We start from the raw sequence: 144,179 nt of genomic DNA, 5'->3' as shown, positions 1-144,179 counted from the left end.
GTTTTGTTTGATTTTGTTTTGTGTTTTCACATGTGAGACCAAGTACAACTGAAGCCCAGCAACTGATCAAACATTTAAATCTCTGTCTGGGTCAGCAGTCCTTAAGAGATTTTAAGGAAAATGTAAATGTGAATTATTCCACTCATTAAAAAAAAAAAGACTGCAGTGCTCTGAGAGGATATGCTGAAATGTAGCAAAAAAACCATCCAAAATTACAGCCTAATTCTAATAGTGAAACTGCTGTTTTCATTTCAGACACCGTTAAGGCCCCACTAGTACACACAAGCCCATCAAGCCTGGTCACCTGAGCTCTCTCCATTTATTATCAAAGCACACAGCACATTTGAACCTGAGGGAAATATGATGCCTGACAGCTCCTTTGTTGAGCCAGAAAAAAAACTAGCTGAAGTTTCACAATTACTGGTGACCAGGCAAAAAACTATATAAATAAATAAATAAAACTCTCTCTTAGGTATCAAATCGCAACACTACGCCCACTAGACGCTATTCTGTAAATTGCTCTGTTGTTGCGGTCAACAAGGTAGTTCAAGGTACGGCATGGTCTGACCATCAGAATAAAAATATTCAGCCACTCATAATATTCTGTGAGCGCTGTGTGTTGGTTCATTTCGTCACATCAGTTCATTTAAGCTGTGAGACTCTTGATGCAAGGGGGGATTTTTTTTTCACGTGAACAAAACTAATATTCCACACTGCATATTTGCATTTGCACAAGAAAAATCTTGTTAGTTTGTAATATCTCCAGTACACTTTCAAATGTATTAAGTTATTCTTTTTAATAGTTTGACATCAGATGCCAGCACAGATGTGTGTGATAATCTAAACTGAATGCTTCAAGCGAAATCTCCAATTTTTCAAAGCTTTTTTTTTTCTTCTTTCCTTTAGATGTGACTTAAAAATGCTGCTCTTTAAAAAAAAAAAAAAAAAGGAAACTAATCATGTGACACTACATTTTAATTTTATGCTGTTACAAAACATAGACATGGGATGAAGCTTATTTTTAATACTCCTATGACAGGGCCATGAACACACAAGTTTGTTGTTTCCATTCTCACGCTTTGATCAAACTGCTGTTAGAGAAGATGAAAAGAGTTACAAAGAGCAGCTTCCACATCTGCAGGGAAGTCCCCTTTACCAAGTCTAAAGAAACAGGAAGAAGGAAAAGAAAAGCAGAGGAGGACTCAGACGTAAATGACACAACATTTCAATCAAACTGTCATAAACTTGCAACTTCCTACTAAAAATACTAGGGCAGTAGGACCGATGTAGCCCAAAAAGCTACACTCTTTAGTTTGAGTGACAATAAACAACAAAGTAGCTATATTTGGATATTAGTAGGGTTAATGGGTTAACACTTCACTGAAGCCAAGGGACACCTTCACATTGCTACAATCCAGTAGACTTTTTTTTTTATTATTATTTGATTGCTACCATAAAGGGGAAAATATGGCAATAGTATAATTCGTCTGGTCCTCTTGCCCCCACATACATCAAGGTTTGGTATCTGAAAAAAAGTTAAATAAAATGTGCCCATTGTAAAAAGAAAGATTTAAAATGCTACATCACTAGCAAGCTGACAGATATTAAATGTTCTAAATGGGGGGAAAAAAGAAACTATTGAGTCATCCAATAAAATACATTTCTTACATTTGTGCATAAGAACTTGACGGCAGACTCCTCATGGTGGAGAATATACAGCTAACCCCTGATGTCTTTTATAACCTTTTCATTAAACTAGAAGCACAAGGAAGTGTGCTCACACCCGCATGCACCAAGGCAGACACTCAAGCGGGGCTTCATTATCATAACTAACCCCCTCCTGTGTTAGTTTAGACGGTGAGAGAGGGATCTCTGACACGTCTGACAACTACACTCTGAATTTAACAGATATTAGAGCTGACCTCCGGCTCGTCTTGCTCAATACACAATCCACATTTCCTGATTTTAAAAGGAACACCTTTCTTTTGTTGTTAAGAAGAAAAAAGGAAACATTCTCCACCCTAATATGTGCAGCTCTCCCCTTTGTTCACCTTCTTGTTCACCCACATTTGAATAGCAATTAAATTAATTCTCTTCTTTCCCTTGCTGTGTTTTGTGAGGACTTTTGTGTTACAGGGGATGGGGGAGGAGTGACACATCTAATCTAGCACAGCTTTGTATCTAGTGGAAGACTTATGAAATGAGAGGAAGGGGGATCTTTATCAGTGTGGAATTAGTGCTTCTCTGTGCTCCGTTCAGGAAGTGTATGGCGCAATTCTATTATAGAGAGGGAGCCTTCAAAGCGGCCAGCACAGCCAGAGGACACCTTGGAAGGAAAGAGAGGACCATGTTGAGGAACAGGATAGAACCTTGCTGAACCAGCACTCTGCAGAGAGAGAGATCACAATCAGGCATTTGCAAAGGGCCCGCACAATTACCTCCTAAATAAAGGTCATTTTTACATCACTCCAACACTTATATGGGAGAGAAAATTGTAGTTATTACAAAAGCAAATTGAAAGTGGAATGTATTTTTAGATTTACCTACGAATTTATGAACAGAAACAGCATTGTAGGACATGGAGGGCAGAACATGCATCCAGATAACTGGTGGCAATTATTTAAGGAATATTAGTCAGACTTATATGGCATTTCTCCTAGAGATGATGCTTATCCCTGATGAATATTTACAGGAATATATAATATTTATTTAATACATGCATATTCTTAACCAGATATCATGGGAGTGCTGAAGCTGATCTCAGCTGTCACAGGGCAAGAAGTGACCCTGGACTCATCTGTTTTTGAACCAGCAGTGCATTGTCCTGGACTGGCTTGCCCGTGTAATATGTGTCTTTGTAGAGCTTGCCCATTAAAGCAGTTTTGTCACCACTTTGCTGATCATTGGGTTGTCCAGCACTGAGCCCAGTCTCCCTGCTTATACCTTCTGCCAGTTTCAATTGTTTTAACTCTTCTAGTATAGCCACCTGTACTTTCCATTCCTCTTTTACATAAATGAGTAAAAGGATCCAGGTGACAAGGTTTGTTCAGTAACATAAATGCACCCTTCTCCTTGCTGTAGCACCTTTCCAAATCTGCAACAATATTAGTCTTCACCTCTGTCAGCACAGGTCACTCTAGCATTGATTTGATCAGCTGAAATAACAGAACCTATTTTAAAGGCAGACAGCATTTGGGTATATTTTCAGTCGTCAATGATACCTTTAGTAATTGAATACTTAATATTTGGACATGTTCTAATTTGTCTAGCCTAGTGACATTCAACCAAGTAATTAAATAGTAAGACATTAACTTGAAGCCAGGGCCAAAATTCCATGTATTTTAAAATACTCACAGTGGATCACATGTACTCCTCCGTGAATCGCCACCTTATCGTGGTGGAGGGGTTTGTGTGTCCCAGTGATCCCAGGAGCTATGTTGCCTGGGGGCTTGTCCCCCTGGTAGGGTCTCCCATGGCAAACTGGTCCTGGGTGAGGGTCCAGACAAAGAGCAGTTCAGAAGACCCCTATGTTTGTAACAGCAAGGGAACAGTTTACCCTGCCCGGGATAGGGTTACCGGGGCTCCACCCTGGAGCCAGGCCTGGGGAGGGAGCTCGAGGGAGAGCGTCTGGTGGCCGGGCATTAGCCCATGGTGCTCGGCCGGGCGCAGCCCGAAGAGGTTACATGGGTCCGCCCTTCTGTAGGCCCACCACCCGCAGGAGGCGTCGTAGGGGTTGGGTGCAGTGTGTGTCCGGTGGTGGCCAAGGGCGGAGGCCCTGGCGGACCGATCCCCGGCTATCAAGACTGGCTATTGGGATATGGAATGTCACCTCTCTGGTGGGGAAGGAGCCTGAGCTAGTGCGTGAGGTTGAGAGATACCAGCTAGATATAGTTGGGCTCACCTCAATGCATGGCCTGGGCTCTGGAACCAGTCTCCTGGAGAAGGGCTGGACTCTGTTCCAGTCGGGAGTTGCCCTCGGTGAGAGGTGGGGTGGGTATTCTTGTACCCCCCCCCGGCTTGCTGCCTGTACGTCGGAGTTTTCACCGGTGGACGAGAGGGTAGTTTCCCTGCGCCTTCGGGCTGGGGAACGGGTCCTGACTGTTGTTTGCGCTTATGCGCCGAATGACAGTTCAGAGTACCCACCCTTTTTGGAGTCGTTGGGCAGGGTGCTGGAGAGTGCTCCATCTGGTGACTCCATAGTCTTGCTGGGAGACTTCAACGCTCATGTGGGCAATGACAGCAAGACCTGGAGGGGCGTGATTGGAGGAACAGCCTGCCCGATCTGAACCCGAATGGTGTTTTGTTGTTGGACTTCTGTGCAAACCACAGTTTGTCCATAACAAACACCGTGTTCGAACATAAGGATGTCCATAAGTGCACATGGCACCAGGACAGCCTAGGTCGCAAGTCGATGATCGATTTTGTGATCTTATCATCAGATCTGCAGCCATATGTTCTGGACACTCAGCTGAAGAGAGGAGCTGAGCTGTCAACTGATCACCACCTGGTGGTGAGTTGGATCAGGTGGCAGGGGAAGATGCTGGACAGACCTGGCGCACCTAAATGTGTTGTGAGGGTGTGCTGGGAATGCCTGGCAGAAGCCCCAGTCCGGGAGATCTTCAACTCCCACCTGCGACAGAACTTCGACAGCATTCCGAGGGAAGCTGAGGACATTGAGTCTGAATGGACCATGTTATGCACCTCCATTGTTGAGGCTGCTGCTCAGAGTTGTGGCTGCAAGGTGGTTGGTGCCTGTTGTGGTGGTAACCCCCGAACCAGATGGTGGTCACCGGAGGTGAAGAAAGAGTCCAATCGGGTTGGTTAGCCTGTGGCACTCCGGAGGCAGCTGACAGGTATCGGCAGGCCAAGCGGAATGCAGCTCGGGCAGTGGCCGAAGCAAAAACTCGGGTGTGGGAGGAGTTCGGTGAGGCTATGGAAAAAGACTTTTGGACGGCATCGAAGCAATTCTGGCAAACCGTCAGGCGACTTAGGAGGGGAAAGCAGTGTTCCACTCACACGGTTTATAGTGCGGGTGGGGTGCTTCTGACTTCAACTGAGGCTATAGTCGGACGGTGGAAGGAATACTTTGAGGACCTCCTGAATCCCACTGACACGCCTTCTGTAGTGGAAGCAGAGTCTGGGGACGAGGGAGATGACTTGACCATCACTGGGGGTGAGGTCACTGAGGCAGTTAAACAACTCCTTGGTGGCAGGGCCCCTGGGGTGGACGAGATTCGCCCTGAGTTCCTGAAGGCTCTGGATGTTGTAGGGCTGTCTTGGTTGACACGCCTCTGCAACATCGCGTGGAGATCTGGGGCAGACCCATTGGATTGGCAGACCGAGGTGGTGGTCCCCATCTTTAAGAAGGGAGACCGTAGGGTGTGCTCCAACTTTCAGGGGGATCACACTCCTCAGCCTCCCCAGTAAGGTCTATGCCAAGATGCTGGAAAGGAGGGTCCGTCCATTAGTCGAACCTCAGATTCAGGAGGAACAATGCGGTTTTCGTCCTGGTCGTGGAACGCTGGACCAGCTCTTTATCCTCTCAAGGATATTCGAGTGTGCGTGGGAGTTTGCCCAACCAGTCTACATGTGCTTTGTGGACTTGGAGAAGGCATTCGACCGTGTCCCTCGGGGTATCTTTTGGGAGGTCCTGTGGGAGTATGGGGTGTCTGGCCCGTTGTTGAGGGCCATTCAATCTCTGTACAACCGCAGTGAGAGCTTGGTCCGTATAGCCGGTAATAAGTCGGATTCGTTTCCTGTGGGTGTTGGACTCCGTCAGGGCTGCTCTTTGTCACCGATTCTGTTCATAATTTTTATGGACAGAATTTCTAGGCGTAGCCAGGTGGTGGAAGGCTTCTTCCTTGGTGGCCTCAGAGTCTCATCTCTGCTCTTTGCAGATGATGCGATCCTGTTGGTTTCATCAGGGGGTGGCCTCCAGCTCACAGTGGAACGGTTCGTAGCCGAGTGTGAAGCAGCCAGCATGAATCAAGAAGACTTTATTGTCATATATATGTAAACATATAATGAAAACATATAATGAAATTTGCGTTCCAGAACACCCATCCAAGAAATACAAAAAAACAGAAACAAACAGGGGGGACAGGTGTCCTGAGGTCATGCAGCTGACTCGCAGTGCTACCTTTAGCAGAAGAACAGAAAGAGATACACTGGGATAGGTAGGTTCAAAAAAATAATCTCGTACTGTATTCATTATAATCACCGTACGAGGTTCCACAAAACACCTCAGCAAAAGCATATTTGCACATTTAAAGCCAGGATAGCAATATGGTGGGTAAGGTCAGGTCAGGAGGGGAAGCAGACGGAGACGAGAGGGTGGGGGCATTGTGGAGCCCAGATGCCAACTCCTAGCCACAACAGTTCGCTGATAGTGATGGAAATTCATCAGCGGCCGTGGTACACCAGAACCAGCTTCACAACTCACAGAGAGGGCTGAGGGGTAGAGCGACTGTCACACATAGGCCTGGAGAGATATGATTGCCAGCTCAAGGCCGGCTAGGGAGCCGAATTCCTGATAATGCAGATGTTGTTTTGGAACAGGCTGCTTGTTTTTTCCAACAGCCTTCAGTCTCACTGGGGAACCCATTCAGTAATCCAATATTCCAAATTCATTAGTTACCATCCTCACCGTGCAGAACCGAACCTTATCTCCAGGTTGAACCCCTCTCGCCTGCGAGCACGTTCTCAGCTGGGCTACTCACCAGCTTTACGGCTCAGGTCCACCAGGCTTTGAGTCTGAGTTTGTACGGCCCTGTACAGCCCATCCACCTAGGTCGGCAGCCTCTGCAGATGTCGAACTGCCGCCCAGATTTTCTTGATTTCCCGGTAAATCAGGTATCCTCCGAGCCCACTGTACTGTAGCTTTTCTTTTACTCTAAATCATCTAAAATCAAGTGGGTAATTAATGTGATATAAGATCCAGTTTATAGGTTTTAGTGGCCAGAGCTAAATCTTTATCTTTTAGAAAATCCTTTATTTCTATGATTCAGTTTGTGGTTGTTCCATGGATACGGTACCTCGGTCCTAAAGTCCCATCCACATAGGAAGCAATTCGTTCATTGTGCACCGCATTGTCACCAACGATTAGTCGCTCGTGGACATTCCAGGCTCTGGTTGCCTTTCAGTGTTTGAGATACTGCTCTACTACTTCAGTCTCGTGGTATTCTTATGATATTTCTTCTCATGGTATATTTGTCAGTTTTTATCAGTACCTTTTGTCAGGTACAAGCTCACCACCATCTGGACTGAAATCAATCAATCCCATTTGCGATCTGGTAAGTGGAAATACATATTCTATACACGTCAAAACATTTTATACACTTATCATGGACATGACTATAATGGTCATTTTTAATTGGTTTGTGCCAACAAACCAACTGATTTAACTTTACCAACTCTCCCAAGAAGGGTGGTCAAATATTCAGACAGAATTATACCAGAAGCTTGTTGATGGCTACCAAAAGTATCTGTATTTGGTCATGTACCTGATAAGGTAAATTTAACCAAAAAATAGTGAGAGTGTATGAATACTTTTGACCCTGTGTGAATTACAGAAAATCCAAAATAATTTAAAACTTTTGCACCCAATTTTTTTTCTTAAACTAATTAAAAATCTATGCTGTATAATCCTGACATCCCGGGGAAAAAAAACAAACAAAAAAACAGTTCAAATAAATCATAAAAGCTCAAACTTACCATGGCATTCATGCCCATGATAAGTGTATGCAAAATTTTGGAAAATAAGGACTCTCCTTGCTCTTTTCTTTATTCTTTGTCTTAATTGCCTTCATGATGAAATGGGGAAAAAATAAGCATTAAATCTGAAGGGTCACTGGCATACTACAATGTTTCTAAAGTGCATATGTCTAAGTTAATGTTTGATTTCATGTGCCAGTGCTGTATATTTCACGTGATATATTTCATACTGTATAATGTCATTATAGGCATATATCACATTGTTTTAAGCTCCAGAACATCATCCTTCTAGTTGTGCTTTGATGTTTTCTTCTTTCAAGATAGTTTTTTCAATATAAATAATGTTTCTTTGACAGAGACATCACTGGCCTCACACATCTGCACCATTAGTAGTGCTTTAACCTGACATTTTCACAGCCACCAAACTCTGTATTACTGAACACGTTACCAGGTTCACACCAGGGGCTGAGGGGCAACTGAAGAGGGCCTGTAGGGGCTCTAAAGTTACTGAGGACTCACATTGTGGTTTGAATGATCTGGCCCTACGGAAATGTAGAAATTTACTCATGGCAGTAATTGTACCTCATAGCTGGAATTAGAGCAGATAGAGAAGAAAGCATGAGAGGGAAGGGGTAGGAGCATTTTCTCATTTGTCAGGATTATGCAGAGCAAATGACTAAACTAAGCGATCAACATGTGAGCTGTACATTAAAAATATAAAGTTTATGCACTAAAAGTAGAGATGCTTTTCAAAATAATAGAATGTTGTGCATTTATTGATCACCTTCACATGAAGTGCAGTAAATAAAAATTAAATTATATTAAACTGATATTTGGAGTGACCACTTTTGATTTTAAACAGTTCCCATTGTTGCAGAATTCCTTCATTTTTTTTTTTTGTTCTTTAAACAGAGGAGATTACTTCAAATGAAGCACGACAAAGGAAGTTGTTGGTCCTTGGTGAGAAATTTCCATTCTCAGTTTAAATTTAAACTGTAATGGAATGGGAAAATGCCAGTCTAACTAATCTAAAATGGGGATAGGAGAGCAAAACAAAATCAACAAACAGAAGCAACATGAAGACCACTCACTCATGAGGACCAAGAGAAGACATGGAAAGGGTTTCCAGGTTAAACTTTCTGGATGTCGGCATCATGGGTGCCCTCACATGGACAGCCAACACTACTTCATTCAAGGTGAAGAAGCAAGAACTTTAACCGTTTGAGGTTCAAGTCATCAGAAGTAGTAGTCCTAAACCCACCCTACCCATATATTTTGGAAAAATGAGAAATTAACCTTTTTTTGGAGGGTGGGAGCGGGAATAATTTTTGATGTGTAGCAGTTAGAATGATTATTTTCTTTGTTCCCTGATTGCCAAGGGTAAAGTATATTGAAAGAAATCAACCTGTCCATCCAATTACTTGTGTTATTCTACCACACTTGCAAAGAGAGCATACTAATGTACTATATTAAAGTGCAGTACACTAACTGTTTAGTAACTGAGAAGAAAGTTCTCCAGAGAGGCATAAATACCTCCCAGGACATAACTGACCATTCCTTGCCCTCACTAGATTGCATCTTGAAATCACGCTGCCTCTGCAGAACCAGCAGTATCACAACATATGCCTACCACCATCTCTTCACCCCACTGGCTTCTGAGAGATGCTACAAGGCCATAAAAACCATATCTGAAGACTTAAAGACAGCCTTCAACTCAGGGCTATCAGAAAACCAAGCAAACTGCTAAGTATTGCCCTCTATTATAAAGACATCCCCCACATATCTCTACACCCTAATGTGCATGATCCAAGTCCTCAACAGCAAAGACTATCATCTACAGTAACTGCTGTCAGGTGAAAGATATAGTTTTCACAGGGCTTTGTGCAGCCCTGTAAAAAACTAAGTACACCTTTACTGCCAGGTGGTATTAATCAAATGCACTTGATTAACTCATCATCAGTAGGTGAGTGTGACCACCTCTACAAAAGCAGACGTTTTGGCAGTTTACTGGTCTGGAGCATTCACGTGTTTGTTAACACAATGCCACAGTCTTTCCGGGAGTCAAAATCCCAGGAAATTCACCCCAAGATCAATTCAATTCAATACAATTTTATTTATATAGCGCCAAATCACAACAAACAGTCACCTCAGGGCGGTTTGTATTGCGGGTAAAGACCCTACAATAATACAGAGAAAACCCAGCAGTCAAAACGACCCCCTATGAGCAAGCACTTGGCGACAGTGGGAAGGAAAAACTCCCTTTTACCAGCAGAACCAGGCTCAGGGAGGGGCAGTCATCTGCCGCGACCGGTTGGGCTGAGGGGAGAGAAAAAAAAGACATGCTGTGGAAGAGAGCCAGAGATTAATATCAATTAATGATTAAATGCAGAGTGGAGTATAAACAAAGTAAATAGGGTGAATGAAAAGAAACAGTGCATTATGGGAACCTCCCAGCAGCCTAGGCCTATAGCAGCATAACTAAGGGGTGGTTCAGGGTCACCTGATCCAGCCCTAAGTATAAGCTTGATCAAAAAGGAAAGTTTTAAGCCTAATCTTAAAAATAGAGAGGGTGTCTGTCTCCCGAATCCAAGCTGGGAGCTGGTTCCAAAGAAGAGGGGCCTGAAAGCTGAAGACTCTGCCTCCCATTCTACTCGTAAGTATCCTAGGAACCACAAGTAAGCCAGCAGTCTGAGAGCGAAATGCTCTATTGGGGTGATATTGGACTATAAGGTCTTTGAGATAAGATGGGGCCCGATTATTCAAGACCTTGTATGTGAGGAGAAGGATTTTAAATTCTATTCTAGATTTAACAGGGAGCCAATGAAGAGAAGCCAATATGGGAGAAATATGCTCTCTTTCTAGTCCCTGTCAGTACTCTAGCTGCAGCATTTTGGATCAGCTAAATGCTTTTCAGGGAGCTTTTAGGACAGCCTGATAATAATGAATTACAATAGTCCAGCCTAGAAGTAATAAATGCATGAATTAGCTTTTCAGCATCACTCTGAGAAAGGATGTTTCTAATTTTAGAAATATTGCGCAAATGCAAAAAGGCAGTCCTGCATATTTGTTTAATATGTGCAATGAAGGACATATCCTGGTCAAAATGACTCCAAGATTTCTCACAGTGTTACTGGAAGCCAAAGTAATGCCATCCAGAGTAAGTATTTGGTTTGACACCATGTTTCTAAGATTTGTGGGGCCAAGTACAAGAATTTCAGTTTTATCTGAATTTAGAAGCAGGAAATTAGAGGTCATTCAGGCCTTAAGGTCTTTAAGACATTCCTGCAGTTTAACTAATTGATGTGCATCATCTGGCCTCATTGATAGGTAAAGCTGAGTATCATATGCATAACAATGAAAACTGATGCAATGCTTTCTAAAAATACTGCCTAAGGGAAGCATGCATGATGTAAATAGAATTGGTCCTAGCACAGAACCCTGTGGAACTCCATAATTAACCTTAGTGTCTGAAGAAGATATGATTCAAACCACTGCAGTGCAGTACCTTTAATACCTATGACATGCTCTAATCTCTGTAATAGAATGTTATGGTCAACAGCATCAAAAGCTGCACTGTGGTCCAACAGGACAAGAACAGAGATGAGTCCAGTCTGTGCAATGCTCAGAAAAACTGCAACAACCCAAGAGCTACAAATAGCATGTTAAATGTTAAAGTGCATGACAGCACAATTAGCAAAAGATTGAACAAGTATGGCTTATTTGGAAGATTTGCCAAGACAAAGCCTCTTCTCTCTAAAAAGACTATGGCAGCATTGCTTAGGTTTGTAAAGTTGCATGTGAACAAACCACAAGACTTTTGGAACAATGTCCTTTGGACAGATGAGAACAAAGTAAAAAATGTTTGGTCACAATACACAGTGTCACTTTTGGCAAAAAACAAATACAGCAGATCATATAAATTGTCAACTACGGTGGTGGAGGTGTGATGGTTTGGGTTTGTTTTACAGCTACAGGACTTGGGCATCTTGCAGTTATTGAGTCGATCATGAGCTCCTCTGTACATCAAAGTATTCTAGAGTCAGATTGGTGGGCCATCTGTCAGCTAAAGCTTGGCAGAACAAGACAAGGATTCCAAGTAGACCAGCAAACCCACAACAGAATGGCTGGAAAAAATTTTTTTTTTTAAAAAGAATCAAGGTGTTGCAATAGCCCAGTCAAAGTCTAGACCTCAACCTGACTGAAATGCTGTTATGGCAAGACATTAAAGAAAGCAGTGCATAAACAAATGTCCACAAACCTCAATAAACTGAAACAATATTTTGACAAAGAGTGTAACAAAATTTCTCCACAACAATGTGAGAGACATTGTCATACAGACAACAACTACTTCAGGTTATTACTGCTAAAGGTGGTCCTGCAAGCCTATGAATTATAGGGTGTCCAACGTTTGTAAAAGGACTGCATTGATCCCTGTGAAAACATTTTCCACAAGTGCAATTCTGAATGTTGACAAATTACATGTCAAATATTGCAAATAACATACCCATTTTCGGCCAGTGACAGTGTCTTCACCAGTCACATTTCACCTGTGACACTGTACATAGTTAAAGTCAGTATTCTTTAGCTTCTCTGGAGGTTCTCAATGTCATGGAAGACAAAAATGGTGGGCAAGGCTCACATGTGTGTCTAATAACAGATATGCACTTTATTATAAAATGTAGTTACAGTTTCTGAAAAACGTTTGAAAATTGTTAACACATCTCAGACACACTCAGTTAACTGAACAATATGATACAATACAAGTGACTATAAGTACTCGCAGTTCATTAAAAGATTCACCATTTGAAGGTAGCAGGATACATGTGAAACGTACTGTGTCAAACTCCAAGGCCAAAGTCCATTTTTACTTTTAATAAATCACGTGCAAATGGCTCCAGGTTGCTACAAAATACCATTTATATAACCCAGCATCAATATTTAAGATGACATTTACGGAGGCCACTGGCCTCTATTTTAGTTGTGTCACATCAGTTTTGCACTGGATTGTTATCAAGAACTGAAAGACTTAGATACTTTTTTAAAATAAAGTTTTCCTTATTTCTCTGGAACAAAAATGAGTACAAAAATAAAATACACTGAAACAAAAACACAATGTAGTTAACTCTGGCTACTGGGCAAGTTGTTTTTTAAGACACTTGTATTGGCCAAGAATTTCACAATTTCTGTATCTCTAATAAAATAACCCTATTCGGTACAGCACACATCTGACTTGTCAGTTAAAACTTGTTGCTATGCAGGCAATTCAAACTCCAAAAACTTTGTTATAAATTTCTGAACTGACTGCAACCTGCAGTGGAAAAAATACATAAATAATATACATCTCTGACTCGGCAATCGTCTAAGATAGTGGATCATCTTCAGAAGATCTAAAAACTTAGATATTTGTTTCTATCTATGCCAACTAAAACCCAAGAGTGGTCATAAATATGGGACGTTTATGCATGATGTCGGGAGGACTGCAACCCTCATGCGTAATTCATGTTGGGGCGTCTATAAGAAGCTAACACAGTGACTGGCCGTGTTGAGATTCCCTTTCATATCCTAATCAAGCACCCTGCAAATATGTGTCTGCCTCAAACATGTTCTGTGTTAACAGAGCACAGCGCAAAATAAACAGCGTTAAGACAAACTTGTGTCCATCAGAAAGAAGCTGCTTCAGGAATTCATTAAAAGATATACAACACTGTTTGCAAAGTAAACTGGTATAACATACTGTATTATACCAGTTATGGTGAGTGTATTTCCCTTGTGATTAAAGAGATAGGTAATAAACTCACCAGCCACTTTGTTAGGTACTCATTCAGTGGCAGCATTAAGGTTTTTTTCCATGAGTCCATTTTTTATCTCAGCGGACTCACATGTCCAAATTTTCCAAGGCAAACTGATGCCAAAAACATATCCAGAGGATTGCCATACTCATATGCAAAGCTGTGCTGTGGATATTGGAGATTTTCTGGCTGTGTCCAAGGTAACCTGAAGAAGATGCCTTGAAAACAAAGATGTTTTGAAATAAAGCAATGAAAGAAATACAGGTGTCCATTATTAATGCAATTAACCTTGCCATTAATGCAAATATATCAGCCAATCACATGGCAACAATTCAGTGCATTTAGGCATGTAGAAGAGATGACCTGCAGAAGTCCAAACCACGCATCAGAATGAGGAAGAAAGGTGATTTAAGTGACTCTGAATGTGGCATGGCTGTTGGTGCCAAATGGGTGGTCTGAGTATTTCAGAAAGTGCTGATCTACTGGGATTTTCCCACACAACCATTTCTAGGATTCACTGCGAATGGTTCAAAAGGAGAACATATGGAGTGAGTTGCAGTTCTCTGGGTGAAAATGCCTTGTTAATGCCAGAGGCCAGAGGAGATTGGTCAGACTGTTTTGAGCTGATAAGAACGCGACAGTAACTCAAAAACTACTCGTTACAGTGTACATAGAAGAGCATCTCTAAATACACAACAATCTTGACGCAAATAGGCTACAGCAACACTAGACCACACGGGGTGCCACTCCCATCAGCTAGAATCTGACTCCCAACCAGTTGCAGCAGATGACTGCCCCTCCCTAAGCCTGGTTCTGCTGGAGGTTTCTTCCTGTTAAAACGGAGTTTGTCCTTCCCACTGTCCCCCAACTGCTTGGTCTTAGGGGAACATTTTGATTGTTGAGTTTTCTCTGTAATTATTCTATGGTCTTTATGATATAAAGTGCCTTGAGGCAACTGTTTGTTGTGATTTGGCGCTACATAAATGAAACTGAACTGAACTGAGTCTACAATTCACACTGGGTCACCAAACTTGGACAACAGAAGGTTAGAAAAACATTTCATATGAATCTTGATTTTTATTGTGAAATTTGGACAGTAGGGCCAGAATTTGGTAAAAACAACATGGATCTATTCTGCCTTGTATCAACAACCAGGCTGCTGTTGGTGGTGTAAGGTTACGGAGGATATTTTCTTGGCACATTTTGGACCCCCTAGTATCAACTGAACGTTGTTTAAAAGCCACAGTCTACTGTATTGTTGTATTGTTACTAACCATGTCCTTTATGACCACAATATACACAGTATACCCAGCATTGCTGCTTCCAGTAGGATAATGCTGTATGTCAGCTTAAATCCATTTAAACTGTTTTTTGTTTTGTTTTTTTTGAACAAGACAATGAGTTCACTGTACTCGCATGCCCTCCACAGTTCTCAATCCAATAAAGCACCTTTTGGATGTGGCAGAACGGGAGATCTGCATCATGGATGTGCAGCCGACAAATCTGCTGCAAGTGTGGGATGCTATCATGTTAATCTGGCCTTGCACCTTGCTGTAAACCCTCTGTAATGTATTTATAGGCCACCGGTATGTTTCTGATCTGGTCAGTGCATTCCTTCTTTTTAAGAATGTGTGGGGTTGTTGATTTGGCCACTAAATTATTTGCTCTCTCTAATAGGTTTTTTGGGCTTTTCAGCCTAATGATGGCCTTCGTCACTTGCACTCTTTAGACCTCATTTTCAGTGTTCCTCTGAACAGCTAATAAATGCATGTTGGAATGAACTCCAAATGTTTTATCTGATTAATTTGTCATGGAATGACTAGGGAATAGCCATCAACTGGCCATGAAACTACTTGCAAGACAATTGTCCAATTACCCAAAAATTGGGGACTATTCGTATAAAAATGGCTGGTGTCATTGTTCAAATACCTATGGACCTAACTGTGTAAAACTCACAGATCAGCTTGCACGTATGATTTATCTGGCTGTTTTCTGCACTGGAACCATCTCAGTTTGCATAAGCTTGTGATATCAGAAAATGTACTTACTAAACAAGGATATAGTATCAAAAATGCTCCTTGCAAGCATTTGGATAGTAGCATTTCATCAGGAAATACCAATCCATTAAATCTAGTAAGAGTCATTAAGAAGAAAATGTTAAAAAAAAAAAAAAAAAAAAAAAAAAAAGACATTAGGATAAGAAATTAAACAGTCTGTCAGTTGAAATATATACATTTCCGAGTCTGGGCCAAACAGAGCATTTTAAAAATCAATAATAAAAGATTTCAGTAGAGCACTCGTGTATCATATCCATGATTATTATAGTTTTACTGTAAGAAAGAACTTTGATACTACTTCTGTTTGATTTGTGAAAAATTATTATTATAATTATGGTGTGATAAGATTCCTCAGAATCCATTCAATGGATGAATATATAAGAGAGAAACATCAGATGCTGTTTCACCATTAATATCCATTTAGAGTTGAAATGGAGACATAGAACTGAAGTGATTATGACTACTAGAAAGCAATACTTATAAAAGCAGTACCTCTTTATGTATACTTAAAATAAGTGAGAATTCCCTTCTTCTTAGTGCTTTCTGACTTTTTTTTTTTTTTTTTGACGGGGACGGTGGGGGGGGGGGGGGGGGGGTATTGTGGGAATAACTTAGTGGATGTAGGCTCCCTCCTATTTAAAAGGATAATGGCAACTCATTGTAATAGCGGCAATAAAAGTCTGGCTGTGCCTTTAGAAAGATGAGAGAGAGACACGGAGGGAGAGAACAAGTGTGTGCAGACAGATGATTGACTGTTGATACTGGATGAGGGAGTGTGTTTATTGATGGTGGGATGGAGAAGTTTTCTTTGCAGAAACCACATGACCCTCCTTCACACAATGCATCCACAGAGGAGCACAGCACAAGTTTGCATTCAGTGCAATATAAAAGGAAGACATTAAAAGATCTCTACACAAAGGCACATGTATAGATATGCATGCATACGTATGTGTACACCCAAACTGACAAACACAATTTCCATATTTACTGTTGGGTGAGAAAAGGAAAAGGAGGGGAGGGCAAAAAAACTCATAAATAAATGACAATGCACAGCTTGCCCTGGAAATAGAAGCATAATTTTGTGTTTGTATTATATTCAGGCGGGCAAAATTTAATCTCCCTTTTAATACCCTCTATTGTATAAACAGGAGAGAGGTTGCTGAAATATAAATATTAGGAATGTAACCTTATGAAAATCGATTTGGCATTGAAAAATATTATCTTTTCCTGGTTGTTTATTAATGCAACTCTAGGCATGTAGCCACTATCAATGAGAAAATCCCTGTTTTATTTTTATGTTGTATAGGAGAGAATCTATGAGAAAGGGCTGGAGCTAAATGTTGTAGAAAGTTACTTCACATAAATCCAGTGAAAAGAATTGTACCATTGTTTCTGAATAGATTGTGATCAAAATGTATACAGAACATAAATAAGACCTTATCTCAACTAACAGAAATATGACCAACTTTGCAGAGACAGAAAAAAGTATCCTACATACTGAGAAGGTTTATTAAATGATAGATAAAAAGTATGATTTTACTCATCTTCTTTGTAAGCTAAAGAAATTATGTTACAAACCAAAATTGAAACTATTATTATAATGCTGATGATATTTGACCCAAGGGTTAGAATTTAGATTATCATACAGCACGCCACTAATGTGAACTCAAAGTTGAATAACAGTTAAAGTGGCAGCAGGTTGTTTTTTTTTTTCTCTCTCTCTCTCTTTTTTATTTTTTTTTTGTTGGCTAAATATCAAGAGCTCTGCAGAGGGTTGTTAAAAATTGGATCTGATCTGCTGTTATATCAGACTGTAAATGGTTGAGCCACAGAAACCAAACAGTTCTGCCAGCAGACTAATCACTTGGGCTGGTAAACCAATCCTCCATGGACATGCACCGCAAGTATGAAAGTGTGTCTGCAGCCCCGATTATTTATTCATTTTGTTTGATTCAGGATGATGTTCCTCCCTTGAATTACAGTTTTCCTATCTGGCAGGAGCGCTGGCACTATGCCCTCTGTTTAAGATATCAAAAGATTTGTGGCATCTCGTTGCCTTGTGTTGGCTCGCCAGGGGAGTTTCACTAAACATGAAATGGATAAAGCCACAGTGATGTACTGTAGGGAAAAAAGAGGGAGCAAAAGAGAGAGAGAGAGAGGGAGAGAGAGAGAGAGAAAGACGAGGGGAGGAGGGACTGAAAAATGAAAAGATGTAATGGTGTTCTTCTGTCTCAGGGAGAGAAGAGCTGTAGCTGCCTCCGGAAGCTGCTGCCTTTCCTAGGATGGAAGAGCACGCTGGTCTCAGGAGAGCAAGTCTGAGGGAGCGATGAGTTTAAAATATCACTGGAGAGGATTGGCTGGGCCTGTGTGTTTCTGTACTCTGTGTATATTAGATACTGCAGATTAATTAATTTTCCAGCTTTGGTTTCCTCTATTCATTATGAAGTGCAACACAAACAGAGCAAATAAATTTAAGAAAGTACATGCCATTAATTATGGACGGCCTTTTTGGACTTTATTCTCTACTTAATTTTAGTTCAGCTAGGGAGGTGAAAACACGCAGTATGGATGTTCTAGGAAATAGATACACAGTTTATATGCAGAGATAATTTTTGTGGCAGGCATATTTTCAGATGTGGAATCAATTCAGTAAATCTTGTGAAGTTCCCACGAGTAAGTCAAGAGCAATCATTGCTTAGATGGAACAGCTATATGATGTCTTCAGCCATGTGTAAAGACCCTTTTAATATCGAGATATAAGCAGCTCTTAAAGACATGGAGACGATGTCAACACAAATGCAATTTCCATTGCGTAGACATGAAGCAGCCAGACTGTCTGTCCGACCTGCTTTTAAGACAACTTACTCCAGAAAAAGTGCTCAATATAGGATAGACATCATGCTAAAAGTCAATATATTTTGCATAGGAAAACTATAGCTACAGCTTATAGTTATTTCTTGTTAACAGTTAATCTACAGATTAAACTTTCAATTAATTATTTAGTCTATGAGACAAAAAAAAAATTGAAAAATGTTCATCAGAACTTTACAAATCTGACAATGATTTTTTAAAATGACAATTTTCACTTGACCACGTGAGACCATCCAAAAATTATGAAAAGGTAAAGAAACCTGCCAGGAAGATGATATGCAGACTGTGCAGGCAAACATTTACTATTCATTCAAGTAAACTAGTATTCTAAACGAGTAATGACTAACTGACTAGAGGCAGACCTACTGGAATCAGAGTATGTTTGGCATTATTTGTTTAAAATGAAATAGGGAAATTCTGTTACATATACATATAAATGAACAGTTTATGAGGTGATGCTGCTTACCACAGCACCACTGTGATCCCTCTGATACTTTTTCCCAATCTGATAACTATATTTTTTCTAGAGCTGTACAATTATGGCTAAAATGAGTATCACAATTATTTTGATCAATATTGACATAATTATTTGTCCTGATTATTAATTGATTATAGTGCACCATATTGCACTTTCATGTAAGCATAACCCCACTTTCACATCCATGTTGTGCAACATTCCCACAAATCTAAACAAGATCATTCAGCTAAATTCAGTGCATCAGAAAAATATATATAAATAAAAACATATAATAAAATTTAATTTTCTATTAAGTTTTAATTTTGTTAAAGTCTTTGATACTTCCTGTGTTCCTGTTTACTTCCTGTGTTTATTCGATACATACAAAATCTTTGGCCAAAAGGAATGAAATTGCATTGCTGATTTCAGTGTGTCTTTGTGGACTGGATGGATCTGCAGATATGCTGCACAGGCTCGCTTTTATGGACATCTTATTTGATGTTGGACAATTCACATTAGTGACCATTGCATTATTTTTCTTGCCCTTCATGCATTCATCATATTGCAGTTAGTGCTGTGTTTTCAGGCAGTTGAATAAGTTAGTTGTGTTGCTTTGCAGTGCAGACACAACTCTGCAGCACTCTGCATATGATTTGTTCTTGATTAACAACGTATGGTGATCCGCTTTAAGGGAGAAGCTCTACCAGACATTTGATTTTTGTTTTATATCTGTGTTTTAACATAGTGTTACTCATCCAGACAAGTCCAGGAAACTTCGAGCAGCATGGTGCTTGGCTCTTGCAGGCACATCAGTGAGTTTGAGTTCGCTTGATTTTTTTTTTTGCTTTGTGTTCTATTGGCCCATGCATTTTCAATATCGCTCAGTCATGTTCATTTAATTGTTTGAAGCCAAATTTGTGAAGATTAAAATTTGATTAATTGCCCATTGATTTTTGCTTATATTAGTGAACAAGGCTAAAATTTTGACTAAAATTGATGTTTGACCAATATAGCAGTGAATCATTCATCTATGACAAAATAAATACTTTTTATGGTGATCAGCTCAGGGACTAATCATTACAGCCTTAAACAAAAAAATGTATTCTATTAGACTTCATTTTTAGAAAAATACTTTTTTTTTCTTTTTTTAGTTGGTAGGTTTCTTCAGTCGTTTACTGAAGTTTCTTTTAAATTCTCACTTCTTGGTATAAGCCCATAAGCATCTTGATCAGATAGAGTCTAATTTGCCCTACAGTATCTGAGATGCAATAGGTACATAAATGCTTGAAGATGCAGTTCATCCAGAAACAAAAAGACTGTAAGGAAGGAAAACAGCAAACATATCTCTAGAAATTGATGGGGAAAATACTCATGTAACTGTTTTCAGTTTCACTCACTGGAAATCAAATCACTGACCTGGATTAAGTAACTATTAAGCATTTCATGCTTAATTTTTTTCCTCCACATTTTTTCATTGCATACTGTATGTTGTGATTCGGTGCTGTTATGTGGTGCTTCATCAACATTATTGACCTACAGTAATGCGAATGAAAGTACTGTTTTTTAAGGAATGCACAGATTACAGCAGCAACAAGATGTGTCTCCTCCTAAACTGAAGCAATATATATTCACCTCTGCATAATGGTTTGGGATAATAGGAGGAGACACCAGGGCTAATACCACACTAGGTTTCTGATTTCCTGTCTAAATCAGCATAAAGCATCTTGCCTTCAGATGGATTACCTGTCGGTGCATTAAGTACAACTTAGACCACATCTGAAGCCACAAGAGACGCCAGCTTGCTCTTCCTGAAGCGCTTTAACCATGGCCTCTTCAAAACCACAGAGCTATTACATCTGGCTGTTAAAAGCATTGAGGGAGACGTCCAAAGTCAAAGCTTAGTGAGAGCAGGTACCAAGGTGACTAAACACATCCTTCTCTGTCCAAGTCACAATCACTCCTGATGGAACTAGAGGTACTTCCCTCGTCTTTGTGCCTCAAACACCAACAGCCCCAACAGCTCCTTTTCCATCAGCTTGCTTTACCTAAAGACCACACTACAGAGGGAAAGCAAGCTAACATGAAATCTGGTAGAAGGAAATATAAACTATAAAAGCCAAGCAAAGAGTCAAACATACAGGCGAAGCATTTGATCAGTGACCTCAGTTGAGGGGCGATGGATTTCACAATGTAACCCCTTGGCATCAGCTTGCTAACACCCCACCACCACCACAACTACCACCCCCACCCCTTTCCCGTCGAGAAGTAGTGAACAATTTAGAGAGACGTGTTCCTCTTCATACCCACACGCATACTCAAGTAGACACACATAACACAATAGCCTATCACTCTAAAATCAGAAGGTAAAGAGGGCCAGACAGATGTGGGCCAACAGAAAATCACATTGCTTACATGAACAATGGCTCAATTAGAGAGGTCCGTTCATGTTATGAGATTGCTTTTCGGGGTTTGTGCTCTCCCAGGTTAGCTCACCATTTCATTATGTGGTCACGTGTGAGCAGCAGCACTGTGCAACGAGTGCCTTCGTAAATCATGTTATGTGAAGCGGGATAAAAGTGTCTTGCTGATATGTAAGTGGATTTCGGGGTTCGTTTCTTTATGCTTGTATTGATAAAAGCTCCACTAATAAGTCACAAATCTCTTCCCAGTGAAAATGATACTGGATTGTGATTTCTATGTTTGTGTCAGTGTGAAAAAAAAAAAACAGTTTAAACCAACACAAAATGAACACTAACAAAGGTTTCCTGACAATAAATTACAAATATACTGATTACACTTCAACACAAAAATCTAAATACTAAGCTTATAATAACAAAATGACTGAATCTGTATCATTATAGATAAAAGATTACTATTAATTCAAAAGCTCTGTGTGGATATATACACTCAACAGCCACTTTGTTTGGTTCATCTGTGCAACTGCTCATTAACACAGTTTTTTTTTTTTAATTAGCCAATCACATGGGAACAACTCCATGCATTTAGACATGTAGACATGGTCAAGACAACATGCTGATGTTCAAACTGAGCGTCAGAATGGTGATTTAAGTGATTTTGAATGTGGCATGGTTATGTTATGTAATGTTATGATCCAGGATCATGTACTATGTTGTTTATCTGTTTTGACCCCCCCCTAGTGGAGTGTGTCTTGGTGTGTGCTTTTTTTTTCTCCTCCCGCCAAGGTGTGTGTGTGTGTGTGTGTGTGTGTGTGTGTGTGTGTGTGGTGTGTGTGTGTGTGTGTGTGTGTGTGTGTGCGCTGGCTGAGACAGGTGGAGACTGCTGATTGGCCAGTTTGAATAAGTAAGACTGGATAATTGGATGGACAGCAGCCTCTTATCCTCCAGCTGACAGCCACCTAGCCCCTCTCCTGGTCTCCTCCAAACCCAACAACCATCCAGCCATTTTCTAGTAGTTCTGAGTGTGTGAATCCTGATCTGAAATCCCTGAGTGAATAGTCTGAGCTAAATTGCATTCCTGGTATCGATATGGCAAGCCACAAGTTTCAGTAAATAGCTTTATAAATAGAAAACTGTAAATACCTACCCACTATTTATATTGAGCACTGCAGCAATAGTACAGTAGGAGTGAGCAGCCATATTTGTTGAAACCATTTTTCTTTCTTGTTTATTGGTTAGGAGCTTAGGTTAGACAGTTGCCCTTTGTTTGCCTTTTGTTTTTGGTAAGGGAAGAATAGAGAACATTAGAACCTTGTCTTTGTTGTTTTGGCACTACTCACTGCCAAAACAAATAAACTGATGCTTAGCATCCTCAATTGTTCTGTGTTGCTGACCTTTTCTTGGGAGTGGTTGGAGTGAGGATTCACGCCTCATGTTATGTCTAGGTTACCCCCCTAGGCTGGGGACGTAACATTAATATTCTTTTTTCTTTCTTTTCTTATGACTAGAAAATGGCTGGCTGGTTGTTGGGTTTGGAGGAGACCAGGAGAGGGGCGAGGACGTTAATTCAATTCAATTCAGTTTCATTTATATAGCACCAAATCATAACAAAAAGTTGCGTCAAGGCACTTTGTATTTAGGTAAAGACCCTACAATAATACAGAGAAAACCCAACAGTCAAAAGGACCCCCTATGAGCAAGCATTTGGCGACAGTGGGAAGGAAAAACTGCTGTCCATCCAATCACCCAATCCGACCTTAAGCACTTAATCAAACTGGCCAATAAGCAGTCTCCACCTGTCTCAGCCAACACACATACACACCTTGGAGGGAGTAGAGGGAAAAAGCACACACACACACACACACACACACACACACACACACACACACACACACACACACACACACACACACACACACACACACTCTAGTGGGAGTGGCAAAACAGATACACAGCATGGTCCATGTCCTGGATCATAACAGTGCAAGACTGGTCTGAGTATTTCAAAAACTGCAGATACAGTAGTTGTATGGGATTTTCCCCACATAACCATCTCTAGGGTTTACAGAGAAAAAAGAGAAAATATCCAGTGAATGGCAGTTCTCTGGGTGAAAATGCCTTGTTGATGCCAGAGGTCAGAGAAAAATAGCCAGACTGCTTTGAGCTGATAGGAAGGCAACAATAACTCAAATAACCACTTGTTACAGCCAAGGTATGCAGAAGAGCATTGAATGCACAACATGTCAAACCTTGAAGCAGATTGGCTACAACAGTAAACGACCTCACTGGGTATCAATCCTGTCAGCCAAGAACAGACAAACTGAGGCTACAATTCACACAGGCTCAACAAAATTGGATGACAAGACTGGAAAAGTGTTGCCTGGTCTGAATAGTCTCGATTTCTCAGATGGTAGAGTCAGAATTCGGCTTAAACAACATGACAGCATAGATTCATCCCGCCTTGTATAAACAGTTCAGGCTGCTGGTGGTGGTGTAATGGTGTGGAGGGTATTTTCTTGGCACATTTTGGTACCAACTGAGCATCGTTTAAACACCACAGCCTACCTGGGTATTGTTGTTGACCATGTCCATCCCTTTATGGCCACAGTGTACCCATCTTTTGATGGCTACTGACTCCATTAGAGCACTTTGGGATGTGGTGGAATGGGAGATCAGCATCTCTGATGTGCAACCAACAAATCTGCAGCAACTGCATGAAGCTATCATGTCAATATGGGCTAAAATCTCTGAGGAATCTTTCCAGCTTATTGTTAAATCTATGCCACAGAGAATTATGGCCATCCTGAAGAAAAAATGGGGGTCCAGCCTGGTACTAGCAATGTGTACCTAACAAAGTGGCTGAGTGTATACATGAAATTCTTGAATATCGTTCTACCATCTTACTTTGTCATTTTAACATAATTGTAACAGTTTCCACAAACTTATAACATATTAGGTGTTATATACATTTTGAAGAAATCAAGCATGCTCTATGCAAAAAAACTAACACCTGAGACTCAGATATAACCTATTTAATGTGCTTACTTTGTACAATTGAAAAACAGGTCAGCCGCATGGTTTTAGGGGTTGTCACCCTAATTTTGACGCTTGGGCATTTTCATACTTCAAATATTCTTTTCTTCTGTTGATTCAAACAAGAAATTTTTAATATTTTGCCTACAGCTCAGCTTTCTGACCTTCATGTGGCTGCAAATACAAGCAAACATAATATAGAGAAAGACTTAAAGCATACAGGGACAGACAGGTGCCAGAAACATGCTTCAAAGCCACCAAGAGGATCCATTAGTTCCCTCGGGCTTACCCTTTAGGGACCAACCCAATAGAAAAGGAGTGAGTTTATGTAAAAATCCCTATATTGAGGACTGCACTACAGTTGTGCAACATAAAGCAGTGTTTTGAGATTATGTATCGATAAACAATAATGTTTATTAAAACCAGTAATTTTAGACCCATAAAAATATCTCCTTGTGTTCTTTAGTTAATGTTCCCTTTATTTAATTTGTCTCTTTTGCCTTGCTCACCTGCTCTGTCCTTGCATGTGAAGGGCTGTGCCATATCAATAATACCGTTATAAATTTTTTGGTGACATAACAGTGTCATATCACAATATTAATGATATAGCTACATCATCCGTTTATGTTACCTAGCACATACAAGTCCAAATCTACATGTAGGCCACCCCTAAGTTACCCATATTCTCCATTCACCTATGTATGAATTCTTTTATTTATTAGTGTAGCTTTTCCTTCTCTTCCTCCACGACACCCTTCTCATATCAAAGCCCATCTGTCATTGCTGTAATTAACACACTGGAGTTCTCACCATGGCCAAAATGACCCTCCGTGGACATCGCTTCAGTAGAGTGACTGAGAAAGAGTTGGACATGCCAAATGCTGAATCATCTAATTTAGCAAATATTGTAACACAGGTTGAGGGAAAGAAAAGACAAGAACAAGAAGAATTTATTTCTCAACACAGGAATTGAATAAGGCTGTAGAAGTTATTCCTTCTGCCTGTTTGCTTCTACAAATACCTACTCCAGATCAGTAACAGATTATAAACCAGCTGTAGTTTCACTGCATCAAGCCTCCTGAATTACGTGTAAATTTCCAAGTATTTCGAGCCACCTGCTTGCTCTATGATGGCATGGTGGGATTCTCAGGTCTTTCTTTTGGAAGTATAGGTCATTCCTATCAGAGTGCCCACACTTTGAAAAAGAATGCATAAATACACTCAATGTGCACACAAGCATGAGATTAAGGAAAAACAAATCAAAGGTATTCATACCAGTGAGAGATGCCAGCAATAAAATATTTAGCATTTTTTTTAGTGCAAACCAAATTTCAAATTGACCTTCAAAAATTTCTACAGTATATGATTTTCATTTCATCAAAAATCGAGTAAGTGATTCACATTGAACTTCTAAAGTACACAGTCAAATCTTGGGCATTTATCTAACTCCTACTGCGAGAGAAGGATCCAGACAGAGAACTGAAATATTATTTCTTCTAGGGACAGCCTGAAGCATTCACTGTCTGCATAATGTGTCTCAATTCTGACATGTGGAAAACCGCCTAAAAGATGGCAGTTGTATGAATAATGAAGCAAAATGAAATGGTAATTCAACTGTGAGTGTCAGGAAAACTTATAATTGAGTAAATTGCTTATTTTTCAGAGCACATGACCCAAAGCAAAAAAATGGTGACTGCTTCTTGTTCTGGAGTGTAGACGGAGTTTGAGTAGTCATGTGGCCTGGGTAATATATTATGAACTTCACAACATAGAAAGAATCCAATCCAATTTCCAAAAACATAGCATGAGTTTTTTTTTTAATGTCAATTTGAATTTTTTTGATGCGTTAACACCACTCCACCATACCTTCCTACTATCCTTCACTGTAAATCCTTATCATTTTAGCCTGAGGCTAATGTAATGTCCATACTTGATATTCAGATTGGTCAGTCTGTGTAAATAACATACTGCGATTTAATGCAAAACACACTGACACTGTAAATGACATTTTGTCCAGCATATTTTGAAAAAGTTATATCTGTTGTTGCTAATGCAAAAAGACATTTTAATCATGAAAGTAAAAGTAGTCACAATCAATTTTTCTACATTTTTTTAAGGTCCTTAAAAATTGTTTTCATTTTCCCAATGCATTCCTGCAGTAACTTGCAGCAAAACCTCCCCATTAACTTCTGCAAATGGCCAATGCTGAGAAAGGGATTAACTAAGCGCACATTTAGGGCATTGGAAAAATGGACATGTCCACAGATTTATTGGCATTTATTATGGTTGTTCTTGTTTTAAGTGTAAACCCCCCCCTCTAAAATGCATCACTGAATAGGCTGTTGCTCTGTCTCACACAAACCATTAGTGAGAGAATTTATGCATTTAATACATTAGAATAGAAAATGAGTCCAAAAAGAAACTGCCATGAGGCAACACATTATCTTTCCTGTCGGCAGTTTTCTGGTTCAACATTTGGCAGGCTCGTCAGTAAATGAAAGAATTATTTCAATTATTGTACAGCATTAAATTATAGTTTGTGGAAAAAGTGGTGGCAGGTCTGCAGCAGAGCTATAACATTTCCCCTGCCTCTGGCTTCTCTGTCAGTTTTAATGAAGAAACCTCTCCATACTACACAAACGTGAGAGAGACAGAGAGAAGAGAGGCTTTGTTCACTGATTCTCAAATTTGTTGCAATGATGGAGAATCTCTATTATATTAATAAAAAAAACCCACTACCATTCAAGGTCAACTATAGAACTGCAGGGGCTTCAGCGGTGCCAAAATCTGGAGACTAAAATCAGAAAAACTGAAAATACTCTCCAAACAGCTAAAAATTAATTGAATGGTTTCCTACTGTTGAACTTACTTACAGCATGTCATCCCATTAATAGCCAAAATATCTAACTGTGCAGTGGTTTGCCACAGGGTTTGAAGCTCAAACCTGACTTGTGGTTGCAGATATTCCCTCAACAAACATTAGGGAACGTCATGTTGGGAAATATATTGCTATTATACATGCTAAGAAAAACACCTGAGGCTAGGTGTATCCTCCGTATGCTTACATTAGCTCCCTTCTAGCCGCCCTGTCCTTCTGTGCATAATGCCCTCTATAAATAGAGAATAAAAAAGAAAGCTTTTCTAAGCCATTGGTTCACATCCTCCATTGTAATGCCAACCCATCCATACAGATATCAAATGCATGATCCCTGCAGCATTTAACCAAATTAAATACCACCTTCATTAGCAAGCCAACACCTATTGGAGGCATACAAAATACCCCCCACCCCCCCAGCCCCAAGGACACAGCACTAAATGGCTGGCAGAGCTTAAAATAAGTCCACACACCACAAAGACTTGCCTTCATTTGTATGTTCCTAATGTGCCAGCTTCGCTCACTGTACACGGCCTGCTGCTTCGAACACATGGTGAGTAATTGCCAACACTCGACCTCCATACTGCACTTAATCAACATGGTAACACCACGGGGATAAATTCCTGAGCAATACAGCCAGAATAATTCATATATTGGTCAACAGAGCCAATGTGGAAAGTTGTGTGTAATGTCAAGGTGTTAGATGATTCACTGTCAAGGTTACTGCTTGTTATCTGATAGAAATACAAATGGAGACAAGAAAGAAAGGAAAAATAAGATGCCAAAATCTGTTGCAAATCTTATCTTTTATCCCATATATCTTTCTGTCTTTCCCTATGAATCTAAAATTGTGTATAGAGTACACTACTTGCTCCTTTATTAGGTCTAAAAAGTTTTTAAAACACCATTTTTAATTGATTTAAAGTCCCTAGTTACCATAATCTGTTTAACCTCCAAAATACTTGCCTTATCTATTTGTCTTCTTAAAATCCATTCAGGGTTGTCTCCACCCACAAACAAATGGACTGCTGCTATCCATGAACTGAATATATGTTTCCAGGTTCAGACACCCTGTTCATCATTGTACAGTTGGTCCATTTGTCTCCATTCTCACCTTTGACCTGCAGCCAAATGGTGATAAAAGCACCCTTCATTGCATTCGACAATGAAAGCAATAGGCAGCATTTGAGTCAAGCAGCACAGTAAACAAACATAAATAAAAGAGGGCAGGAATCAATGACAGAGGGAGCATTGTAAACCAGCCTACAGACCTAGAAGCTGATACACTTACACTCAGGTATTAACACCAGTATAACAAAGAAATACACACAACTTTGCAGAAAAATTAGAACTGTGTAATATTTATTTGTAATACTTTGAGACATGCAATATCCCATGCTTGTATCCCATGCTTTTTTTTGTTCTCAGTCTTTCTGTATAAAATCCCTTAATATATGACAATTTTATAATGTTGCAATAGTGATGCAGTGATGCAGGCAGTTTCATGTGTGACAGCTGTTGAAAGCGACACAGAACCTGGGAACTCAGTGTTTGCTAGCAGGTGAACACACACAGTGATGAACCAGCTGGCCCCAAAACATAAAAATTAGTTAGCATCAACATCTCTGATTTCTGCAGTGGTGCATCATTCATGCTTTTGAGACATTTGCTTTGCACTAGATGTCTTTACAACTTTTGACATGGAAAATAAAAACGGCCGAGCTTGGCATTCCTTTTCTATCATCTTCCCTTTCCTTTGCTCCAATCATCCACCCCATAACGGATTAGCTGAGAGGAAGACCCATTTCCTCCCTGAGGCTGCTAAAATATTAATCAAAACACAGAGGAGTGTGCAGCAGCTCCCAAGATGCATGTCTTCTAATGGTAATACATGGGGAAGGCAGAGAGGGAGGAGTGCTGCCTGTAATAGTCTCACAGAAGGGGAGGAGAGGAGGAGGGCCAGAGGTGACAGGGGCTTTCACAAGGGACAAAGAGAATGAGAGGGGGGGGACCGATAGGCAGGAAGAGAAGTGGAGCGAAGGCGTGAGGTGTGTGTGAAGAATCGACAAAGAAAATGCACTGATATGGTCCGTGTCAGAGAGATAGAGACGATCAAAGAAGTATCATTGCCTCTCACTACCCATTTAATGCTCTTACAAGGGTTGGAGATAGCCTTATGTGAAACTTCTGAGTATGAATAATAGATAACAAACTACACAAATAGCCAATTTAGCTTAATATTTTTTCTTGCTTATCGCCAGAGCCAAATATTTGGCTGGGTTTGTGTTTCTGCGATTTTCTAAGTGTGTGTAAGAGGGACAGAAAAGCAGCAACCCTGTGGTTTTAACAAGCACTTTTCCACCTTCTAAAACTTGACTTAACGTGTCATTCCAGGTGGTCTGCATGAGCAGCGAAAGGCGTCGTTCTCAGAGGCCAAATCTAAGCCTGTTTATGGCTCTGAGCCACTGCCAGGGGAGAATAAAAGATTGGACTAACCATGTTGGTGACACAGTAATCATGCAACTAAGCTTTGTTGCTGGTAAGGGGAGACTAAAAGGGTTATATCAGCTCATTTTCCACGCTTGCCAACTAGTCTGTTGGTGATTCAAACACTGACGTGACAGTTGTCATCTTTTAATTTGGGAAACATGCTAGCTTGCTGAAAACAGAATTTAAGGCACACACACAAACACACACACTGCAGCCTCCTGTTGCCACTAAAAAAAACTGCCAGAGGTTTAAAGCTGACGAGTATTTCAAATACCGTGACTGTAAAGAACAACAAGCTGGTTTTATGGGGAATGCAAAACTGTATATCCTCTTGGGTCATCTTCAACTAACCTGCAGACAGCTGTGACTGTGTTTGACTACCTGGTAATTAGGGAGTCGTGGAGCCCCCATGGGGTTACACACTCGCAATGAGCTGCCATACTCCTCCTTCTTCCTCCAACATGCACCCAAGAGAGATGACTGTTTTGTGAAAGGTGACACAACTCAGTGACCGCTGTCTACCTGACCATGTCGATAATGAGATGCAACTGAAGCATCATTGTATTCAAATGAGGTCGAGCGTGACAATACTACTGAAGAGAAACCAGCAGAGACAGACGAATATGAATGCCTTAATAAATGCAAAAGTTTGGCAAGACAAAGCAAAGCAAAATGAGAAAGCGATAATGGACACTGGCTTGCTCACATATGTTCTTTTTGTTTCCTAACGATGCACGGGTAGGAGTTAAAGTGGTCTGTCCCAGTCATGGGCCTTTTGTCTATTGTGTTGCTTTTCTTAATGTAAACCGATAAAGCTGGCTAACCTTGTGGCCTAATCAATGCTTATTTAGAATACCATTGATTAACAGTTCTGATTATTGATTATGTCACCCCATTCAAGATATGCCAATGGCTCTGATAAGAGGTTACCCTGGAGCAAAGAGGCCTGTCCACCAGGCTACTGGACGGACACACACACACACACACAAACAAACAAACTATGGGCTCTTGTCCTGTAAAAGATTCAGGGGTCCAATGTCTCTCTCTCTCAAACATACATGCGCACACTCAGTGTATACTGTATATCCCTATTAACGCCCAAAGACTGAAGACAGTACTGTACTTCTGTCCGTTGACAGGGGATGGCTGCTTATCTAAGCTCTAAACACTGAAATCACCCCATCTGTTCCTTCAGTGCACCATGTGGCCATTTTGAGATTTCATCACTGTGAACATGGAGCATATAGGTACATACAGCGTTTCCTAAACTACATTTGAATGCCGTTTTGTCAGCAAACATATAGCAAAAATGCCACTAACTTTGTTCCCCTATATAAAAAAGATAATCAAATATGTTCAAAATCAGTATTACACATATTGATATTTCCATCCTTTGCTCAGTTCATGGATCAGATAACACTTACCATGAAACTTGGTCTCTGGCCTATCAACAAAATCTGTCCAGACACCCAAACAGACATAAAAACACCAAAGTACACTCAACACTACTTCTGTGGTATAACCAGGACCACATAAACATCCAAAGGAAGAAACAAAAAAATATCACATCTGCTAAAAAGGACTGCTGTACAAAAAAATAAAAATAAAATTAACTGCCACAGCAGGAGGACAAATCACCTCGTTAATTTTGCCTGTGGAAGAAAACTCACTAATTTTGAGGCATTACTGAGAGGAGTTATTCCTGAAGGTGATACACAGGCAGAATCACCACAAAGTATTTCATTTTATTATCTGGTGACAGTTTTGTGGATAGCCTGAGTCACACTGAAAAACACAAAAAAAAATGTAAAACAAACTTTTTTTTTTGAACAAGACAAGATCACTGCAATAGTAGTGGAGATTGGAGCCAGGACCATGAATTATTTGGTAGAGTAAACAGAAGGCAGAGTACAACACACAGTCTACATTCTTTTCCTTAGTCCTAAGCCTTTCCTTACTAAGTTTATTTATACTAATTTCCTCATTAAATTAGCAAATACTATTACTGTGATGATCCTGATCTTAATAAAAGACTGCAGTCTAAAATGATGTTTAAAAGTGCATCATACTTCCTGCATTTGCTGCCTGTTTGGGACTGTTTATTCTCAATGATTCACTTGTACTCAGATCACTATTGTATTAACTCTGTGATGACCAAGTGGAATTTAAGTACACGGGTTAAATACTGCACTAAAGGGATCTCGAACACTCAGCATAATTATTATAATTCAATCCAATAAACCCATTATTGGATTTTGTTTTCATACTTTGGCATACAATTACCTGAAACGCTAATAGGAAAATACCCAGTATAATGGTGATAGTTTTAACAATGGTGGAGAAAGAGATCATCTCACACTGCTGTACACCCTGCAGACAACATGTTGGAAAAGAATGACAATTTACCCAAGAAGTATGTACTATATTGCTAAATTGAATAGTAGGAATAGAAGATGCTGGTAAAAACATTTAAGGATATTTTCTTTTCCAGCAAATGCTTTCAGCACAGTAGTGAGATTAAACAGTGCTTTAAAACCAGATGATAAAAACATTTACAGCAATGTTGTTATTGAAGAGAAAATGGAAAATGACAATACCACAGAATTCATGATTTAAAGTTAACAGTGACATTATTTGTACACTGCAGTATGGAATTAGAGTGTTATAGTTTGCTTGAAAAGATTTAAATAAATAAGTGGGCGTGTCTGGATAAAGTGTGAAGTACTTAGGTCCTCCAGCAGCCAGCTAACTAAACTTAAAGAAAAATTAAAACAATGAGACAAGGGAAGCAAAACCAAAAGCAAAGCACAAGGAACAACAAACTCACAAAAGCAAGTAGTGCAAATTTAAATGGGGAAAACACAGACTAGAGGCCAACAACAAAGGTGTGGGAAACCCTCTTGAGGCCAATGATGATGGCAACTCACTGGAAGCTAGCATTGGCATGAACGGCAGACATCTCTGGTGGCTTAGCTGAAGGCTAACAACGGCGACAGAGAACCTCTGGAGGCCAATGGAAAAGGCGACACTCAGGGTGCTGGTGCCGGTGCCGGTGATAGAACAAGACCCCTCTGGAGCCTGGTGATGAAGGGGACAGTAGGACACCTCAGGTGGTTTGGCTACGGGCCGAAGACAAAGGGAAGCACCCTTCAGTGACTTGGCTCAGGGCTGGCAATGACGGAGACAGAATTCCTTATGAGACTCAACAGGTGACCCACAGCAGAGGTGGAGAATCAGGCACCTTCAGGCTCCTGCACAGGCAGTGAGGGACCCATGGACTCAGGTTCAGGCGGCACAGGAACTGCTGGCTCAGGCTCAAGCTCTGGGTCTGGCAGCATGGGCACCACAGGCTCTGGACTATCAGGTTGAGAGTGCTCGGCTGGACCCACGGGCTCAGGTTCTACCTGTTCAGGAAGCCTCACAGGTTCTGGGAGTGCCATGCTGGAGTCAGAAGACTCAGGATTCTCTGGGATAGCAGGAAACTCAGGATTTTCTGGAGACATAGGGTTCACATTCTCCTCTGATGACTGGGGCTGCTCAGCAGAGCACGCTGGCTTTTCCGAAAAATGGGGTTGCTTGGCAGGGCAGAGTTTCCCCCGAAGGCTAGACACACAGCTGTCTCTGGAGGCAGAGGCCTGATCACTCTAATCCTAGGAACAGGAACGGGTTCAGGGTGCCTCAGTCTCTTGGGAAACCCCCAGTGGGGTAACAGTCTCTGTGAAAACCTGCATAGGTACACCATAAACAGTCTCTAAAGAGTCCAGCGCACGAGTACAGTAACCAGTTTCCAGGAAGCCTAGCTTAGGAACACAACTAGCAGTCTCTGGGGAGGCCCACTCAAAAGCACAGTAAACAGTTTCTAAGAAGGCCAGCTCAGAAGCACAATATACAGTTTCTAACTGAGCTGGCTGAGAGCAACTAAACAGTCTAATCAGTAGGTCTAAGAAACACAAATTCACAGTATGTGTCTGAGCTGACTCAGTAACACAGAACATAGTCTCACAGTCGGACAGCTCAGCAATATAAAACTCATCCTTAGTACTGGAGGGCTTAAAAGCATGAAACACAGACTTTGAGTGAGCTTCATCTGTTGTAGCTGGTAAAGATTCTGTAACTGTTGGCAACACACTCAAAAAAGGTGCCGACCCGAAGCTGAAAAAAACTTCACCCACACTCTTGATATTAGCTGATTCTGTGATAGAATACATATTGTCCTCTTTTTGTACATCAGATCATTTAATATTTGCATTTAATGTTTGCCAACTCAAAAAACTCATTTTTTTATTGCACAACTCAGGAACACAAAATTACATGAAAAAGAAACTCAGATTCAAAACTGGAAGGCTCAGAAGCAGAAAATCCAGATATTAACTTTGCGGACTTAGAAAAACAAAACACAGTTTTATTATACACTGTCTGTGAATGAAAAAAACTCAGTCTTCACATTGGCGGGTTCAATATCCAAAACCACATTCTTTATTTTCTTTGACCCAGGGGCAGAAAATATAGTATTTTGAGACTGCAGCCATAAACACAGGTAGAGCACAAGAGGAAAAGTCATCTTTATGGAGCGTAAAGGGTCTCTTGTACAGCCCGGTGTTGGCAGACATGGACTGGAAATCAGTCACTGGCTGCAGCAAGGAGCAGGAGACCTGCTGGGGTAAAGGAGACTGCATTTTCAGACCAGTTGGGCAGCTTGGCTTCTGACATGCTGAGCAGTGGCATTGAGGCTGGAACAGTGGGCAGTGTTGAGGCAGAGAAGCTGGGTGTCCTTTTACATAAAAGAATTTGGAAATAGGCAGTGAAGATGAGCGGTGATAGAAGCAGTTGGGGTTTTTGAGATAGGATGCCTTAACTAAATACCTTAAAGGAAAGTTTGAGCGTGATGTACAGTGCCAACGTATTGTTACTGGGAATACAAGATATAGCTCCTTTAAAATCAGTGTGGAGTGTGAGAACGTTGCAGAAGTGTATAACCTGGAGCTGTGTTGTGCAGCGTTTCTATGAGCCACGGAGTAGGCCCAAAATGTTCAAAGGGTCTGGAGTGACCGTTTCCAGTGAAGCCACAAGGTCAGATGCAGCGGCTGCAGTGTACCCCTTATAGGTTAATTAATGCGTGTTATATCCTATAACTGTCGGGGACTGCATGTTGGTAATACAGCAGGCGACAGAGCACGACGTCTGATGGTGGATAAGCTGTTGCAAAAATGTGACATTCTTTGCTTACAAGAAACTTTTTTATCAAAGCAAGACTTGGGAAGATTGAACTCTCTTAATGACTGTTTCTGTGGAGCTGGTGAATCTACTGTGGTTCTTACGATGGGTGTAGTGGGAGGACGAATCGCAGGAGGAGTAGCCATTTTATGGCACAAAAAGCTGGATCCATTTCTAAAGGTCATCAGGACTGGTGTTGACTGATGCATTGCTGTACATTTAAGCGTTGAAAATAAAGAAGTTATCATTATTAATGTCTATACACCATATGAGTGCCCTCAGAATGAAGACATTTTTCTGAGTAGACTTGCTTTCCTAAATTCCCTTGTTGATGAGCATTATTCTACCTCAGTGTATGTAGTAGGTGATATGAATGCAGATATATCTGATGGGCATTCTTTGTTTGCCAAACATATGTGTCAGTTTTGTGATGATAATGGTCTCATATTGTCCAGCCAGCTTCTGCTACCTGCAGATAGCTTTACTTATATTAGTGAAGCATGGCACACAACGTCATGGCTTGACCATTGCATTAGCACTGCTGATGCCGATGCTGTTGTAAAATCGATGGAAATTTTGTATGAGTATTCTGTGTCAGATCATGGTCCATTTTTAATGGTGCTGGATATTAAAAGCTTGCCAGAGTTGATATGGGGGGTGAATAGAGACCCCATGGTTAAATTTCAGTAGTCCAAACTCTCAAAAGATGACCTGAAAATATGTTGTATGGAAACTGATCTTCTTCTGAGTAATATAAATCTTCCTTTACAAGCGGTTATGTGCTCAGATGCTAATTGCAGGGATATCTCTCACTGTAAAGATCTTTTTACTTTATATGACTGTATTGTGGGTGCTTTGATTGGGGGCACAAGACCATACCTTACAAGTGTTAAGGTTAAAAGAAAAATCAGGCCAAATTGGAATAAGCATGTGTCAGTCTTTCATGCAGAGGCTAAACAGGCATTTAAGATGTGGGTAACAGCAGGTAGACCCAGAGTTGGGCCCTTTCTGGACTACAAAAAACTCACCAATGCACAGTATAAATATGCCATTAGATACATTTCCAAATGTGAAGAGAAAAAGAGAACAGATTCCATGGCTGAAAATTTTGCTATGTAATAATGTTATTGGCTTTTGGAATGAGATGAGAGTTTTAAACAGGTCTGCTGCTTTACTTCCCAGTATCATAGGGACCAGTACCCAGTTTCTGGGACTCAAAATATAGCAGAGAACCCTATGAAACAGGATGCATTGCTGATACTGTGATAATCACCCCTATTGAAGTCCAGCAAGCTATAGCATATTTGTGTGAGAACAAGGCAGCAGGTTCAGATAGAACCTCAGCGGAGCATCTGAAGTATGCAAGGAAAAAAGTTGCTGTGCTGCTTGCATTGTGTTTCTCTGGGTTTATGACCCATGGACAATTGCCTGACTCCTTATTGTCTGTTACTCTGGTGCCTGTAATTAAGGACAAAACTGGCAAGGTTGGAAGCCTTAATAATTATAGACCGATAGCTTTAGCTAGTGTGATATCTAAAGTCCTTGAAAAAATTTTGCTTGATCGTCTCAATCAGTTTATTTGTACAACAGATAATCAATTTGGTTTTAAAGCCAAGTTGGGGACTGAATATTTGTATTTTTGGCCTGAAAGAGACATTAAAAGCATATATAAGGCAAAATTCATCTGCGTTAGTTGGGTTTATTGATGCCTCTAAGGCATTTGATCGGGTCAGTCACTTCAAACTGTTTAATAAATTAAAACAGAGAGATGTTCCAGACAGTATAATAAGAATTTTAGTTTACTGGTATTCTAACCAGAAAATGCAGATTAAATGGGGCAATACCATCTCTGCCTCCTTTGGTGTGAGTAATGCTGTGCGGCAGGGTGGCCTTCGTTCACCAGTCCTGTTTAATGTGTACATGGATGATTTGTCGAAGCAATTAAATCTCTGTAAAACTGGGTGTATGATCGGTGATACTCTGATTAATCACTTTATGTATGCCGATGATCTGGCTGTTCTCTCACCTAGCAGTGCTGGCTTTCGGCAGTTACTGAATGTCTGCTCTGATTCTGGATTGAGATTTGATGCGCAATACAATGCTAGGAAAACTGTTGTGCTAATATGCAGGACTAAAGCAGATAAAGACCTTTGTTTTCCAGATTTCTGGCTGTCAGGGCAGAAGTTTAAATATCTGCTCAAAAACCAAATATCTGGGTCACTACATCACAGATCAGCTCTGTGATGATGATGATGACATATATCGGCAGTGTCGCCTATTGTATGCTCAGGCAAATATTCTGGTGAGGAAATTTCATATGTGTTCAGACGAGGTAACGATAAGTTTATTCAGAGCTTATTGTACATCTCTGTACACGGCTCCTTTGTGGTGTAAATTCAAAAAAGCTAGCATGCAGAAGCTTAGGGTTGCTTATAATGACTCTTTGAGAATTCTGCTTAAAAAGCCCAGGTTCGGTAGTGCAAGTGAGATGTTTTGTAATGCGCATGTCAGGACATTTCAGGCACTCGTGAGAAATTTGATATATAAGTTTATGTGTCATTTGTGCAGCTCCCAGAATAGTCTTATTGTAATGTTATCGCAGTCTTCTGCTAGTGCATTACACTACTAGTCATCTTTGTGGAAACACTGGTATGCAAGTCTTTTATAAGTTGTTGTTGTTGTTATGTATGGTTTGTCTTTGTTTTTTTAATGTGTGTGTGGACTACGAGTCTGTTAAATAAATATCAATCAATCAATCAAATGCTGAGACAACCACACACCAAACCCTCACCGTGGTGGTTTCAGTCAGTCTCTGTGAGAGGGCTGGAGAAGAGCCTAGAGCACTTCTGCCTTTTTTCCCCCGTGTAGGTTGTGATGTTCGCTGGGTCCATTGTGGTAAAAGTATTAAAGTGTAAACAAATGGCTGTCACAATTTTAACTGGGATTTAGTTAGAACCAGCTGCCAGGCAAGCAGCACAGACTCTGCTATCCACAGTCCAATGCATAATCCCGTATGCATAATCCCGTATGCATAACCCCGTATGCATAACCCTGTATGCATAACCCCGTATGCATAACCCCGTAAAACTGACGATGAAATTGTAATTATTTACTAACATTTCTAGTTCAGATTAAGAAAAGGAGATAATGTGTTTTAAAGAGAGCAGTAAATTTGTTGCTCTGGTGCTTGTTTCCTCTTGTTTTCATACGAGAGAAGTGAGCTGGTTTCTAACAGAAGACTCATTCTTGAAAAAAATAAACATGAAAGGTGTCGATCTTCTCATCTAACACTCAAACATTTTCTCCAAAAGTTTTCTATAAACATAATGAAGAAAATTCTATAAAATTCTATATTCTATAAATTTGTGCGATTCTTTGTGCTTTGTGGGGAACAAGTTGTTGAGGTCATGGTCATTGTGTTAAGCAGCAAGCTGCTGACCTGTGCTGATGAAGGAAGCAGGACACTGCTGGAGGCGTGTTTTTGGGCGGTGGGGATGGCCCTGTCGTCTTATTGTTCGGTCAGCACTGCTAGGCTAGCCCCTGTCAGCCAGCCAGTGTTGAGCTTTGCACTTTGCATATGTGGGCTCTTCCGTAATGAGCCTCTATGTATGGGTATCATGTGAGATATCTGAGCTAGTGCTTACTGGTCAAGGTCAAACCCGGCCAGCCCCACTACTGACTCCCCCTACCCTATCTATCACCTGAGAACACAGACTGCAGCTAAGCTCACATTCCAACCTTCTGGATATCCTCACATCAATTTGGAAAGACTACATATTTATTTATGGCAATCTCTGTTTATTGTATGTTAATATACGTTATAAGTATTATATAAAAAAAGGCCTAACAATTCCATTCCAAAATTTTCAATACAATGTGTAAATGACAAGGCTGAGGAAACAAAAAAAACAACCATTGAGAAACATGCAGAGTGTGAATATATGCTTGTAAAAGATTGATCAGGCTATTTGTTCATGGTGTAACACTGTATGTTCTACTTTTTATTTTATCTTGTCTTACCTATGTGTGTATTTGTTATTTGTTCTTTTCTAATGAGCAACTGCTATCAACATGCCAAAAGTAGATACCTTATGCGGCTCCACATAAGTGAGACAGGGGCTTAAGTGTAAAGGACCCTGGAACAATCTGTCCATACACCACCATACTAACGTTTAAGTCCCCACAGCGATCAATAAACTGCCCTCTACGAGATCATATATCAATTGCTTGCTGAACTCAGGGGTAGAATTTTAAAATAAAGTATATCTAAAGAATGGACAACCTCTGTCCTGTATACATATACAGCATACATTACACCAATATGGCCTGTAACTTCATCCTCTAATCCGACACAAGAAAGAAATGGTCAGTTTGAAAATATTGTATGATCATGCATGTATATGGATGAATGTACTGGCATCTTGTGCAGTGTAATGAACAGGTTTTTTTTTTAGTTGTTTTTATTACTGTGGATGTGTTTAAAGCTTGAGTAAGGGCTTTTGAATTATGTTATATCTCAGTATAATATATTCTACCTTAGATCCAACATTTTCTTTTCAGAGTTAACACCTCTGGATGACTGTTTGGAAGCAGATGGATATCACAACAATTTTGAAGTCAGTACAGTTTAAAATGTTGTCATGACAGAAGCAAATTAATTACCCTGCAAGCCCAATCTTCCCACACTTCTCAAAGAAAACCAGGACTTTGCAAGGATCGCCACTTAGTCTTACAAACTAAGCTTCACTGGCAGGTCTCATGCCAAGGGCAAGCTTCGTAGTAAAGAGGAGAGAGAGCGCTGATTTCCTTATGAAGTTTAGAGAATGCCACATGGGGTAGAAATTCAAGTATGACTGGACTTTATGATAACCTGGTGTAAAAACCTCACAGTAGGAGCACGGACAGATAAAAAAAGAGAACTGAGCACGCAGAGATGGATTTCCTGCCATTCGTGATCTATGACCAATCGGCTGTCTATCTTCAGAATGCTGTTAATGCTATTGCCAAGATTTAAATCCTTTCTTTTGTGCATTTTCCTTAATCAATAAATTGGCAACTGTTTGATTGAATGCTCATTCACTGTGTTAAATTGAGGCCGAATGAGTTTTGTCCTTTTGACTAACGAGTTTGTTTTCAGCAAAGCTTTACAGATGTTTTCAAAGGTAGGAAATTTTTAATCATCCACTAATGAAAAACTTGATTTTGACTCATCAGGGATTAATTTTTCAAATATTTGAGAACAAATGTTAAGAGTAAAACAAATCAGCTTTTACACCTCGGCATTCCAATTTGATCATAATTGGTATGCCCTTTTCCCAACTTTCCATACAATCCTAAATGATCAATATAGTGTATGCTAGGAACATGAATGATTATGTTTCTATACTACTGCAATACGGGGAAGACAGACTGTACTCTTAAAAGGGCAAATCTAAAAGTAATATAAAATAATAAAGAAAAAAATGTCAAAGGAGAAAAAAAAAAAGAGTAATAATAAAAATGAAAATGATCTGTTTCAATTTCTTTAATTTGCTGTGGTAGCTTTGTTTCTTGTTTTGTCAAACTGTCTGGTTGGCTTTTTCTGGTGTGTGTCTGTGTGTGTAATTCCATACGAAGCTTCAAAGAAATATGGTAACAACTGCCACGATGTAAGATAATCAGTTTTGCAAGTGGACTTAATGTGAAGTCGATTTGTTTCAACTTTATGCACACAAGTCAGGTGTGCAGATAAGAAGACGCTGATGTCACTTTAGCTGACAGAGATCAAATCTCCAGCTGACATAAAAAGGCCCATTTACAGACAACAATATTATCTTCCATGAAATTCAGAACTTATCCAAGCTTTAGCAAGCCAGTTATATTTTAAATTCCACTCTTTTAGTTGCATTACAGTACAGAAGCTTGAAAACTTGAAATTGCATCTGTACCAAAAAAAAAAAGGTAATTTCATTTTATTTACATACTTCTTACAAAAAAAGCTCTCTGAAAATAAACCAAATTTAACTTACTCCCTTTAGAGGAGAGTTGGCTGCAGTTTGATGAAATGGATCCTTTTAATTTGCATCTCATAAAAAACATAATATGGAGTAATTTCAATTGGTGAAGAAAAGAAGATTGTGTGTAGCCACTGCATTTGCTGACAGAATATGAAAAACAGAGCATTGATAGATTGATGCTCAAATTAGTATTCAAACAAAACCATCAAATTCAGTCAGCCTAAATGGAGGAAAGGGAAAAGAAAAACAACAGCACCCAGGGATACCTACATAAACAAAGAATAGGCTCTTTGTGCCTGGAGTTAAACAACAATGCCCTCTATTGGTGTGACACTGCATCTGTCTCCCCCAACAAAGGCGCGCTAACAGCAGAGTGTAAAAAACAGACTGATGTATTTTCCAGCACACTCAGCAAAAACATCGCACTGAAGTGCAATCACCTCGAACCTCAAAGACTGTCCTTATTAGAACACAGAAGGCTTTATTATTAATTTATAAATGTTATTCAACTATTACAGTCATTGCTGCCATAATCAGGGGCCTTATTAGTGGTTTAAAATGTATTAATTAGGACAACAATGAATGAAACCACAGTAGGTAAGTGCCTCCAGCAGTAAGAGATTGCAGATGCTTAGACAACTTCTCAGAGGTAAGATCCTACACGCGCGCATGTGTGTTCATGTGTGAGTATGCATGCTTATGTATGTGAATGAGGATGGTTTACAGGATCAGTGAAAGAGTTCTTGACAGGAATGCACATCGAGTCTCTCGTCTCCCTGTTGCTCTCTCTACTGAACCGGAACAATGGTGTAGACAAACAGGGGCGCCCCGGAGAGTGTGGCGAGCTAAGTGAGTGAGCACAGAGGTTTAATATGACAGCTACACTTCTCAGCTGCTGGTTCAGGGTGAAGATGATGTCCTACATTGTACATCTGTGTGTGTACCACCTTGGCAAACCAAACCATGCCACTTAGAAAAACCGAACCAGACAGGTGAACGAGTTCTGAATTACGAGTGACCCGCATGGTTCTGCTTACAGTAGTCAGAGGCGCAGTATGGGGTGCAGACACAGAGCCACTTTTGTAATATCACTGGGTTACGCACTGTCATCTAAGACAATGCAGTGCAAAAAGCAAGAGCTTAATTTTTTCTAACAACAGTTTAAAAATGTCATTTATCATGAAGTGTAGCATATATGAAATACTGTGATTAATTGGTCGTTTATGAATTTATGAATGAACATGTTTATTCTTCCCAAAAATGCAGCACTATGCTGGAAATCAAGACGTCAGCATGCATCAGAAAACAGGCAGATTTGTCTGCATTGGCCTAATTTTGCTTCATCAATAATCTGATTTCCAACTGCTATATCCCTCATAAACATGCAAGATGTTTCTTTTCTGGTTTTAGTTGAAATAGTGTCTTTAGCCACAGGGGAATACAAGTTCCAGATTATTTGTTACAATATATAAATCTAGATCTAAACAGCAGAACTAATTATTAGTACATACTTGTAAAATCAATTATAAATTACGCAGCCTTTCTCCACTTCACTTTAACCATTAAACTTCGTTCCATTCTGTTATTTCTGCATACTGCCGCCTGCTTGTGCAGATGAAAAATTGTTATCTTTTGGTACGCTTACACCATCCTGCCAAACAACCTCTCTCCAACCTCCCAGAAGACCATAAAACACTTGCAGACAGGGTGCGAGGGTGGGGGCAACAAGGCAAAGCAAGAATAGATCGAGAGAAATGGTAAGAGCTGCACAATGTTAAATGGGAATATGATTTGCAGCTGCTGCTTTTACAAATGGTTTTGGCAAAGTTTAACAAATCTTCTGGAGTATAATTTACCCAATAAGTGAAAGGAAACCCACACTGTTGAAAATGTTCATGAATAATTTTGTTACACTTCATTTTCAAATACTGCAAGGAAATTACAGGAGATAACCTTCAATGGCATTTTGAAAGCCTTGAGAGGGAAGTCATGCAATGCAGCCAAACGACGTTATGATACATACCTGAACAAAGCTATTAGGCTCAGTCCCATCCCCCTTTTTATTTCAATTAAACCTCTCTCTTTGATTCAAAGGCATTCAAATCTAAAGAGTCTTTGATCTCCTGAGCATAGGAGAGACAGGAAAATAAGAGTATCTAAAAAGAAGGGGAAAAGAAAGTTGTAATTCCAGGACAGGGGACAACTACTCTACCTACTGTGGTCTTCACTGGCACAGGAGCACTTGAAAGACCTCATGCCTGGTTTGACAGTAGTGAACAAAACAGTCTATCATGAAGAAGAAAAAAAGACAGTGTGTAAGGGGCTCTCAGGCTGCCTTTCATTCTGAATCTCACCTCCCCAAATCAAGTGTTTCAATACACAGAGAGAGAAAGGAAATCGCAGCCAAAAGACACAAGTTAGATGCTTTGAACACTGACAAAAGTGACCAGGCGAAAGGAAAAAGACAAATCTGCTTCAGGTTTTCTGTTTTAAAAAAAAAAGTTCTGAAAATGAAAAGCCAGGTTAACCCTTCTGTCGTTTTTATAAATCTTTTTATAAAATTGAGCAAAACCCATTTTGGAAAGCACCTATTTTTGATACAGAGAAACACCAAACAAATCGATCACATCTAAAATAAAACTACAATATTATCAAATATCATCTGAGAAAAACAAAACAAAAAAAAAAACATACATTTTCTCTGGAATCTTTGATTTTATTTAATGTCCTCTGACAGCTGACATCTCATGCAGCTTATTTGTAATGTTATAGTCAAATCTCATTTCTCAACCTGCCACCTGCCACCGCGCTTACTTTGATCCTCTCTATTACTCAACTGGACTTGCTGGGGCAGCTACATGACAGCCCCAGTGTGACAGACTGTGGTACTTTCACCCCTCAGAGCACTGGATTATGAGCTGCTAACTGCCTTTGGAAGAAAGAAAAACATCTAAAAGGCACCGCGTTGTCCTCAGTGAACAAAAAGCATGCCCAGGAAGCCCGGGTGTTCTTTGATGTGCTGCTGAGCAGTGTGATGGCCACACAAAGTAGATGAACACAATCAGTCAACTGTTTGAGAGGGACTGGTAGGTCTCAGAGCCAGAGGAGGGTCACTCAACACTGGCCAGAGACACAGACACAGGCAGGAGGGGGAGACAGCACTAAGACCAAACAGTCACATTCACTCTTATGCAGGGTGCTTCCTGGCTGAGAATGGGACTTTTGGGGGGGGTGAGGGGGTGACTATGCATGTAAGCACAATCAGTCCACATAGAATAAAGGTAATGAGCCCGTGTTACCTTATTTGACAGCATTTTCCTGTTATTTCTGACCATTTTATGGCTGTTAAGCTGGAGTAAATGAAACCCCATTTACAAAAGAATAAAGAAAAATAAATCCTGAATACATTTAAAACGCAGGGGATTTTCCTTGGACTCTGGCTAAAGCCTGTTTAGGGTTGCCAAAAATTCCACTGTGCAGGAGGGATGTGTCATGTCTACTTTTTCCTCTCTCTCTGTTACTCGCTGTTCACTCAAATCTCTCCTCCCACATCTCTTTTTTTTTTCCCGCACAAGGATGTAATTAATGCACATTTGACAATTCTGTTGTTTGCCTGTTGTGACTAATATTAATGCATTTAATCAGTGTTCTGCGACTCAAGTGGATCTCTAAACAGTTTCTCGCCTTTTCTCTCAGTTCTTTGTATGACGCAAGTGTGAATATTACAGCGAGGCAGCCAGCTGTGAAAACAGCTTAATTAGCAGTAATCACTTCTGATAGAACATGTTTCCACTATTTGCCTCCATTAGGGATGCTTTATTTCTCTTATTCTATCAGCCAACTGCTGCCACTCTTTGCCAGGTGAGGCCAGCAGTGTAATAAATGTGTCCCAGTAGCAGATTTCTGTCACTAAATGCAGTTTTAACAAAGTTTGAGCTGCCCCCAGATTTCCATAGTGAAAGTGACAGCAGATATAAATAACACCAGATGCACCATGTGTAAAATGTGAACGTGAGCCTCGCTACCAATGACAATTTTGCCTTGTAAAAAATAGTTAGAACGTGATTGCAACACAACCCAAAGGTCAATATGGCAGCATGAACCAACCAAAGGAATATCCATCATCCATGATGGATGTCCCCCGACCCTACTCCATCCCATCCCATCCCACCCCAGCCCCAACCCCCCCCACCAAACCACACACACACACACACAAACAAAAACAAAACTCAAACCAGTTGTACACTGATGTGTGGTTGTAGAACTGGTGGGGAAATTAGGACTAATTAATGGTTTACCATTAATTAGTCCTAATAAACAACTGAATACTAAAGTACAGGGCCCAAGAGTTTGATTTATAGCACTTTATCTTCCCATCCGCCCCGACACAGCTGAATCAGTGGTAGCGGGTGGTAGTTAGTCTTCTTCTTCAAAAAATAAAAAATGTTACTGAGAGTTCAGGGTCAACAGAGACAGGGAGAAATTATTGGTTGTGTGAAAAAGTGGTTTTTCAACAAAAAAAAGAAATTTCATCGTGACACAATACACCAATTTCTGGTCCAAAATCATATATCAAATGTCTGTACATCACCTTCAATAAATCATGTACCTCCACCATCAAACTCTGTAAAAATGTGCAAATCGCACATTTCGCTTCATGCCAAACTAAAGATTGCCAAGTTAAAATAGAGGACCCCCCACCCCCCTCCCCACAAATATATGCACTGGCTTTAGTTCACATATTGTGTATTTATATTTTATTCCTAGAACTGCATCCAACACGGGTGTCCATTTCCCCAGCTGTTTCAGTCATCAGTATGTATAGACCAAAGTGTTGTTGATGTGTGTCAGCTATTTCACTTGCATTTCACTCGCAATGAATCCTGTGGCTTCCCCACTTCCCAGTCATGCCACCATTTGATGCATCTCCAGTGTTTTGTGGTTGGCAAAGATCCTTAACCATCCTCCATCTTTGGGACTGGGCCATTAGACATTATGTGCCACCAGCATAATGGAAGACAGACAAAACCTACAGAATGACTATAAGAATATACACATACAGAGAGCATTAAAAAGAAAACATCAATAAATATTTGAAATATGTTGCCATAAATTTCAAAGTTATTTGAAATATTGTTGCATGTTTCTAAAATTCTTTTTCATGTGAGGTGTCCAAAATATTATAAACATTTTCATCATTTACGAGTGTATTTTTTTCTGTTTCTTGGCTCCTTGTGTATTTAAACAGTGATACATCTTCTGTAATACTCTGCACTGTCACCAAAAAACAAAAATGGAACTAATCCATCAAAAACACTTTAATTCTGTGGGTTTATCAAAAAATATTACATTAACTGTTTTTACACTGTTGCATTTGAACAGGCTAGAAAGTAACTGGTCAACAAGCCTATGTGTAGTTTCATAGCCAGGTGTGGACTGTTTCCTTACTATTCCTTATAAACAAGGTACAAACACAAGATAAGGCAGGACAAGTGAGTCTGTCTGCAAACAGAGGAACTAATGAATGACAAGGAAAAGAAACTGACTATAAATATACAGGGAACTATTTAGTAAACAAGACAAAGGTGAAACCTATAAGGGTGAAGCCCAATTTAAAAAAAATAATTTAAAAAAAAATATATATATATATATATATATATATATATATATATATATATATATATATATATATAATATGGGAAAACACATGCAAAGGAAATAAGAAGAGTAGAAATACATTTGCAGGTATTCAGATTTGATGGGTACACAGTGAAAACGTCTCGTGTCTCATGGCATGCCTTTTCTCATCAGCGCTCGCACAGCATTTTAATTCTGTCTGGCACGTCTGTCTGAAATGTCTGTCAAAATACAGATATTAATGGAGCTGTGTTAGTGTGTTAATGTCTAAAGGTTAAAATATGTCACCACAGGAAAAACAATCCCACAGAAATATGCGCATTTACGCATGGGGCACAATAACAGTATCATTATTCAGGATCTGTCAGTAAATAATGTTTTGTATTCTACACATTGTACAGGTCAGCTGTTACATACATTTCAGGTTTATAAGGTGGAATATTTGCAATAATGCATCTCTCCTCTGGATAAATCCTGCACTCCATCTTTAAATTAACTGGCTGCATCTTTGTTTAGAAATTAGTGTGGGGTTAATAGATGACCCACACATTTTTCTCCTCCCATCAGCGTCACGCTGTCATGTCATGTCTTTATTGAGAGAAACGTTTGTGTACTGTACATGTTTGTGCATTAGAAATGAGTGAGATGAGATAAACATGGCTTATTTTGTTGATAAAGTATATAGACTGTGGCACAGAAGTGGTTAAATATGTTGTTGCATGTAATGTAGAATGGCTCAGAGGTACCGTAAAGAGTTTGTGTGGCACTGTAGAGCCACATGATTACTGAGTATTCACACTGGCTGCACATCTTCTGCCAATCTGTAATGCACTGTAGGACTGTGTCATATCATACTGTCCACAATAATACAAACACAAAGGTACAATTTTTTACACTATAAGAACGTACCATCTTGCAATATCAACTATGTATACAATGTGTTCATGTTCCCTGCCGCACACAACAAAGACACAAGCCCAAACAGACAGCGAGAGCAGCGCATCAGTCGATTTAGTACCTAAAATGGGAGCTACTTCAATAGTGTGAAAGTGGCTTGGCTACAAGAGGTGAGACCTCCAACAAAACACAATGAAAACTGTTCCCACTAAACAAACTTGTTTCATCACTTGAGACATAAATACCACATAGTATAACCAGGCCTCCTCCACACAAGGAAGAGATACTAGCAGCTGGTGATGTGCGACCCAACAGGAAACAAATGACCCAACCAACCCTCACAGGTTTGCAGTCCATATGAAAGGATGGAAAAGGAGGGATAAAAGTAGCTGGTTTAAAAGTTTGACCCAAGATACAGCATCCAGGGTAGAGAATATTTTTCAATTTCAGTTTTATTCTGTCACATGTAACTCCTGAAGAATTACAAGGTTTTTTTAGTAACTGTTATTGTTAAACTAATGTGTTACGCAGTTATGTTACTTGCACTTAAAATTTCCAGGGAAAACTCTACCTAGGGTATTATTGTTGAGGCTCTATCACCCACCCCTTGTGCACAGGGGACACCAGGTGCAAAGCTAAAGTGACACTGCATTATAATATGCTGTAGCCATTTTGTAAATCTATTTTGTTATGTCAAACGGTTGCAAATTACCACACAAGTACACTGCGGTTTCAAAGAATTAAAGAAAAGCTTTGCAATTAAAATATGTTTATTATGCCTTCTGTAATACATGCATGTTTTTGTAAACAATGAACACAACAATGACAAATCTACATATGTTTACTAGGAAAAATCCACTGGATACATATTCCCACTGATCTAATCCAATCTGCTTACTTCAAAGTGAGTCTGTACTGAAGTTGAGACAATGCAGTTGCAGGCAGGGAGAGACACACTAATCACACACACATTAAATGGTAGACCACTTATGTCTTATCATAATGAGCAAAAACAACCACTTAAAGAAAGACAACACAGAAATGATACTTCACTCATAGTCCCGATGAGGTGTGATGCATCCCTGTGGCCTGCTGTTATATCCTTCTCTACAGCAATCACACATATCATCCTTGGCCAAATCAAAATAGATGGGGTGTTTCCTTTTTTCTAGTTCAAAACTGAAGAAGAACAAAATAAAGATTTCAATTATGACTTATAGATTCTGCATTTTTTGTGGGGTACTTTTTTTTTTTTATATATCTAATAGTTCCCAAACCCAAACAAGAGGTCCACTGTTATTTATAAGTCACCAGGGATAGCTTCAAAGAATGCTTTATGTGAAACGGTATGATAAAAATGACCAAAGCCTAGATAATTTAGCAAATTAATTTCACGATAATTCTATTTCCTTTTCCCCGTATCTCTTTCATTCTGCTTTTGTCCATACTGGTTCTCGCAGTACAGCCTTGCGGGCAGTAAGTATATGCACCATGAACACATTTAATTTTCCCTGTTAGTCCACAGCGCGGCCAGAGGTGAGCTTTAATAAGGATCAATGGCACTTTATCTAGGACAAGACCCACTCCCATGCATGCAAATCACAACACCAGCAATGGATTCAATTAAAAAAAGAACCTCCAACCACCAGCACTGGAAATTCAATTAAAGGATTTATGCAAAGGTTCACTGGCTTTTTTGTGTCGCTGTTTCTGTTTATGTAATGAGCTTTTCATATCAAGAATCAATACGTAATCTGGAGTCAAGCCATAGGGAGGGTGCTGGGTTGCTTTCTCATATGCATATTGGATATAATTCAAGAACCGGGCGTTTCAATAGAGCAGTTAGCAGGATATCTGACTTTATTACTCCACCCACTGAGCATCAACTGGAATCTCCTCACCCAGTGTTTTCTTTTTTTCCTCCCCTTTTTTCCTTCTTGGAAGATAATATTTCTCATGCTATATCCACGTATGAAGTTCGACTGGAACATATTTTCAAGTACAGTGGTCCTCAGCAAAACCACTAAGAGTGCTCCTCACAATCAACCGAGCAAAAAAGCTAAAAGGCTGGAGACGCTGCAACAGCCCCAGTGTGCACCCTAAAGGTGTGTGTTTTAGCCTAATGAAATGGGATCTCAATAGACAATAATCCTTGTAACAAGATTGAACAGGGACACCCATGTCAATATTAGCAAATGGGATTGCTGGCCTTTCATGTTTGTGTGCACGCACGCACACACGCACACACACACACACACACACACACACACACACAGACTGGGGCACAGACCATCTGAATGCTCTCATACCTGTGCGCCCATCTGTGTAAAAGTGCTTTCTCATTGCTTCTCCACCCAGGTTTTAAGTGGAACACAAAAATAAGAGTGTTCTGGCTGGACCTCAAGGCTGTGGGTGGAGACCCATAACATTTACCCACACCTACATGATTGGAGGATTTAAACCCCCCTGAAGTTCCTCAGAAGTTTTTGATTAATCTGCCATAGATGCGCCAAGAGGGGTGTTTCAAGATAGGCATGAATAAAAGGATGCTGTGTTAACAGAAAAGAGGTGCATAAAACAACAGCTATAAATATCTGGCCAGTTAATGAAGAGGGACACAGACATTAGCTACACTGCTACTTGACATCTGCAGACCAGTGTTAGTTTTGCACATAACTGTTCATAGTTTTATACTGGGGGCACCGTAGCGTAGAGTAGGTTTGTGCACGTCAGGGATTGACAAAGGCGTCAGCTTGTCAATCAGGAACATTTTTAGCCCCTTTGGATGTTTTTGTCAGTGAGAAACTGCACTGTGTGTGGAAAGGGCACGATGCAGAGTGGGGTCAACCATTTTAAAATATAAACATCCAGTTTGTTTAAACATTAAAAAATGAAAAACTAGATGAGGTAGTAAAACTACAGGCATCAGAAAAAATGAAAGAGACAGCAAATGTTATACAATTGTATCTGTTCAATTGATATCTAACCAATTGTGTTAAGTAATATTGATAACATCATGAAATAGTTAACATCATATTTTTTAGATATTTAATCCAGTTGGTTGGCATTGGAAGTTCAGTCCCTGGAATACCTCCAATTAAAATCAACCATATTATCCATTCTTAAAAGACCTCCCATTAAACTGAATTATTCAATTAAAGTAGAAAATATTTAAAAACTTACAGGCCAATATTTATACTTCCAATATTTATATACTTCTGAACAATGCAAAAACCTCAATATCCCTCCCTGTCTTAAAATGGGGCTTCTGGATTCAAATCATGGGGTAAAATTTATATAAAATGGGATTTAGTATATCAAGTAAATGCATCCACTGCGCACAGAAGTCTCCCGACACTTACCTGCATGCAACCTGGCACTGCATCGCAATTGCGCACTTTTGGACCCAGAACACAGATCATCTCACTTGCTGGGTTGCCACATCCCATTGCCTCTCAACTATGCTTTCAGGGTGACTTATCACATATAGAACTGCAAGGGTCCACTGCCAGTATTTCCTTTACAACCCTTACTAGTAACATCATGTTGACATCGTGCAATGGAAGAATCTTCTGATAGATCATATTAGAAAATTTGGGGGGAAAATGTCCACCTTCCATAGAAAGAATACTGAAATGAACCAAATCTGGTCCTTTGTAATCAGCCTGTGAAGTTGCCTGATTTCCATTACAGAATCATGCCCACATATAATCAGTACCATAATCACTGATATAACAAATATTTATATTAGCACTAGTACTGCTAAGGTTGTTATACTGTAGTCACTGCTGAGATTATCACAGCTATTGGCTCACGGCTGTGAGAATATTTCAATCAAATTAACCTATCCTTTGCTTTTGTGTTACACTGAAATATCTTTGGTGTGTATACACATGTGCACACACACAATATTATATATATATATATATATATATATATATATTTCTTCCCCTGCATTTGTATGTGTCTCTGTTTCCAGCACATTAAAGGTCGCTTGGTTACCTTGATCAGGGCTACCGATTAAGGAATCCCAGGAGATGGGCAACATGGGCAGGTCACCAGGTCGCTGACTTCTTCTGCCTTTTATACAACACTGAAATTAATTGACCATTGGCCACCTAATAAAGGCTTGCTCTTGTTTTTTTTGGTGGTTTTCACGCTCTGGATCAGCTCCTTCCAATGAGGTCTGGGAGTAATTCAGAGTAGTCAAATTCCGATCTAATCACCAAAATGAAGCCAACCATGGCAACCTTTAAAACTGGCAAAGTCCCTAATGTCCTTATGTGCTTATGTAATGACCTGTTTGGCCAAGACTCATCCAGCTGCCCTTGAGTTCCACATGGTTATTTCTTTTTTATTTATTTTTAATTTTTCCTAAATGTTATCCAGTACCAGTGAACTAGGGCAGACACAGAATCATTTGAAAAAGTTTCTTCCCAGTTACACTCCCATTCACATATCCCTGATATCCGCCCAGCCCAATGGTTTCTTCCAATTCATCTTGTTCCTATATGTATTCTATGTCCCTGTCCTGTCTTCATAGGTTTTGTTTGATTGCTGCCCTGTTTTTGTTGCTAAAGACTAAAACAAAAATGTTAAAAATTACAGTAACACTAAATTATTTGCCAACAGATGTCAACATATATATGTCTCTTCTTACTTCAAGTGAGAAATGGTGTGTGCGTGTGCGTGCGTGTGCATGTGCGTGTGCATGTGTGTGTGTGTGTGTCAGTTTTTTTGTGTTTGGGCCAAACATTGTGCATTATCCTTATCGGTGCACCCTAGCATAGAGTAATATCACTTTAAATATTTCTGTCACTCCTGTACTTTCTAGGGTGTAACATAAATGTCCAAATGATAAAGAGTGAGAACATGGATTGTTTAATGAAAATTAAATAGAAGACAGAAACATTAGTCGGATGTAGTTTAATGTATTACACCCACCCCCAGTATTTAAAATGAATATATATGGCACTGACTGGATAAAAAGTATGCCTTAAAGGACTACATTTTATTGACTGCTGTTACAAGATTATAAACTCCAACACAACAACCCCAAAAACCACAGGAAAGTTGCACTTGATTGCATTGCATTGGGACATATTTTATTCAAAATATAATTTAAGCATCAAAAACAGCTTCATGGGTCTCTCCTATAACAAGCAATTAAATAACTTCAACTAGATAGGACACTATAAAGGGATAACATTGAGTGCTTTATCCTGCATCCCATCAGCACTCTTCTGTGAAGGAGAGGACCAAGCAAAAGAAGACTAAAATTACCATCTGTATGAAAAGTGAAACTAGACAGTATATTCACATCCTGGCCTGGCTATAAATAGGGTCTCACACACACAGCTAATGTGGTGGATTAGTAGCAGGAAGCAGACAGGCAGTCATCACAATGCTTGTTCTCCTTAGCCCACCAGGCCCTAGATCCCAGCAGACGTCACCCTATCTACTAAATCAGTATCAGTCAGGGTCCTCGTCCATTCACAAAAGCAGTTCCATTCAACTCTGTGCCCCATCGCGCCATTTGCAAAGTAGGTAAAGGTTCCTGTTTCAGTAGTTGATATTCTGTCAGGATGTTACTCCCCCTTCCCTCTTCATAGCACCATATAAACTAAGCGTGTAACACTATCCACACCTAAGGACCCTTTCTTCATATTTATATAGAAGCTGATGGTAAGAGATCAGGGCTTAAGTGCCCATTTAGTCCCATATTCAGTCACATAATGCTAACCAAAGCTCTGTCCCTTTCAATGAGGACTGATTGATAGATATATCCCTTGACATTTAATGGTTTGGTTCAAACTTGATTTGCTCTAGAAGTACATGACAACACTCAAGTCACATCACATGAAACAAAATAATGTTTAAGATAATTTATATATTTAAAAGTATCTGCATACTTTCTCAAATGTGTTGAGAGGAAAAAACATACTGTTTTATTAATGTGTTCATATTACTACTGTTCATAGTTGTCATTATCATCATCTGTTTATAGGATGCACTTAGGACCAAACCAGCAGTGACACATCTGCATAAAAACCCTAATTGCTATTTTGTTTCAATGAAACTGTGAATACAGTACCTGCTGCTTCATCCTGCTAGCAGCATACTGCTAGTAGACACTCCCTCACCTTTCCCTCTCTCCTAATCACCAATTAGGACTCCATTAGTCTGGCCTGGCAGCTCATTTGCTCTAGAGGCGGCTGAGGGGGCCTGTACTATGGGACCTCTGCCCACTGTGTTCCGCCCCAGTGACCACGGCATTGCACGGCTGTCACAGTAATACTGCCACTATGTCTCCCTGCTCCACAAGTGAAAGTCCCTTTCCGCCTCCCTCACCACTTCCTGCCTAACAATGATTTGCCAGGGAAATCCTCTGCCACACTGGCAAGCTGAGAGCAGAGAGCCTCCCTCTGAGAATTGAGGGGAGCAGGAGATGCAAACGCGAGACAAGTAAGAGGGGCAACTAGAGGACAGTGAACATAAGTCTGTGGAGCCACTTGTTAGGTACTTCATTAAATGCCCATCCCAGTGGTGAACAGGTGAAGTAGGACCCTTATTAAATGAGCAGGAAAACATCCTTCAAGAACTGGGAAATGGCTTACAGTGCCTGCTGCCTGAGAAGGCTTGTGTGAAGCAGGATGGGAAATGCAGGACAGCCACAGGTAAAGGAATGGTACAGAGCTGAGGAAAGAGTTTGATGGGAGAGAGAAAGAGCAAGGACTGCACGAGTCACATTCATAGCACTAAAGCGCCCCTCAGCAACTATGTGAAATTCTCCCACTGGCACGAACGACAAGGCCCAAAGCTCACAGGAACTTGTTAAAGCTGCTGACTCCCTCTCTCCCTCCCCAGCGCTCTCTTGGCTAATGTCACACCAGAGGGACTTGGTCAAAAGTTCAGCATGTGCATACTGTACGTAAAAAGGTAGGTGATTACAAAAATGTAGCAAACAAGAAATGATGTGGAGATACTCAATGTGTGCACGTATTTGTGCGATCATGTGCAAAATGACATACGTGGAGGTGACTGGGTGTGTATTTCAGTCCATGAACACAACAAGCCCTAATGCACGTAGGCAATACTCCACTTTTTAAACCAGTTAAGGAGGGGCCATAAAATCAGATTATTTAACAGTCAGTCCTATGTTAGAACCATCAGTGGTGTTTTTTATTTTCACCCCACCCCCATCTATCCAGTCTTTTCGGTGATCAGAAAATTTTGACCACCATGCTGTCACGGTGGTGGTGCATGAATAAGATGAGGAGGATAAAACTATTGCATGCTATAATTATTTTATGTTTTCATAAAGTGTGTTGTATATTTTAAATATCATGTTTAACTTGCCTGACTGTCATGGCTTTCTTAAATGCATTAAGGATATACAGTATAATGGCTGTAAGCAATTTTGTCAAGTGATTGCAAAACAAATCAAATATAGCTAATGTATATTTTGGCTTTCTTGAGTTGCCTTTTGTTATCCCATTTCCAATATGCTGGCATCTGCAGTCTCTGTAATCTCCATGGATCCCAAGAGCATGTACAAGCAATTAAAACAATAGCATCTTTACGCCCCTGCAACCAATAAACAAGCTAATGTCACTGCTCTGTAAAGACACTTAGCGTCTGGGGCAATACTCCAGCTGGATTAGAACAGAGCTCTGTACTTTTAATACCCCACCATAAAGCAGGTTTAAAGAAATGCATGCACTTTATTAAAGAGACTCTGAGGAAATAATATCAAATACATAACCGAGACAACATACCGAAGTTGGAGAATAAATTCACAATGCATCCCATTTAAATTGAAATATATCTATGAACACTCATTTTGCATTGGTGCTATCTTGGGACAGATCTTAAAAATACATTATTTTTCAAGGAATCCTAAGTGTAGTTATGTTTACCTCGTAATTATCCAAAGCAATACATGGAACTTCTAGAGGTTTTTTTTTCTCCCTTTCCCAGGCTAATGCCATGCAGTCTAGGTTTAAAGCCATCACATTCCCCCAAAAAGGGCTGAAAGACATATAACAGCCAATGGTAACACCAAGGGCTTAGTTTTGCCATCACTTAGAGCCTTAAGTATGAAATCTGACCAGAAATGGTTGTTGAACTTTTGTGGTGCTGACTGGGCATTCTCCAGACCTAACCTCTGGAAGGGAAAGTTAAGAGCAATGGGATCTCACACAGCTACAGGTGCCGTGTGGGCTTGAACCTGAGAACTTCCCTTTGCTCAACTGCACCACAAGCCCAAGGGCAAGGAAGTCCATTCCATGTGTCAGTACATTCTCCCTGCTTAATTCTGAAAATATAAAGAGAAAAGCATTGGCAGATATAAGCATGGGGTGTATATTATGGAAGGGAGCAGAGAAAAATGGAGAGACTACTAGTGCTGGTGTGAGGAGAGAGATATAAAGTGTGTGCGACCACGTTTCAAATTCCTAATATGCTGCTTTCATTGGCCTTGCCCCAAAGGTTTAACACTGCTATCCTGGGAGCAGTACAGTACCTTCAGTTTCCTCTTACTCTGGCAGACCGTGGATTTACCCTCACCCTTTCCTTTTCAGATTATATTTAGGGCCCGAGCACGAACTGTGCGAAGGCCCTATTGTAATTGCTTCGTTTATTATTATTTTTTTTATTTTTATTATTATTATTATTCAGGCAAATGAATTGGCTTTTTGGGGGCTTTATCATATTCAAAAACTCATGAAACTTTGCACATGCGTCACACCTGGTGAAAATTTAAGTATTTTAATGGCCTCGGGCAAGGGCGCGCCCAAATGGCTCGCTAGCGCCCCCTAAACTGGAGCCCCACCGCTGTGTTTCACGTACATGAATGAAACTTCATACACATGTATATCATGTCCAGGCGCACAAAAAATCCTCTTGGAGCCATGCCCTAAACCCAACAGGAAGTCCGCCATTTTGAATTAATTATGCAAATTTGGCGATTTGCAGCCCTCACACTTTTTCTAATAACTCAGAGGTTTTAGACGTTATCATCTTCATATTTGATTTGTCTAACCTACACCCCCAGGGGAATCTAAATCTCGAAAATGGTGAGTTTTTGCCAAGGGGGAGGGGTCCTTATGCCCCTTTGAACTTTGATCATTCGCCATGAAATTTTGATTGCCTCTCATTCATACCTACATGATCCAATGTGAATCAAACTTCTCCAGTAGGATGAGGGTGCCCCCCTGAACACATACATATGACAATATTTAATATCAGTCGCAGCGCCACCTAGTGGGAACAGGAAATGTCATATTTTACACTTGGAGGTCCAGCTCCAAGGTGGTTTAGCAGAACCATCTCAAATTTCACCTGGAAAGCCTTAAGAAGTTGGACTTACTGTGTTTTCAAAACTGTGACTTTTTGACAAAAGGGCGTGACCCTTATGGGACGGCCAAGTTCGATGATTCGCCATGAACACAAAAATGGCTGTAACTCAAAGCCAACTTGCCCAATCTGGCTCAAACTTCAGTGGTCTGATAAGCACCCTGTCCTGAACACACTGATATGCATAAAGTCCATAAACGTTAGAGCGCCGCCTACTGGCAGCTCGGAATATCTTAAAATAGCAAGTTTTTTGAGTAGCCCCGGAGCTACGTTTTATCTACATGTATGAAAATGTACATGCTCATGTAACATACTAAGACGTACAAAAAAGTCTCTTGGACCCATACCCCAAACCCTACAGGAAGTCGGCCATCTTCAATTGAAGGTGTCAATTTTTGCGATTTCCACGCCTGCTATTTGAACGAACTTGTCCTAGGGCATTTCACCCAGTGACACCAAATTGGCTCCAGATCATCTACACAAGTAGCCCATCAAAAGTTATTCATGGTTTTGTAGAATATTGAACGGTGTTTCCATGGCAACCCTCTGAATTTGGACTTTTTTCAATTTCAAATTCACTGAGATTCTACACATCAGCCCCTGGGCTGTGCTTTCTCTGTGTATCTGAAAATGTGCCTGCTGATGTAAGATGCTAACATCTACAAAAAAGTCTCTTGGACCGATAGCCGAAACACAACAGGAAGTCAGCCACGTTCACTTTAAAGTGTCATTTTTGCAGCATTTTTCGCCTTTTCCAGGCCTTTTTGCCTCAACTCCTCCTAGGGCATTTGACCCACCGAGACCAAAATGGCTCCAGATCATCCACACAAGTAGCCCATCAAAAGATATTCATGGTTTTGTAGAATATTGAACGGTGTTGCCGTAGCAACCCTCTGAATTTGGACTTTTTTTCCATTTCAGGCCCAGATAGGTTCTAAACATCAGCCCCAGGGCAGTGCTTGGTCTGTGTACCTGAAATCGTGCATGCTGAAGTAACATCCTAACACGTACAAAAAAGTCTCTTGGACCGATAGCCGAAATCCAACAGGAAGCCTGACATGTTCTAATTAAGGTGTCATTTTTGCAGCATTTGTCACATTTTTCAGGCCTGCTATTTGAATCATCTTCTACTACAGCTTTTCATCCAGTCACACCAAAATGGCTCCAGATCATCTACACAAGTAGCCCATCAAAAGATATTCATGGTTTTGTAGAATATTGAACGGTGTTGCCGTAGCAACCCTCTAAATGTGGGATTTTACTCATATACCACAGTGCACCAAATTGTTACATCTCTGACATACATTGTCCGATCTGCCTCAAACTTCACAGGCTTAATGGGAGGGTAAGGGAGACTGGACACACCCCTCTATCAGCTTTGTTTCACACTCATAACGCCACCTAGTGGCAACAGGAAATCAGTAGGACACTGATACTCATCATCCTATGGTCATTACAGTTTCATTGATGGCTGCGGGCATTACATAGAGCATTGTGATACTTTCATTAGTGGGCACTCACCGACGCCACCTAGTGGAAGCGGGAGACGAACGACGGGAGGTACAGCTAGCCTGCTGAGCCGTCAGCAGCCGGGTGAGCCCACTACTCTCTCGTCTGCGAGAAACTCAGAGCGCGGCTCGGCTGGAGCGTGCCACGGGTCGACGCGCGGCTTGGCTGGAGCGCGCCAGGGGTCGACGCGCGCCGGGTGCGAGGGCCCGCTCATCGCCGCTTGCGGCTTTAATTTATCTTGTGTTTTTTACAAAAGGTCTGCTGGGACTTTCCTTACCTCAAGTAAATAAGCCATGCAGCTGGGCAAACAGAACCCCAAGCTAGCACCAGGGTCAGTATAAAATCAGGTAAGAGGAGAAAGAGAGATTTAAAGCAGGGTAGTTATATAAAGGAAAATAGTGAAATGTAGGAATTTTGGAATAGTTGGGTCCATTTGTACTGTCCTGCCAGCATACACACACAAAATTTCAGGTTCTGTTCTGGGCAAAGCGACAAGCTCCACAGCCTCCAAGACCAGGTTATGCAATCTTCAGCTTAAGTGGAGGGAAAAACTGGCCAAGCTGAGCTCAAAGGGACCCTCAGGAAATTAACAGAATGTGACAGAATTGTAGTCTAGGCAGACAGAGGAGTAAATGTTAAAGGGTGAATTAAAACAAAAGATTCTGTCTGGAACGGCATTTGTTCTCTTTGCAATGATGTACCCCTTTAATCACTTTTACCGCTTTAAATAAGTTGCGCTTATGTGTGCACTTATTTTAATGAACCACTGGAAGACTAAACGTTGAGCCAAAAATACCCAAATTAAGTTCCTGCTAAGCAGGTTGGTAAAAGTTACCAGTGCTCCAAGAATATCACAGGCTTGAAAGGTGTCAGTATGAGTCACTTCCCAAACTTGCATGTAGCAATCCAAAATAGGTGGTGACAGAACTGGTTTTTGGTTTTGATTTATTTTGATTTATTTATTTATTTATTTTATTTATTTTTATTTATTTATTTTTTTTTGGGGGGGGGGGTACACTTAAATGCACAGGCAACACATCTGAGGTGAAGGTGAGTTGGACCATGATGATTGAATACAAGAGGCTTTGAGGAAAGTGACCACCCACAACTGTAACTAGTCACACTGAGATTGCTTTCTGACAAAATTCTGCAGTCCTTCCTTCCTAGAAAGGTGAGAATAGGCAAGAGTGAACTTAAAGTCAGAAATGGGTTAATGGCTGGCTGTTAATCCTGGTATGAAACATCACTCATTGCAAAAGTTGGAGATCACTGACTGAACCAAAGTAGATTTGAAACACACTTGAATGCAAACCAAAGCTATCTAAAGAGCAATTCAGATCATCAAGAGCCAAACCTGCTTCACTACTACAGAAGATGAAACTCATTAATAGTAAGTAGGTTAGTGGCAATGACATCTACAAGTTCTCCAGTGGACACGAAGACAGAATAATGCTCTTAACACAATGAACAGGACATATGCTCATTGTACACAATGAACACTTAAGAGCACCCCAAGCTTGGCCATCTTACACCAAGTGCTGTTGGTTTCTTTCTTGTCGCAGCAACACGTTCTGAGTTCACAAAATCATCTTGGTCTATATTAGTACTTTTCCATTGTGTTACTAATCCCAGGGCAAGAGAGGGAGACATTTATAGACTAACTATACTTGACTATTTGTGACAATTGTTATTGTCACTAGGGAGACAAAAATGTAGGCGAGACAAAATGAGCACAACTATACAAATCCAAAGACATGTGCCACTGATAATCAGGGCACATTTTTAGTGGTGCAGAGAGGTTGTCAGGCCAAAGAAGCCCACCACATAGTATGAGATACATGCTATGTGACTCACAGTATATTGCCATAGCTTTAACGACAGGGTAAGGGGGATTTCAAATAACAGAAAGAGCAGAAGAAAGGCAGAGGGTTGGGAGATCATGGAAAACACTGAGTATAGCTCAGCTTTTGCTCAGAGATTGGTGGCACTAGACAAGTGCTCTTCCTCACATGGTTAGTTTTGGCAGGGAAAATAAGTCTTGTTCACCACCATGTTTGTCTTTCACTACAGACGGGTTTGAACATAGTTCCAAAGTGGTACAATCATAATTTATTACACATTTACACATTTTTATGAAATGAAAACTAAAAGCAATCCTCTAATGGGAAAGACTCTAGCCTAAATTCTTCTACTACACCCAACATTAAAAATACTGCATTCTGGAAGGTAAAAGTACAATACACTTAAAAAGGTTACAGGATATGTAATATAAGCTAGCCATGTTGCTACCTCTGGCAAAAAATATTATGTACTTCACAATTACATTCATAAAACTTCACAGGGGCTAAGGTGAAATTAAAATTAAGCCAGAGTTTAAACGTGTGTATAATCCAGGAACTCATTGGGATTCATGTAAATCTCCTTTTTAAAAAAAAAAAAAAAAATATATATATATATATATATATATATATATATATATGTGAATGCATCTTGTGATGGCTACAATGCTGGCAAAATCTGTTCACAGACCCAAACCACTGTTAAAATATTCAAAATCACCTTTGTGGTAGGTCCTGCTGCTTTCCATGAGTACAACTTGCCATGATGAGATACACACACACACACACACACACACACACACACACACACACACACACACACAAAAAAAAAAGAAAAAAGTTGCATTGCCATAGCTGGTAACTATTTTCTTCTGGTAATTATTTTCTTTCAAATTTGCAAATAATTAATTTGGCCATTATTTATTTATTAATAAAAGTATGAACTTGAACCTATCTGGTTCAAATTATATAAAAAAATATATAGGAGATATCATAAACATAAAAACTTAAAACTACAGTCGAGTCTTAATCATTTTCTGAATTTTACTTAATTACTGCCCATTATGTCAGAACATCACTGTCTCATTTCCCATGTTTTCAACAGAAATGAATCTAATCATGTTTCAAGGCAAAGCTTTAGAGGCTTGTTATTTTTCTATTTTGTGCCCTAACATAGTTGTGTGTTGGGCTGAAGGTTGTTCCAAGCTCATCTGAAGATATCAGGACATGATCCCAAATTTACAAAATGAAACTCCAACAATCTATGTGCAGTGTGAAAACTGGGTTTTACCAGTTTTGGTGACAAAAACATGTGGAAAAAGAACAATTACAATACAAATACACAAATCTAAAATTAACTTGCAAACAAAGTAATTTGATGTGTAAAAGATGCACGTGTTTAGCAGCTCTAGGGCTGCTCTGCGGTATTGCTAGAATGTGAGCATGGAGAAGTATAAAACATGGATAATGCAAGCTTTCCAGGCACATAAGTAGAGAAGAACCAGAGCCAGAGGGACTTAGCGTTGGCAGAACATAGGGATGTTTTCACAGCACATTATGTTTGAGAAGACATCAAACATGTCACATGCTGCTCTTTGATTGTGTCTCGTAAAACTGCTTTCTGACAGGTGTTAGACGAGGTCCCTGGGTAGAAAGGCGAGCATGGTGTAAATACACACTCGTAATGACACATCACGCACTTGGCAAATAAAGAGATGACAGAGACCTCCCTGATGGCGCTTGTGTTGAAGTAAAGTTTGTGAAAGCGACACAATTGATATGCCAGTTATACTGTAATCCGATAATTGCAGAAATACAAAACTGTCAAGCTTTTAACGGCCACACTTGTTAACTGTCAAATTCCCTTGAGCTACAGCTTGAATCAAACTAACTGCGAACCTAACTACTTCTTATCAGTTTTCAAACAAAAATAAAATGTTGGCTGTATACTGAATAAGCAACACTTTCCCCTTTTGGCCAGGGGAACAACTATGAGAGCCAAAACCTGTTTAATATCAATGTGAGGGGAGTAAGTTTACATTTAACAGATGCCACACAGAAAGAAAAGACCAGACTACATATATTCAGTAATTTCAGTGTCTGTTATTATAGTTAGCGCAATTCAATAAATCTCATGTCTTTGTGCCTGTTTCCATTCCTTCATCATCCCAGACCACAGTGAGGTAGACCTTAGACAATCTTGTAATTAACAGTAAAACCACAGTCTAGTGGCCAAGTGCAAAATCTCCTTAGAACTGTTTCACCACCCCTAGTGTTCTGTGTGAGGAAGCTACCGGCTTTAATCGCATTGCCCCTTACGCTAGAATAACTGTGAGTACTTTCTTGGCAAAGACGTCCACAGCTCAAGGGTTACTGCATGGTCGATCCTGAAGCAAGGTCCTTTCCATTCTGATTCAATCAATCTTTATTCCATCCACTGCCAAAATCAATTGCACTCCGCCTGGGATGCCTGGTTAAAATGTGGGGAGGCACGGAGTCAAGCGGGGTACTCCATTCTATAGCTAAATACTGAGAGGGTTCCCTCACTCAGCATGTAGTCTAATGTGTAGGACCAGTCTGACACCTGATCAGACAATTTCACTGATACTTTTGTACAGCATACAAATACAGAAAGCCATTAATAATGATAAAATAATAGACAATGATAAAATGAATCTCAACTATTTAAAATTTTCTGAGTGGTAATGCCATACTGAAATGAATCCAAATAATTATGAGCATTTAAAGGTGAAACAGAACAAAGCTATGTTAATTTCTAGTACCTTTATGATGTGTTATTAATTAAAATCATTACTTTTAAACCTAGAGTTTCTGTTTTTAATGCAGGGTCAACACAGAGTCAAAGCAATAATACAAATTACAACCCCAATTCCAAAAAAAGTCATTCAAATGTCAATAAAAACATGATGCAATCACTTGCAAATCCCATAAACCCATATTTTATTCACAAAAGAGCATAGAAAACATATCAAATTTTAAATGTAGAGTGATCGAGGTGCTACTATCAGCATTTGTCCCTGGTTCATTTCTTGACTTACCAGAACCTTTCCTAGATGTCATTCACATGCATTTTCTCACAGATTTTGCGAAAGGATTGGGGTTAAGAAAATGTAATGACAGGAATAACAGTACAGTTAAGAAAAAAGTACATTCATTTTGATGGCAGCAACATGTCTCAGAATAGGGCTGTGTTTACCACTGTCTAGCATCTCCTTGTAAATGTCTGAGAACTGAGGAGACCAACTGCTGGACTACTGGGAGAGGAAAATGCTGTCTCATTGTCACATAAAATTCTAGCTGCTCAACAGTCCTGGGTCATCTTTGTTGTATTTTTTCATTTTATGATGTGCCAAATGTTTTCAAATGGTGAAAGGTCTTTACTGCAGCCAGGCTAGTTCAGCACCTGGACTCTTCTACTACAATTCGGTTCAATTCAATTCAATTCTTCACAACAACAGTTGTCTCACGGCCCTTTATGTTGTAAGGTAAAGACCCTACAATCAGATCGCCCCCTATGAGCAAGCACTTGTGACAGTGGGAAGGAAAAACTCCCTTTTAACAGAAAGAAACCTCCACCAGAACCAGGCTCAGGGAGCCAGTTAGGAGTGAGGGAAGGGCGACATGACAAAAGACACGCTGGGGAGTTTAAAAGGTGAGTTTAATAATAATTACTTATTAAATACAGGGTGGCGTACAAACACAGAGAGAGTGAAAAAAAGGTGAGTGAAGAAGAAACACTCAGTGCATCATGGGAAGCCCCCAGCAGCCGAGGCCCATTATTGCACAACTGAGGGAGGGTTCACCTCGGACGGTTCCTCTCTGCCTTGGTTCAGAGAATGTGACATCCATGTTTTCCAAAATAAAAAAATTTCAAATTTTGATTCATCTGACCCCAGAACAGTTTCCCACTTTGCCTCAGTCCATTTTAAATGACCTTTGGCCCAAAGACGGCAACGTTTCTGCATCATGTTCACATATGGTTTCTTCTTTGCATGACAGAGCTTTAATCTGCATTTGCACAGGGCATGATAAACTGTGTTCACACACAATGATTTTTGTAAGTGCTCCTGAGCCTATGCAGTGATTTCAATAAAGAATAATGTCTGTTTTTAATGCAGTGCTGCCCAAGGGCTCAAATAACATGGGCATCCAATACTGATTTTCATCCTTGTTCACTGTGCACAGACATTTCTCCGGATTCTCTGAATTTATGATGAAATTATGTGCTAAAGATGATGACATATTCAAAATGTTCACAATTTTACATTGAGGAACTTTTTTCTTAAATTGTTCCACAATTTGCTGATGCAGTTTTTCATTGATTATTATTGTAGGGTCTTTAACTTACAATATAAAGCGCCTTGAGGCAACTATTTGTTGTGATTTGGCGCTGTATAAATAAAATTGAATTGAATTGAATTGAACTGATTAGTAAACCTCTACCCATCTTTATTTCTGGGAATCTCTGCCTCTATAAGATGCTCTTTTTATACCCAACCATGTTACTGCCATGTTTCCAGTTAACTTAATTAGTTGCAAACTGTTCCTCCACCTGTTTCTTTTAAGTATCACTTACTTTTCCAGCCTTTGGTTACCTTCGTCCCAACTTTTTAAGACATGTTGCTGCCATCAAATTCAAAATGAGCTCCTATTTTTTCATATTTTTTTTTCCAACTCAATAAACAGGGCAGCCCATAGACAGTATAAAACATGGATGTAGCCAGGTCAGAAAAATGAGGCCAATTGGGAAGTACCTAAAAACCTCCATTCTACCTGAAGGCCCTTAAATGGCGATAGCTCTGGTTGCCAAAAGACTTGCAGTCTTATAGAAGTCTATGGGAAAATGGCTTTCTGACTTGACCTCTGGAAACACTTTCTTGCTGAGTCCAATGTAGAGTGATCAGGGTGCTGCTATCAGCATTAGTCCCTGGTTCATTTCTTGACTTACCAGAACCTTTCCTAGATGTCATTCACTTGCATTTTCTCACAGATTTCGCGAAAGGCTAAGGGTTAACCCTAAAATCTGTCTCATACCTACTTGCTACATACAATAAGTGGCCAATTTGTCATCACTCTTCACTTGTCTTAGCTTTTAGAAAATTGTGACCATTAAATTAAATTGTGAATTGGAAGAACAGAAAGTCATAAAGATCAAACTACCCCTAATTTGGAAACAGAGAAGTTAAAGTGAAGCTGTTTCGTCAGTGTGAATTGGTTATCTATTACGTACTCCTACAATAGGAGTCGAGCTGCATGCATTAACATGAATTGTATTTAGACAAAATTTGTTACATTTAAAGGCATTATATCCTTAATTCTTCTTGCTTTAAAAAAGAGGTACGCAAAATACATGTACTATAAACTAAACACCTGTAAGACTAATATATTTAATACATGCAGTCTCTGCACTTTCAGCAGTCTACACGTAGTTCTAGCCAGGTTATTTCCTCAAATGCTGCTATCCAACCATGTAGCTTTCTTTTAGTTACCTTGTAGTTTCAACTCTCCTCCTAGTCCATTGCCACCTACAGGCACCATGCAGCTGAAAAAAATATGAGGCCTACCTAATGAATTCTTTAAGAGTGTGCTTGTGCTTCAACCCCCTGGGTTGTGAGATAAACATGTACCAGCAGCAGGCCCTAAACCCCAGGCTGCAGACCCTAGACCAGGACTAAATCAACAGATAAGGGCCTGGATAGTGATTCTAGCCAGCTACTCTCGTAGGTAAAATATAACCTTAGTAATGAGCAACTAAAAGAACACAAATCTTGTGAATACGGCTGCCGATAGCCTAGCTGTTATTTTGGCTGTTTTTACATTGAAAATTAGACACATCAGAATGTCGTCCTGATTTTTTTTCTCACATTATCCTTCTGGATTATAAAAAGAAACACAGAGAGAGGTGTAGTACCCAATAGTTTATCCAAACAGTTGCTAAAGTGATAATAAAATTTACAGTGTAACAAACCATGATGTGAACTGAAGCATGACGATCATTATGTCAAAGATGATGACATATTTCCAAATTAATAAAAAAAAAAAAAAGATTTATTCATATCCTGAAACTGAAAACATTATAACAACGAATAGCCCAAGGGTCAAACATTCAGGACCAGTTCTACTTATGAATTTATACTTTTTCACATAATCTCAGCCCAAATTACTCTTTGGCTTAAAGCTGTGATCCTTGGCAAAAACTGGATGAAGACAATTAATAAGAATAAAATAATAATAATAATAAAAAATAAATCTGGTCAACACTGTGTATTTAAATATTTATCTAAATTTACATGATCTCCTTGGACCTTTTACCTGTATTTAGATGAGGTATTTTACACTTTTAATACCTCAAGTTTAAAGTTACAGAGATAAATGTATATAAATAAAACCTGCAGTATTACAGCAGCCAGGAACAATTTTTAGATGTTCAAGGTCAGAAATTCCTGCTGGGTTTTCAGTACACCAGAGAAATTAAAACATATGCATGAAAAAGCATTTCTGTTATTTATTTTGAAAGATTATTCAGGAGTGTGTCACTGACCACATTTCTCGCTGTAATTATCAATGTGTGAGAAGACACCAGAACATCAATGACAGTCACTCATCTGGTTCACAGTCCATCACTCAAGTCCACAGTCCATCAATTCATAAGTTAATATCTGGAAAACAAATTTGACCTCGACCCTTACATGATCATTGCATGTAAGTTTCACTAAAATCTAACTAATACTTTAGAAGTAATAGTGATTCTTTTGAATTGTGGACTGACAGACGGATGGTTGGATATACTGTATAAGCTCACTGGTCCTTTGGTCAGATGGACTGGAAATGGTATAAATCAAAATTAATATTTATGAATCAATAGATTAAATTTCATAATTGCATATTCTCCTTTTTACTTTAGAACTGTAGAACTTCTATTACACACTGTATTTTTTTCCTGTCAATTACTGTAACAAATTTTTATTGCAATTTTTTTATTCTCATCATCATCATTATTCTCATCATCATTACTACTACTACTACTACTACTACTACTGAACCTGTGTACAAAGCCATCTTGTTTGAATAAACTTTATTTTCAAAGCTTCTTTTGGTGGCTCTGTTTTTTACAAAGGGTCAACACAGCAGATGGATCCGGATATTCGATTTGGCATAAATTTTTTTGTCGGACCTTCCTGACAGAGATATTTGTGCCGCCTCCTGGTCTGGAACCGGGGATCTTTCCCATGTTAAACCAATGTGTTAACCACCTTAATATGGAGCTTATTTTTTATCACTATGCAAAAGGCCAATCAAAATTCCTAGAGTAAATTAAGACATTGTGGAAAATATAAATTTTGAGGGGGGGTGCACTTTGGACAGGTCACCAGTCTATTTCAGGGCTAACACAGAGAGACAGACAATCATTCATGCTCCCAGTCACACCTACAGCCAATTTAGAATAACCAGTTTACGAGATTTGCATGTCTTTGACTGGGAGGAAGCCAGAGTACCCAGACAGAACCTACACAGTCACAGGGAGGACATACAAATTCCACACAGAAAGCCCCCAGCCAGTGGATTCAAACCCAGGACCTTCTTGCTGTGAGGCAACAGCGCTAATCACTGCACCACTGTTCTGCCCAGTATGATAAGTATGAGCATCAAATAATGATAAATAACTATTTTCTTATGTCTTTATGTTTGATTTTCTTCCATATCTACAGCATCCCTTTCCATCTCCTAAAGTTGATAAAAGTGATGAAGAGACTGAAAATCTTTTTTGAAACAAGATTATAACCACCCTTGCATTCAGCTGCTTTGCAGCAACCATCCCATAGGGGGAAGGGGGGCAGACACAAGAGGCTATTGGCCAATAGCCAACATAAACACGGCCTTAGCACAGAGCTCTCTGCCAAAACAGTCGTTCTGTGTGAAGGCAGAAAAAAGAGGGAATAGGAAGGGAGGAGGAGAGGAGACTTGATTAGGAAACCTTAATAGGACTAGCCTGTCACACTGCATGGGTGTTTGGGCCATGGTCCAAAGCATTACTGACACCACACTAAAGTAGCAAGAAAAGGTGAGGATCATGCAATTGCTCCACTCAAAGAGTTCCCAGAACTCTATTCCTTGCTTACGCTCTGTATGAATAACACAATTAGACTGACACTATTATTCTGTAAAATAAACTGCAGGTGAGACAGTACTTTACTGTGCAATAAAACTGTTATGAGTAAGATCAGCAGCGTAACCAGAGAGGCTGTATGTCATTAGAAACATTTTTGTTGTAGTCAGTCCTCCACACGAAAGCCTGCGCCACAGAGCGGATTTTGATGAATACCCAAAAGTATCTTTTCAAAATAATATTTTCATTCATTATGTCACTGAAAGTGACTTGGTATGAAGTGAACAGAACCAACAGGAAGAGTGCAACGTGTAAAATGGAATTTCAACCATGTAAAATAAAATCATAGTGCCACACGCTCAAGCAATTACACAACTATTTAAAGTGTGTGCATTAAGATGGCTAATTTGGCTACTCTGATTTTCCTTTTCCTGAGACTAAAAGCAGAATGCTGCGGTCCATTGCTTAGATGAAATGCATGAGGTGAGTGGGCAGACGAGCGCAGGTTCACTGACAGCTGGGAATGATGAAGGCTAGGGTGTTGCCCCACAACACTGAATCCTGAAACCCTGAGACACCATGCTTTAAAATTCAAATCAAGACACATTTCTTTCTGTTCCATTCAGGTTAGTAAGGAATTAAATGGAAAATATGTAACACATTTTAATATAACTACTACTAATTCATAAAAGAGCCATTGTTCAAAGGTTCCTCTTTGTATTATGACTGTGTTGAGTAACAGATTGTTTTGGCTGGGAAAGGCAGCTCCCTCTTTAAGCAAACTGTGAGATACAAAATAAACAAAGTTAAATGGAAAGGGATGAAAAGAGCGTAACTCAGGCCATAGTAATTGCTCATTTGTAACCCAAAGCCTGGCTCCCCTGGTGGGTGCAGTGGAGAGAGTGATGGGGTGTGCAAGCTGAACCCCAGTGTGATTGGGTGCTCTGAGCCAGTACACCCTCAGTTGGCTTGCAATATGGTTTGCTGATTTGAATAGTGACCTTGAGGAGGAGACAGCACTCTCTTTCGTTCCTAGTCCCCATGCTAAACCATCTTTCCCTCTCACTGTCTAGGGAATGAAGGTCTTGCCAAACCACGATCTACACAAGAGTTTCAGAGGAATTACAAACTGCCCAAACCAGGGCTGTTTTAATGAATGAGACTTGTGTCCTTACTCCTACTCTGTCTTTATGTCTACATCCTGGGTTATCCAGGACTATGTTTAACATCATGGAGGAGCAGGTAAGAATAGTCAGTAGCACAGTGCTACTCTCTTTTCAGATGCTCAAGATGGACTTAAGGTGTTTGCCTAAGGCTCTAGATTCTTCTTGGGAAAACAAAGTCCCTGTCAGATTTTAGGAAGCTATAGAGCTTGAAAGGCTACACCATGTGTGATGATAAAGATTAGGAGAGGTTCAGAACTTCAAGACAAAAACATATGGAACTCAGGACTGTGTAAATGTTCCTTTTAATTTTCTGCAAGTTTTAAGTTCTTAGAAATTCTCAATCTTTCTGACTATCCAGACTGAAAATGTTACTTTTGAGTCTTTTAGCCTTAACTGGATAAATCCTTGTTCCAAGGCAGCATTTCCTTAATTATAGACAATTACAAAATAAAGGCCTCCAAGGCACAAGGGAAACAGTGCATAAGTGAGGAAGAGCAGCAGCCTTCTGCCATAAGTCAGTAATGACAAGTACCAATAACTTATTCGTGGAACAACCAGAGACACTGGAAAATGTGGTCTCATAATGACAAAATAATCACAGGATGACAAAATAATAATAGTAGGAAGGAGAAATCAACCAGGACAGGCCCTAAATCCCCCTACATTTACGCCATCGTATCTTTTAACATGTACACAGTGCTATAAGCACAAGGGGCAATTTCCACTGGAGCACTGTCTGGGTTTACGTGAGGATTAAGGCTTGGCTGTCGCATCAGAATCCAATGTGAGGCCTTCTATAACCCAAGTAATTAACAGCTCACTTTTAAGGCAAGCCTCTTTCATTTAGTGTCATATGGAGCTGCTTCTTCCCAGGAGTGAAGACCTTAACAAATGACTTTAATAGGCAGACCTTCATAATGTAAAACCATAGTCTTGTGGGACAGCTCACAGCTTTGACCACAGAGCAAATATGAGTAATTTGTATACACGTCTGCTGGGAGCCATAACAACCACAATGGAATTACGTTATGCAATTACTAGGGCAAATATCTTGGTAAAACACATGCACGTCTATGTCATGCTAGCCTTAAACGGGACAGAACCAGAGAGAAAAAGAGTCAGAGATTATGTGATCTATCCTTATGGTGGTTAGAGTACTCTGCAGTGAGGCTATGAAGCAATCACACAGGCTCTTCATATGCACCCAGCAAATTTACTCGCATGGAAAATTAAGCAGAGACGGCATTCTGTCCCCCTAAAGACTTTAAGATATATAGCTGCTTTTGTAATTATCACGGGTCAGATCCTAAATTGAGATATGTTCATATACCAGTGATTTTAGCGTAAATCTTCCTCTCTGTGTGGTGATTCTTTCAACAGCCAAGTTGCATGTGTGCCTGGCTTTTCAATTTGCACACAATGTTATCTGTCTGTGTGCATTTATGTGTGCATGCAGTGGGTGATATATGAGTTGCGATAGGATTGAGAGAGCTCTGTCGACAGCTGCTGGCTGCCATTCACACCTGAGAGGACCCATGTCCTGATGAGAATTAATGTACTCTGACATCCTCTGGGACTTTGGCAGCCCCCAGAGGGCCTAATGAAGAAATACAACCTTGCCAAGAGAGAGGGGGCATATCAAAAGGCTCCCTCAGGCCCCAAGAGAGGGCATATAGAGAGGGCATGGATAGACAGAGGAGACATAGAGCAAGGATATTTGGAGTGAGAGCAGAAGATAGATTATTCTTGAGCTTCTATACTTATTTATCCTTTTTTTTTTCTTTTTCTTTTTTTTTTACTCAGATGCAGGATGAGATTCAGATAATTAACAATATTCTGAACTACTTTACTGCATTAAACAATGAAAATATGTTGGAAAATTCTAACTTCCTCATTAAAAACAAAATAATCAATCATTTTAGGTTATTAATTTTTTAGAAATCCTGAGGAGATTTGGAAATACTAAGGCACTGACCTGCAGGTTACATTTTCTGACCTTCTAGCAAGGCAGTATGGTAAAGGGTCCTAAAGGTCTATAAGGTTAGAGGACCTCTTTGGGACATGTGTGCCTCAGAAAAGGTCATGTTTGGCCAATTTAAAAATGACTTGCCTTTGGGATTTAAGTTTTGGTCATTATGCAAAATATATTTGGGTCCCTAGTAAAGTATCAACTAAGTACCAATTAAAATACCTCTCTTTAAATTCAGGGTAACTTGTACATGTGTAAAGGGACAGATGGTAAAGCGTAATGGTATATTTTCTCAGAAAAGCAAGCCCAGCTGTCCATAGACCACAAAGTCTGAGCAGGAGGTTCAAGAAAGTATTCCAGTTCTTCAACCTCAGCCCTTACCCTTTCTAAATCCCTCATTTGCTCATCACTTTTCTTCCACCACATCCTTCTCTAAATCACTCTCCCTGAAACAAAAAGGAGCACATTAGATTTTCATTGCACTGCCACTCTTGGTACACAGGGTGACTTTCAGCTGCAAGACAGGCAGAGTTTTTAAATCCTAGAGGAGAATTAGAAACTTTGAAATAAGGACTCAGTGTTAAAGTCTGACCACCAAGAAGAGAAAGGCAGACAGAAGACAGAGGTGGAGGTGTTCAGGGATAAATATGTCATCACAGTAGATAGAGGTGTTGACTATAAATGAAACCAAAGCCTTTGGTTCCAATATGGGAGTATCCCCTATCCACATACTGGTATCTTGGATTAGCCAACACAGGTGTGGTTGTCCCAGAAATTTGGGAATAGGACCAAGAAAATACATTGGGACTCCTGTCAGGAGGTCCCCCAGTCCCTGGATCGCCTCATGATGTTGACTAGCCATTCACAAACCACCAGGAAACGGTGGTAAGAACTGACCCAGACAGAATTCCATGCGTGTGACCAGGTGACGTCAGCACAACCAACATCTATCATTAGCACATCCACAAGCTCTGCCCACACAGCCTTATATCCATTCAAGCAACGCGGGAGAATTCCCTGTGAGGAAGCCAGCTGAGGCCGTCGAAGTGACCACAGTCCATCTTTTCACTGTGGCACAACAGCTAAGTTGAAGTTCATTGAAACTGCTTTTTTTAACAGCTGTTCAGTAGTCACTCTGCAACGCTCGTTGCCAGGATATCCCTGTCTGAATTCGGCTCTGCCACTAATCCCTGAAAATTACAGTGTAACTGCATCCATGGAAAGTCGTTTTGGCCACTCAGGTCATCCTGTTCACTCAAAATGAAAAAGCCTTGAAATACATCTATTTTTAATGAACCAGTGGAAGAATGTATTATATTTCCACATCGAGGTTCATTTCTCTGCTGCCAATAATTATGTTCATGAAGTAGTATATTCTTCAAAAGGGATATTTTTTTCTGATTCATTTTAAAGAACAGTGCCCCACATTTGGTGGTGACCCTAACAAATACTTTGAGAAACAAACCAACACTGTTTGAATTACAGAACACACAAAAAAAAAATTTAAACAACCTTTAAAAACATGTTTGCATCTCTGCTCAAAGTCCATCAGTTTAATTTGTGTTTCTAGGTGCATAGCAAAACCCTGACAAGGGAAAAGAGGTGATTTCTTCTTAGGCTTAATGTTTGGATAGAAACTGCCGTTTCATACCCCATTAAAATTTCTTCCACATTTCTGTCAAAACAGTCACTTCAAAGTTCCTGTCAAACACATATGCAGATGAGAAACACTCTTATCCAGTCATCCTGTGGGCAAACATTGCTTCCAGCTGAGCAAACAGCCCCAGACAGAACAAGCTATACATTAAAGAAGCCTCTGGTTTTCTTTCTACATACCAGACAAACACTATACAGTATTAACTCATGTACTGTACGCTTTTCACTTTAGAGCCTCCAGCCTTATTCTAACCATATTTTTTCAACAATCACAGGTAACCATGTTAAACATTTCAGTCTTTGCTTAAATACTCCAATAATAATAATAATAATAATACATTTTATTTGTTGGTGCCTTTCAAGCACTCAAGGTCACCTAACAACAAAAAATGAACAAGTACAATAATAGATTTAATTAATAGATTTAAAATCCAGGAGTAAAATGATTGTTATACATATAAAACAAGATGGTTATAGCTGATATGCTGTGTACCAAATGATTCTAATTTCAATTTAATCTGGAAATTAACCTGCATTTTTTTTTTTATATAAAATCAACGATAAACTACTAAAAATTAACTTTTGTAGCAATGGTGGGTTATTTATTTTAAAGCAAAAAGCAACAATGGTAATATCATATAAATCAATGCCATTTTTAGACACTACTTCATATACTAAGAAATGGTATATGTTGAGTAGAGTAGGTTAGACCATATTCTATAAATTAAGGTACATTACAAGGCTGAAAGTCCTGGGTAAACAACTCGCTGAAGTAGTTTCTGCATTGCACAGGTAACCATGGTTTGAAACTTAGGTATGCTTGCATAATGTTACCATGTCATATTTTCAGTGGGTGCATTATAAGAATTAGATACTCCAGTCAAACTTGGTGTCCACTTACTTTACTGTGCATAAAACCCACATTTCTAGTTTCCACTGGACAAGTTTACCCAAGTTGACCCACTGGCAATTTCAGCCCAAATACTTCATATTATATGACATCACAAAAAAAGAGAATTACCTTTCGGGGCTCTGAGAAAGCTGTATGTCTCTTTTATTATTGTTGAGTATAAGAAAAATACTTTTTTGAGCAGCAGGGGATTTTTTTCATTGCAACTCCATGAGTGGCCACCGGGACACATTTGCAGCGAGGCTAAGTGATTGCACTGTAACCAGCTCTTTTAATGCATCCATGCCATTTACAGATGGTACTTTATCACAGTCTTAACATTTACATTGCTTATCTACTGTTTGTGTTGTTTTGTTTTTGTTTTTTTCTCTTTGTCTTTTGTTTTCTAGCTTAGCTAATTGCAGCTTATTGTGATTTATGCATCAGTCTTTGCATGGATTTGGAAACTGGGGAAATTAATAAAGGAGTTTTTGCTCCCTCTCTCTCTCTCATTAAAAGAGAGAGGCAACAAATCCTAATCAAGGTTTGGTCTTAATTGGTTTAAGTGCAGGTTTATGGAATAGCCAATGATCCTCTAGACACCAGTTTAATGCGTTTATTTTGCAGCTGTAGGTCAGGTGAACTCTGACCCTGGATCCTTGCATGATAATAGTGAAACCAGACCTTTTGGCCTCTCTCCATATTAAAGTTCTAGTATTGGTCACAATGGCCATGTATAATATTCACCGTAGCCAATAACAGTATTTTAAGGGAAGAACATACCATATTTCTAAAGTTAAAAAGTGTTGAGTGTAAAAAAAATTGTTCTCATACTGCTTATCAATCTGTATTAAAATGAATACTGCATGTTACGTATCAGTATTGCAATTATCACCGATGACTGTTATAATCCACTTACAGTAGAGATTACTTTGAAAACAAGCAAGACTAAGTTTGACTATGAAGATGTATTGAATAAGATTCTGTGGAATGGTGCTTGCAATTGTGAGAGTGGGTCTAGGAGAGTTATGGCTTTAGCTAGCCTGTAGTTTATGTGCACTCTGGGTAAAATGCAGAGCACTTTGAGAACATTTATCATAAAACACAGGGAAGGGATCGGGATGTAAAATGGCTGCTGTGCTCGGCCTTAGTATCTGCAATCTGATATAAACTCTCCAGATAAATAATGTATGACTCCACTGTTGATAAAATGTCAGAGTGCCTTTTATTTCTTGTTCTGACAATTATAATGCTTTGTAAGGCCTCTGTTTTTTCCCGTTTTCCAATTGTGGACCCTATTTCTCTTTTATTATAGTTAGAGCCAGACAATGTGATTGTATGTGGCCTTTTTTTAACTTTACTATACCTAAGAACCTTACCATCGAGCAACATTTGTGTAATATATTTAAAGAAATATAACAAGGGAGATGCAAAGACCATCAGTGTTCACATAGCTCAGAAGGACAACAGTTCAATGATCTTACACACTTAGAAAGGTATAAACTAGCTAATATCCCTTCATTCTCCTCATTAAAAATATGACAAATTGTACCTAAAAAAAAGGTATTTTCCTTTTATATGGGTGGAAAATGTGTTAGATCAACTTACAGTTTATTAAAACAGTTTTTACTGAAAAAGTCTCTGATGTAAAGATTTGATTTGCAATAATATAACACACAGACTTTTCAGTCAACTCAACTTATCAATTAATCAACTAATTGTCTGAGTGCTAAATTAAACTGTTACTTCTTCAGAGTTTTACGGTTGCTTGTGTAGTTTCCCAAAGACATAAATAAAACCTAGATCTACTCTCTCCAAAGAACACAGGCTGTGGGGACTCCATGCACATTGGCAGCACTTAGCAAGTGACAAATGGAGTTTCCCAGGCTGAACCAGCCCAGAAGGCTCACTCAGATGGGTTGATGAATGTAGAAGTGAGGCCCAACAGGCAGGTTTATTTCTATTACATCTGTCACCGCACCTTTGCAATGTCTCTGCACCAAACCCAAATGCACAGTATATGCTCCACCAAGAGGAGGGAATAATCCTGAATTACAAGGAAGGAAGCGTAGAGATGCCATTACAGTTTCTGTTATGTACACAGTTGGTAAACATTATGCTCTTAGAAAATATTTAATAACATGCCTTGTATCAAGGTATACACATTTACCAGTCACTTCATTAGTTACACCTTGCTACCACCATATTGGCTTTAGTGTTATTTACATTTTCTGGCCCTACCATCCAACTGTCACAGCACAAATCGAGACTCATCAGAGCAGACACTTTTTTTCAGTCTTCTATTGTTCAGTTTTGGTGAGTCTGTGTGAATTGTAGCCTCAGGTAAACTGCTCCTGGCTGACAGGAGTGGAAACCAGTGTTGTCTTCTGCTGCTGTCGCCCGTCGGCTTCAAGGTTTGCATGTTGTGCTTTCAGATATACTCTTCTCCAAATACTTGTTGTAGCGAGTGGTTATTTGAGTTACTGTTGCCTTCTTATCACCTTGAAGCAGTTTGGCCAATTACAGACCATCTGATGCTTGTTTTGAACTTCAGAAGGTCATCTCGATCGTGTCTATATGTCTGAATGTAGTGAGTTGCAGACACATAATTGGCTGATTGAATATATGTGTTAACAAGTAGGTGAACAGGTGTACCTAATGAGGTGGTCAGTGAGTGTTGCATAGGTCTTGAGCAAAGGAGTTAATACAGTGGTACAGTTTCTTTTCTATTTTCTAAAAAACAGCACTGAAGGATGAGCATGAGGGATGAACACTGAAGTTGTCACCAAGTGCTTACTCTAAAGGAAGTGCTGAGTGTCAGTATACAATATTCTGAACGGATGACCCTACTATTTATGAAGTGCATGGAGAGGGCTTATATTGTGATTTGGTGCTGTATAAATAAAACCAAAGTGAATCAAAGCAAAGTGAAAAGAACAAATGAAAAAATACAAATAGAGTGTAATACTCCAGCTACAGATTTAATATCAAAATAAGACTATGAAGGGCAAACATGTAATAGCAGAATATCAACCATCATATCACTGCCTTTCTCTCCCAATGAAAAAAAAAACACGATTGCAGGGAAAACACTTTATTTGGCTGCACACGGCATACTTTATCTATTTGACAGAGGATGTGAAATCACAGAAAAGGAAAGTGGAGAAATGGGAGAAATACTCTTTTTAAGAAAATGATTCATGGGCTTCTGGCTGCGCAATTCATGAGTCAACAATGTACTGTGGGTGTCTTTGGGGGTGTGTTCAGGGAGGGTGTGTATCAATAGGTAATAAATCTCCACACATTCCCAGGATGGGGACAGCCTCACAGGTGTCTAACTGTGAACACAGCAGCTTCAACAGCACACACAGGTCATGAAGATATTGTGAGTGTACAGACCACAGGTCAGTTTGGAATATACTTTTGAGATGAGTGAGGTGGTACCAGAGTAAGACAATAAAATACTGTATTTAAAAGTGGGTACTTAACAAGAGAGCATGAACACAAACTCTAAATTCTCTCTACTCTTATTCTACGGGCTTAATACAGAATCACCTAACCTTTTGTACAATTTCACAATTAGTCCCAGTCAAATTTAGAACAGCTTACAGTAACTAAGACATAACCTTTCTCATTTAAATGAAATGGCTTGTTTATTGGCGATAGAAAGGTCATTAATGGGTTTGGTGTGAGACAGATTTAATCTTTATTTTACTTTAGTTTGAGGTCTCTCGCCTCTCCGTAGGGCTCCGGGGGGAAAGTTACCATCATTTCATCAAAACCACCTGAGAGGCCAGCTAGAGATTGTGTATAATAAAAGGTCAGGATCAGCCTCTGGTAGGGGTGAGAGCAACAGTACACAAAGTTCACAGTTTGGTATGTTTTCAGCAACAAAGAAGAAAATTAATAAAAGGTTTTTACCCCAGAACAGTTAGGTCTGAGCATTTTTTTGACACTAACACTTTTCACAGTTTCATCTCTGTATGGCACTGCAATAGAGAAAGATTCATTCCAAAGATAATTCAAGGCCAGCATCAGTGCCAAAACCATTTTCACAAAGTACTTAGTAAAGAGTCTGAATCGATACATTTGAGCCTTTTAATGAAGGAAAAATGAATCAAGTCTGATGAGTCTAAACCATAACAAAACAACTAAAAATGTTCTAACCAACCTCTCAAACAAAACCACCAGCTTTTAAACTGACCAAAAGCAAAATCAGGCTGTACCCTGAGTCTAGATATTGTAATATCTGGTACTCAGCAACAATATCATACTCCTTTGTGCCATTTCCTCCAGTTTCATATTGAAGAAAGCACAGATTAACCCAGAAAAGCAACCCTAAATTAGATTATTAATAATATGAATTTCTCTGCATGTGACATCTTAAGATCATCTTTCTATTATGTCATTTCTGTTTTATTCAGCCAGAGGAGGCTTTAGTCTCCAGTTCACTTGGAGTTCAAATGGAGCATCAGGGATTGTTCACCCTGTCTGTGTCTGTGAGGTGTCTTGTAAGTAGCAGCCAGGGAGGAATCCTTTCAATTAGAGTGATTTATGAGAGAACTTATTGAGCTTATTACGCATGGTCTAAGACTGGGAATTTTCTGCACTGTACAGAGGGTCATTTGCGTGTTGATTAGATGAAGAATTGGGAGCATTGGAATAGTATCAAATCTCGTCTTGACTGTCATCAATCAACAATAACTTGCACTCCATTAGTCTTAATGAAGTCCATCTACCTAACAATTTCCTCCCTGTTTTCCATCGCATGACTCTAACAAAACTGACGAAAAACATTTTTAGAAACAGTGGTTTCAGGTTTTGTTGCTCTACAAAAATGTGGGAATTATAAAGCTCTCTCCGCTTCCTTTAGATCTGCAAATAATGCATATTTTTGCAATTTCATAGACAACCTGCTTTCTCCCAGGATAGTCTAATGGTGGCACTAATAATGTAATCTTAAAATGTATCTGCACTGCAAAGCAAGCTTTAAAATTTCAAACAATTATGTAGGCCTCATTATGCAATTCAGCAAAGACATTTAACTGCAATGCTCCAACTTTGTAAAGATAAAAAAAATAAATCTTCAACCGTTCAGCACAGTTGAAAGGGTATAAACATGTTATTTTTCCACTTGTTTAGCACAAAATGGAACTGAGGAAAGGTTTTAATGACAATTGTGTTATTTTAAAATTCAGCAGAAAGGTACTGTTAACACAAGGAGTTCCACAATCATCAAGGTTTCACTGAAAATTGGCGTAGATGTCTGTCGGTTTGAAACTTGAGAAAACAGCATTTGAATACGTCTTTTGGCACCAGTGCAGTGCAGGACTATGCAGGCAGCAGTGATACGTTTGACAGAGCTACTCTTTGTAACAGCTTTGGCGCAACTTATATTGCTATGGGGTGAACTATGATGGGATATATAAAAATGTGCTTACGTGTGAGCAAAGGCACACAATAAGCATCAATGGTGGGATCTCTCGTTATGTGTGTGCTAGAGATGTATGCTTATGAGAAACACCACTGGTTGACTCTCCTCTACTTTTAATAGCTTTTGTTAAGCAGGCATGCAATGCCGTTAGTGATAAAATTAATTCTGACATCTTTCGCTGAGATGATTGTTTAGCGATATGGAGTCTATACTCTTGTTCTTTTACAACAGAAACACTGGTTCATTTCCCATCTACATGGATGAGCTGCCCAATTTTATGCCAGGCTTTGAAGGTAATTTTACACAGGCCTCTCTGATATCAACTTGGTATGCATTATTTACAGAGAAAAGGGGACAGAGTGGGTCTATCAAAATACTACTGCCCCAGGTAATTATCCAGAAGTCTTAGTCCAGCCCCATTGATGAAATGTGCTCATGTTTATGCACATGAAGGGGATTACACGTTCGAACAGTCGGACCTCTATTTCACTTCCTCACTGTGTAATTATAAACGGATTAGACTGCATTCTAAATGCAAAGGCACTTCTTATTTTACACTATATCCTCTTCCACATAATAATGCCCATATGTATGTATGTGCTTGTCTTATCTCTTGTTATTTCATTTGGCAAAAAATGCAAAAAAAAAAAAATTAAAAAGAATGGTGATGTGGCGAAAGAAAAAATGAAATGGTGACACAATACCTTCTTTTTCAAATCCACAAAGCTTCACCATGTTAAACTCATAATGTGAAGTGGTGAATTAATTAGTCTAGCAAAGATATAGGAGCCTTGCACTGATCTCTGAGTCCCTGCTGCCTCTTTGCCTCTTTTTTTTTTTTTTTTTTTAATGTATTTATTGGATTGAGTGGTGGTCTTGTTCTGTTTTATTGTGCAGGGGTACCCTCTTATTCTTCTTTTTAAACCAAGATAAATTTCTCCCAAGGGAGACTAATAAAGAATCTTGACTTGACTTGACTTGACAAACAATCAGCAATGTCACAAATTAAGAAATACCAGCTAAAATTCTGTTTTACATTCATAAAATTCGAAATGATGATTTCTCATTATGCAACTACTATTTCTGTTTATTTAAATTTACAATCTGTTACATTCGATTCAATTCATTATTTGTATAGCACCAAATCACAATAAACAACAAATTGTATATATATATATATATATATATATATATATATATATATATATATATATATATATATATATATATATCACATACCATTTTAATCGCACATTGCACCGTGGAACGTTTCTCGCTGCACGAGTTCCAGGCATACAGATTATATCAACGCACAATGTCCAAATTCAGGGGCCGCATCGTTCAAAGGACCCGGCCCACGCAGTTTGCAGCCCACGAACACCGCAAAGGCCGGAAGTGAGCGGCTAGCCTTCATATCAGCGTCGCCTGCCCTCACCTCTGCGTAGCTCATGTCACCTAGCAACCGTGAGTGTGAAGCACAGCTGTGTAAAAGCAGCTGGTTAAACGGAGAACGAACTTTTTCTCCTTTTTGTGGTTTAATTTTAATTCTTTTATTCAAAATAAGCTGTTAAAACAAGCATAACACATTTCAACATCAAGGAATACAGCTGAGTGAATGATTAATTTCCAACTATAACAAGTGAGACATTAATGTTGAATAAAACTATCCAGTTATGATGCTTAACTTTAATTTCAGGAGTTTATCACAGGAGCACTTCCACCCTTCATTGGTCTGTGTAGTAGACTGGTGGGAAAATAAACAAAATTTTGAAGTTTAAGCTTATGTATATTGATTCATTCATCAACCAAACTTAAATTAATATTTCTCATGTTAAATATTTAAATGTGATTAAAATGCGATTAATTTTAATTAAATAATTACAAAGCTTCTAATTAATTCTTTTAATTTTTTAATCGAGTCCCACCACTAATTTTATATATATATATATATATATATATATATATATATACACACACATTGGTGTGAGGGGAGGCAGACAGGACAAAAGACACACTGTGGAAGAGAGCCAGATTAAAGTTATGTGTATGGAGTAACGTGCATCTAAAGTAACCCTTTTCATGAAATAAAAGCATGCATTCAGCATAATATTAATGATTTATGTTTACAAATCTGTAAAGGATTCAAAGGTGACATTATAGCTTTGATGACAGATAAGCAGACACCTAATATGTGCCTACATTTTAGATCTGGAATTGAAAAAAAAAACCCACAAATTAAAAACTCATATTTACAGCTTACAATACACATTATACAATGTACAATGTATATATATATATATATATATATATATATATATATCTCATGAAGAAAACAGAACTCACTAGATTCATTTCTGTTTGCAAGATGCATGTTGTTTATACATGTCTTTGCTTTATGGAGCAATTACTTCAATATATTACCAGTTAAGATCAACTAAAAATGCATATCCCACAATGGAAAAGTAAATAATAAAGTCAGGAAAAGACAAACTCAAGTAAAAACAGAAGTTTTGTTACTATGCATCAGGCCCAAGTATCAGTTCCATGGTTCTGTCCTTTAATCAGAGAGATGTCCCACTGCACAATTCTGTAATGCTTGCAGACGGGCAATATCACAGCTAAGGGAGCCTTCTGGCACATTAGTGAAGTGGAGGTTTAGAGAGCAAGCCCCAGTCATTCCTACAATAAGGAAGAGTCACACCAGAGACAGAAACAATAACTGTACTTCCTCAGCAATGGTGCCCCCCATGTACCCAAATGCAGAAAAATGACAGGAGGTGACGTTCCCTGCTGCATTACTTTTGAGTTACTGAGGTGATTTGCAATTCAAAGAGTCTGAGGAGTGCTGACCACCACACTAACTCCTCCACAGCCCCACTGAGGCAAATAAGACCTGGGGCAATTTGCAGCTCCTTTTGCTGGGAAACACACTTTTAGGCCAAGTCATGTAAAATAAAAATATGATAAATACCAAAACTAATGAGGCCAAATTTTGTTTTCTGAACTAAAAATAGAGGCGGTGTTAGGAGTTAACTTTGTGTCAAGGCTACCTTTTCTTGGCGCAACAGTGATGGCCTTGACAATGTTGCAAAGTAGCTTACATGTTCCACTTGTAAATTAATGTTTTGCATATCTGCTTAACTGGTGAAATCACCGGTAAAGTGTTACTTATGAAAATTGTATACAATGTTTAAATTTGCATTTGTTTGAAAAAAAAAAAAGTTGAATTCTAAATAGTCAACTTTTGATTAACCATGTTTTTTATAAAATGAATAAAAACTTGTTATTTGAGGGTTTTAGCTATGGCTGCCACAACCTCAAACATTCTTACCTGAACTATTAATCATGGTATGTGACTTTTGTGGAACCATATGGAGGAGCAGCATGTGAAGAGTACCAAACTTGCTGATCCTCTGTAACAGGGCCCAATTAATCCTACCGGCTGCATCATCCACATCAGGTCTGTAGTGTGCAGCGCTTTAGCTTGAGAGAAATACGAGTACTGTATTTCTTCCAGCAGCCTGTCCAGTTAGAAAGAGGAAAACTCAAAGCACTTGTGATTAATGATGGAGTTAAACTACTACAGATGATTTAGGATAACTTGAGAAAGGGAGGTAGGGTGGGAAGTGAATATTTTCCTGACATTGAAAGCCTCTTTGCACTGCTGTTTTCTTTTTTTGTATGTGTGTGTGTGTTTGTGTGTGTGTGTCCAGCACATTGGGGAGACCAAAGGAGGCAGAACAAAGTTATAATGTTAGAGGAAATACAGCTTACATGTACGTATGGAGCATTTCAAAAACACGCAGGCACAAAAAAAGCTAGCTGAAACAGTTATTATCATTTCCAGATGAAACACAAAAGTGAATGTGTATAATAGTACTGATGTGAGTACCTGTACAGTCAGTTGATTAATAGACTGATTGACCTCTGCAGTGTGAGAAGGCAAAAGCCACTTTCTCATGCAAAAGAATCAATTGGGGCTACAACAAAAATCTATGGCCACTAATCAAATATTGACGGACTAAACAAAAAGAACCACATTGTATGAATCACATTTTTTTTATAAAACAATTATGCTTATTTCATAGGGTGGTTTTACAAGTGATATAGGGTCTTGGCTATTATGTTCCTATTTTCTCTGAACTTCCATCAATTTTATGTAAATGCAAAGAGCCCTGAAGAGCATCCCTCTTTTTTTGTTTACTTCACATGATGTGACTTTAGTAAACTTACAGCAGAAAGCTACACGAGTATGGATAAATTTCAAAGTCAGCATTAAGTGAGTACTGTACTGGGGTTATTAACCCCCTATTATGATTTTATGATGGTTGTACTCGGATTCCATTTTATTAAATCTTCACAATCCAGCTATCAAGTGCTCACAATTTATCCAAATTTTGAATATTTTAGTGCACATGTGTGGGTTAATTGTGTACTCTTTATTTCATAAGCTCTGAAAACATAATCACCATTGTTTATTTTTCTGTTCTTTTTTTTAAAAAAAACTTCAATTTTATTAGTCAACAAATATTGTTTGTCATAGTTTTGATGATAAATTTAACACTGCATCTGTGAGGCCCTAAGGAGCTCCTAAGTCCCACCACCCTGCCCAGTGCTGCCACCAGTTTTGGTGTTCTTACAGTTACCAACTTGACAATTTTACAGACAATTTTACATTTTACAGGCTTGGCGATGCACCAGGATGAGGACTTGGGAGGTTTCTACTGGAACTAGTAAGAGCTGTGGCCCATCATCACTAGTGTTGTGTCGATGATGTTCTAAGGCAGGGATGGGCATATTCATTTTTTCACGGGCCCACATGAAAAACTGAGACTGTTGGGGAGGGCTGCACCAAAAAAAAGATACAGTGAATAATGAGCAGCACTGAGATCAGCTTATTGGTGCAGCTCTCTCCACCAATCCCAGTTTCTGGGATGTGGCCCCTCGGGAAAAATGACTGCCCAGCCTAAAGGACTGCTGAGTCTCAGTGTAATCCTCAACAGACTGGCAATCAAAGTCACTTTTTAAAATAAATTTTATCATTATTTTTAAACTAATATTATCATATAATAATATATCATATATTATATTATCAAATTAATATTATTACATGAAATCAAATTTAATCTGCCTCACTACAGTTTCATTTCAGCATACCTGTACACAACCATCACTTGTATGCACACTCCCATTATTCTCGCACATGTGCATGAAATGAATGTTCACTTAGGGAAAGTTTACACTCCATCCATCATAATGAAAATGAGAAAAAACTGGATTTTTTGCCTGTTTATTTTGATTTTAAGCTTTAGGTTTATACACTTGTGCATTTTAAAGGAACAATAGCTCATCTGCTCAACTCATCTCTTCAACAGGAAATGTTTTGAAATAACACCACTTTAGTTCTTCAACTCATATCTGTCCACTTATGATCACTGATTATTTGATGCTAAATCGTTCATCATCGTATATAAATGAGGTTCTCCTGCTGGTATAGCCTAGGTTCTTTCTCATCATGCTTGAAGTAGGAAATAAACACCCCCAATGAGTGTCGTTTTGTTTTTAGTGTTTTGACCACACAGTGTGCATCATAGGGGGTGGAAAGTGTTACCTTAACAAGCACATGTTACCCACTTCCTTTCGCACCCCAGCAACAACAGCGTAAGTTACTGTCAATCTCACAGGGAGATAATACACTGAGCACACTATTGAAAAGCTAGCCAAACCATAAACATCATATCCCTGATCCAACTTAGAACGCTGGCCCAAAGGTCTAGGTGTCTACCCAAGACAGTTTCCAAGGTCAGCCTGGTGACAATAAGATTAAAACTCTCAAAAGATTCATCCCACCTTCCATGTGGCCAAGGTGAAGCCAGTCAAGAGGAGCCTGTTCCCACCCCCAGAGTGGTTCGCTCACCTGTCTTTTCTGGGTACACTGGTTGTTACAACACCAAATAGGTGCTGTATGTTTAACAATATCACTGACACGTTTTAAATTAAATGTACATCTGAAATAATCTTACACCAGCAATCAGGAAATGTTTTATTGTAAAAGAGAAAGCCAACAAAAAGTGCTTGCTTGTATTAGTTTGAGTGTGTGTGTGTAGAGTATAAAGAAAGTAAAAGCATATATATATATATATATATATATATATATATATATATATATATATATATATATATATATTCATGAAAAATAAATATTTTTTTAGGCTACTTGAAAATGCCTGGCAGCTTAAAAGAAGCAAGCAAACCACAGAACTGTAGATAATTATCACAACATCCATAGCATTCAGCAACTCAGCATTTCATTATAAACCAGCACATATTTTGTTTAAAGTCACTTTGATTGTGTTTGACTTGAGCAATAACTGAGTCTGTTGGACCAGAGTCTATCTGTGTTTGCCTATAACTCAAACCAACACACTACACGCTCAATGCAGCATCTGGCTTTCACATTACATTTGAGGCTAAGTTTTGAGGAGCCTCTGAAATGTGTTGGAATTCAATTAAAACGTACACTCTGCGTAGGCAAACTGGACATTTTCCAAGAGTGCATTTCACACACCATAAACACTACAGAAATCTTTAAACATATAACCTAAAAGGGCACTGCCAAGCCTTTTAGATTTGTCGGGCAGTATGCATTTAAAACTCTCCCAAAAATAACAAGCTGTTTTGCATTTGAAAGGGACGAAGGCACTAAAATCCTCAGAATTTATGGTTCTTGAACACAAAGGGTTTTTTCCCCTCCTTTCTTTTTCTTACATTTTAATATTTCACTCTACTTCAGAATAGCTGGAGTCATGATGGAGGTAGCAGTGTATGTATATTAGAACGCATTATTGTAAATAATGACACCCACACATACGTGCACACACCACCCAGCTTGTGTTGATTGGCAATCAAAATTAGTATCCACGAGTGAAGTCCCAAATAAAGATTTTTTTTTCCTGGCTTGTCCATCATGATTAATCACCACAGGTTTACATACTGGGTCAGTTTCTACCTGTCTTGTACTGTGGAATCAGCTGACTCTGTCCACGATATCACTGTAGGTTTCAAAGCGAATGCATACTTAAATGTTGTAAACAGGAAACAGCTCTGAACCACAAAGGAAGGTATTTCTTGAGCAATGCACTCAGTACAGAACAGGCTGCTCCGAAATCCTTTTAGCCCACCCCTAATGCAATATTACACCCCTAGTGCAATATATTTCACTAGTTAGGATACTGAGGTTCACATATGGTGCGGTCTCTGTCAAAATCCTAAATAAACTGTTGCCAAGCCCAAAAATCTATGTCAAATAACAACCATCTGTACCAGAGCTGATTTACAGTAAAACCAATGTCTCGTTAGCAGATTACACAAAACTACTGCACGATATGAAAACAGATCTGATTATATAACATAATGTAATAACAAATCTTGTTAAAGCTAACACTAGGTACAGGGACTCCATTCAGAATCTCAACCCCTTCTTATTATTCCTCACCCAATCTAATCCTGTCGAACAATAAACAACATAAATGCACCTAATAAGATCAAGTCTGGTGAAAATATGTCCATACAAAGATGCATATAGAGGATAAATTAAAAAAGTGGTAAAGTAAGAAAGGTAAGTGGGGTACCTTTAAAAATGACAAAAACTCAAAGGGAAGCATGAATAGAGGGTCAAGACTTGTGAAAGAGCACAAGTTTTCCCAAACTGTGGATCAAATCTAATTCTTTCTGGCCCATGGCTGTGTGCTGCGTTGTGGCTTCAAACTGCAGTGAGTTTACTTAGCGGGTCTCTGGAAAATTCCTCAGCCTAAGCAAAACAGTAAGATGATAACCTTTGTTCTCAATTTTCAATTTCAATTAAATATTACTAAATCAGCATGCTTTCTTTGATCAAGGTAACTGCCAGTTTGTGCTTTAACTAATACCATTTACTATTAGAACTGGCCTCATACTGGTTTAACCACATTTCCCTTGGCCTCAAACCTGTTTCTTCCCACAAGGTTATGAGGCTCAGCAGAGGGATCTAGATCTGCTGACATCCACGAATACAGGGCAGCAGTCATATTTACACAAACTCACACAGAGAAGGAAAGAACTCTTTACAGCACTGAGCTTTGCAGAGGAGCAAGTGAATAAAAAAGATAGAAAGGACAACCATAATTTTGTCTGTCACTTTGCATTAGAGAAGAAATTACTCTAGTAAATGCACATATACACACATCCACACATCCACAAAGGCTTTTCCTCTAATGGACTTTTGCTCTGTGATAAACGGTCCGGTGCCTCTTCTGGACCACCTACCCAGCAGGAAAATCAGGTCATGCACCTGGAAATGGTCAGAGCCACAAACACTAACAAACGGTATGTGATTAAGGTTGGCTATTACCCAGGACCTTGGCACACACCAGAGCCAGACAGAGGTGGGGATAGGTAGCACTGTGACTTACATATATCATCAAAAAGAAGGACTTATTGATATAAGCGAAAGAAAGAAAGAAAGAAAGAAAGAAAGAAAGAAAGAAAGAAAGAAAGAAAGAAAGAAAGAAAGAAAGAAAGAAAGAAAGAGCAAAAGAAAGAAAGAGCAAAAGAAAGGAAGAGCGAAAGAGGTGTTCAGCAGAGAACCTGAAAGCTGCCAACATACACAAACATGGTGAGGCAACAGTGCTAATCACTAAACCACCATACTCCACCAACTAAACAACTAATTAGTGTGTGTGTGTGTGTGTGTGTGGGGGGGGGGGGGGGGGGGGCACTGATTGACCAGGGACCCAAACTGACCAGTTTCCAGCATTCTTGGCCCAGACCGGTGACCAGCGCAACACGTGCACAGCGGCACAGGCAAATTGTCACATGCACACTCACAGCCACACACTAACAACTTTTTCCCAACAGTTTTTCCTGCCTTTTTTTTTTTTTTCCACTAGTTTTGCATTTAACTAGGGTCAAAGTCACTACTAGTAGCATGAGGCATTACCCGGACCCTACAGACCTGGCACATCAAGACGTGCCATTGCCAGAAGGTTTGCTGTGTCTCCCAACAGTCTCAAGAGCATGAAGGAGATTCCAGAAGACAGGCAGTAACTTTAGGAAAGTTGGCCATAAAAGGTCTTTAACCCATTAGCAGGACCGGTATCTGCTCCTTTTTGCAAGAAGGAACGGGATGAGCACTGCCAGAGTCTTACAAAATGACCTCCAGCAGGCTACTGGTGTGAAACAATCAGAAACAGACTTCATGAGGGTGACCTGAGGGCCCAACATCCTCTAGCGGCTCTGTGCTCACTGCCTGGCACTGTGGAGTCCGACTGGTATTTGCCATTGAATACCACAATTTGCAGGTCCACCACTGATGCCCTGTGCTTTGCACAGATAAAAGTAAGTTCACCCTGAGCACATGTGACAGATGTGAAAGTGTCTGGCGTAGGTGTAGAAAATGTTATGCTGCCTGTAACATCAATCAGCATGACTGGTTTAGTGGTGGGTCAATGATGTCCCAGGAGGCTTATCCATGGTGGGATGCACAGACCGTTATACGCTAGGCAGCGATGCCCTGACTGCCATTAGACATCAGGACGAAATCCTTGGACCCATTGTCAGACCCAACACTGGTGCAGTGGGTCCTGGGTTCCTTTCGGTGCACAACAATGCCTGGTGTGCACCAAGTATGCAGGCAGTTCTTGGAGGATGACTGGCCCCACATTCGCCTAACCTAAATCCAATAGAACACCTCTGGGACATTATGTTTTGGTCCACCAGAGTGCACCTTAAACTGTCCAGGGGCTCAGTGATGCCCTGGTCCAGATCTGGGAGGAGATTCCCGGGACACCATCCATCATCTCATTGGGCGCTTGCCCTGACCTTCTCAGGCATGCATATAAGCACATGGGGGCCATGCAAACTACTGAGCACCATTTTGAGTGCTGCAATGAAATTTCAGTAAAATGGACTAGCCTGTTACATTATTTTTTCACTTTGATTTTTACTGCAGTTTCCATGGAACCTTTAAAGTTTAATTATTTATTTTACTATGAAAATAATATTTTGCCGTGAAGAAAAGCTGATTCTTGCTTGTACATGCTGTCAATTACAGTTGTTAGAAACTGCAAAAATCACTATCATCAGGTGACACTTGGGGGGGAAAAATCCTTAGTGATACCATTACAATTAAAAATTAAAGCCGCAAGCGGCGATAATAGGCCCTCGCCGGCCGCCGCCCAGGTGCTGGTGCCGATTTGAACCCAGCTTTTCCAGCCGTGCCTATTTTAACCGGGTTTTTTTTGCTGCCACATATGAAAAACTGCAATGGATGTATTGACTTTCTCAAAGAAAAAGATGCCATATTCAGGGCATCGCCATGGCAACGCCTTACACATTACAGTATTTTCACCTGTAGGTTTTATGTTCAGGGAGATGTGGACAATGCGTGTACCAAATTTCAGGCATTTGTATGCATTTTTGAGAAAGCAAGGGTCATTTTTCCATCGCAGAAATTTCACATTTTTTCCCATAGGGATAAAATGGGGCAGTTTTGGCATCGTCATGGGAACAGCGTCCAAAATATGACATAGGTGTAATTGACCCAATTTCGTCGCGCAAGCTAGCTGATGACGCTAACAATTTCAATTATGGGCTGCTCCATTCACCCCCATATATACGTTTTCGAGAAGCGTTCGACCTGACCTACCTTGTTTGAGGGTCCGTTGTCAAAGTCGAGCGCGAAGCGCTCGACTTTGACCTTTTTTCGTTTTTCGCGCGAGCGAATACAATAGGCTCCTCGCCGATCACTTCGTGAGGCTCGGGCCTAATAATGAACAATTCTAATGATTCCAATAATGCGCCAACCCAGTCACCTTCATATATACGTTTTCGGAAACGTCTCGACGCGACCCACGTTTTCGTGAGGTCCATTGTCAATGACGAGCGCGTTGCGATTTCAATTATGGGCTGCTCCATTCACCCCCATATGTACGTTTTCGAGAAGCGTTCGACCTGACCTACCCTGTTTGAGGGTCCGTTGTCAAAGTCGAGCGCTTCGTGCTCGACTTTGACCCTTTTTCTTTTTTCGCGCGAGCGAATACAATAGGCTCCTCGCCGATCCCTTCGGGAGGCTCGGGCCTAATAAGAATAATGAACGTCGCCAACGATTCCAATAATGCGCCAATCCAGTCACCTTCATATATACGTTTTCGGAAACGTCTCGACACGACCCACGTTGTCGTGAGGTCCATGGTCAATGACGAGCGCGTTGCGCTCGTCATTGACCCAATTTCATCGCGCAAGCTAGCTCATGATGCTAACGATTTCAATTATGGGCTGCTCCATTCACCCCCATATGTACGTTTTCGAGAAGCGTTCGACCTGACCTACCCTGTTTGAGGGTCCGTTGTCAAAGTCGAGCGCTTCGTGCTCGACTTTGACCCTTTTTCGTTTTTCGCGCGAGCGAATACAATAGGCTCCTCGCCGATCACTTCGTGAGGCTCGGGCCTAAAAAATGAATGAAGTGTAACCAGGAGGCTTCAGACTAACCCAAGAATGTGAAACAGATGTACATTCAGCAGTATTATGGGATAAGACGGGATAAGATTAGACCCTGCAAAATCAGGAGTTGCAACAAACTTCTATTGAACTCCCTCTGGGGTTGCTTCAGCATGAGGTCCAACATGCCAACTTGTGAGTTAATCACAGACCCTACACTTTCCACACAGATCATGTTTATTTTGCAGTAAGTCAGTTTTGTTTCATCTCTGACGATGTCGCTATGGTACAGTGTCATTACGCTGATGGCAGAGCAGCACGTGTGCATCTCTGAGACCATTACACGCGATAAAGAGGTTTCATGTGAAGAACGATACTAATGTGAAAAGAGTGCAAGTGGCGTACAATAAAACATGTTCAGTGGTTACACCACATTACCGTATGGATATTAAACTAGATTTGTGCTTTGATAGTGGCTTACAGCATCCGTGTTCTATGGTTGTTAGTGGACCAAGCAATTGGGGAAAGTGTTATTGAAAACGCAGCCAAAGTTATCACACAAAATTGACAATATTCCTTACATCTACAGTATGATCCTACACTTCCTGATGACAATGAAGAGGATGAGCATGACAGCATGGATGAGGAGGATTTTGATGAGGCTGATTTAATGGAAATTGATAGGTGTGATGGTGAACAATCACATGAGCAGATGGGAGATGATCCAGAGCCAGCAGATGAATCGTCTAATCGTGGTTTTGCACTCGAGTCCTGTTTGCAGCCCCCTGGTGTGTCTGAGAAGATGTGTTTCAATTCAATTCAATTCAATTTTATTTATATAGCGCCAAATCACAACAAACAGTCGCCTCAAGGCGCTTTGTATTGTGGGTAAAGACCCTACAATAATACAGAGAAAACCCAACAGTCAAAACGACCCCCTATGAGCAAGCACTTGGCAATGGTGGGGAAAGAAAAACTCCCTTTTAACAGGAAGAAACCTCCAGCAGAACCAGGTTCAGGGAGGGGCAGTCATCTGCCGCGACCGGTTGGGCTGAGGGGAGAGAAAAGACATGCTGTGGAAGAGAGCCAGAGATAAATAACAATTAATGATTAAATGCAGAGTGGAGTATAAACAAAGTAAATAAGGTGAATGAAAAGAAACAGTGCATTATGGGAACCCCCCCAGCAGACTAGGCCTATAGCAGCATAACTAAGGGGTGGTTCAGGGTCACCTGATCCAGCCCTAACTATAAGCTTGATCAAAAAGGAAAGTTTTAAGCCTAATCTTAAAAATAGAGAGGGTGTCTGTCTCCCGAATCCAAGCTGGAAGCTGGTTCCACAGAAGAGGGGCCTGAAAGCTGAAGGCTCTGCCTCCCATTCTACTCTTAAGTATCCTAGCAACCACAAGTAAGCCAGCAGTCTGAGAGCGAAGTGCTCTATTGGAGTGATATAGGACTATAAGGTCTTTGAGATAAGATGGGCCTGATTATTCAAGACCTTGTAGGTGAGGAGAAGGATTTTAAATTCTATTCTAGATTTAACAGGGAGCCAATGAAGAGAAGCCAATACAGGAGAAATATGCTCTCTCTTTCTAGTCCCTGTCAGTACTCTAGCTGCAGCATTTTGGATCAGCTGAAGACTTTTCAGGGAGCTTTTAGGACAGCCTGATAATAATGAATTAAAATAGTTCACCCTAGAAGTAATAAATGCATGAATTAGCTTTTCAGCATCACTCTGAGAAAGGATGTTTCTAATTTTAGAAATATTGCGCAAATACAAAAAAGCGGTCCTACATATTTGTTTAATATGTGCATTGAAGGACATATCCTGGTCAAAAATGACTCCAAGATTTCTCACAGTGTTACTGGAGGCCAAAGTTATGCCATCCAGAGTAAGTATCTGGTTTGACACCATGTTTCTAAGATTTGTGGGGCCGAGTTTCAGTTTTATCTGCATTTAGAAGCAGGAAATTAGAGCTCATCCAGGCTTTTATGTCTTTAAGACATTCCTGCAGTTTAACTAATTGATGTGCGTCATCTGGCAGTGAAGGAATCTACTCTGTTGCACCAGCTGAAAGAAACAGTCCAATAAGCTTTTTCAAAACACCTAAACTGCATTCCCTGTGCAGTCTCCTACAGGCCAAAACACACTGGATGAACAGAGGCTGATTAACCTGTTAACTGGCAGCAGCCCGTCTGCGGGCCTTTTGCAGTGCTTTCCAAATTTGAAGCCTCATAGCGTCACAGTAACGCTGCAGTCCGCTTATACGATGCTTTTATATGACAGACTAGACCCTCAGAATTGGATTGACACCTCATTTGGCCAATCACGTTATGAAATGGATTTTCCAGAGCCAATAATAAGCAGACAGCATCATGTGACTTCTCTGGACCTGCCCCAAAGGTTCTCCAGTCATTCTGATTGGTCAACTCTGACCCAAAATCCAAAACCACAGATGTATAGCCAATAAAATTCCTGACACGTTGGTATATGGCACTATGGGGTGTGTTTTCAAATGAACATAAACTTCCTGCGTAGTCAGTGCGTAGTCAGTGCGTCCTCCGTGCGTGAAACTGAGCAGGAAGTAAGAGTGTGTGCGCCGTCGTGCATAAACAGTGTTTACAATACTTTTTCTGACCAACGGATTGTCAGAATGCATCAAAAACAGGCTACATTTCTTCAACAAAGTGACTAAATGACTCACAAGAGTGGATTATTTATTAGAGGATTTCGTTGCTGATTTGACCGGTTTTATTGCAGAATCCCACAAACGAACAGCTGTTACTCTGAAGGCGATTCATGATAACGTGTAACTTTTTATTCTCAGCTCATCCTCATATTATATGCAGTTTAGATGTAAATATGTATGTAATGGTGAGCTTGACATGCACCATTACACAGAAAATATCACCATATGCTATTGTTACGCCACTTATATTGTGTGTGTGTGTGTGCTTTACATATGGAAATTTACAAGAGCAGTGTTGGGGGAGGGAAGGTTGTTATAGGTCTCAATAAGGCTTTCATGGGGTTTTATTACGACAGGATGAGGACAATGGCTCAGTGCTTTTTTTGACCAGTAAGTGTCTAAAGTTTTACAAAAAGCTTTATGCTTTGTGTAAGTTGTTTTGTTTGTGGGGGTGGGGGGTGTTTGTTTGGGAGGGGGTTGAAAGTTGTGTATCAGAGAAGGACTATTGGGAGGATTGTGATTTTTTTATTTTACGTGAATATGTAGTGTTTACATTTACTGTAACTTTTGATGAATATACAAATTATTTATTTTGGGTGTGTGAAGGAATCACTGAACATAGACTGGGTTTTTTTGTGAATGAAGGCCTAACATTTTCCTTCTTTTACAAATTAGGGCAACCTCTGATTTATATGTCTATAATTATAATTAATTCACACTATCAATAAATTTGTGTATAGCAGAGGATTCCTCAGGGTTCTATCTTTGATTAGAGCCCTCATTGATGACTGTACTGTTGAAGCATTGACGAATTACAGCCATTTGAAGTTTGTATATCAAAGGCTGGCTCACGTGCCATTTGGTACCTCCAAGTGGCACATGTGAGACTACGCCTGGAGATCAACACACAAAAACCTTTACAAAACAGTAGGTTTTTGTGCCATCTTGATAAAATTTGAAATACACGTAGACAAGACTTCATTCTACAGCATCATTATATTTTCCAGTCCATATCTTCTACACTCAGTGTATAATTACATAAAAAACAGACAAGAAAAATCTAGGAGAGGCAAAAATTGTTTAATTTTTTTGTGTTCAAAACTTAATAGCTACATACTCATTACAATTACAATTTTGTTGCAGCAGAGAACTGCGGCTAATCCAGGAGCCCCCCAGCACCCAAACAGCAAAAGCTGGACTTCTGTACAAAACCAGTAAGTGGGGGAGAGCTTAGGAAGTTGGTTGGACAGTATGTAGTAGAGGAAACGCTGCCCTTAAACACGATTGAATCGCCCTCATTTCCTGGTTGTCATTTTTATGTTGAGGCGGCAGGGGGTGCTACCAGTGTTGTGCCAAAAAGTGATCCGTATTTGACAGAAAGTGATTATCTGTATTTAAATGGCTGTTGTTATGGAAATTTATTTATCAAATGAGAGAGACAAGATTCCTTTACATGGTTTATTACTCGTACGAGGACAAGTCACCCAAACACTAAGAAGTAAGTGAGTTCTGAATCTTACACAGAAACACAATGTACTTATACTCTTTTACACCCCCCCTTTTCTCTCCCTCCTTAACCCAACCATAGAGAAGAGGAGATCCTTCCCCAGTTACACGTTCCTGCATAAAGAGAGTGTCATGATCACTGCCACTTGGTGTTGGCTCTCACTGCGGTATTGTATCACTTCCTGTTCCTGTTCCGGAGCACAGTCGTGTTTTGCTGTTTGTTAGCTGTTAAATCTGTATAGCTCGATCTATCTGGATAACAATATATTTTTGTGTAATCTTCACCTACTTTATCTAGAGCACACTCTTTACTGAATCATCTGTGTTCACATTATTGACTTTATTTGTTTTTAGAAATTCGCTAGCTTAGCGCAGCTAGTAGCTTAGCTCTTAGCCGACTCACTATCAGCATGGCTTCTTCTCCTGTCTCTCCTGCACTTTCCTGCTCTGGGTGTCACATGTTTAGTTACTCCTCAGCCTCCTTTAGCAGTAACGGTACTTGTAATAAATGTAGTCTGTTTGTAGCTCTGGAGGCCAGGCTTTCTGAATTGGAGACTCGGCTCCGCACCCTGGAAAATCCTGTATCTAGCCAGGCCCCTGTAGTGGGTGCGGACCATGGTAGCTTAGCCGCCATTAGCTCCCCCCCAGCAGATCCCGAGCAGCAGGGAAAACAGGCCGGCTGGGTGACTGTGAGGAGGAAGCATAGTCCTAAGCAGAAGCCCCGGGTACACTACCAAACTTCTCATGTCTCTAACCGTTTTTCTCCACTCTGCGACACACCCGCCGAGGAACAAACTCTGGTTATTGGTGACTCTGTTTTGAGAAACGTGAAGCTAGAGACACCAGCGACCATAGTCAAATGTCTTCCAGGGGCCAGAGCAGGCGACATTCATGGAAATTTGAAACTGCTGGCTAAGGCTAATCGTAGATTTGGTAAGATCGTTATTCTCGTTGGCAGTAATGACACCCGGTTACGCCAATCGGAGGTCACTAAAATTAATATTGACTCGGTGTGTAACTTTGCAAAAACAATGTCGGACTCTGTAGTTTTCTCTGGGCCCCTCCCCAATCAGACCAGGAGCGACATGTTTAGCCGCATGTTCTCCTTGAATCGCTGGCTGTCTGAGTGGTGTCCAAAAAACGACGTGGGCTTCACAGATAATTGGCAAAGTTTCTGGGGAAAACCTGGTCTTGTTAGGAGAGACGGCATCCATCCCACTTTGGATGGAGCAGCTCTCATTTCTAGAAATCTGGCCAAATTTATGAACCCTAAAACCTGACTACCCAGGGTTGAGACCAGGAAGCAGAGTTGCAGTCTTACACGCCTCTCTGCAGCTTCTCTCCTCCTGCCATCCCCCCAAAACCCCATCCCCACAGAGTCGGTGCCTGCTCCCAGACCACCAAAAAACAAAGCTAAAAATCAGCAAAAAGCTATTTAAGCATAAAAATTCAAAAACAATAAATAATACAGCTTCATCAACTGCACCAAAGAATAAAACAATTAAATGTGGATTATTAAATATTAGGTCTCTCTCTTCCAAGTCCCTTTTAGTAAATGATTTAATAATTGATCAACATATTGATTTATTCTGCCTTACAGAAACCTGGTTACAGCAGGATGAATATGTTAGTTTAAATGAATCAGCACCTCCGAGTCACAGTAACTGTCAGAATGCTCTAAGCACAGGTCGAGGAGGAGGATTAGCCGCAATCTTCAATTCCAGTTTACTAATTAATCAAAGACCCAGACAAAGTTTTAATTCTTTTGAAAGCCTGACTCTTAGTCTTGTCCATCCTAATTGGGAAAATCAAAAACCTGATTTATTTGTTATTATCTATCGTCCACCTGGTCCCTACTCAGAGTTTCTGTCTGATTTCTCAGACTTTTTATCTGATTTAGTGCTCAGTTCAGATAAAATCATTATAGTGGGTGATTTTAACATCCATGCAGATGCTGAAAATGACAGCCTCAACACTGCATTTAACCTATTGTTAGATTCAATTGGCTTCTCTCAAAATATAAAGGAGCCCACCCACCACTTTAATCATACTCTGGATCTTGTCCTGACATATGGCATAGAAACTGAAGACTTAACAGTATTCCCTGAAAGCCCCTCCTGTCTGATCATTTCTTAGTAACATTTACATTTACTTTAATGAATTACACAGCAGTAGGGACTAAGTTTTATTACAGTAGAAGTCTTTCTGAAAGTGCTGTAACTAAGTTTAAGGATCTAATTCCTTCATTATTATGCTCTTCAGTGCCATGTGCCAACACAGTGCAGAGCAGCTACCTAAACTCGGCTCCTAGTGAGGTCGATTATCTCGTCAATAGTTTTATATCCTCACTGCATACGACTTTGGATACTGTGGCTCCTCTGAAAAGGAAAGCCTCAAATCAGAAGTGCCTGACTCCGTGGTATAATTCGCAAACGCACAGCTTAAAGCAGATAACCCGAAAGCTGGAGAGGGAATGGCATCTCTCTAAATTAGAAGATGCTCATTTAGCCTGGAAAAAGTTTGTTGCTCTATAAAAAAGCCCTCTGTAGAGCTAGGACATCTTACTACTCATCCTTAATTGAAGAAAATAAGAACAACCCCAGGTTTCTTTTTAGCACTGTAGCCAGGCTGACAAAGAGTCAGAGCTCTGTAGAGCCGAGTATTCCTTGCACGTTAACTAGTAGTGACTTCATGGATTTCTTTACAAATAAAATTTTAGACATTAGAGAAAAAATTATTCATAAACATCTCAAAGATTTATCTTCATGTTCGGCTGCTTTCAGCACTGCTGGTATTTGTTTAGACTCTTTCGCTCCAGTTGATCTTTCGGAGTTAACTTCAATAGTTACTTCCTCCAAACCAGCAACATGTTTATTAGATCCCATTCCTACTAGACTGTTCAAAGAAACCTTTCCAATTATTGATGCTTCAATCTTAAAAATTATCAATCTGTCTTTATTAGTTGGCTATGTACCACAGGCCTTCAAGGTGGCTGTAATTAAACCTCTACTTAAAAAGCCATCACTTGACCCAGCTGTCTTAGCTAATTATAGGCCAATCTCCAACCTTCCTTTTCTCTCAAAGATTCTTGAAAGAGTAGTTGTAAAACAGCTAACTGATCATCTGCAGAGGAACGGTTTATCTGAAGAGTTTCAGTCAGGTTTCAGAATTCATCACAGTACAGAAACAGCATTAGTGAAGGTTACAAATGATCTTCTTAGAGCCTCTGACAGTGGACTCATCTCTGTGCTTGTCCTGTTGGACCTCAGTGCAGCTTTTGATACTGTTGACCATAACATTTTATTACAGAGATTAGAGCATACTATAGGTATTAAAGGTACTGCACTGCAGTGGTTTGAATCATATGTATCTAATAGATTCCAATTTGTTCGTGTAAATGGGGAGTCTTCTTCACACACTAAGGTTAATTATGGAGTTCCACAGGGTTCTGTGCTAGGACCAATTTTATTTACATTATACATGCTTCCCTTAGGCAGTATTATTAGAAAGCATTGCATCAATTTTCATTGTTATGCAGATGATACTCAGCTTTACCTATCAATGAAGCCAGATGATGCACATCAATTAATTAAACTGCAAGAATGTCTTAAAGACATTAAGGCCTGGATGACCTCTAATTTCCTGCTTCTGAATGCAGATAAAACTGAAATTCTTGTACTTGGCCCCACAAATCTTAGAAACATGGTGTCTAACCAGATACTTACTCTGGATGGCATTACTTTGGCCTCCAGTAACACTGTGAGAAATCTTGGAGTCATTTTTGACCAGGATATGTAAAGTAAAGTAAAGTAAAATTTTATTTATATAGCACTTTTCTAGATAAAATCACAAAGTGCTTTACAGCATTTAAAAGAAAACAATAATACACAATAAAACACACACAAACCACTAGTTAAAAGCAAGCCTGTACAAGTGAGTCTTGAGCTGTTCTTTAAATGATTCAATAGAGTCCACAGATCTCAGGTGTGATGGTAGTGCATTCCACAATTTAGGAGCTGCAACCTCGAAAGCACAGTCTCCCTTAGTTTTTAGCCTAGAGCGAGGAACCACCAACAGATTTTGGTCAGAAGACCTCAGCAGTCTGTGCGTTATGTATGGGTGTAAGAGCTCACTAATGTATTCAGGCATTTGACCATGCAGAGCTCTGAAAGTCATCACCAAGATCTTAAACTGGGATCTGAACTTTATGGGAAGCCAGTGCAGAGATGACAAGATAGGTGTCACATGAGACCACTTAGAGGATCCTTTAAGTAGCCTGGCAGCAGCATTTTGGACCAACTGGAGGCGATTCAAAGACGATTTGCTGAGACCAATGTATAAAGAATTACAGTAGTCCAACCGAGAGGAGACAAAAGCATGAACAATAATTTCCAATTCCGGCTTGGACACCATTCGACTGAGGCGGGCAATATTTCGCAAATGAAAAAAGCAGGATCGCACAAGGCTATTAACATGTTTCTCAAAGCTAAGAGCTTGGTCAAATGTAACTCCTAGGTTTCGAACATTTGACTGAACCATTGATGATAAAAAACCAAGATTGTTTATCACAGTGGGAACAAAGCTATCGGGTGCACAGACAAGAACTTCAGTTTTCCCGGTATTAAGTGAAAGGTAGTTAGCAGCCATCCAGTTCCTTACAGCCTCAACACAGTTCTGAAGAATAGATAGTTTTGTCCTTCAATGCACATATTATACAAATATGTAGGACCGCTTTTTTGCATTTGCGCAATATTTCTAAAATTAGAAACATCCTTTCTCAGTGATGCTGAAAAGCTAATCCATGCATTTATTACTTCTAGGGTGGACTATTGTAATTCGTTATTATCAGGCTGTCCTAAACGCTCCCTGAAAAGCCTTGAGCTGATCCAAAATGCTGCAGCTAGAGTACTGACAGGGACTAGAAAGAGAGAGCATATTTCTCCCATATTGGCTTCTCTTCATTGGCTTCCTGTTAAATCTAGAATAGAATTTAAAATCCTTCTCCTCACATACAAGGTCTTGAATAATCAAGCCCCATCTTATCTCAAAGACCTCATAGTACCATATCACCCCAACAGAGCACTTCGCTCTCAGACTGCTGGCTTACTTGTGGTTCCTAGGATACTTAAGAGTAGAATGGGAGGCAGAGCCTTCAGCTTTCAGGCCCCTCTTCTGTGGAACCAGCTCCCAGCTTGGATTCGGGAGACAGACACCCTCTCTGTTTTTAAGATTAGGCTTAAAACGTTCCTTTTTGATCAAGCTTATAGTTAGGGCTGGATCAGGTGACCCTGAACCACCCCTTAGTTATGCTGCTATAGGCCTAGTCTGCTGGGGGGGTTCCCATAATGCACTGTTTCTTTTCATTCACCTTATTTACTTTGTTTATACTCCACTCTGCATTTAATCATTAATTGTTATTAATCTCTGGCTCTCTTCCACAGCATGTCTTTTCTCTCCCCTCAGCCCAACCGGTCGCGGCAGATGACTGCCCCTCCCTGAGCCTGGTTCTGCTGGAGGTTTCTTCCTGTTAAAAGGGAGTTTTTCCTTCCCACTGTTGCCAAGTGCTTGCTCATAGGGGGCTGTTTTTGACTGTTGGGTTTTCTCTGTATTATTGTAGGGTCTTTACCCGCAATACAAAGCGCCTTGAGGCAACTGTTTGTTGTGATTTGGCGCTATATAAATAAAATTGAATTGAACTGAATTGAATCCTGGGCTGTGTGCCCAGTATTTTGTGTTTAGTTCTTTTGGTTTCTGTTTTTATTGAGTCCTTGTTATGTTTTCCAGTTTGTATTGGGTTTTGTTCATTCATGTAGTTCCTGTCTTATTTTGGTACTGTCTGATTTCTAGTGTAGTGTGTTTAGCTTTCCTTCCTGTGTCTCCCTCCCAGGTGTTCCTTATCCCCTCGTTACCTAGTGTGTTTATATGGTCTGTGTTTCAGGCAGTCCCTGTCGCGTCATTGTCGTCAGTGTTTGTCTTTTGTGCTTGTCCTGCGGTCTTCAGTCAGTTTTAGTTTGCTTCCTTGTGTGTCCGCATCCCTGTCTCCAGCATTAAAGCTGTGTTTTTGAGTTTATTCCCGTGTCTTTGGTGTCTGCTTTGAGGTCCTCACTCCTGCCAGCCACAGCAGATCATGACAGAAAGACTAATCAAAAGGACAATAAAATTAAAGAATGTGACCCCATTAACACAGAGGGTAAAGTAAAATTTTCCATCACAGTTCCACTCTTTTGATTTACTAATCACACTACAGTATATAAAAATTTTACCTTTTAAACACATTTCATAAGCACATTAGACAAACTGTAACAAACTGTACACTCAACTAATTATTGTAGAACATGAACACTTGCACATCACATAACCTAATGAACTGTTCAGTGTAAAAACCCATGAAACAAAAAGCTTATCAGTACTTACAAACTGAAAACTTTACAAAAATGTATGAATAGTTTATGCATATCCCCAAAATGAATACTAAAAAACCATTACCAAGTGTTAGATCCCACAGGTTCAGTTGTGACAGTTTCTCCATTTAACAGGGTCCTGGCTACACTTTCAGTGGAGTATTACCCCAAATGATTCAATGTAGCACTACTTAAAGCTGTGGCGGGGTAACTCGCCTGGCTTCTTACCACCGTTAATCCTGACATCTGCCCTGCTCCCTCTGATTCTTCGGAATGACCAGTCAAGGAGGCGTCCTGCAGCTGGACCCGAAGTTCAGTCCCGTCAGATGTGGTGGCTTACCCCTATGGATCCGTGCACTTGTTATGTGCCGGGTTAAAATTTAAAGGCTAGGCAGAAAGCCCTAAGGACATATATTAGTTTTAAGTGGATTTGTAGACTGGTGTGATCAAATAGTCTCATGATAGTAAAACTCTAGGTAAGTTAGCTTTAACATCTAGCTCTGAGTGTACCAGTAAGGAGAGAAATAACTATCAAAAGAGCTCTTCTGACTTTTTAGAGTCAAATTTTATTATGCAGGTTCAGCTCAAGCAATTAGCAATAAATCAAAATCAATTCTTAATCCTTAAAATCCAGTAATTAACTCAAAATTCATAATTCAAAATCAATTTAAACCAATCATGGTTAATCTTAAAACAATTAAATTTCAATCAGAAAAGAATTACTTATGAGCTGTGTTGCTGAAGAAAGGGGGATGGAAATGTCCAATTTTGTTTAATAATCCTTTTAGGAAAGGAAAGGCTTCGAGTGAGCCGCTCGGCCGAAGCGACCACACCCAAATCCAGTCTGTTGAAAGCTGCCTCCGTGAAGTGGGGAAAAAGGAGAAGTCCAAAAGGAAGACGTTTCTGTCCTTCTGTCAACTGTCCTTTTTATAATCCTCACGCTGCAATCCAGAAATCTTCTCTGACTCAGTATAAAGTCCAAAAGATAGAAATCCAACAGCAAGGTCACATCCAACTTCAACTGAGAAGCAGGGAGAATACCGGCAGATCTGTCCTAAGTCAAATTAGAATCCACAGAGGGTTTGGCTCGGTCCTCTCTAAAGCGCAGTTCTTGTCCGGGGAAGAAACTCCTGCAATTCTCATTTGATGCTTCTGCACATCACCTTTTATAGTCTACATCTAAGACACATCCTAGCTTCCATACATCACCATGACAGACCATCACCCCATCGCCTTTATCCAACTGGGGTGTCACACTTAATCATCACTCCATTTCTATTTAACATATGGGTCTTTCAGGCTCTTTACCATTTTAGGACATGTCTCTACATGTTTTTAACTTTGCTCTTGTTCGTCTGTCAGCAACAGTTTCGAGTTCCTCATTTTACCCTTAGCTCTGATTTCACAATTTCCTCAATACATTTCTTTAACTGTCATTTCTGTGTTACACATACACTCATTATTTGATCCTAAATCATACAATTCATTTCTAACAATTCTATAAATCTGAATTATGATTGTCCACGCAATACCAGGCTGAGGCTATTGGGCAATCAAGATCTCAACTCACTTGACAGAAGATTAGATTACCATTTCCAAACTCAGAGTGCTCTCAAGCAATTACTGAAGGTGAACTGAAGTACCTGCTAAGCTTACAAACATCTGTAGAAACAAACATGACACAGAATAACTATTTATGCCTTTACAATGTGGTTTCATGTGTAAACGTCTAATCCATTTCTTGGTTAATTAAACAAAAATGCAAAAGATGCACAATTCAAATGAGGCAACTACTGTTGTTAAATAGTACCCAATAAGAAAATGACATGAACCCATAAAATAACTTTTCCATAAACCTAAACACCCAAAGTAGAAAGAGCCTCACAAAAAGTTGACAAATTCACTTTACTGTCCATATGTAGTAATATCACAGTATTACTCCCCTTCCAGCTCCGTTTCAGTCTCCACTGTACAATAGCTGAACCATCTCTCACTATCTGGAGAAGTGTGCTCTAGGTGGTGTATGTGTCTCTCTTTCCTGATGTGGAATACTTCAGCATGGGTCTCCCGCAAGAGACCACCACAAGGCAATGGCCAAGGAAACAAAGGTGATGGTGAAGATAGTGCAAGTGAAGTGTTTCTCAGCACAGTGATAAGCCATTGTCGTCCTCAACGATGTTCTGAGTTGTTCCCTTCTCATTTGGGGGCTGTCCAAAGAAGGGTTTGCAGTGGCTGGCATGAACCCACATTGCTCTTTCAGCGACCTTCACTGCAGTGTATATAGTCAATGAGACCAAGAACAGGCCTTGCCACCTCAGAGCTCTCCAGCACTTCCTTCTGTGTTCTCCTGGTTCTGAAAAACAGCTTTTGACAAAGTTTGACAGTATGTTAACATATCATGCTCATACAACTCTGTAGTAAGATTTTGATTGTGGATGGGCTTCCCCCCATCCACGGCAGTCTCCCAAAAGGAGACTCGTAAGGAGAAAGATTTGTTCTTGCTCTTCTTCGGATGTACATGAGGCCTAGTGACAAAGCTTTGACCCAGGAAAGTCCCATCTCTTCACGACATTTGGCCAGTTTGTTTTTCAAGGTACCATTCATAGCATTCCCCCTTTGGAGACATGACCTGACCCATGGCTCCATTTTACAAACCAAGGAAAGTTCTTCTGGTTCTTCTGGTTCTAGTGCTGGTTCTTCTTCTGGTTCTTCTGGTTCTAGTGCTGGTTCTTCTTCTGGTTCTTCTGGTTCTGTTCTTCTGGTTCTGGTGCTGGTTCTTGTTCTGGTGCCTGTTCTTCTGGTTCTGGTGCTGGATCTTGTTCTGGTGCCGGTTCTTCTAGTGCCAGTCCTTCTGGTTCTGGTGCTGGTTCTTCTTCTGGTTCCAGTCCTTCTGGTTCTGGTGCCGGTTCCCCTTCTGGTTCCTCTGGTGCCGGTTCCCCCTCTGGTTCCTCTGGTGCCGGTTCCCCCTCTGGTGCCGGTTCCCCCTTTGGTTCCTCTGGTGCCGGTTCCTCTTCTGGTGCCGGTTCTTCTTCTGGTGCCGGTTCTTCTTCTGGTTCCAGTCCTTCTGGTTCTGGTGCCGGTTCCCCTTCTGGTTCCTCTTCTTCTGGTGCCGGTTCCCCTTCTGGTTCCTCTGGTGCCGGTTCCCCTTCTGTTGCCGGTTCTTCTTCTGGTGCCGGTTCCCCTTCTGGTTCCTCTTCTTCTGGTGCCGGTTCCCCTTCTGGTTCCTCTGGTTCCGGTTCCCCCTCTGGTTCCTCTGGTGCCGGTTCCCCCTCTGGTGCCGGTTCTCCCTCTGGTTCCCCCTCTCGTTCTGGTTCCCCCTCTGGTTCCCCCTCTGGTGCCGGTTCCCCCTCTGGTTCCCCTTCTGGTTCCTCTTCTTCTGGTGCCGGTTCCCCCTCTGGTTCCTCTTCTTCTGGTGCCGGTTCCCCCTCTGGTTCCTCTGGTTCCCCCTCTGGTGCTGGTTCCCCCTCTGGTTCCCCCTCTGGTTCCTCTGGTGCCGGTTCCCCCTCTGGTGCCGGTTCCCCCTCTGGTGCCGGTTCCCCCTCTGGTTCCCCGTCTGGTGCCGGTTCCCCCTCTGGTGCCGGTTCTCCCTCTGGTTCCCCCTCTGGTTCCCCTTCTGGTGCCGGTTCCCCCTCTGGTTCCCCCTCTGGTTCCCCGTCTGTTGCCGGTTCCCCCTCTGGTTCCCCCTCTGGTTCCCCGTCTGGTGCCGGTTCCCCCTCTGGTTCCCCCTCTGGTTCCCCGTCTGGTGCCGGTTCCCCCTCTGGTTCCTCTTGTGCCGGTTCCCCCTCTGGTTCCCCTTCTGGTTCCTCTTCTTCTGGTGCCGGTTCCCCCTCTGGTTCCTCTTGTGCCGGTTCCCCCTCTGGTTCCCCTTCTGGTTCCTCTTCTTCTGGTGCCGGTTCCCCCTTTGGTTCCTCTGGTGCCGGTTCCCCCTCTGGTTCCCCGTCTGGTGCCGGTTCCCCCTCTGGTTCCTCTTCTTCTGGTGCCGGTTCCCCCTCTGGATCCTCTTCTTCTGGTGCCGGTTCCCCCTCTGGTGCCGGTTCCCCCTCTGGTGCTGGTTCCCCCTCTGGTTCCCCCTCTGGTTCCTCTGGTGCCGGTTCCCCCTCTGGTTTCCCGTCTGGTGCCGGTTCCCCCTCTGGTTCCCCCTCTGGTGCCGGTTCCCCCTCTGGTTCCTCTTGTGCCGGTTCCCCCTCTGGTTCCTCTGGTGCCGGTTCCCCCTCTGGTGCCGGTTCTCCCTCTGGTTCCCCCTCTGGTTCCCCGTCTGGTGCCGGTTCCCCCTCTGGTGCCGGTTCTCCCTCTGGTTCCCCGTCTGGTGCCGGTTCCCTCTCTGGTTCCTCTTGTGCCGGTTCCCCCTCTGGTTCCTCTGGTGCCGGTTCCCCCTCTGGTTCCTCTGGTGCCGGTTCCCCCTCTGGTGCCGGTTCTCCCTCTGGTTCCCCCTCTGGTTCCCCGTCTGGTGCCGGTTCCCCCTCTGGTTCCCCCTCTGGTGCCGGTTCCCCCTCTGGTTCCGCGTCTGGTGCCGGTTCCCCCTCTGGTTCCTTGTCTGATGCCGGTTCCCCCTCTGGTTCCTCTGGTTCCCCCTCTGGTGCTGGTTCCCCCTCTGGTTCCCCCTCTGGTTCCGGTTTCCCCTCTGGTTCCCCCTCTGGTTCCCCCTCTGGTGCCGGTTCCCCCTCTGGTTTCCCATCTGGTGCCGGTTCCCCCTCTGGTTCCCCCTCTGGTGCCGGTTCCCCCTCTGGTTCCCCCTCTGGTGCCGGTTCCCCGTCTGGTGCCGGTTCCCCCTCTGGTGCCGGTTCTCCCTCTGGTTCCCCCTCTGGTTCCCCCTCTGGTGCCGGTTCCCCCTCTGGTTCCCCCTCTGGTGCCGGTTCCCCCTCTGGTTCCCCCTCTGGTGCCGGTTCCCCCTCTGGTGCCGGTTCCCCCTCTGGTTCCCCGTCTGGTGCCGGTTCCCCCTCTGGTGCCGGTTCTCCCTCTGGTTCCCCCTCTGGTGCCGGTTCTCCCTCTGGTTCCCCTTCTGGTTCCCCTTCTGGTTCCTCTTCTTCTGGTGCCGGTTCCCCCTTTGGTTCCTCTGGTGCCGGTTCCCCCTCTGGTTCCGGTTCCCCCTCTGGTTCCCCCTCTGGTTCCCCGTCTGGTGCCGGTTCCCCCTCTGGTTCCTTGTCTGGTGCCGGTTCCCCCTCTGGTTCCCCGTCTGGTTCCCCGTCTGGTGCCGGTTCCCCCTCTGGTTCCTTGTCTGGTGCCGGTTCCCCCTCTGGTTCCCCCTCTGGTGCCGGTTCCCCCTCTGGTTCCTCTTCTTCTGGTGCCGGTTCCCCCTCTGGTTCCTCTGGTGCCGGTTCCCCCTCTGGTGCCGGTTCCCCCTTTGGTTCCTCTGGTGCCGGTTCCCCCTCTGGTTCCCCGTCTGGTGCCGGTTCCCCCTCTGGTGCCGGTTCTCCCTCTGGTTCCCCCTCTGGTGCCGGTTCCCCCTCTGGTTCCCCTTCTGGTTCCCCTTCTGGTTCCTCTTCTTCTGGTGCCGGTTCCCCCTTTGGTTCCTCTGGTGCCGGTTCCCCCTCTGGTTCCGGTTCCCCCTCTGGTTCCCCCTCTGGTTCCCCGTCTGGTGCCGGTTCCCCCTCTGGTTCCTTGTCTGGTGCCGGTTCCCCCTCTGGTTCCCCGTCTGGTTCCCCGTCTGGTGCCGGTTCCCCCTCTGGTTCCTTGTCTGGTGCCGGTTCCCCCTCTGGTTCCCCCTCTGGTGCCGGTTCCCCCTCTGGTTCCTCTTCTTCTGGTGCCGGTTCCCCCTCTGGTTCCTCTGGTGCCGGTTCCCCCTCTGGTGCCGGTTCCCCCTTTGGTTCCTCTGGTGCCGGTTCCCCCTCTGGTTCCTCTGGTGCCGGTTCCCCCTCTGGTTCCGGTTTCCCCTCTGGTTCCCCCTCTGGTTCCCCCTCTGGTGCCGGTTCCCCCTCTGGTTCCCCGTCTGGTGCCGGTTCCCCCTCTGGTTCCTTGTCTGATGCCGGTTCCCCCTCTGGTGCCGGTTCCTCTTCTGGTGCCGGTTCTTCTTCTGGTGCCGGTTCTTCTTCTGGTTCCAGTCCTTCTGGTTCTGGTGCCGGTTCCCCCTCTGGTTCCTCTGGTTCCCCCTCTGGTGCTGGTTCCCCCTCTGGTTCCGGTTTCCCCTCTGGTTCCCCCTCTGGTTCCCCCTCTGGTGCCGGTTCCCCCTCTGGTTTCCCATCTGGTGCCGGTTCCCCCTCTGGTTCCCCCTCTGGTGCCGGTTCCCCCTCTGGTTCCCCCTCTGGTGCCGGTTCCCCGTCTGGTGCCGGTTCCCCCTCTGGTGCCTGTTCTCCCTCTGGTTCCCCCTCTGGTTCCCCGTCTGGTGCCGGTTCCCCCTCTGGTTCCCCCTCTGGTGCCGGTTCCCCCTCTGGTTCCCCGTCTGGTGCCGGTTCTCCCTCTGGTGCCGGTTCTCCCTCTGGTTCCCCCTCTGGTGCCGGTTCCCCCTCTGGTTCCCCTTCTGGTTCCCCTTCTGGTTCCTCTTCTTCTGGTGCCGGTTCCCCCTTTGGTTCCTCTGGTGCCGGTTCCCCCTCTGGTTCCGGTTCCCCCTCTGGTTCCCCCTCTGGTTCCCCGTCTGGTGCCGGTTCCCCCTCTGGTTCCTTGTCTGGTGCCGGTTCCCCCTCTGGTTCCCCATCTGGTTCCCCGTCTGGTGCCGGTTCCCCCTCTGGTTCCTTGTCTGGTGCCGGTTCCCCCTCTGGTTCCCCCTCTGGTGCCGGTTCCCCCTCTGGTTCCTCTTCTTCTGGTGCCGGTTCCCCCTCTGGTTCCTCTGGTGCCGGTTCCCCCTCTGGTGCCGGTTCCCCCTTTGGTTCCTCTGGTGCCGGTTCCCCCTCTGGTTCCTCTGGTGCCGGTTCCCCCTCTGGTTCCGGTTTCCCCTCTGGTTCCCCTCTGGTTCCCCGTCTGGTGCCGGTTCCCCCTCTGGTTCCCCCTCTGGTGCCGGTTCCCCCTCTGGTTCCTCTGGTGCCGGTTACCCCTCTGGTGCTGGTTCCCCCTCTGGTTCCCCCTCTGGTTCCGGTTTCCCCTCTGGTTCCCCCTCTGGTTCCCCTCTGGTGCCGGTTCCCCCTCTGGTTACCCATCTGGTGCCGGTTCCCCCTCTGGTTCCCCCTCTGGTGCCGGTTCCCCCTCTGGTTCCCCCTCTGGTGCCGGTTCCCCGTCTGGTGCCGGTTCCCCCTCTGGTGCCGGTTCTCCCTCTGGTTCCCCCTCTGGTTCCCCGTCTGGTGCCGGTTCCCCCTCTGGTTCCCCCTCTGGTGCCGGTTCCCCCTCTGGTTCCCCCTCTGGTGCCGGTTCCCCCTCTGGTGCCGGTTCCCCCTCTGGTTCCCCGTCTGGTGCCGGTTCCCCCTCTTGTGCCGGTTCTCCCTCTGGTTCCCCCTCTGGTGCCGGTTCCCCCTCTGGTTCCCCCTCTGGTTCCCCTTCTGGTTCCTCTTCTTCTGGTGCCGGTTCCCCCTTTGGTTCCTCTGGTGCCGGTTCCCCCTCTGGTTCCGGTTCCCCCTCTGGTTCCCCCTCTGGTTCCCCGTCTGGTGCCGGTTCCCCCTCTGGTTCCTTGTCTGGTGCCGGTTCCCCCTCTGGTTCCCCGTCTGGTTCCCCGTCTGGTGCCGGTTCCCCCTCTGGTTCCTTGTCTGGTGCCGGTTCCCCCTCTGGTTCCCCCTCTGGTGCCGGTTCCCCCTCTGGTTCCTCTTCTTCTGGTGCCGGTTCCCCCTCTGGTTCCTCTGGTGCCGGTTCCCCCCTCTGGTGCCGGTTCCCCCTTTGGTTCCTCTGGTGCCGGTTCCCCCTCTGGTTCCTCTGGTGCCGGTTCCCCCTCTGGTTCCGGTTTCCCCTCTGGTTCCCCCTCTGGTTCCCCGTCTGGTGCCGGTTCCCCCTCTGGTTCCCCCTCTGGTGCCGGTTCCCCCTCTGGTTCCTCTGGTGCCGGTTCCTCCTCCTCCTCCTGCTCAGTTCAGTGTGATGGCTGTCACACTTCAGGCCTCTGCTTGCAGCGGCCTATCTGGTCTGTCCTCCTACAGGGGAGAGCAATGTTGAAGTCTCTTCTGAGGTGGAGCTGTCTCAGCCGCTGCTGCAGCACAACCCGCAGACAAGCAATGAAGAGGTGGAGGTGGTGGGTGCAAAAAGGCATAGAGAGATGGAGGTATCACAAATAACATATGGAGGTGGGCCCAAAACCGCCACTCCATTAATTAGGGCATCAGCTGTTCTGCCACTTAAAACTCCGCTGAGAACTCGCTCTCCGCCGAGTTCTTTAACTATTTATTTTTTACTCCTACATTCCCATCTCCATTTTTCCAAACACTCAAACATTTAATTTATCTTTCATATTCAACCATTTTACACATTTTCACTTTTTTCCTGTGCATACTCTTTAACCCACATTACACATTCCAATTATAAAGAAGAAATATGGATCCGAATATCATTTGCATATGGCACTGTAGGAAGGAGGATTGACATTCTTACCTCCCTGGGATCCCATTTTTTCCTAGTGAGATGTCTCTCACAGGTTTTCTTCTTGCTACGTGTAAGGAAACAGAAATTGGGGTAAAAGATAAATTTGACAAAAAAGGTAAATTAAAATTGTATCTGTCACTGTCGGGGTTGAATAGACATTGGGGGACTGCCTAAAAGGGTAACACCTGTCGGCGAGCAGGTGGCACGCAGGCTGGCTGCGTGTAAAAGAGGTTAAAAACAAATTGTGTTATTTAACCTAAAGTGATTAGGCCTCCTCGAATGTGTTCTTTTTCTCCATTTTAATTATGTGGAATCTTTCTCACGCGATGTGTTACGGCCGTGCCTCTAAGGCAGGGTCGTTGAATCGAGGCAGCTGTCCAACGAAGGAGTGGAGAGTCGAGTTCGTCTATAATTTGCAAATGCAGGAGGACTGAAGCATTTTTTTCCCCCCTTCAGCTTGATCAAAGACTCGTCACTCAGTTCCTTCGTGAAAAAGCTCACTGGATCCTGCCGACAATCGCCAAAATTGTTGTTATGGAAAATTTATTTATCAAATGAGAGACAAGATTCCTTTACCTGGTTTATTACTTGTACGAGGAGAAGTCACCCACACACTGAGAAGTATGTAAGTGAGTTCTGAATCTTACACAGAAACACAATGTACTTATACCCTTTTACGCGCCCCTGTTCTCCCCCTCCTTAACCCAACCATAAAGAAGAGGAGATCCTCACCCAGTTACATGTTCCTGCATAAAGAGAGACTAACCAAAAGGACAATAAAACTAAAGAATGTGACTCCATTAACACAGAGGGTCCTGAGAGAGGAAGGGTGTGTGTAGGTTACAGATAAGGCATCTGGTTTTTACAACCTACCGGTCACTCTATGGTCACACACTCCATAGCTGAACAACATATAAGTTATAGTAAAATTTTCCATCACACTGTAAATTACTTGTTGACCTGTAATCAGTGAAACATCATTCATGCAAGATATGTTTGACATATATCAGGTCATTGTGAGTGAGAAACAGCATTTCTATCACAAGGTAGAAGCTGCAATCAGTTTTTGGCAAAGTGACTTCTATATCCAAGTTTTTTAAATCAAGGTAAACACTGTCATTGATATTAAAAATGTCTTTAAAACAGAAATCTGGCTTAGAAGGCTGCAGAAATTGCAACAAACCTCACAGTTCTACACAGACATTTTAAGTGGCCAAAAGGACTGGATAGATTATAATGTAACACAGACTCCTAAAGATTCTAGCAAAACAAGGTATGTCTTCAATTTATATATAAGCCCTTCATAAATCATGTTGACTGCACTTCATTTACCAATATAAGCAAAGACATACATAAAAGCCCATAGCAACATTGGAATCACTTTATGGGAGACGATCACTTTTTGGCACAACACCAGCAACTGTTGAAAGTAACTAATAAAGTTACTTGTAATCTAACTTAGTTTACTTATTTCTAAAATTAAGGAATCAGTAAACTAAGCTACCTTTTTAAAGGAGTAATCAGATTACTTTTTCAAGGTACCATCGCCATAGTATTACGGTCATTATCCTCAAACATGATTTATGACTTTCACACCGAGGTGTGAAAACAGTAGCGCGTGCATGTGGGTCCTCGTGTGTGGGTCCGTGCGTGATCTATGATTTATGATTATGGCATGTAGGTGTGAAAAAAGCAATGCGTGTGCATGTACGTCCACGTACGCCTACATGTGTGAACGTGCACGTTCTAACAATCGGCCCCCACTCTCTCCCCCTTCCTCTCCTTACAATGGGTTTTATCCACAGTATTCCTGACTTCGCGCCACTACCCATAATTCATAGCGGAAACCGGTTGTTTACTTCCGTTTGCGCTGTTGTTCACGGTTGCAGGCTTACACACTTGCCGTTCAGTTTAACATTTTAACACTGCAGTTTTTTTACCTGGCCTAAATGGTACCACATCGGAGGTGGAGACATTGTAAGGATGTTTTAAAAAGCAGCGAGGTAACAGTGCCTCACCCATCACTTGTGTAAATGACATGAAATTATGGCCTGAAGTCAGCTACATCCACATCAGTTACCTTGTTTTTTCCGAAGGTGTTGATGGCGGGGAAAATCGCGTAATTATAAGAGCACCAGATTACCTTCAAAGCAATAAAATCAATAAAGTAATGCTTAACAAACAAGGCAACATTGTTTTCCTTAAAGCAGCTGTAGAGCCGAGCCAGCGCATCGGCCAAGCTAAGCGCTTAGCATGGGTCATGCAAAGGGAAAGAGGAGTGGTGGAGACAGTCAGCTGTTCCTGTATCACGATTAGGGAAATCATGCAGTGATGCTGCAGCTATTCTGTGGAAGGTATATCACTGAAACAAACACTGCCCTGGCTGAAGGCTGTGATCGGGGAGACACGCAGCTGTCATCTTGCTAACTGCTACGTGTTTACATGAAGGCAGGCATTGTTTAAGCTTTATGTAGGCTGTATACTGTAGTGTCACACTATAAATAAAATAACGTAAAAAAATAAGAGGCTGTACATTAAAGGAAAACTTAAAACATAAGGAAAAAATACAGTAATAGGATGTGCAACTGGGTAGTATAATTTGGGGGAAAAAAACAAAAACAAAAAAACAAAACAAAAACAAATTTACAGAATAAAATAATTTGAAAAAATGTACAGACTGATGTAGTGACAACTAACAGCACAAGTTGAATCCGAGCTCATGTTCCAACTAATAAAGCCGCCTGTTACAGCACAAAGTAACCGAATTTTGTCATTACCTCTGGCTCTAACTTTGGGTAACCAGAAGTATAAAATCGAACTGTGGAAGTAGCAGTCTGTCATGGCAGCCTACGTACGCTCTTCCAGAAACCCGTGGCTAGGAGAATATAAATATTTAAGACGAATAATACAGCATTAAAAGCGGTTTTCCAGTGACACCTTCACCAAAACAGTGATCCGCCGAACACTCATTTACCGGTCTATTTTTAATTTGATCTCATTTGCATGCCCCTGATTTTATCAGGGAAATCACCGCTTTTTGACCGTAGAGTATCTGAGCCCACAATCACTGCATTTTGCCAAACTGACATAAACACAGGCATATTAAAGTTTTTCCCAGACTTCATCAAAGCAGCTCAATCTCCCCAACACGTTTGAATAAATACAATGTTAAATTAAAGCCGCAAGCGGCGATAATAGGCCCTCGCCGGCCGCCGCCCAAGCGCTGGTGCCGATTGGAACCGTGCTTTTCCAGCCGTGCCAGTTTTAGCGTTTTTTTTGGCTGCTACATGTGAAATTTTGAAATGGATGAATTGGCTAACTCAAGGAAAAAGATGCCATTTTCCGGACTTTGCCATGGCAACGTCTTACATATTACATCTATTTCACCGGTAGGTTTTTTGTCCAGGGAGATGTGAAGAATGCGTGTACCAAATTTCAGGCATTTGTATGCATTTTTGAGAAAGCAAGGGTCATTTTTCCATCGCAGAAATTTCACATTTTTTCCCATAGGGATAAAATGGGACAGTTTTGTCATCGTCATGGCAACAGCGTCCAAAATATGACATAGGTGTGACTGACTTTTTTGATCAGGCTGACATCGTGAATCGGTGAGCCAAATTTCATGTATTTTGGGCAAAGTAAGCTGAAATTTTAGTATTGGAGAAATTTCACTTTTTCCCATAGGGATAAAATGGGGCATTTCTGGCTTCGCCATGGCAACGTGGTAGAAAATAGAGTATGGGTGTGATTGGCTTTTTTGATCAGGATGATATCATGAATGTTGACACAAATTTTCATGCGTTTCAGACAAAGTAAAATTCTGGACCTCCATACAAATTTTCGTTTTCTTCTGTAGGGGGCGCTATTGCACCTATAAACTTGATTCCCTAATTGTTGGTTCAGGCCGGTTCAGTAAACAAGTTATTAAATTTTGAGGCTGATCGGCCAAAGATTGTGCGAACGAATGCACAAACAAAATTGCGGCGAGAGACAAAAACGAAGACCAAATTCACGCGGTTGCCATGGCAACACCGTTGAATATTCTATAAAACCTCGCACATCTTTTGATGCCCAACTTGTGAAGATGTTCCTGAGCGATTTTGGTGCCAGTCAGTTTAATGCCCTAGGACAAGTTAATTCAAGTACGAGGTGTGCAAAAATGCTGAATCGGCAAAGGTCAAAGTTCAGTCCAAGATGGCCGACTTCCTGTTTGTCAGGCGGCAACTCCATAATGTAATTTTTTGTCGGTCTTCATATGGTCTTTTTGTGACGCGAATTTCGTCGTTCTACGACCAACTTTTTTTTTGCCCCTCCCATAGGAATGCAAAATTTGAAAATTCTAGGGGGCGCTGTTTCGCCACTTTTTTGAGGTTTTTAATGGCGCCAATAAAAAACAAAATGTTTCACCAGACCTGGCTTGCATGGAAAAATTGGTGACTTTTCGTATATGTTCAGGGGGTCAAATTAGCGATCGTTTACTCAGAAAGAATAATAAGAATAAGAATAATGAACGTCGCCAACGATTCCAATAATGCGCCAATCCAGTCACCTTCATATATACGTTTTCGGAAACGTCTCGACACGACCCACGTTGTCGTGAGGTCCATGGTCAATGACGAGCCATTGACCCAATTTCATCGCGCAAGCTAGCTCATGATGCTAACGATTTCAATTATGGGCTGCTCCATTCACCCCCATATGTACGTTTTCGAGAAGCGTTCGACCTGACCTACCCTGTTTGAGGGTTTGTTGTCAAAGTCGAGCGCTTCGCTTTGACCCTTTTTCATTTTTCGCGCAAGCGAATACAATAGGCTCCTCGCCGATCACTTCGTGAGGCTCGGGCCTAATAAAGAAAGATGAAAGTACTGGTGGGTGTAAGATATCTGTGGGCACCAGTTCTCTGGCCTGGCTGATGTCTTTGCAAATAACACCCCCATGTATCAAATAAGAAGAGAAGACGTGTTGAACAGCTGCTTATTTGAAACATCTGCTTGCCTTATGGCCATCTGCACAGAACTAAGTTGATTCTGTAGACCAGTAATAATCAGTGATAACAAATTAGGGATAAATTACACTCCAGTAAACTCTGCCACTTGCCCAAAGAATCATATTGCATACATTTAAGATTCCAGTTAGTCTTTTCAGTGTTGGTTATGTCTTGCAGGACAATCTTTTACCGGAAGAGATGTCAGGGTCTTTGCTGAGAAGGAAGCGCTGCCTTTCTGTTTTTGGACAGCAGACAAACATCCCCCCAGTTGTTTGTACTGTAAATCACATTATGCTCCACAACACCCTCCAACAAACCTTCCGTCTACCAACACCTCCTACTGTGACACATTAATTATAACTTCCTGTACACAGCCTATCCCAAGCCATGAATACGTAATGCCCCAAAATGAGTCATATTCACATAGCAGACGCCCAACAGTGAATAAATACAACCTATCCATCACACACTGCCCAGTGAAAAATTAATGAAAGCCCACAGAGGCAGGCAGGAGGCTGGACCTAGCCAACGGGAAGAGTGGAAATTATTATACTTTATCCTTAAATTAAAAAAATAAAAAATTTTAAATCATCACAATGTCCCAGTTATGCCAGTTATACCATACAAGATCTGAGCACCTGCAAGACTAAAGAAAAACACGCCAAAATCACAGAAGAGAACAAGCAGGTGTTCTTTTCATTTCTGTCCAAACAAAATGCTAACATGGGATATAACTTGAATTTTCTCCCTACAGAAAGCCATCTCTGTCTTTCCTTGGGATGGTGAAAAATGCAGCAGAACCTGGCAGGTCATTCGTCTCTGTTGTCCCAGTGGGTGGTGCTGGCTACAGGTTGACTAATGGTCCTGTTGAAATGCTTCAGATGTCTGAGTAATGACAAGCTATAAAAGCTAAGCTGACTATAAAGTCAACTAATCTGAAATCTACTGGCCGTTTTCCAGTGATGAGAGCTCTTAAAGTTTTAGAATAAGGAAATGTCATAACAGTATAAAGGATAAGGTTAGAAAATGTTAGATTGAAAGCAATTATTTGGTGGCCCACTGATGAATTGAAAAGGTCCTTTATGTAATCATATCAAACTAAAATAATTTAACAGTGGTTGCTTTTGCTCAGCTGTTTCATTCCACTGGAATCCACGTTTCTAAACAGTGGAAAAGCTAAATAAATGAAACAAAGTAGGAAAAAAAGGCAGAATGACAGAAGGTGGCAAGAAAGAAAAGAATAAAGTAAGAAAAGTAAGTTCAGGATCTATCCTGAGTATGAACTTCCTCTGCCCAAACAGTATTCCCTACTCTGAACTGCTCCCATGTAGCCCCCCACCCCCACCCTCCCAGCCCTACCTCCCTTCTGTTATTGCTCCTTCTGCTCCTCATGTCTGTTAAGTCAGCATGACATTTTATGATGCCTGGATATTAAAAAGCAGTTTCTATTATGTGTGAGAGGGAAGTGGAAACAGCCATGCTCATGCTAGGTAATTAGGGGAAGCAGGCAAGGGTATATTTATGAATGCAGTGGAAGGCTAGGGGGAGACCAGGGGAATTGGTGTATAATGTCCTGCTGTCAGTAACAGTTTTCTCTTTAACTCTATACAGAACACTGTTAAGGGTGGAAATCATTTTGAATCTCATTTACAATCCATGATTTCTTTGAATCATGTGGTTTATTTGTCCTTCGTGATAAGTTGAACAGAATAATGCCAATTGAAGCAAAGATGAAAGTGATAAAAGTAACTCGCAGTTGTAGGAAATTGGGCCATGGCAGGATAGATTCGGTTACACTTTATAATAGATAACACAGCTAACAATCCACTTAGAGTTGTCAACAGGCCTTTACTTCAGTAAAACAAAATCCCTTCTGCAAAAGAAATTACAGCATAACATTGTTCTAAAGCTGCATGAATTTCTGCAGGTAAGATAGTGTAGCATTATCCTCAAGTTAGAGTTAAAACTGAACATGTTACAATTTAACTATTTAACAAGGAAACGTGCCAGAACTCATTAAGTTTTTTGCACACTTTACTATCATTTTTATTTAATGTTGTTACACAACTGTATCTTCTTTAAAATACTTCAGAAATTGTGTTTTTAATCAAAATGCTTTTTTTGTCTTTTTGTTTTAAAAATTGGGTTAAGATAACTAAACATAAGTTGCATTAATATTGTTACTGCTGATAACTTGATACTGTCTGTTTGATTTTTGCTCAGCATAAATTTATTTGATGTCACATTACTGTTTTCGTCTTACTTCGTAAAGCACTTTAGCATGTATTGAAATTAACATTCCAGACAAATTTTGTTATTATACCTCAAACTAATGAAAGAAGAAGAATTTCTACTTGCAATGCCCTCTGTTTAAAATCTCCTTTTGATTTTTTTTTTTTTTTACAGAGATTGTATGGCGCCAGTGGCAATTTTTCATAGATGGCCTCAGAAGATATACTATAAAACCACACACCCTGTGTTCTTCTCTCCTGATGTGGTCAGCATATCCGTTTCTGATATTCCCTGGAGAAATTTCTCGCGGGAGAACAGCTTTCTGACCAAACACATTTCTCCCAAAGCCAAAGTAATAAAAATAAGTTCACTTATCCTTACATGAAAGCAAATGCACCCAGTTCAGGTACAGAGTAAAGGAGTTTCTTTGAATAGAGAGAAGGAAATAACCTTTGATCAGTGTTTAGTTTTTCAGTTCTGCTCAGTGGTCCTTGTATAGTTCAAACACACACATACGCACACAAGTGTGAATTGTATCCATTACTTTGTACCATCACGGTTGTGGCTTTTGGCCCTGTGCAGCTGTACTGTATCTTGCCTCTCTCTGTTCAAAAACATTAAACAATATTTCCAGCCAGCCCCTCCTGGCCCCCAGCTCAATAACAGTTTGAGGCTGTGATAGAAGTGAGTGGAGGTGGTTCAGACACCTCGGAGCTTTAGGGGCTGCCCCTGGGCTCTCCATGGAACCACAAACCAGTACAGGTCACACTCAAGTTTGTTGCTTTTCGTTTTCTCCACAGCTCAGGGACAAAATGAAGCTTTAACCTCGTAATCTACCCAATGTGTCCCCTGGTAGCACTTCTGGATTTAGAGTTGGGAAATTACACTTCAGGTACAGTGAAGGTACAGTGGGCAAGATGTGATTTTGAGCATAGCCAATGAAAGACAGTTCAGACTATGGAACCACAATACTTTTTTCCCATTTTTATACTTTAAAATACAATATTGTTCCTAGCATTAACAACTGCCGTGAGTAGTTACTGATTAAAATAAAGAAGGTATAACATATATGTTTGTTTATATATGTTTTTCTCCCTAATGGGTTTGGTCTGAAGGTGGGAAAAGATGTAATGTGACAGCAGTCTCTCTCCCACCTGTCACAGTGTGGCTTTAGGGGAAACACATTCTGTCATACCTTCTCCCCAGAGCCAAGTCAGGCCATCCTGCCCACTCTGTCTGCTGCACAATCAACCCTCTGTTCATGACTCAGGGTGGGTTCTGCTCCTTCCACCCACATTTCTGTGAAAACAACCCAATCTCAAACACTCTCTTTTTTGGCAAACCCATATGTAAATACACACTCCTGGAGCCACTTCTAAACCCATCGCCCACCCCGGTGCAGGCGAACCTATGAGGAACCCGATCCCATTCCTGCCACTTAGCATTATATTCCTGCCTGTCTGCTTAATTGGAAACACATGTGTATGCTTGTGTGCTTAACCCAAAGATGCAAGTAAATGCAGGTCTGCCAAGGTATTCCTACTAACACTTTGGGTGTGACTGTGTATACAGACTTGAAATCCTGACAATGTTGGCAGGATCCATTATTCAGGCCATTTCACACCCTCACTTCCAGCCTTGAGCTTTTGTCCATCATACAGGTATATTTACATAAGCAATTACTCTCCAAAGCTTAACCATGCTATGGTGTGAATATTTAGACAAGATTATATTAATGCAGATACACTTACAAGCTCAATTCACACATGCACTGTGTTACACAAACATGTCTTGTCAAAATCATGTCTGAATAAGCATCCCTGTCACCCGAATGCCAAGCTAACATTGGCCAGATGTCCAGATGTCAAGAGATTCAGCCGAGTAACACACCAAACCCTGGACCACATCTGAACTGAATGCCATGAGATTAATGTGCTAGTGCTATAACAGTATATGATTAAACATACACAGACAGCAAATAGATGTATGCTGTGTTCTGTATTACGAAGAGGTCTATAACAAATTGAACACACAATTTTTTAATCACTTTTGGAAAGAAAAAAATTTTTAATATGCCAAAAGATCTTTTTATTGTGTCAAATGTAAGTTGACAAAGATAATCTTCTCATGTCAGATCACTCTGTAAGAAGTGTTTTGTTCTTGTGGCTTAGGAAGCATAAGTTAATAACATCTGTAAAACGAGCACAAAAATAGTCCGCTCTTTAAAACGTAAATAAAAGAATGCAATGATCTGTAAATAATTTAATGCGAAAACAGTTTTAAAAAAATAATAAACTTGGGACATGGGCATATTTCCAAATGTGTTCCATTATCTCTTCTCTTAAAAACACTAAAAGTTTGGGAATTTAGGAGTCCAAGGAAAATGTTTCCAATTGTTGCTTGATATAGGACCTCAGTTGCTGAACAATTTTGGGCCTCTTCTATTGATTTTTGCTTCATAATGCTCTAAAAGGATTTGATGGCGACAGGTATGGATTGCAGGCTGGCACTGCTGAAAAAACGTTCCCAAAAAAGATGACTAGATGCTTGACAGCTCATGTTGCTGTATGTATATAGTGTTAAGCATTAGCGAGGCCTTCACAGATTTGCATGTTACCTACACCCATGTCATGTGAAAAAAAGGATTGGACTCCATACAGTTATGTGCACTGTAGTTTTTAAAACATAGATTTTTCTGAGTTTGTTTTGAATAATCTCCAGCCACATGAAAAAAACAAAAAACAAAAGCTATGTTTTCCAAAATTGCCATCGCTGTAAGAGTTAAGGCATATCAAAAAAACGGCTACAGAGTCAGGGACATCTAACCCATAGGAGATCACTGTCCTCTTAGACAGTCATGATTCGTAGTCCTACCTGGCAACAACTTGACTTCTTAGCCACAATATATGGCAACAGGGACAAATCACCATGTGTGAACCCACCCACCCCCCAACTCCCACTGTATGTGATGACAGAGGGGATCCTCCTAATGTATAATGATGAAAATGTTGTGCCACTTTGACAAGGCAAAGTCTTTGCTTCAGTGTAAGAGACCCATGAGCCAACATATGGTTCAGTGTATTGCAGTCGACATTGACATATTGCAAGTAGAGCTGGAGTGGGGCTCACATCAAGAGAAGGCTCGTCTAAACCACTTACTCTATATATCATCAGAGACACAGAGCTCTCCCTCAGCATGTACAGGCTCCTAAAACAGGTCTATTCAGTCTGAAAAGAAAACAGAGAAACCACACGATGTCTTCAGAGTACAAGTTCATTTATGTGTGTGGAGTTGAGCCAATACATAGACCACACATGTGCACAAAATAACCATGCACTAGTGCTGTCAAAATAGAAAATAGGACAAAAATCACATTTGATTATTCACCCATCCGTCCACTAATCCAGTTCAGGGTCATGGGGTGGGAGATGTTGGAGCCTATCCCACCTGTGACACAGGGTACACCTGGACAGGTTGCTAGCCTGTCCAAGGGCTAACACAAAGAGACTGACAACCATTCACCCTCACATCCACAATCACAGCCCCACAGAAAGGCCACAGCCAGCCTGAGGATTTGAACCTAGGACCTTCAACAGTGCTAACCACCATACCACCATGGGGCTCCACAGCTGCTGGTACCTTTTTTTCCCCAAAGACTAGATACACTATATTGCTAACAGTATTCATCCATATCACTGAATTCAGGTGTTCCAATTACTTCCATGGCCACAGGTGTATAAATCCAAGCACCTAGGCATGCAGACTGCTTCTGCAAAGATTTGTGAAAGAATGGGTCACTCCTCACTTCTAAATATTCCACAGTCAACTCTTAGTGGTATTATAACAAAGTGGAAGTGATGGGAATGACAGAAACTCAGCCACAAAGTGGTATGATGAATCGGGGTCAGTGGATGCTGACGCGTATAGCACACAGATGTCAGACCTCCAAACTTCATGTGGCCTTCAGATTAGTTCAAGAACAGTGCACAGAGAGCTTCATGGAATAGGTTTCCATGGCCAAGCAGGTGCATCCAAGCACAAAGAAAAGGCATCAGATGCAGTGGTGAAAAGCACACTGCCACTGGACTCTAGAGTAGTGTTCTTTGGAGTGACGAATCACAATTATCCATCTGGGAATATGATGGAGGAGCCTGGTTTGGCAGTTACAGAACTTGTCTAACTGCATTGCATCAAGTGTAAAATTTGGTGGAAGGGGGAATTATGATGTGGGGTTGCTTTTCAGGAGTTGGGCTTGACCCCTTACTTCCAGTGAAAGGACCTCTTAATGCCTCAGCATACCAAGCCATTTTGGACAATTTCATGCTCCCAACTTTGTGGGAACAGTTTGGGGATGGCCCCTTCTTGTTCCAACACCAATGTTCCAACGCCACACCAGTGCACAAAGCAAGGTCCATAAAGACATAGATGAGCAACTTTGAAAGAACTGTGGAAGAACTCAGCTGGCCTGTATAGAGTCCTGACCCCAACCCAATAGAAAACCTTTGGGATAAATTAGAGCAGAGACTGCAAGCCAGGCCTTCTTGTTCAAAATCAGTGTCTGACCGCACAAATGCACTGGAAGAATGGTCAAAAATTCCTATAAACACACTCCTAAACCTTGTGGAAAGCCTTCCCAGAAGAGCTAAAGCTGTTATAGCTGCAAAGGGTGGGCTGACATCATCTTAAACCCTATGGATTAACAATAGGATATCACTCAAGTTCACATGCATGTGAAGGCAGACGAGCAAATACTTTTGGCAATTTGGTGTATTAATTTTGACAATCTAATGTCATGTTTTTTCGATATTCAGTTTTACAGTAAGATTTAAAATATACATTTACAGCTTTGCCATACAAATATATACAGTACATGTATATGCGTACATGTACCCCATCATCCACATATGCACATACTTGCTCACCTGAACACCCAAATAAAACAGGGAACACAGGCCTAAACTGCTGCCATATCCCCATTCCTGCAACAGAGAGCACAAACGAGGTTCAACATTTTTAATGGCTGGGTGCCCTAGTTAAACACACTAAGAAGTGATGTCTCTTTGATGAGCTTTGGTAACTGATATAATAATCACACTACAACACATTTGCCACAACATATGCCAATATTACTCCACCAGCTCAATGCTCTTAGGGGACACTGAGTCAAATAAACAGATCTCATTTCTAAAAGGCAACGACTGGTAATGAGGAGTCATGCCCTGTCAGATAAAACCTTTCCCCATTACCACCACCACTTCACTGCTAAAGTGCTCCTCTTGTTAACATTCCTCTCTCAGAATGGTGGCATCATTGCTGCTAGAGGCAGGAGTGGAGTTTATACTGCTTTCTAGTAAGGCTATCCATTTCTTATGAGAACTCGCTGGAGGATTTTTGTCACTGGAACATTTTAGACATACACATATAGGCAGACAACAGAGAGGGGTAAAATATAGATTGGATAAACTCTCAGTGGCAAGCAAACAATACCATGACTGAACATTCCTGGCACCAAAGCATCAGGCAACCCATAACTCACAATGAGACTGCTGTACAACCATGAAAGACAGTGATACACTGGCTTAATTTTGAGACAATAAAGTAGAAGGGCAATTTTGTAAAAGAAAAAAAATCCAACCTGTGTTTTTTCATTACAGTTTGTTCCTTACAGGCCCATTTATTGACACCAATTTTGTCCCAACTGACACCAGCCATACCTGGTGAAAGCAATATCTATTATCGTGAATTGGTCAGTCTTTTACAAAACAGCTGTATTATCACAACTGAACTGCACCGGACCTGGGCTTGACCTTTCCGTGAGATTGCCGTCACCCAGATTCTTAATGTTATCAGAAACTCCTTTCTGGACACTCCGCAGACACGAACAGTTCGCTGGCTGCTATAATAATGGACTTATCCACTGGGTTTGAGTGGCAAAACCAGCATGGAAGTGCCCTAAACAAGCATTTTTTTTTTTTTAAATGACCAACATGGGGCAGCTGCTAGCTTGCATACGTGTGCATTCTTTAGACTATTTGAGATTTTTTTAAATAAATAAATAAAAAATTAAAAAAGTGAGGATCATAAAAACTGCCCCAAAGAAATTCAAGAGTCCTAAAACTTCACAAGACAGCAATGCAAGAAACCTTTTCTGCATAATTAAAAATGCAATTTGTGTTCACGCTACCAGTAAAGAATTTACTTCAATACTGAGCAGAACCTCTTGGTATAAGGTCTTGGTATATAAACAGTGCTAAATAAATGACATGTCATAAATGAGAAAGAAAAATACATGCAACAATCTTCATAGCTCGCTTAGTATTACTAGAATATTACTATATACATATATTTGAAATAGTTGCATGTGAAGTGTGCATATGGATGGCCACACAAATAAATATGATTTAGTCCATCAATTTCAATATTGACATTTTCACAGAAACCACCACCTCTTATCACTCTCCTTCTTTCATGCCATCCTTATTTCCTGCTTAATAATAAGGACCTGAATACATAACAGATTTTGCTCAAGTCCTTCCTGTTTATATTAATGTTTTATTTAGTGTTTTGTATTATCATAATCAAAGTTCCAATAAAAATAACAAAGTAGAATAAAATATACATATCAAGTGACAGCCTAGTTCTGTAACCTGTCCCACACTGAATCTTGATGTTATGTTAACAAACAAATTAGCATTTAAATGAGTCCTGCATTTTATCCTTCAAGGTTATGTTGTTATGGATATTAAATTAGAGTGTGTGGAATTGCTTATGTGTGAGTGTGTACGCCTGTGTGTGGTCCATAAGCTGCCAACCGACAAGTCCCCCAGAGAGGTGTTAGAGCAGGTTTGTTTAAGGCTGGTTTGGGAGAGAGTGGGGTGGAAATGTGCACGTTCCAGTGTGTGGGTTTCAGCCTGAACATTTTTTAGGGAAAGCAGTCAAGACATACAGTGGAAGATTTAATATCTATTTCTTCTAATGGACAATATTTTTGGAGAATATTTCTTTGAGGCTAATGTGACTATTATTTCAGTCTTCTCAAGGATGAAGTCTGTAGACAACACACAGACAGAATGGTCTGTCCATGTGCCGAGTTGCTCAGCTTTGTTATTTCTTGGCTGAGCTCCTAAAGCAGCACTAACAGCAATGAAAGTGTATGAATTGTTATTGCAGAGGTGCTACACAGTTGCTGTTTAAACAGCAAACAGTACTTAGGGACACACTGCACCCACCAGAGGGCTCAATTGTCAGTTTATATTATAAATTCCAAAACAGACCTTCAACTAAATGTACTGTACTGTAACCACCAGTGAACAACCAAGAGTTTTTGAACTTCATGCTACAATATGGTATCTATAAAGCTGTTTACTGCGCTTGATACCAACACATCAAGCACAGCAGACAAAAAGTTCTTGAACTTGTTTAAGCCATCTTTCAAGCCACATTTTCTACTTAAAAAGAAAGAATAGGTTGAGAAGTAGAAACATTACAAAGCACATGCCCCGCACATATTTAAACTTGTAGATGCTAATGTAGTAACTCCAGACTTGCACTAAGGCAAACTAATCTCCCCTTTAATATAGTTGATTCACAAACTTACTTGAAAACATGTTGTTTTTAATCTACCCCTCACTGGCTCAGCAGCCATAATAAAATGTGGATTAACTTGTAAGCTGGGTGATATGTGGAGGGTTTTTTTTTTTTCCCCATTCTTCAGAATCTCATTGCAGAGCGGCTCCTCCTGTCTTCAATAGTGAATGTGTATGCTAATGCAGCAGCTTATAAAACCTTGAAATACTCCTCCCCGTGATAGTATCAGAAGCGAAGCTCACATATTCAAAAACAACACATCGCATGTGCTCATTCACAGCAACATACAATAACAACATCAGTAAGCAACAAGTAAATAATTCAGTATTTCATCATTTAAAGGTAATATATCAAGGTGAAGGTAATAGGTACATCTGTTTAACTGTTCGTTAATGCAAATATCTAATCGGCTAATCACACTACAGCAGCTCAATGCATTCAAGCATATAGACATGGTCAAGCTGACCTACTGCCGTTAAAAGCGAGCATCAAAATAAGGAAGAAAGGTGATTTAAGTGATTTTGAACATGGTATGGTTTTTGCTGCCAGATGGGCTGGTCTGAGTATTCCATGATCTACTGCATTTTTACACACAACCATCTCTAGGGTTTATAGAGAATGGTACAAAAAATAAAATATCTATAGAGTGGCAGTTCTCTGGGTGAAAACAACTTGTTGGTGCCAGAGAGGAGAATGGCCAGAAATAAGTGAAAGATGAATATTTTCTGACTTTGTGTCTCTATTGATTTTACCCTCAGCCAATAATTAAACAACTTCACCATAATGCATCCTCTTTTTAGAAGCAATATACAATGTTATAAATTATATGGCTCCACAATTTTTTTCCATGTTTTGCTTTGTTTCTTATTATTTTACAATTATCCAAACTAGACTTGAGTGCTATATTCTATCTTTAAAGTTACTTTTTGAAATTTCAAGTGCATTGAACATATTAAGTACAAAAATAGACAAAAACAGTGATCAAAAAAGGGAAAGAAGATAATTCTAAAATAAATTTCTGTTAACTGGCTATATAATCAATAACTTGAAGAGATTGTCATCTGCAAGATTTTGAATCAAAAAAAGACTAAAAAGTTTAATGTTGATAAGGAATTTTTTTGAAGTACTTGGTGACCTACTTGCATGTCTGTGGTCTTCCCACACCCCTTTAATCCATAGGTGGTGTCCAGTGATTTGATATAGCATGCAGAGAGCCTCGGTGATTAAAGCCATGTGGGCATAGTTATAGTTGGACCCACTCCTCCCTGCTCCTACCTCTTAATCCATCTGAAACTCTAGCTACACTTCAGATCACCATTTGGACGTTCCAAGACACACTGATCCATCACAGGGATGTAAACCCTGAAAGCATTCAGACCCCCAAGAAAACCATTTCCTGGAGACGACCTCCACCCATCTTCCAGGCCAGACATTTATTTTTTCTAGTTATGAATTTGGTAATTTCTGGAGCCAAGTTTTAAATGCAACTTCTCTAGCTGTGTCTAACTTGTTCTTGTGGGTTTGTGACAGGAAATGAAGACTTAAACACTGAGTGGGCTTTGCTTGGAGACCTGGAAGTGTTAGATGGGTTGTTATTATAGTTATTTCAGAGTCAGAAAAGTCTTCCTCCACCCCAAAAACATCCTGGAAGGCCACATCCACAAGTCACAGTGGCTCTGTTTTAAGGGCCTCATTAAGGCTGCCACGATTCATTGGCTGAACTTCTACATTGGCTGATATTTACCCTGCTTACTGTCAATAACCAAAGATGTGGTTTTCAAATTACTTTAAACGAGTTGTTAGGCAGTTAATTTTATGAATATTGTAAAAGGGATATAAAAACACTGATATCAATACTGGCTATAGGCAAACTTCATATCTAAACATTGGTATCAGCTAAGAATTCCACACTGAGCACACCTTTAGTTTATACACTTTTACCTGAAAAGATCTTAACTTCACAATAATACTTTCAATCTGTAGTTAGTTAGTTAGTTAGTAAGTAAGTTATTCCACTTAACAGCATATTGAGTTGTTTTTTTTTTAAGCTGTTACTGACATACAGTACACAGCTACAATGAAAAAGGATCAGGATTCATGTCAAAGGACCAAGTTCTTAACAGACACTGCAGTAAGCGTTCCTCTTCAATCGATGATGTACATTACATTTATTCTGCAGCACTTCTCAAACAAGACAACACTATCTTTAAGAAAGAACAGAGTACAGAATGCTGTGGTGTACTGGCAGGTCTGACCTAAAATGCACACTTTTTTCAATGCAGCGGGTGTTGAAGAAAAAAAAAAAAAACAATCAAAAGAGACTTTAGCTCCTTGTCCCTACCTCTGATTTATCTGTTACACCCACTTTCTCACTATCCCAAACCTTCGCACGCATGCATGCACACATATACACATATACATACATAGTCATGGCCGAAAGTGTTGGCACCCCTGAAAATTTTCCAGAAAATGAAGTATTTTTTCCAGAAAATTATTGCAGTCACACATGTTTTGTTATGCACATGTGCATTTCCTTTGTGTATATTGGAAAAACACAAAAAAACGGAAAAAGAAACCTAAATCAATATAATTTCATGCTAAACTCCAAAAATGAGCTGGACAGAATTGTTGGCACCTTTTCAAAATTGTGGGTAAAAAACTTTGTTTCAAGTATTTGATGTTCGTTCAAGCTCACCTGTGGCAAGTAAGAGGCGTGGGCAATAAAAACATCACATCTGAAACCAGATAAAAAGGAGAGAAGTTGACTCAATCTTTGCATTGTGTGTCTGTGTGTGCCACACTAAACATGGAGGAAAGAAAGAGAAGAGAACTGTTTGAGGACTTGAGAAGCAAAATTGTGGAAAAATATCAAAAATCTCAAGGTTACAAGTCCATCTCCTGAGATCTTGATGTTCCTTTGTCCACGATGCACAATATAATCAAGAAGTTTACAGCCCATGGCACTGTAGCTAATCTCCCTGGACGTGGACGAAACAGAAAAATTGATGAAAGGTTGCAACGCAGGATAGTCCGGATGGTGGATAAGCAGCCCCAATCAAGTTCTAAAGAAATTCAAGCTGTCCTGCAGGCTCAGAGCGCATCAGTGTCAGACCAAACTATCCATTGACATTTGAATGAAAGGAAACACTATGGCAGGAGACCCAGGAGGACCCCAAAGACATAAAAAAGCTAGACTGCAGTTTGCCAAAATGTACGTGAGTAAGCCAAAATCCTTCTGGGACAATGTCTTGTGGACAGATGAGACCAAGATAGAGCTTTTTGGTAAAGCACGTCATTCTACTGTTTACCGAAAACAGAACGAGATCTACAAAGAAAAGAACACAGTACCTACAGTCAAATATGGTGGAGGTTCAAAGACGTTTTGGGGTTGTTTTGCTGCCTCTGGCACTGGATTCCTGGACTGTGTGCAAGGCATCATGAAATCTGAAGATTACCAAAAAATTTTGGGTCGCAATGTAGTGCCCAGTGTCAGAAAGCTGGGTTTGCATCCAAGGTCATGGATCTTCCAGCAGGACAATGACCCCAAACATTCTTCAAAAAGCACAAAGAAATGGATGAAAACAAAGTGCTGGAGAGTTCTGAAGTGGCCAGCAATGAGTCCGGATCTAAATCCCATTGAAGACCTGTGGAGAGATCTTAAAACTTCTGTTGGGAGAAGGCACCCTTCAAATATAAGAGACCTGGAGCAGTTTGCAAAAAAAGAGTGAGAGGTGTAAGAAGCTTGTTGATGGTTATAGGAAGCGGTTGATTTCAGTTATTTTTTCCAAAGGGTGTGCAACCAAATATTAAGTTAAGATAAGATAGTGTTTATTCGTCACATGCACAGTTATACACAGTACAATGCACAGTGAAATGTATTTTGTACCTGCAAATATATATATACACACACATATAAATAAGAAGAATAAAAATAAAAATAAAAAGGGTGCCAGTTAAGGGTGCCAATAATTTTGTCTGACCCATTTTTGGAGTTTAGCATGAAATTATATGGATTTAGGTTTTTTTTTTCCCTCTTGAAAGACCTGTTTCAGGTGTTTGAACTAATCATTACCAACTCCAGCCTGGGGATCTGCTCAACCTGAGAGCCTTGTTGATAGATTGTAATTGTATGGTCGCAATTGATTGACTGCACCCTACTCAGTGTAATATGCATTGGTTGGAGGTTACAGGTAAAGGGAATGGCAATAATGACTCCCCTTCTTGTTCTTTGGCAAATGACCCTGTACAAACTCTGATGGACACTTTACCATATTGAAGGAGGAACAGATACTTTTGCATTTCACTGTGGATATTCTGCTTACCAGGCAAAAGAAGGTTCTGGTTTCCCTTTTAATCAAATTTCAATTATTCCAATGGAGGAGAGGAAGCACACTCGTTTTGTGGCAGGCTCTCTCTGTGTTCTTTAAAACCAGTATTTTCCTCCTGCAGCTCCAGGTAATTAATCATCCATACATGTTTTAAAACATCAGCGACTCTCCCACTCTGTTCTCTTAGTCAGTACTTTGCCTCTGTTGTCCCAGTGTGTGAGTGATTACCACCAAACTAAATATATTACATATTCCAAAGTGTGGAAAATACACATATGGCGTGGTCTTTGAAACCGTATTTTATTTGAAGCATAAGCGGAAAAGAAAAAAGAAGGCTGAATGGAGTGTGACTTCCAATGTACAGGTGTAGCTAACGAAGCTGTAGAAAAGGAATGAGGAAATGTACACAAGCAGGTCACATTATTCACTTTTTTAATAAGCCAAGAGTGAGAGAAAAATACTTTCTATGCTGTGTGTATTAGCTAACAACTTGCTGGCCAGAAAATATCTTGGCTGTATTCAAACATATGTTTTTTTTCTGTTTTTGTTTTTTTAGTGTGCTGTGGTATTTTTGGTGGTAATGATATTTATCTGAATAACTTAAAAATCCCATCTTAAATCATTGTCTTGAACAGAAGCCAATCTGTTTCTATTGTGCACAGGCTTGGCCCTCTCAGTTTTTACCTACTTATCCACCCACTGCTGTAGAGCAGGCCACTGAAACTGCACATCCTTGTCTGGCCAATCAGCTCTGAATATCAACCCCTCCCTAGTACAATCTTTATCCTCAAAACAAAACAAACTTAAGACGTAAGTCTATCGTGGGATCTGCCAATGTCCAGGACAATAGCAAAAAGTGACTGAGCAGTGCAGCCTTCATCAGAAAATAATGGCCTGAAGCTGGGAAGTAAAGTCCTTTCTTACTCTTCCACTGGTGGCTTTATCTACAACTATAAAAGTCTGGTCTCTTTAGTGCCAGCTGGGACGGTTAAATCTTCAGGTTATTTTCTTTATTGTAGAGTCAATACATGAAAATAACCTGAAATCTTGCTTGGACCCCAAACATCTTACTTGTACATCTTGTTTGGACCCTCACCCCAGCGGTCCTTTGCCTTTAGAACTGCCCTAATTCTTTGTGGCATACAGTAGATTCAACAAGGGGCTGGAAACACTCCTCTGAGATTTTGTTCCATATTGACATGACAGCATCACACAGTTGCTGCAGATTTATGAGCTGTACATGTATGCCATCGCATCTAAAAGGTGCTCTATTGGATTGAGATCTCGTGACAATGGAGGCCACTTGAGTACAGTGAACTTATTGTCGTGTTCAAGAAACTGGTTTGAGATTATTTGAGCTTTGTGACAGGATGCATTATCCTGCTGGAGACAGCCATCAGAAGATGGGCATATTGTGCTCACTGTGAATGTGGTCAGCAACAACACTCACATTGTCTGTAATGTTTAAACTATGCTCAACTGGTAAGGGACCCAAAATGTGCCAAAAATATCTCCCAACCCCATTACACCAGCAGCAGCCTGAATTGGCTGGATGGATCCACCATGGACAAGGCAGGATGGATCCAGGCTTTCAAGTCTTTTACATCAAATTCTGATCCTCCTATCCAAATGTCACAGCAGAAATAAAGAATCATCAGAGTAGTCTTCTATATCCAATTTTGATGAGCCAGTGTGAATTATAGCCTCAGTTTCGTGTTCTAACAGGAATGCCACCCAGTGTGGTCTACTGCTGCTGCACATTTTGCTTCGAGAGATGCTCTTCTGCATACCTTGGTTGTAACAAGTGTTTTTTGTTCTTGTTGTTTTTTTGTTTGGGTTTTTTTTTTGTGTGTGTGTATGTGTGTGTGCTTTTTTTGGGGGGGGGGGGGGGGGGGGGGGGTTACTGTAACTTGAAGCAATATGGCCATTCTCCTCCAACTGGTATCAACAAGGCATTTACACCCAGAGAACTGCCACTCCATGGATATTTTCTGCCTTTCGGACTACTCTCTGTAAACCCTAAAGATGGTTGTATGGGAAAATCCCATTAGATCAGCAGTTTCTGAAATACTCAGGCCAGGCTGTCTGGCATCAGCAACCATGCCAAGCATAAAATCACTTAAATTACCTTTCTTCCACATTCTGATGCTCAGTTTAGACTTCAGCAATTCATCTTGACCATGTCTACATGCCTAAATACATTGAATTGTAGCCATATGTTTGACCAACTAGATATGTGCATTAAGAGCCGTTTGAACAAATGTACCTAAGAACACATTACAGTATATAACATAATAAATAATACAGCACCAGTAACTATCTGGTTGACACTTAAAACACAGTAAAATTATGTTGAAGGACATGAAAATTAAGAAATCCAAAAATATCATCAGTTGTTATTTTGTTATTTTGACCATCTAACAAGATTAAAAATGAATCCATTTTACTGGACTAGGGTAAGATCTGGACTAAAGTATCAAATAATTACTTCAGGGTTGCCGCGGGGCAGTAAAAGGTAGTAAATTAAATGAGGTCAAATTAAGGCTAATAAAAGGTAGTAAACAGAATTTGACTTGGTAGTAAATTTTTCATCACCCCTTCAATATATTTTGACTTTTCCATTGATGCAGACTTTTTGTTTTAAGTTCGTTTAACTATAAGATCTGTATAGAAATATAACTACTCAGCAGGACCTGAGCTGACGTTGTTGACGAGCGGTTCCACTGTCCGATCTGCTGTGCGCATGCGCGGAGTCATTTTGCGCTCCGTCATGGGAAAATGTAGTTTTCACAACTTTGGCTCGATGACCCGGCATTCTAACCCTCTGGAGTACACGGACGCGCTGGCGCGTCGAAATGACATCGCCGATTTTAGATGACAGCATCGGGACGCTGCTGCCATGAATCGAAAGTGCAGACTTCAAACTATGTACCAGTTTTTAAATTACGTTGATAGGCCAAGTAGAACCAGAGTTATGCCCAATAATTTACGTCATGCTTTTTTCTGCATAGTGTCTTCACCTTTGATGCGCGTTTTGTGCAGAAATAAACGGGGAAAATGTGAGTTTCGCTAACAGGAAGTGCTCGCTAAAAAAAAAAAAAAAAATTCCCGACAACCCCTTTCCTATTGGTGGAAAAATCAACCAGTCAGAAAATTATGCGGTAACACAATGCATTTGGGTGCATTTGACTGCTGAGGAGCAGGTGAAAAAGTGGTAAAAGAGACATTACAGGGCAAGTTTTGCCTGTGATGGGCCCCTCAGTCTTGTGGAGGACAGAAACTGTTTTTTGAGGTGGCATAAATAATATTTTTACACAAGTTTTGCAAACTTACAACTTATATTTGCACTGTAATTGTAAAAATAATTTGTTAAGCATGTTTCTGATTTTTATAGTAAAAGAAAAATCTACATTTTTTCTACTCTGATTTTATGTTTTTATGTGATTGTAAGTCCAATGTGTTAATACAGTATGTCAAAATGAAAGAATAACTATACAGTCACACACATGAAGTCGTGCTGAAAAAAAATTATACCAAACAAGGCAAGGTAAACAGTTTCTAAGGGCAACTATGAAGCTAAACCAAAAATAGTCAAAAATGGCCAAATATAGCCCGGACCCCAGAGGGTTAAGCTGGTCATGGGGAATGATCGAGAGGCGTTTTGTAAAGTGTGCAGAAAAAAATATAAATTTGACCTGAAACGGTGTGAAATGACACTGAGCATCCACCATTCACCAGCAGCGGATTTGCGCGTGGGGAGCACATCCCTATTTTATTTTTTGGTGCTACACAAAGCACTGCAACTGCAACCTCAAGGTCAGCTACGAGCACAAGTATTGCTGTCACACCTCAGCAGCAAACCAGTATTCCAATATTTTATTGGAAAATAAATAATCGGCTTGTGAAACTTGAATTTCATTGCATTTTGTTTATATTCTTAAAAAAACAAATTTAGATAGATAGATTCAACTCACTGTCATTGTGCGCACAAGGCACACAATGAAATGATTGTTCCAGATCACTCATCCAGAGACGAGCATCTGCGGTCATGCAGCCAGAGACCAGCACTACCATTAGACAATGTGGTTTAAGTGTCTTGCCCAAGGACACATCGCAACACAGGGACAGGGACTCAAACTGGCAACCCACCAGCTGCAAGACGGGCGCCTACCCACTGTGCCACTTTTTGAAATGTGTTTGGAATATTAATGTGTATGAGGTCTTAGTCAAGACAAAGTCACAGTAACACCTTCAAGTAAGTGGGATAAAGTTTTGTCTTTGGTGAGAGATGGGCGATCATCTTACATGGCTTAGTGCTGTGAATCCACCGCTACCCCAAAAAAGGCTGCTGCTCGATTTCGTCCCGGTAGTAAAAATATTTTAGAGGTAGTAAAAAAAGGTAGTAAAAGGTAGTAAATTTAACTCTAGGATTCCTGTATAAACCCTGTACTTGCAAGTAGTTGATGCTGAATCATCTCAAATATTTAGTAAATTAAGAGTGAGTTATTTTTTGAGGACACTTGGATGCATCTTTCTTTAAATTGACAGACAAAATCTTTCTGTAGACTTCTGAGTTCATTGTACTGCTGCCATCATGCATTGCATCATGAAGATTAATGAGCCTGTGCCAGAAAAAGCCATGCAAGCCCAACCCATAACATTAACTCCACTGTGTTTTACTGATGAGCTCATATGTTTGGGGTCATGAGCAGATCCTTTCTTTCTCCAAACTTTAGCCTTTCCATCACATTAGTAAAGGTTCATCTTTGTCTCATCAGCCCATAAAACTTTATCCCCAAATTTCTGAGGCTTGTCTCTGTACTTCTTGGCAAATTCCAGCCTGGCCTTCCTGTTCTTCTTGCTACTTTGTGGTTTGCATCTTCTGGTGAAGCCTCTGTACTTTTATTCATGAAGTCTTCTGCAGACAGTAGATTGTGATACCTTGACTCCTGCCCTCTGGAGGTTGTTGCTGATGTCACTAACAGTTTCTTTAGGGTCAGCACTTACAATGTTTCTGTCATCAACTGCTGTTTTCCTTCTACCTCTTCAACATTTGTTACTTAGTAGACGACTTTCTTCTTTGGGACATTCCAAACGGTTGTATGGGCTATGGCCAATGTTTGTGCAATGGTTCTGAATGATTTTCCATCTACTCTCAGCTTCACAATTGCTTGTTTTTCATGCATAGACAGCTCTGTCTCTGGATTTCATGTTGTTTATTCCTTGAACTATAAATGCACAGTCTGCACAGGCAAAACCAAAAATCTGAAACTGAGCATAGACATTCAGCGCTATTTATTGTTTGAATAATCACTGGGGGGAAAGAAAAACACACCTGTCAGTCACAGTTTCCAATACTTTTGCTCAAGAAAAATGACAAAAAGGTGCTCTCTTCTGAACTGTGTATCAGAGCCAGATATAAATACCTGGACATAAAAGCTGAAATGTTGTCAAACCCAAATGTTTTCAATCTACAACAAAAATAAAGGGACTGGCCTCAGTGTTCTAATACTTACGGAGGGTAATGTAGTTACCTAATGAAAGTATCTGTCCCTATCAATCATATGGTAGGGCAGTGTTTTGTACAATTACAAATATACTGACATTTGTACAAACACTATAAATACACACCCTTTGTTCAATTTGCATGACAGTGGTCACATAGGTTATTAAAAGTCATGGGATGAGACAGCAACAGAAGAGGTTACATTAAGATTCCTCAGGGTTCACCAAAGTTATGCTCCTTTCATAGAAACACTTTCAAAAGCAGACTGTATGATGACCCAAGCACAGAGGCATGGCTCCTTCCCAGTGATACTCACATACTTTACACACAAAGTTCCGCTGTCTAACAATACTGCCATAATTCTTCTGTTTCATTGAGAAGGCTATGTGTAGAAGAGAGGATCTAAATCAAGCTTCTAAAAGCTGCATATGAGTCTGAGATGTTTCCTGGGTTATCTGACAAAGACAGAGGGCATAACGAGAGACAGATCAGTTTCACTTCCATCTGCTTCTCCTCTTCCTCCCCTAGCCAGGTCTTCCCATCTCTGTGCCCTGCCATCCTGAGATACAGGACCTATACTCAGAGCACAACCGGATGATACCAGGCCAATCTTCCCTCTAGAAATAGAGGAGGGCCGGAAAAAGACTTTTGCTGACGTCACCTTATCAAGAAGAGGGGACACAGGGGGGAGGCAGTGAGTCAATTAGCAGTCTCTAAAAATACATTTGAAATATAGCTTCTGTTCTGCAACTTCCCTTCTTCTGTCTGTGTGGAATATTTCTGTTGACTTTTTCCTCCTCTATTCACCCATTCCTCCATAATGTAATACATATGGTATACACATTGTTAAACCTGTGCTGACTTTCTGATGAAGTCTAGTCGTGCCAACAATGATTCTTGTTAAATAATATACTTAGATAGACATATTATATAGGTGTGGCCTGGTTGCACATTATTGTTTTAAGCCTCGGCCTCTTGCTCTGTTTTACTGGTCTCAGAGGACAGCGGGCATTGAGTACTAATTGGTTCCACAGCGAACCATAACACAGGCTCCACCAACGACTGTCCGCCTTCATCACTACAGGACCGTAACGAGTGTTTTGCAAACAACACAGTGGGGCTGATAAGAGGCCAGGTGGGTAATTGATGTGGTTACTAAGTGGCTAATTTGCATTCTTTACACATATCAAACTAAGCAGTTTGAGAGATATGGATAAATTGGACAAGGGTGGGGGAAATTGCAGTCATAAATGACAGCATGAACTAAAAATATTATCTAAAGTGCACAGAAGACGGTGGCGAATATTCATTTATAAAGTGCTTATGGACTTAAGGACAGAGCTGAATTTAAGGGATGGCCAAAAATATATTATTGGGAATTTTTATGAGTGCATACATATGCATTTCAATATAGAATAAGTCATAAGCTTTGTTGAACTTAAAGATGTAATTAAGTTCAACTGTTCCTTAAAAGTTGCAAATAGAAAAAAAGAAATAGTTTTAACTTTTGAAGTGGTTATCACCGCTCACAGCAAGAACATCCTGAGTTTGAATCCACCATTTTCTATTTGGAGTTTAGCATTTTCTCCCCTTGTCTGGGTTCTCGTGTATGAGTTATCTCCAGGTCCTCCCACAGTCCAAAGACATGGTTAATTGGTGATTCTAAAATGGACCATAAGCGTGAACAGTTGCCTGTCTGTGTCAGCCATGTGACAGACTGGCGAACTGTCCAGGGTGTACCCTGCCTCTCGCCCTATGGTGGATAGGCTGAACCCAGCTGCCATAGGGTGAGACCCTAAATTGGATAAGCAGAAGAAAATTAATGGATGGATGGTTTTGAGATGCAACACAAAAGACTATGATACAAACTGTAAGAGGAAGCTCTTTCTGACTGACTGTAGCTATAAGTAATTACATAATTTTTATTTTATATTTGTCCCTTATTATGCTAACATGAGTACTGTGTATTCAACTGCACTGAATGTTCAGCTGAAATCTGTGGGCCATTCTCCTCCAGCTTTAGACTGAGGACCCAACGACATGCAGCTAATGACCACTTAATGAAAAATACAGTCCAGCAAATCAAAATAAATAAATGATATACACCCAAGTTGTTCACTACTGCAGCGATGTCACCTTAGTCTATGTTCTCCACAGTTCAAAGTTCATTTCTGCAGTTCAGGTATGTGGCATGTGTGAATGTTGGTGATATTACTATAACTGCTATTTGGGGAGTAACTTATTATTTTGAGATCACATAAGCTGTCCAGTAATGTGAGCCCAGATTCAATCCACATAGCAAGGAAAATATTGCTCATTACCATTGTATAACTACCCCATGATGTGTGTTTGTTTCCTTTTTCTGGGGACTGATTGCAGCGGCGGCGCCAGTGAGAAACGGCAGCGGCTGTGGACACCCATCTCCCCTATGTTAGTCTTGTCTGTTCTTCTCTGGATGGTTGTTTCGAACCTAATTTTGTTATATTGTGACGGAACATTGTTATATAATTTGTTGTATAATGACTAATTTCGTTGTATGTATAATGACAAATAAAGTTCTATTCTATTCTATAATAATTTTCTCAGTGCCAGTGACAAACTCTCAAAGTCAGTGGTAAGAGAGCTCTATGTACCCAAAACACAGGGACGATGGAGGATTTTGCTAGTCACTATGCTAACGTAACTGTGGTGAATTTCCTTGTTCCGCAGTGTCAATTATTCCCACCTTAAACATTTGTTCCACATGGCTTTTTTGCACCCCACCTGCCATGACCCTGTGCCCCACCAGTGGGGCGCGCCCCACACTTTGAGAAACACTGCCCTAAACTGTTAGTGACCCCTGGGTTAGTAATGATATAATATATATTCCAGCAAAAATATGTTTTCAATATAAACAATATTCATTAAATCAAAACACTTTTAAGCAAGCTATAAGAGATTGATATTCTGTGATTACCTTTAACATTTATACAAATGCTTTTTGGTAACCACATCATAGAACAGACAAAATATTTCCATGTTAAACAAATCAGAGAAAGTACATATTGCAGTCTTGTACAAGGGTATATCCTATATAATGTGTTTTTATGTATGTAATTTATAGCAATAAGCCAGATATAATACATACTATTCACATAATTTTTTACTCATGTGTACAGGAATATGACTACATAATGCACCCATACTACATAATCTGCTGATATCAATGCATTATGTGTAACATCACTATAAATCATAAGGCAACCATGTACAAAACATAATGCAACCATCTTGTTTACATTTGCTCAATATTGCTGAGCAGTAAGTATGGCTTTAATGTTGCTCAATGATGAGTCATAATCTGTACTATTTATGGCCATGGGTCATCCCTGACCAACATGACAGACCATGGTCAGGCAATCAGAAATTGGCATCACAGACTAATCAATAAGGCTGCAGCCGAGAACTAATGTTACTATAAACAGACTGGTGCTTTAAAGAGAAATTTGTGATTCCCCAGTTTCTCACAATCTAGTTACTACCTGCTGTTTAGTGACCTAGGTCAGCTGCTAGATATGAATGAGCCACTTTCTCCATTTCAGTCAATAATAGTCAAATTGGTATAGCCAATGACACAGCGCAATATGATCACATGATTAGGCTAAGTCAATCAGTCATGGGAAAAAGGGCAGCATTCATTAGCATATATTATCATAGCATTAGAAGCCTGAAATCCTCCATGTTGTTTACTCTCCACTTCAGACAAATACAGCCCAAGAGTACAAAGGACACTAAACATCCAAGAATATGAATATTGTGTTGCACATTTTTTAAGAGTAAAGAACACATGCCAAATTTGATGGCTCAAATCCTTGTGGTTTTGGAGTCTATAGACCACAAAGGTAAAATCTCACGGACAGACGCCCAAACGATATGACGAAAATATCCTCCCATTTTAAAATAAAAAAGATAAAAAATAAATAATAAAAAAAAGTTAGCATTATATTTTGTTGACAAGGACACAAACTGAAATGTTAGGATGGTTTCCAAGTCACCTGCCATCATTATTATGAGGTATAATGTTAGTTACGTTACATTAACTTAAGCTTTTATATAACATTAGCTACTACAAACAGATTAGCCTATAGTTCATTTCACTATAGCAGTGTCAGCTGTCTCAAACAAAATGGAAACGTGCACCTCAGTATAACGATGCAGAGTGTTTCCATACCTGACTCTTACTGTACTATCTTTCTTATCAATGTGTGGGGAAGGAGCTATCACAGCAGCTACACTAAATACTATTTTCCACGTGTAGTTTTAGTTGTGCCATGTGAGTATCATTCTTCTTCAGCATGTAAATAAAGGCTACAACACTTGTAGGTGAATGCTGACCCTGTCATTTAAGGATGAATTGCAGCCGCAGTACATAAACTGCTTATTGTATTGTGTTTTTCAGAATTTGGAATCAAAAGTATCAGTTCTGGTAACAAAATGCACTCTTGATGCACAAAATGTGTACAGTCTGAAAAGTGTGCTCGTCACTTTAGCAGGCTACCCAAAAGAATTACTTTAGTGTTAGTTATTGCACTGCTTTCTTTGCAGACATTTGAAACTGATGTAATAATTACTTTTTCCATATATCTTTTAAGATAACTCTCAAGCTTTATAAAATGTTTTTTTAACATTGTCTCAGTGCTGTGTTTCCCTCCTCCTACTAATTGAATGTTATCTGTGAAATCTTTAACAGCACATAGTTAATTTGACAAAGAGACATTGCCACTGGAGTTTTTACAGTTAATTTCTTGTTCAAAAAGCAAAAGAAGCAAAAAAATATACTGCCTGAGGATTTCAGCAAATTGCTGACAGAAGAAAAATTAATTAACCACTTTTATTTTACACTCAGAAAACATGAAGCAATATTAGGAGCCTAACACAAATATCAGCTAGAGCATATCTTTTATAGGTAAGCACACATGACACCTGCACTATTATCCCAAGATCTCTGACTAAGGAAAGCTCTTTGACAGTGAGGGAAAGGATAATACCTGGCAACATTATCTGGGTTAGTGATGGTGTAAATATATAAGATGGCAGCATCACTGAGTCTTCCTCTTTAAAAAAAAAAAAAAATTATTGCTGGTGTAGCACATTGTATTTATACTAATTGCCTAAAAATATAGGGTATTGGGTGCTGTGGGAGTATCCTATAAACCTATTTTACAGATGCAATTACAATTATCTCACACAGCTCAGTGTAAACTGTGAGCAAGAACAACTCTCTGAGGAATCCTGTCCGTTCTTCTCTGACAGGTGACAAGGGACCAAATTATTCAACTTTTTAATAAATATGCTGGGTAATCAACGGGCATTTGGGTGCAGTGAATTTTCTTTTGTACGTGGATACACATCCCAGTTCCATCAAAGACATTTAAGATGATTCTTGCCTTTTCTTGAAACAAGGGTTGGGGAGGGGGGGTTAATACATCACATGCACAGGTGTGCTCTTGACACCCAGGTAGGTCCACCTCTTATGTGTGCTTTCTTCTCAACCCACACCCCATGACGGCTTCAAACTGCCGTGCTAATGCTCACTCTCCCTTAGGAACACATCTGCTGCTTGAATGCTCCAGAGTTTAGTCTGGTCTCAGAACAGCCCAGAGCTGCACCTGTGATTCAAGCAAGCAAAAGAAACGACAGTCGCAAAATAAAACAAACTGAATATGGAAGTACTATATTTTCCGTTTGAACTCTTGAAACCCATGTGCACTAAACTGCTGCTTAACACAGGAATCGGGGAAAAAGGGACAGAGATGGAGGGTCAGAAGATGGGTGGAAAAGGAGAAATATTTTTGAACCGATGTGCCCATCTTCTGTACAAATCCTAAGAAGCTGAGCAGTAACAGCACTCAAAGGCCTTTCATAATCAAATAATAGTTCAACTACTGCAGCATTGCTAGGTCCATCAGTGTAACTTCAAAATCAAGAAGAGGCAAAACTCTGGAATATAGACCCTGCCAGCAATAGCAGAGGAGAAACTGATCCTGGCTGGGTATTTACAATCTAATACTGAACAAGATGGTTTTGTAAGCCAGCAATAATAATCACCTGAGAAAAAAGTGCTCTGAAAGTGAAGTGAGACAGAGCCTAAAAATGGATCTATGGGAAAGGAGAGCGAATTAGCATCATCCTGCTGTCAGTTCCTCTTCCAATATAAAGAATCACTCAGGCCACCTGTGCCAGCTGCTGGCTAGCTTCATTAGGCATGTGGCTAAAGGAGAGTTACTTACCCAAAGAGGAGAGCTGTGTACCAATCCTACCTTTCCAGGGATAAGAATCTCCCTGGGACTCTTAAGCTAACAGGAGAGCACTGAGCCGCTCTTAAACAGATGAAGCTAAGAAAAAAAAACAAAACCAAGGCAATTTATCAGTGTGGCAGCCACCTGACTTGTCACTCTTCCCCCTGCCTCCTCTCCATTCAACCACTTATTCATGGCAGCACTATCAGCCCACACAAAGCAAATCAAGACAAGCCGTATGGATGAAGTAGCCAAAAATTACTTCCCCAGCTGTCAAAGAGGACAAATTAATAAAGAGAGTTGGACACCGCTTTTTTTTTTTTTTTGGGGGGGGGGGGGGGGGGGGGGTGCCATTTGACTTTCATGGCACTTTATGTTGAACAGCACAAACTTTAAAAGCCATGCCTTGTTGTTGCTTTTTGTGAAGAATATTCCCATTGAAAGACTGACCAGGCGACCACATTATTATCCGAATCCCTGTTGCTTTCATAGGAAAGTCCCTGGGTTTTACTCTAGATCAAAACAGACCATCAAAAAAAAAAAAAATACAGTTTAAAAACCATTTAAGGTTTTGGTCAGTGTTAACCGCTCTGCCTCTTCATGTCCATCTCCATGCCTTCCATTTGCAATAGGCGATTTCCATGCTCAATTTGTCACGTGAGCAGCCAAGAGCTAAATACTTGTCATAATTGAAGGAGTGATTCCTGCTGCTACTGTGTATTACTGGCACTGCTACCCTGCAGCAGGTTTCCCCGCGCGCGCGCACACACACACACACACACACACACACAAAGTGGGAGACAGATTATGTTCACCAGTTTTGCACTCTCCAGGGGGCTATCTGTCTGTGTTACAGTAGCGTTAGTCTTATGGATAAAGCTACTTTGCTCTGCTGTATTTTGCAGAGTGTGGCTCCTTTACCAAAGTGGTTTTAAAATACCAGTAATTATGCATGATATGTTAAAGTAACTGAATGATCGTGGTGTGTGCTAGTAATTGCCTCCCTTCTTTACTATTACTCCTATATCGCAATGAAAGGAGAATTCAGGGAAAAGTTAAGAACTAGCATAATGGGACATTTTGAAACAGATAAAATTGTCTCATTATGATGCATTACACAGACTCCTTAGAGCTGCAGCCTCAGAGGTTTGGTAATTTTGGACCCTCACATGTATTGTTTAATAAGCATTGTTATCATTAGCACTCTTTCTCCTCCGCTCTGCTGCACTAAAGTGCTGAAGCAGGTGAATTACACCATGAAACTTCATGATTTCACGACGCTCAAGTGATTTTGTCCATTATACTTGAAAGCTTGGTCCAAAACAATAAAAACAGTTTGCTTTGTTTTTTTGAGCTCTTGTTCTGTAAACTGATAGAGCTTTCTTTTATAAAGTCATGATAAGAAACACTGTGTGTGGTAGGCAAAGCGTTCTTTGCAGCAGCCATGTCTAATGGGTTATAGTAACGTAGGGTTGAATGGCTCTGTCTGCTGAAGAGAGAGACCGCTTTCTCAGCACCCCCTCAGGCCATTGCCTCAGGTCAATTTCAGAGAATAATCTTAAGCGTTTCATAATTTCCACTCAAATGGTTGTTGTGATCACTAAGCTATATTACTGTGTCTTTTTGCAGTTAGCTGGCTGTTTGACAAACCAGATAATCAGTTTTATTCATTATTTAAATGATTCCTGTTTGTAATCGTAAAAATATTGTACAGTCTTACTCCTACTACAGTACACAACGACATAGCAGAAATGGTGTAAGCATACAAAGGTAAGGGTAAGAGGCAGAACATGTCCCTACTATAAAGCAATGCTGAAACCACATTGTACTTCAAACCCCAACAGTTTAGATAAACATAAGAAATGGCTCCTTTATTTCATTTTATTTTATTCCTTTATTCCTGTACACTGGTCTCTGAGGAGTGCTGGCATCGATTGCTGATTTAATGAAAGCGTCTGTTCCTCTTCCCCCATTCCTCACTCCTCCTCCAGGTCACTCTGCTTAAAATGCCTCCGTTAATCAGATTTCTGTTAAAAGCCGTAAATAGAATCAGAGCTCTGGTGCCAAGACAGACTGCTTCACTCTGGTTTTTGCACTGCCTCTCTTTTTCTACAATTTTCCAACTTGTGAATCTGGTTGGCTTACATTCTGAAATACAAGTTAACAGACGGCCACTCATATTCACACGTAAGCACACGTTTCAAAACACAAAGGAAAGAGAAAAAAAAAAAACAGCAGGAACTTATCTTACTGAAATACAACAAAATATTGCCAACAATAAGGAAATCTAATGTGTTTTATGTGACCCTCTGTGACCCTCTTCACATAATTCTAGTAATCAGGATTAGAGAATTGTGACTACAGATGATAGATAGATAGATATTTACAGTTTTGTACTGATTTGATTAAAAGAGCTCAATTGATCTATCAGCAGAGCTGATGCATTGGCCAATATTAGCCATTTGAATAGTATCAACATTTATAACAACCGACAAATGAAAATTTAAAAAAGTAAAGAGACAGGAAAAGCACCCTTTAACCATGTTATGAGTGTTGCACAGTTTGCCCCTGTTGGCACCACATTTGTTTTGAATAAGACAAATACAACAACCAGCTGATTCAAGCAGAGTCAGCCAGAGCATTGTTGAACTCTGTGTTTTATGTGTCTGAAAGAAAAAAACATATCTGATGCACTGGATTTTTAAATCAGCAAATTTCAGTATTAGGGCTGCAGCTATTTATGATTTTAGTAATCAAGTATTTTATTGATTATTCCATTGGTTAATCGAGTAATCAGGTGAAAAATACTGACAGTGTTCTATCTCCTGGTAAATTTGCTGTGCATACATGTGTGTGTTTTTTGTGCATGTGTGTCTGCATGTTTAAGTCTGGTAGTGAATGAGGCAGTATGTGTGTCTGTAAGCCTTTAAAGGAGCATGAAGAAAAGCGAGCGTATCAACATTCTCAGAACTGGGGTTTGCCCTGTGCTTTGTTTCCTGCTGCAGAAAACAGACATTCTGATGATGTACATGTTAAAAATTAATGTTAATAATTAGTCCATCTGTCCATCCATCCATTTTCTTCAGCTTAGCCAGGGCCGGGTTGTGGGGGCAGCAGCCTAAGTAGCGAAACCCAGACCTCCCTCTCCCCAGCCACCACCTCCAGCTTATCTGGAGGAACACCAAGGCATTCCCAGGCCAGCCGAGAGTGTCCTGGGTCTGCCCTGGTAGAACATGCCTGGAACACCTCACCTAGAATATGCCCAGGGTTAATTAATGTTAATAATAATTCAACCCAATAGTACCAGGTCAGTGGCTCAGAGTTTTACGGGCCCTGTGTACATTTTTACTGGCTTATTTATCTATTTTTA

This window comes from Archocentrus centrarchus, chromosome 3, assembly GCF_007364275.1.
Source record: "Archocentrus centrarchus isolate MPI-CPG fArcCen1 chromosome 3, fArcCen1, whole genome shotgun sequence".
Taxonomy (NCBI): domain Eukaryota; kingdom Metazoa; phylum Chordata; class Actinopteri; order Cichliformes; family Cichlidae; genus Archocentrus; species Archocentrus centrarchus.
Note: the sequence above shows the minus strand (reverse complement) of the source record.